Source organism: Pleurodeles waltl, chromosome 12, assembly GCF_031143425.1.
Source record: "Pleurodeles waltl isolate 20211129_DDA chromosome 12, aPleWal1.hap1.20221129, whole genome shotgun sequence".
Taxonomy (NCBI): Eukaryota; Metazoa; Chordata; class Amphibia; order Caudata; family Salamandridae; genus Pleurodeles; species Pleurodeles waltl.
In genome coordinates, this window is record NC_090451.1 from 597,060,771 (window position 1) to 597,204,949 (window position 144,179).

At 44.3% G+C, this 144,179-nt stretch overlaps 1 protein-coding gene and 1 long non-coding RNA gene across 3 annotated transcripts; one reads left to right on the plus strand and one right to left on the minus strand.

Moving 5' to 3' along the window:
- Positions 1-922: 922 nt before the first annotated feature.
- Positions 923-78,262, minus strand: LOC138268290 (uncharacterized). The gene is made up of 3 exons (XR_011199971.1): positions 78,017-78,262; positions 30,209-30,278; positions 923-2,368 (listed from the first exon to the last, which is right to left on the minus strand). It is a non-coding gene; the product is annotated as an uncharacterized lncRNA (long non-coding RNA).
- Positions 29,691-120,234, plus strand: CFAP126 (cilia and flagella associated protein 126). 2 transcript variants are annotated; one of them, XM_069217798.1, is made up of 5 exons: positions 29,691-29,867; positions 41,859-41,921; positions 61,278-61,358; positions 103,936-104,112; positions 119,532-120,234. In XM_069217798.1, the coding sequence occupies exons 1-5, from the start codon at positions 29,745-29,747 to the stop codon at positions 120,033-120,035; spliced, it is 948 nt and encodes a 315-aa protein (XP_069073899.1). In that variant the 5' UTR covers positions 29,691-29,744; the 3' UTR covers positions 120,036-120,234. The 2 variants fall into 2 exon arrangements, with proteins under 2 accessions (XP_069073899.1, XP_069073900.1); XM_069217799.1 differs by lacking the exon at positions 29,691-29,867 and adding an exon at positions 36,134-36,314.
- The last annotated feature ends 23,945 nt before the right edge of the window (positions 120,235-144,179 follow it).

Here is a 144,179-nt window from a genome sequence, read left to right on the forward strand (position 1 = left end):
AGCATACCCAGGAGTATCCTCTGCAGATCAGTTGGGATAGACTAACCTCCATACCTTGGTATTATGGATCAGGAAGCCATTCTAAGTGTGCACGCTATCTTCATTTGCCAGATGAAGGTCCATGTCGGCAGGGCTGCATCTCAGTCACCGTTCACAGTCGTTTCATGATAATCCCAGCATGAAGTGCCCCTCTCGCCAAGCCTAGCATGAATACTGTTTATATAATGAAGCATTGTCCTTATCATATTGTGACAGAGAAACAGAACAGCTTCTTTGGTTTGTCTAGCACAAATGAGTTGTCTCCTGACAAGCACAGAAAATAAAACAGAAAATAAAACAAGGACATCACATTCTGATTTACGACCCTGGAACAAAATGTGCAGACAACAGGGCAACAATGCCTGACAAGAATAAATGCATTAGCAGCATATTCTTTTGTTAGTGGAAACTATGTAAAAGGTCATCATTAGAAATAGATGTCAAACTAAAATGAGGGCTCTAAAATGGATAACTTAGCTCTGGCTGTACAACAAACTGATAAAGTTGGAATGTGCCCTGTGCTCTCCTTGATAAAAACTGTCTTGCTATCACATCAAGATCAATGAGCAAAAGCAACACTAAAGGAGAAGTAATCAAGTAAAAATAAAAAACATTACCAATGAAGGGAACTACCTTGTATGTGGTTGTGCTTCTTGTGAAAGGGCTAAATGCAGTCACTCAAGGTGACGGTAGCCAGTGGCTGAAGTAGGTTGACACTCTGCCCCATGCTGTATGCTTTGGTGGGTGGAAGACACAAGAATGGACCAATGGATAAAGAGAGGGAGCTGAAAACCCCATTTATGAAAGTATATTGACATATACATATCATTTTTGTAAAATCAAAAGGTCATGTCTAACACTAGACCTAAAATTAGTACACGCTAATCAGTTCGGAAAATGAGTTTAGAAAATTTGAAAATTTAGAACTACAGAACAGGAGATGATACGAACAAGAATATATTCTCCTGAGAATAATACTGGATCTTTGAATTTGGTAACCACAAACATGGATAGAATGAAAGCATTTGGGGGAAGTGTTATACATAGGAGATATGCTTTCTCATGTAATGAGGTCTTCTATTACACTATTCACTTATTTGGACTAAGAACTCTGGCTAAAGTATAAGTTTATGGATTGTAAAGAGCAATCATTTGTATAAGTGGCTTATCTGTTTCCTTCTCCATACACACAATATTTTTACTCGTTTAGATTTACATATGATTAGGTTGCTATGGGTTGTTCCCGCTTGTAGAAGTGGAAATCAAACGATAAATTGATTCTACCAGATGGAAAGTTCAGAAGATAATGCATTACTACTTCTTATACTTTATAATTTGCTAAAGAGCATCCCCAAGATGGCAGACCTATGTTTTTGATGCTGGTAGGCTTGTAGGTAAACTTCTGTTGTAATATACACAAATGCCTTGCAACAGTTGCTTTTAAAAAAGGCCAGTTTACCTTAAATCATATTTCGATACTCAAGAGAGCGCAGACTCCTGGAAGTACACACAAGCTGTCACAATCTAAGAGAAAAATACTCACAGAGGCGTACTGAATGAAACTTCAGTTACTGGAACCTTTTTTTCAAAATATGTAGTGCCCATGTAAATAAGTTTTTATTTTAGAAGTACATTACTTCTTTATCATTGTCAGAGTAAGATTAGTATTATGTTTGCTCTCATATAAAAATATAATCAAGCATTATATTTTTTTATCTCCATTAAAATGTGTTTTAGAGTTTTAGATGTGTTTTAGAGTATGCAGGTGATGCTGAACATGTGAATAATATTGCTTTATACACATTCCAACCCCCCAAGGAATAATTTATGTTCAAAATGCCAAAGCAACATTAATAGTAGGCCAGTGCAAAATTACTTGAGCAAGTTTGAAATATCAAATTACTCAAATTCTAGTTCCCATTGACTTATCTCTAGCCATTGAGCAGTTGCCTTTGTCAGAACAAATAGCAGAATACTTTCAAAGAACAACTGTGCATCATTAAACAACTGGTACTCTTGGGGAATATCATTCCAGGTGGTAGTGCCATAATACTCTGCAGTTGTTCTCCTTCTGTGATGATGTAACAAAGTCCTTGGACAGCTCATGAGGTGTTCATGAAGCGTTAATTAATTGACCCCTGGAATTACCAAGATAGGGGCATGCAAGATGACTATGTTATTTAAGCCATTCCAGTTCGGTGGTAGCTGAGCGTACAGTAGTTCTCCACACTGTCAGTAATAGGTGGCTGTTGGTGCTCCCATGCATGTCGCCGTTACCTATTGTAGCACTGCAGTTGATATTCCTTCTTACATTATGGTGCTGTTTCCTCTGAAACAAATAAATATGTGTTAATCACATGACTGTCTGAGGACTTAGTGAACTATTTATTCAAGTGTAATGTGCAACATTGTAGTCCCAAAAACTCGCACACTTTCTTACTGCATCCTGTCTAATGTCAGTTCCGTTCCATAAAACATGACCCACCAGGAAACTTCAATATCAGGATACCATTGATCAGGGGCATAAATTGATCCAGTCCATCTGGGGATAAAGGATTGACTAAAGAACTACTACACTCAGTTGGTTGGTGTGGTACTCCTCAAAATCTTAAACCTAAGACATTTGTATCGTTTCTGCAGTGTTAGTACGACTGGTTTCTTCATTTGTGCTATTTCATCCTTACTGTCCTGTCTGTCTGTATGTATAAAACTTCTGCTGAAGAGTCATGTTTCGTGGCACCAACTAGAATCCATACTACTTAAATGGGTTGGCTGCATTCAGGCCTTAATCCTGCACAGGTAGAGATGTAACAGACATAGGCCCTCATTATGACATTGGTGGTAAATCCCACTTACCACCGCGGTGATGGCCACCAACATACCGCAGCAGTGGCGAATATGACACATACACACCAATCCGACAGAATACAGCCACATACTGTCAACACCAGGGCAGTGCGAGCTCTATTGGCGACTAGAATGCAAAAACCCAGCACTCTCAAAACAACTTAATTTATGCATTGTGCTGATATGTTGTTGTTTAACCTTTTGCATTGCAGAGTTCAATCCTGAAGACTTATTTTTAATGTGCTTACAAATGCTGTTCATTTGCATTGTATTGCTGCAGGCTTTCAGAGTGTGTTAGGGTGTGGTCCCTTTCCAGGGCTTTCTAGAGACTTTCCCTGCAACATGCCTGGGTGTGGTTGTGGGCTGGGCCAAGACTCTATAAAAAGGAGCCAGCCCAGCTCCAAGTGCTCACTATTTAGAGGTCCCGGTGCAGAGGATCAGCTACTTCCTGAGCTCCTGTCCCAGTGGCCTATTTGATCTTCCAGACATCTGACTTTCATTCTTCATTTGGAGATCCTTGTTCTGGGCGGTAAGACGGTGGTTGGGCTGGCCTCCCGACACCGTTATCGAGAACTCTCATGTTCTTGGGCCTAATTCTTTTATGATTTGACAGAGTACTTTGTGCGTGTGAAATATGCGCTTGAGTGTTTGTGACAGTTGCATGGTGGCTTAAGAATCGGCAAGACGCGGGATTCGTTTTATGGTGTTTTAACTTTGTTGTTCATTGCGCGCTACCATTTCTTGACATTTACATGGTGGCTTAAGAATCGGCAAAAGACGCGCGATTCGTTTCATTGTACTTTGATCTTGTTATTCATTGTGAGCTGTTATTTCTTGGCATTTACATCGTGGTTTACGAATCGGCAAGACACGCGATTCGCTTAATGATGATTTGACTTTGATATTCATTGCGTACTACCATTTCTTGGCTTTTTACATGGTGACACTCGAATCGGCAAGACGCACGATTCTCTCCTCGAGGTTAATTCATGTTGTTTATTGTATGCCACTATTATAAGATATTTATCTTGTAATATTCGAGTTCACAAGTTATGTGATTTGTTTTTCCTGAATCCATATTGTGTTATTCATGGTGCACAATCCTTTTGTGGTGTTTACTATATATATATATATATATATATATATATATATATATATATATATATATATATATATATAAATCTACAATATGCGCAATTTGTGTTGAAACATTTTAAGAGTACACAGAAGATCAGAGTGTCTAGATGCAATATTGTATGGTCCTCGTATGCATTCTCAAAAAAGGATTTATATGACTGGTTTAAAATTTTGTCAGAATGTTTTTCTGATTCTCATGGTAAGGAAAGTACTTGAATAAGAAAGTTTTCATTTAATCCATCTTGATTGCCTTACAGGTATCCGGCCATCTTGAAACTTAGTCATTTTAAACTTAATTCTTAGATTGTTCATGTTTTCAGAATGACTATGCTTAGAGTCATAGTCTAGTATTGATTTCAGGAGATATCATTTTCATATTGTGTGTTCTAACCTTTTTCTTACTACAGGTCTCCTTCCCAGCTGTTTCCCTTCCTAATCCCCTCTTCCCCTCTTGAACTCTCTTAGCCTCTGTGATTTATCTATCAGAGTCTTGGAGCTGTTCAGTGGTGGACGTGTTGGGAACGTGCGCAGACCCAGAGGATCTGGTGACTCTGACAGAATAGTGAGCCCACGAATCATTATCCTCCTGGTTTGTGTATGTTCTCAGCATGGCCACGCTGGACGAGTTAGTCAAGGCTATCACCCAGCTCCAGGCAGAGGTGGTATCATCCAAAGAATTGACAACTAGCTTGGCTGAGAGAGTGAGTCAGTTGCAAGATAAGGTAGGGAAGAAGGAACAAAGTCCCAGAGGTGTGTCCTGGTCAGGTACTTCTTCTCAGGCTTCTGGAAGTAATCCGACAAACATTTCCCTAAATGTTCCTTCCGCAATTCCTTTAGCTCCCCCAGAAATGTTCTCAAGTGACCCTTTGAAAGCGCAATCTTTCCTGGTTCAAGTGGAACTACACTTCACCTGCAGACCACATACTTTCCCCGATGCCCAGTCCAAAGTAGCTTTCTTGTTATCATATTTGGCTGGGGATGCAGCTACTTGGGCAAATCCTCTTGTGTGTAAAAATAGTCCCTTGTTGTACAACTGGAGAAATTTTGTTTGTGAGTTTGAGAGAGTTTTTGATCGTAGAACTGTAACACAGTCAGCAGATCGTGAATTATTAGATTCATGCCAAGGGAATCAAGACCTAGTGTCGTATTTTGCCAACTTTAACTGGCTGGTTGCCGAGACATCCTGGCCTGAAGAAAAACAAGCGGTCTTGTTTTACAAGGGACTCAAAGAGGAACTGAAAGATATCTTAGCGCAAATCGACCCACAACCTACAGACTGTCAAGAATTAATAAACCTTGTCTTGAGGCTTGATCATCGTTTAGCAGAACGTAAAGGAACGCGCAACAAGATTGAAAAATATTCATGGCGTGTTCATGATAACAGACAATCAAGAACTTCGAAAGAGAGAACACCGTAACCAATGGAAATTGGAACCATCAGAAGACATTTGACCAAAGATGAAAAGGACCTACGCAGAAAAAATGCACAATGTCTTTATTGTGGGCGGAAGGGTCATTTTGCCAAAGATTGTCCAATCAAACCAAAGAACAAGCAAGGTCCAGTTCAGAAAGTAGCAGCCAATGCACCAGTCAAGTTGGAAAACTAAAACGCCCAAGATGCAGAGAAGGGTTGCTCTTGGGTGTTACCGTAGACCCTTCACAATCTAGACATCTTAAACTGGAAATAAGAGTTCAGGTCAAGAAAAAGATCTATTTAAAAAAAGCTATAGTCGATTCTGGGGCTCCTGGGAACTTTGTTGATGTCCAATTGGTTCGTGCATGGGGGATCCCATGTATTGAAAAGAAGACCCCAGAAATCATCCAGGCAGTCGATGGAAAACTCTTGACTGGAGGTCCAGTAACTCTTCAGACTATCCCCTTGTCGATGATTTGTGAAGATAAGAATCAAAGAAAGAAACATAAAGAAAAAATAATTCTTGACGTGATCCATGCTCCCAATATGGGATTATCCTCTGCTTGCCATGGTTAACTCATTACAATCCAGAGATCAATTGGGCAGAACGAAAAATCGTGTTCTCATCTGCGCTATGTAACGAACAATGTCTCCAAAAGATTCAAGTACCAAAAGTTTGTAACTCTTACATAGCTACTGCAGCGGAGAAGGAAATTCAGCTGCCCAAACAGGATTCATCTTACAAAGATGTATTTGTTGAGAAAGGAGCAGAGACTCTACCTCCTCATAGATCTTATGACTGTCAAATTGATCTAGTCCCAGGTGCGATACTTCCCAACTGTCGTGTACATGCCCTGTCAGAACATGAAAATCAACATTTATGAAAATACCTAGATCAATTTTTGGAGAATGGCTTCATTCGCCCCTGTAAGTCTCCTGCAGCTTCGCCTTTGTTTTTTGTTTCAAAGCTAATGGAGAACTTCGAACTTGCATTGACTATAGGGGTTTGAACAAAGTCACCATCAAGAATAAATATCTTTTACCTCTAATTCCGGTATTATTGGAACAAGGAAAGAGAGCAAAAATCTACATGAAGCTTGACCTTCGAGGTGCTTATCATTTGGTCAGAATGAGAGAGGGTGACGAATGGAAAAAAGCGTTCAAGACAAGATATGGCCTTTTTGAATACACCGTCATGCCTTTTGGTCTGTGTAATGCTCCAGCAGCATTTCAATTTTTCTTGAATGACGTTCTTAGAGAGTACCTCAACATATTTGCCATTGTCTACATCGATGACATTTTGATCTACTCTGACAATGAAAACGAACATGTCCAACATGTCAAGAAAATTCTTGCAGCCCTTCGAAAACACCATTTATATTGCAAACTAACCAAGTGTGAGTTTCATGTTACCACAGTTGAGTTTTTAGGGGTTATTCTCACCCCTCAAGGTATGGTGATGGCAGAAAAGAAAGTAAAAGCTGTATCTGATTGGACCACCCCAAAGACTGTTTGTGATGTACGTTTCCTGGGGTTTGCAAATTTTTACAGGAGATTCATGAATCATTTTTCCCAGACAGTGGCTCCAATCAATAAGCTACTAAGGAAGAAATAAAAGTTTGTATGGTCCCCAGAAGCTGATCAAGCCTTCTCGACTTTGGAGAAAGCTTTCTCCACTGCCCCAGTCTTGGCTCATCCTGATGCGAATCGACCTTTCATAGTGGAAGCTGATGCTTCAGATGTAGCAAAAGGAGCTGTCTTATCACAACGAAATAAAGACACTGGTCTACTTCATCCTGTAGTTTATATGTCTCGGAAGTTGAACGAAGCCGAACAGAACTATGTCATTGGTGAAAAAGAGCTTCTGGCGATTCGTGATGCCTTTAAAGAATGGAGACATCATTTGTTGGGTGCCAAATACACTGTCACAGTAAATACTGATCATCGTAATCTTCAATTCATGAGTTCCGCCAGACTTTTGACCCCTCGGCAATTACGCTGGATGCTGTTTTTTGCCGAATTTGATTTTGTAGTAACCTTCCGGCCTGGTAAAGATAATCGCAAAGCTGACGCCTTGTCTCGTCAATAGTCTACCACGTTGCCTGCATTTCAAGCCTCCAGAGCTATCATTGCTCCTGACAAGGTTCTATGTATCATAAAAACTGAAGATTTCTTTGAAGAAATTTGCAACTCTTTCACTGTTGAAAAATGGCAAACATGGGCCCAAGCAAATCCCAAAAGGTCAATCAAGCAAGGACTACCCTTTCATGACGCTTGTTTGTTCGTACCTACTACCAAACTTCGCAAGATGGTATAACATGCAACCAATGAAACACTAACGGCAGGACACCCAGGTATTCCTAAAACTCTTGAACTGATCCAACACTATTTTTAGTGGCCTACCCTAACAAAAGATGTAAAAGCAATTGTAAACAACTGCGAAGTTTGTGCTTGCATTAAAACAAGTCATTCAAAACCAAAAGGGTTTGTTACATCCACTTCCAACCCCAAGTCGTCCATGGGAGCACATTTCTTTAGACTTTATTACCGGTCTGCCAGTGGTTCAACAGCATTCAGTAATTCTGGTGGTAGTAGATAGTCTCACGAAATATGGACATTTCATTGCCTGTAAAAAATTGCCCACTTCTAGTGAACTGGCAACTATTTTACTGAACAGAGTGGTTCATTATCATGGACTGCCAAAAGTTATCCTCTCCGATCGGGGGTCGCAATTTGCCTCCAATTTCTGGAAGACATGGTGTAAAACACTCCAGGTGACATCTACGCTATCTACTAGTCACCATCCTCAAACAGATGGTCAAACGGAGAGACTAAATCAGACTTTGACATAATACCTACATGCCTACGCTGAAAAGGCACTTCATTCTTGGACATCTATGCTCCGGTTAGCTGAGTTGGCTTACAATAACTCATTCCACACTTCTATTGGCGTTACACCCTTTTTTGGTTTATTTGGCTATCATCCTGACACCCTGCCCATCACAATTCCTCAAGAAAGTTCTCTTACTCCAGCTGTGTCAGAAACCATTCAGCATTTGCATCAAACCCAGAAACAGATTCAACCACATTTAGAAAAAGCCAAACAAAAATACAAAAGGCATTATGACAAGAAACATTGTGAGGGACCTCAATATCAACCAGGTGACAAAGTGTGGCTTTCCACAAACCATATAGACTTTAAGAAGAAGCACATGTTTAATCTCAAATTTATAGGTCCTTACACAGTCCTTCAGCAAATCAATCCGGTAACCTATAAACTACAATTGCCCAGATCCTTACGGATTCATCCAGTGTTCCACACTTCCCTATTGAAAAGGGCAGTCCAAAAGGTCCACCCTCATCCAGCTCCTGTTCTAGTACAGGAAGAAGAAGAATATGAAGTTAAGAAAGTGTTGGATTCTAAACTATGAAGGCGTAATCTATGGTACTTAATCTCATGGAAAGGTTATGGTCCTGAAAGTAACTCATGGGTTTCCGCATCTGATGTTCATGCTCCAGTACTTGTGAGACGCTTTCATCGTCTTGATCCAGGCAAACCAGGCCCTAGAGCGCGTCTGGGAGAGGGGAGTACTGTCAACACCAGGGCAGTGCGCGCTCTAGTGGCGACTCGAATGCAAAAACCCAGCACTCTCAAAACAATGTAATTTATGCATTGTGCTGATATGTTGTTGTTTAACCTTTTGCATTGCAGAGTTCAATCCTGAAGACTTATTTAATGTGCTTACAAATGCTGTTCATTTGCAATGTATTGCTGCAGGCTTTCAGAGTGTGTTAGGGTGGGGTCCCTTTCCAGGGTTTTCTAGAGACTTTCCCTGCAACATGCCTGGGTGTGGTTGTGGGCTGGGCCAAGACTCTATTAAAAGGAGCCAGCCCAGCTCCAAGTGCTCACTATTCAGAGGTCCCGGTGCAGAGCAGCAGCTACTTCCTGAGCTCCTGTCCCGGTGGCCTATTTGATCTTCCAGACATCTGACTTTCATTCTTCATTTGGAGACCCTTGTTCTGGGCGGTAAGACGGTGGTTGGGCTGGCCTCCTGACGCCATTATCGAGAACTCTCATGTTCTTGGGCCTAATTCTTTTATGATTTGACAGAGTACTTTGCGCATGTGAAATATGCACTTGAGTGTTTGTGACAGTTGCATGGTGGCTTAAGAATTGGCAAGACGCGTGATTCGTTTTATGGTGTTTTAACTTTGTTGTTCATTGCGCGCTACTATTTCTTGACATTTACATGGTGGCTTAAGAATCGGCAAAAGACGCATGATTCGTTTGATTGTACTTTGATCTTGTTATTCATTGTGAGCTGTTATTTCTAGGCATTTACATCGTGGTTTACGAATCGGCAAGACGCGCGATTTGCTTAATGATGATTTGACTTTGATATTCATTGCGTACTACCATTTCTTGGCTTTTTAGATGGTGACACTCGAATCGGCAAAACGCACGATTCTCTCCTCAAGGTTAATTCATGTTGTTTATTGTATGCCATTATTCTAAGATATTTATCTTGTAATATTCGAGTTGACAAGTTATGTGATTTGTTTTTCCTGAATCCATATTGTTTTATTCATGGTGCACAATCCTTTTATGGTGTTTACTATATATATATATATATATATATATAAATCTACAATATGCGCAATTTGTGTTGAAACATTTTAAGAGTACACAGAAGATCAGAGTGTCTAGATGCAATATTGTATGGTCCTAGTATGCATTCTCAAAAAAGGATTTATATGACTGGTTTAAAATTTAGTCAGAATGTTTTTCTGATTCTCATGTAAAGGAAAGTACTTGAATAAGAAAGTTTTCATTTAATCCATCTTGATTCCCTTACAGGTATCCGGCCATCTTGAAACTTAGTCATTTTAAACTTAATTCTTAGTTTGTCCATGTTTTCAGAATGACTATGCTTAGAGTCATTGGGCCTGATTCTGACTTTGGTGGGCGGCGGAGGCCGCCCGCCAAAGTCCCGCCGACAAATGACCGCACTGCGGTCAAAAGACCGCGGCGGCCATTCTTACATTTCCGCTGGGCCGGCGGGCGCTCTCCAAAAGAGCGCCCGCCGGCCCAGCGGAAATGCCCCTGCAACGAGGATGCCGGCTCCGAATGGAGCCGGCGGAGTTGCAGGGGTGCGACGGGTGCAGTTGCACCCGTCACGTATTTCAGTGTCTGCTTTGCAGACACTGAAATACTTTGTGGGGCCCTCTTACGGGGGCCCCTGCAGTGCCCATGCCATTGGCATGGGCACTGCAGGGGCCCCCAGGGGCCCCGCGGCACCCCCTACCGCCAACCTGTTCCTGGCGGGAGACCCGCCAGGAACAGGATGGCGGTAGGGGGTGTCAGAATCCCCATGGCGGCGGAGCGCGCTCCGCCGCCATGGAGGATTCTCCCGAGCAGCGGAAAGTCGGCGGGAGACCGCCGACTTTCCGTTTCTGACCGCGGCTGAACCGCCGCGGTCAGAATGCTCAACGGAGCACCGCCAGCCTGTTGGCGGTGCTCCCGTGGTCGGTGACCCTGGCGGTCACCGACCGCCAGGGTCAGAATGCCCCCCATAGTCTAGTATTGATTTCAGGAGATATCATTTTCATATTGTGTGTTCTAACCTTTTTCTTACTACAGGTCTCCTTCCCATCTGTTTCCCTTCCTAATCCCCTCTTCTCCCCTTGAACTCTCTTAGCCTCTGTGATCTATCAGAGTCTTGGAGCTGTTCAGTGGACGACGTGGGGAGAACTTGCGCAGAACCCGAGGATCTGGTGACTATGACACATACAGAAATCCGCCAGCCCCAAGGTCAGTGATAAAGTGGCGGTCCCAACACCCATACCGTTATGCCAACAAAACAACGCCCATCACATTATGACTCACGAATCACCACGGTGGACATTCAACGGCGGTAAACCATTGGTGGTACATACCGCCGCGCTCAGAAGGGACACCCACATACAAAACAACACTACATTGGCCAATACTAAAAACACACACCTGACATTCATACACACACCACACCCACAGCACTATAAAACACACACCCTCATTACCCACAACCCTTTGCAAATACAAATTATTGCCACCAGACTGATGCCAAGACCACTGCGACAACTATACACACACACACCACTTACATGCATACATCACTCACGCACCCCACAACATAAACCTCACCAGATTACTCAACACAGTCTCACCAGAACACACCACCTGTGTCCCCACAAAGGCACCCCTGTTTCACTGATGAGGAGTTAAGGGTCATGGTGGAGCTAATAGTCAGGGTAGAGCTACAGCTGTTTGGAGCACAGATACAGCAAATGGGAGGAGCAAGTCTTGGCAATACTGCATCCTGAGGGACTCACTGGAGTAGCCGGAGGACTGGACACTGGTGAGTAAAGATTTACTACTTATCACCCCTTTACCTGCATGCCATCTCACCCTCTCACCCTCAATCCCATGACTCCACTACATCCCACATACTGCACCTACACATATGACTAACCCCAATGCCAAATTCTGTATGCTATACCAATGCATGGACAGCCCTCTCAGCCCGGCATGGACACCCATCACCAAAGCATGTACAGCATAGGGAAACTAACAATCACACAATACATCACAATACACAAGTAAAAGGTGGCAGGGCAACACCAACAATAGAGGGGAAGCCAGGGATGTACAATATGTCACAGACATGAAGCATAATACACCACTTACATCCTCACAGGTGCTCCAGCAATGTCAGCGGAGAGGAGGTGCCATGACTATCCAGTCCCCCAACAGAAGATGCCCCCAGTGATGACAGTAACTCTAGACTTCAGGATCTGGACCAACAACATGGCCCATCAGGGACCACTGGACAGCCGGTCACCCCAGCCCACTCACAGTCCACCACAGAGACTACCTCATCAGGATCCAACACCACAACACCCGCCCAGCATACCCACACCTCTGTCCCCAGGAATCAGCAGTGTGCCCACCTGTAGAGGGACCCCAGTCCACACCTAATACCCAAGACAATCAGGGACCTGGAGTCAGTGGCTGCGATCACACTGTTCAGGGGATGGAGGCACAGGCCATAAGTGTCAACACCAGGACAGTGCGCGCTCTACGGGCAACATAATGCAAAGTGACAAATCTTATGCAATGTAATAATTCATACATTATGTGTTGATATTGCATATTAACTTTTTGCATTGCAGGTATTTATCTTGAAATGTCATTAATGCTGTTTGTATCTGAGCATCTGATTTAGGGGAGTGACAAAATATTGGGGGTTATGCTGTCTGGCATATTTTTGCCACACGCGCAAACATTTCCGCATGTAGGTATAATCCCAGTCTGGAATTTCCTTATCATAAAGAATACACTCCTCAGCATTTGCCATGTCACATGGATCAAAAGACCCTTTTCATGGCCATGGACTCATCTGTAGGGCTAAACCTTCAGTCCATCCTGCTAAATTACCCACATGAGGTATAACACTGTACCAAGTATTTTCTCCCGCAGCAACAATCTCATTCAGGTGAGGTCAGTGCTGCATAAAACTGATTGAACACTCATCTGCTTCATTGGTTTATCATGTAGTGTCAATTCTCCTGTAGCTTCACAAGATCTCATCCTGCGGTTTGGGTGGCCATGCATTCTCTGAAACCACTGAAACATGTCTTGCTCTCTCTCTCTCTCTCTAGTGTCAATGCGATTAGACAATCCCATCGCTCCCTTTGTATGGTCAAGATCAATAAGGGGCTTTTTTTGAGTACGGATATCATAAGTAGAGTGCCTAGCTTTAGAAAAAAAAAAAAAAAAAGCTTTAGTCTCCCTCCGTCCTTGTCATCCTCTTCCTCTTTCTGGTTGCTCACAGATTCCCAGCCAATCACGGCGCTGCTGTCACCAACATGACGGCAGTGTAGTGATTGGTATGAGTGGCTGGCTTTGCCGCTCAGACTGGAAGTGGGAGCCTGGGCATGTTCTCCACTTGGCTAAGCAATACAGCTGGGTAGAGAACATACAAAGTGCGCATGTCTGTTTGGCCGGCCCAACACGGAGGCCACCTCCCTCCATCTAAATGCAGTGTAAACTGTGCTTCTAAATGTCCTGAAAACTGACAGTCACCCACTCCTACTTGTTGTCTGGGAGTACTTGTGTATCTTGGCTTTGACATCTGTAGGGCAACATTACAGGATCTCCTTGAGGATTATGAAGGGGTCTCAACTTCAGGATTCTCAAATCCCAATGCGGCTTCCTGTAGCTTTGTCAGTGAATAAATACCAGGTACTTTAGGGGAAGTACTCATTGAGTCATAGGTACGTGGAGGAGCGGACAGTGTACTAGTGCTGTCAACATTTGAGGAGTTCTCAGACTTCTCGCATAAAAATCACCATAAGGCTAAGATGGCTTCTCACTTTTGCAATTTAGCTCCTACATATTTACTCTTAAGGTGTTTAACAATGTGCTTTAATATTTTGTCATTAACTGTCCCTTCCTTTGGCAAGGGATATTTATGCTTCTGAGTTGCCTTAAACCACTTCTATCAATATTCCTGTAATTTTATCTGATCACGTGGAAAGGTCTTTTGCATGTGCTTTAAAGGAGTCCCCTTAATCCACCCATATTTCTAACAATTTTTGAAATTTAAAGTTTATCTGTCTACCCAATATTTCTCCTTTTAAAATCTTTGCACTAGTCCTTACAAACACCAAATACATCAATTTATCTTCTCAGTCATATGTTGAACATTATACATCATAATAACACAATGTAATATTAAACAATGTCACTCTGTGGCCACATTTCTATTTACAGGCATAAATACATACATCATCAACATTTAAAAAATATGAACAATTCAACTACTTCGAAATGTTAATCAATTGTTTTGACTCTAAACAGTGAATACTGTTGGAAGCAACTGGCCACTTCCCTCCACGCTCAAGAGAGCATAACCCTCAAACCATAAATCTCATAGACCATGAAATGACTTCCGGACATTAGTTCCAGGATGGTAATTTGAGTGTTCAGATTGGATTTGGAGGAAAATGTTAACAACATGGGCTTTTCAGGTGTCCCCTTGTGTCAAAATATTAGAACACATACTAGAAACCCAACTTCGAATCACAGATATTAACCACTTACAATTTTTGTATTGGGAAAAACACTCTACTGACTATGCAGCGCCTTAACTTAATATTGTGCAACACATGTATGCAATCATGCATGTGATAACCTTATATCCTTATATTTACATTACATCTCTGTTTACAATTGCCAGAGAGACAAGTCATACAATATACATAAAACATGGAACAATGTCCACATTGGCCTCACCTTAAAAGACAGCAATTACCAAGGCCTACCCATCCGTGAATAGGCAGAACTTCCGAGAACACGGTGTCTGCTTACCTCATAAAAGATGTGCGAAGATCTATGCAGTGGGGGTAGGCCATATTCCAGTGGCAGCACTCAGTTGAGGGCAAAAAGAGTCTCCTATGTTGGCTCGCCAAATGCTACGGGGAAACTTAAGATAAAGAAAAGGACAAGACTCCTCTCAATCTAAACCTAAAATGGCAAAGGTCTTTATGGACTATTTAAGATTACGGGAGCTATGCGATCCCTGGATGTTCAATACACCAAATAAAAGAGACTACACAAGTCTCTTCAACCGATTTAAAAGCGCGGCCCGTATTGATTTTTTCCTGATAACTAAAACTTTGTATTTTAAGATACTGCGCATACTGCGCTCAATCCTCTCAGATCATGCTATTCTTATTCTGGATGTACTGCTAGAGCCAAATCGAAATAGGCAGCAGCCCAAAAGGTGGATATTTAACCAGCAGCACCTGCAGGAGGAAGGATGGGTTCAAATCTGTAAAGATGAAGTTAGGGATTTTTTAAATAGGAATTGGGATTCTGTCGCTCCGAGTACAATCTGGGACGCATTAAAAGCTTATATAAGAAGCATTGTGATTGCAAATGAGGCAGCAAATAGGAGCCGTGATAAACAACAGAGTCGGGTATTAGAATAAGAAGTGTAGGGGAAGTATGATAAATATCTTAGGTTCCCCACGGAAAGCAATAAAAAAATAAAAAATTACTCGATCAGGCCAAGCAGGCACTTTCTGCCCAGTATCCCGGCAGGGCTAAAAGAGTGTACCAGGCCCACAAGTAGAAAGTGTATGAGGAGAGTAATTTCACGGGTAGATTCTTAGCCTGGCAAGCACGGGACCACGTGGCTAGCAATACGATTCATGCTTTAAGATGCCTGTGGCCGTGGGTTTAGCGATAGGGAGTAAGACAATACTCGATTGGTGGATGTATATAGGTGCTTTTATTGTGAGATAATTATAGTTTATCATAAACAATATCTAAAGTCTTTCGGGCTGTTGATCTCCTCTGTGTTCTTCTCCTCAGGGTCCCTGGTGACTGACGATGGTTTCTTGGCGATGGTGTTGGCAGGAAGACCGAAAAAGAAAGAGGAACCAAAAGACAGGTAAGTAGTGGCTTTTTGTTGCAATTGGTATTCTTTAGTGTGTGGGAAGGGTGGAGAGAGAGAGAGAGAGAGAGAGAGAGAGAGAGAGAGAGAGAGAGAGAGAGAGAGAGAGAGCTCGGGTGAATGGGGATATGCATGCTTTCCCAAGAGAAGGAAATAAAGAAAGTAGAGATGAAGGTACAGGGTCACGAGAATCCTGTGTTTACACCTCTGTGTGTTTAATCTACTTTAAGGGCCATGTCATGTGCTCTGTGGAGTTCACTGTCAAAACTCCCAGCCTTCCCCTCCTCCTCCCCTCTCCCCCTATCCCTCTCCTCCACCCTCCTCCCTTCCCACCATATAACGTAATTTTCCCCTTAGGCAGGACCGTACTTGCTGTAGGCACGTCCCTCCAGGGACGTGGCGGAGATCGGGTTTAGTGGGACTGTCCAGTCCCCTTGTGGTGTCTCCCCGACTGTCAAACGGCCACCTCTCCCCAAGGTCTGGGTTGTCTTCCTCCTCGTTTCCTCCGTTGTCTACACGCTCTGCCTTCTCTGCGTCTCGCTCCTCGGCGTCCTCCTCTCCTTCCTTGTCCCACACACGTAGTCCTTCTTTTCTTTTGAACCTTTCGGGAACCTGGATATCCGGGTTCCCGGCGCCGGCAGTGTTTTTCTCTTCTGGTTTCTCCACTCGCCCTTTAGCAGGTATTTTCACGGGAATCCGGACGTCCGGATTCCCGGTGTCAACAGACGCGTTCTCGCCAAGAGCATCGGAGCACGGTTCTGCTCCGGTCTTGGCTTGTAATATAGTCGGGGAGTTATTCATCCGGCTACACGTCCCTTCCCAAGGAAGGGACTGATACAGTACCGTAGGACTAGGCTCAGGAAAACGGGACAAATAATCAGCAGCACACTGAAGATCACCTGGACTGTGACGAACCTGGAAAGAAAAGGGTTGTAGTTCCATAAACCATCGGAGTATGCATGCGTTGGTGTTCTTGTTGGAGGCCAACCAAGTGAGAGGTGCATTATCTGTATACAGAATAAAGGGATGTCCTAATAGGTAGTATTGTAAGTTCTCAATGGCCCATTTGATGGCGAGACACTCCCTCTCGATTATTGGATAATGTTGTTCGCAAGGTAAAAATGTTCTACTAATAAAGACAATGGGATGGTTATGACCGTCCTCGTCCGTTTGAGACAGTACTGCACCTAGTCCAACGTCTGAGGCATCTGTTTGAAGGTAAAAGGTTTTAGTAAAATTGGGACACTTTAAGACTGGTTCAGTCATGAGGCAGTGCTTAAGTCGTTGAAAGCTAGACAGTTGCTCTGTGGTCAAGGTTGATAGTTTGGATGGCTGGTGTTTTTGTAAGAGGTCTGTAAGGGGTGCCGCTAATGTAGAATATTCGGGTATGAATCGTCGATAATAGCCTATTAACCCCAAAAAGGAACAAAGCTCTTTCTTTGTTGTTGGAATGGGTACCTGTTGGAAAGCTTCTACCTTATTTGTTTGAGGTCGTAGCTGTCCCTTCCCTATAAAATATCAGAGGTATTCTATGTGATCTTGGGCCAGATGACATTTTTTGGGATTCGTGGTAAGACCTGCTGAGTGTAGAACATAGAAAACGCAGTTTAGATGTTTAAGATGGTCTTCCCACGTTTTGCTAAAGATCACTATATCATCGAGATAGGCGGCTGCGCAGTCATGGAGCGGTCTTAGGAGGTGATCCATTAACCTTTGAAAGGTAGCCGGAGCACCATGCAGACCAAACGGAAGAACCGTGAATTGGTAAAGCCCTGAGGGCGTTGAGAAAGCAGTCTTTTCCCGATCTGCTGGAGCTAGAGGTATCTGCCATCACCCCTTGGGTAGATCAAGAGTTGATATACATCGGGCCTTGCCTAGCTTTTCGAGCAAATCGTCAACTCGGGGAATGGGGTATGTATCGAAAAGTGATATGGCATTCAATCAGCGAAAGTCAATACAGAAACGGACAGAACCATCCGGTTTCGGTACTAAGACTACGGGCGAACACCAAGGCTGACAGATGGTTCTATCACTTTCATTTGTAACATGGTCTTTACTTCTTGTTCAATTAGATGTCGGCGGGCCTCTGTGATACGGTAGGGTCGTAGTCGTACTATTTTACGCTACAGGGTTCTAATATGATGCTGGATTAAGTTGGTTTTACCGGGATTTCCTGAAAAGAAGCTATTATTTTGAGCTAAAAGGTAATCTATCTGTCTTTGTTGGTGTTCTGTGATATTGGGACTAATTTGGGGCCGTTCTAAGGATGTCTCCGAGTTTGTGAGGTATAATTCAATATCTAAGGATTTCTCGGGCCTGTAGCTGTAGGGGTTACTGACATAGTGGGTTCCTCCCTCTTCTTTAGCAGGTTGATGTGATAGATTTGTACTCGTTTTGGATTCTTTGATAATTCTATGAGGTATGTAACAGGAGAGACTGGTTTCAATATTGTATAGGGACCCTGCCATTTAGCTAATAATTTATTGTCGGAACTGGGACATAATATGAGAACTTTATCGTTGGGTTGTAGGCTCCTTGTTTTCGTACCCTGATCGCAATACTTTTTTTGTTTGCTTTGGGCTTTCTCCACATGACTGCGTACATCGTCCCATACTGTTTGTAATTGGGACTTAAGTTTGTGTACATATTCTAATAGGGTTTTTTCGCTTTCTTCTTCTTCTTCCCATATCTCAGCCGCCATATCTAACAAACTGCGGGGCTGACGCCCAAAGACGACTTTGAAAGGACTATCAGGGTCATTCTGACCCTGGCGGCCAGTGGCCGCCAGGGCCACCGACCACGGGAGCACCGCCAACAGGCTGGCGGTGCTCCAACGAGCATTCTGACCGCAGCGGTTCAGCCGCGGTCAGAAGCAGAAAGTCAGCGGCCTCCCGCCGACTTTCCGCTGCTCGTGTGAATCCTCCATGGCTGCGGAGCGCGCTCCGCAGCCATGAGGATTCCGACCCCCCCTACCGCCATCCTGTTCATGGCGGGAAAGCCGCCATGAACAGGATGGCGGTAGGGGGGGGGTCGCGGGGCCCCTGGGGGCCCCTGCCGTGCCCATGCCAATGGCATGGGCACGGCAGGGGCCCCCGTAAGAGGGCCCCGCAAAGTATTTCAGTGTCTGCCTTGCAGACACTGAAATACGCGACGGGTGCCACTGCACCCGTCGCACCTTCCCACTCCGCCGGCTCGATTACGAGCCGGCATCCTCGTGGGAAGGTCGTTTTCCCCTGGGCTGGCGGGCGGTTTTTCAGCAACCGCCCGCCAGCCCAGGGGAAAACTTGTAATACCCGCCGCGGTCTTTTGACCGCGGCGCGGTATTTCGGAGGGGGGAATTCTGGCGGGCGGCCTCCGCCGCCCGCCAACATTGGAATGACCCCCTATGTCCTGTAGAGGCTTGTTCATAGGACCTGATGGCGTAGAGAACCAGTGGGAGTTTTCGGTCCCAGTCTCGTCCTGATTCTGATACGTTTTTCTTTAATAATGATTTTATTGCATGATTATATCTTTCAACTAGACCATCAGTTTGGGGATGATATACCGAGGTCTTGAGTTGTTTGACTCCTAAAGCCTTACAGATGTATGTGTGCCATCAAGGACGACATGAACGGTGTACCTTGATCCGTTAAGATTTCATTGGGAAATCCAACCCTGGCAAAGAGGCAAATCATGGCTTGGGCTACATTTCTAGTTGTCATACTAGAGAGAGGTATGGCTTCTGGATATCTGGTAGCGTAGTCAACTAGAACTAAAATGTATGTGTGTCCTTTTGTGGAGGGGAGGAGAGGGCCTACCAAGTCCATTCCAACTCTAGAAAAGGGGATGTCTATTATTAGTAAGGGTTGTAATGGTGCTTTTCTCTGGGGTCCTAGGTCTACTAGTTGACATTTGGGACATTGGGTACAGTACCGTTGGATATGTGCATGTACTCCCGGCCAATAAAATCAGCGTAATAAGTATTCTTCCGTTTTTTCTCTCCCATAGTGTTCCCCTCCCGGTTGATTGTGAGCAAGGTATAGCACCTTTGTACGGTAGGGTTCAGGTACCACTAGTTGTCTTTTCTCACTATTATCATGTCTGATGACTCGGTATAGAAGGTTTTTGTAAATAAGAAAATAGGGACCCACCTCGCCTGTACTTTCTGTCTTAGCTGCTTTCCATGCATTTTGGAGAGAAGGATCCTCCCGTTGACTGCTCCGGAAAGAGGGTAATGGGGTTGGGATAGTACCCAAGACCTTCTCTGGATTCTCTTTCTTCTCTTGTGTCCAATAGAGCTGTTTCCCACGCCTCTTCTCCCGTTTAGTAGGTCTATAACAGATAGGTGCTCTTTCTATTGGGCTCTCGTAAAGGGGAGCCTCAGCCCACTAAGAGTCTGGTTGGATTCTGGCCTTTACACTGCATAACACTTCAGGGAAGGGTATATAGTCGGTGTCACGACTCACGTGCTGCTTGCGCCTAGAATCTGCAGATCTCGTGGCGTGGGTCTTGAGTGTTCGGCTTTGGCCCAAAAAGGGGCGACTCTTTCTGGTAGCCACAGTGCTGTAGGCAACGGAAGCGCCAAGAACAGACCGTGACCTTCAGAAAATAGCGCCAGAGGGAAAAAAAACCCTTACAAAAAAGGGGAAAAAACCTCCAAACAGAATGATTCCTGAAAACAAGAACAAAAGAACAGGAATCAAATAGAACTGAATTCAAATAACACAGAATTGGCGAATTCCAGAACCAAAAGGCAAGGAAATCAGGAGAGAAGACACCATCTGAACAGAAAGTGTTGCAGCGCAAAGAAAAGAAGAAAACACATCCCTTAAATACCAAAAAACAGGAAGTGACCCACAGGAAGAAAAAGGACACCATCTTAGATAGGGAAAAGTACATAGAACAGAATAAAGTAGAAACCATAGAGAATAGGGAATGAGGAATGCTGGGAAGAAAAAGGTAACCTGGGAAGGGGGAAAAGACATAAAGGAAGGTGCAACAAAAAGACCCAAGAAAGAAGAAAGAAGAAAAAGAAGGAGCAAGGACAGGTAAGAGGGGTCAGGAGACCCCAAAAATGCGGAGGGAGAAAGCAGAGCGAGGCCCCATGCAAATTCTGGGGCCCCGTAAAGTGCAGGAAAGGCTAGGGGCGCGCTGCGTTTTTAAAATGCGATGCGCGGCCCGAGCCGAACGCCCGGCTTGTGCCGAACACTCGGCTCGCGCCGCGTGGTGCGGCGCGACAGTAGGTTCCCCTCCCGAAGGCCCAGGTTTGAGAGGAAATAAACGGTGAAAGCGCTTAATCAGAAGAGGTGCGTGAACAGAAGATGCATCTTCCCAAGAACATTCACTGAGAGGATAACCCTTCCAATGAATCGGATACTGAAGACGTTTGTGAGAAAGACGAGAGTCACAAATTTCCTGAACCTCATATTCAGGAACATCATCCACTAATACAGGAGGAGGACAAGGAAACTGACGAGAGTAAGGGTCAGGCACATAAGGTTTGAGCTGGGAAACATGAAAGACTGGATGAATCTTCCATGTATGAGGGAAGTGACGGCGGACAGTGACAGGATTAATCAACTGAAGAATACAGAAAGGCCCGTAGTAGCGAGGTGTGAACTTGTTCTGAGAAAGACGTGAGGGTAAGAATTTGGAAGAAAGCCAGACTTTATCTTGCAGATGGTAGTCTGGAGTGGTCCTAAGTTTCTTGTCTGCTACGTTCTTCATATATCTCTTGGTGTGTAATAGATTGGATCGAATTAGTCTATGGATTTGTAAAAGTCGTTTGGAGAAATAAGTGATAGCGGGCAGAGGAGAGGTAGACCGAGGAGAAGTAGGGAAAGAGGTAGGATGAAAGCCATAAGAACAGAAAAAAGGAGTGACCTTGGAGGCACTATGGACAGTATTATTGTAGGAAAATTCAGCAATAGGGAGATAAGTGTTCCAGTTGCTTTGGGTAGAATTGCAAAAACAGCGAAGGTATTGCTATAATCCTTGGTTCAGACGCTCGGTCTGTCCATTGGTTTGAGGATGGAAGCCCGATGACAGGGCTCTATTGATATTAAGTGTTTTACAAAAAAATCTCCAAAACCGGGAAATGTACTGAGGTCCTCTATCAGATACAATGGTATGTGGAAGTCCATGGAGACGGAAGATATGATCGATAAATATCTGGCTTAGTTCTTGGGATGTAGGTAGCTTTTTCAGGGCAGTGAAGTGAGCCATTTTAGTAAAGGAATCCACAGTGACCATGATAACCCGGTTTCCTGCTGAAGGTGGAAGCGAACACATGAAATCAGTAGAGATGGTGTGCCATGGAGCTGGCGGAACAGGCAAAGGCTGGAGCAATCCTGCAGGTCTGGTACGGGGAATCTTGACTTGAGCACATGTGGGACAAGCCTGAACGTATCTTTCAATATCCAGTTTCCAGGTAGGCCACCAGAAAAATTGCGAAAGAAGTTCTTGTGTGGCCTTGATGCCTCTATGACCAGCAACCGGTGAATCATGGCACATTTGTAATGCTTTTTCTCTAACTCTGTTAGTAGGGAGGAATAACAGGTCTTGATAATAATAATATCCTTGTCTCTTACGTAATAAAGGTCTTAGTTTCTCTACTTCGTGATCAGATAGGCTGGAGTATTCCAGTTGTACCTCCTCCAGAAAAGACTGAGCTACTCCAATGATCTTACTAGGTTCCAGTAGATGCTGCGATGGGGAAGGAGTACAATCTGGATAACGGCGAGACAGAGCATCAGCCAGAATGTTTTGGGATCAAGGAATATAAGTAATGTAAAAATCATACTGACTGAAGAAAAAGGCCCAACGAGCTTGGCGACTATTCTGGCATACGAAATTTCGTAAACATTGTAAATTACGGTGGTCTGTTCTCACCTCAAAAGGCTCCTTGGAACCCATCAGAAACTGTTTCCATTCTAGGCAGGCTGTTTTCAGAGCCAATAATTCCCTTTCCAGTACTGAGTAATGTTGTTCTGCTGTAGAGAGTATATGAGACAAATAGAAAACAGGATGTCCTAGACCATCATCCTCTTGTTGTTGAAGTAAGACAGCTCCAATGGCTCTTTCGGAAGCATCGGTAACTACAATAAATTGTTTGTTGGCATCTGGATGTCTTAAGATGGGAGCTTGAGTGAACGCCTTCTTTAAATCTTGAAAGGCTGTTTCAGCCGCCTTAGTCCAGACAAACCCTTTTGTTAAATTTTCCTTCTTTAAAGTGTGAGTTATGTGGCTAGTCTGTTTCGCAAAGTCTAAGATGAATTGCCGATAAAAGTTTGCTAATCCTAGAAAACATTGTGTTTCTTTAATAGAAGATGGAGAAGGCCAATCTAGAATAGCTTGTACTTTTTCTTGATCCATAGCTATGCCGGTGGGACTTAAATGATAACCCAGATATTTGACTTCCGTTTTATCGAACTCACACTTTTCTGGTTTGCAAAATAGTTGATGTGCCCGGAGTCTTTGAAGGACTTGTTTCACATGGGAAGAATGGAGTTTGGGATTTCTAGAATAAATAAGAATATCATCTAAGTAAATTACAACTGTCTGGTTCAGAAGGTCAGAAAACACTGAGTCCATAAATCTCTGGAAGATTGCGGGGGCATTTGTGAGACCAAAAGGCATTACTTTTTATTCAAAGTGACCAAAGGGGGTCCTAAAAGCTGTTTTCCACTCGTCTCCTTCTTTAATGCGTAAAAGGTGGTAGGCTCCCCGTAGATCTAGTTTGGTAAACCGTTGAGCCCCTCTGACTGCTTCTAGAATATCCCTGATGAGAGGCAAAGGATAACAATCTTTAATAGTTATCTTATTCAGGCCTCGAAAATCCAGGCAAGGACGAAGATCCTTTGTCTTCTTGGGTACAAAAAAGAGAGGAGCCCCGGCCGGAGAAGACGATGGAACAATAAGACCACTCTGTACATTTTCTTCCAGATATTCTTTTAGAACTTCCTTTTCAGGTTCCGTGAGGGAATACATCCTCCCAAAAGGAACGATAGTGCCAGGTTCCAAGGGAATAGCACAATCGTAGTCTCGATGTGGAGGTAACACAGGTCTGAATGGTTTTTGGAACACATCTTGAAACTCCAAATAGTGTTCAGGGACTCCTTGGACTGTATTAATGGAATAACCGGTAGTACCTTCAGTAATTATTGATCTTTTAGGTGACCAATACTTGTCGGAAGCGAAACAGTGCTCATGACAAAACTGTGAAGACAAGGAAACCGTCCGGGTTGCCCAATTCACATACGGATTATGTCTGATGAACCACGGAATTCCAAGAATGATGGTATGGTTGGGGGATGTTATGAGATCAAAGGAGATGTGTTCTTGATGGTTACCGATCTGTAAACTCAACATCAGGGTAGTTGTATCAACTGGACCAGGGATATCAAGGATCCGTCCACTGTGTGCACTTGTTCGGGAATTTCTTTGGGTTGTGTAGGAACTTATTGAGTAGTGGCCCACGTCTTATCCATGTAAATACCACTAGCTCCACAATCTAGTAATGCCATAGTCTTTTCTTGACGGCCGTCAGGAAATTGTAACATGACTGGTAATATGAACAAGGATGTTGTATTGTCATTAAAAGAACTGATGGAAGGTATAGCCGATGATCCCGTCCCCTCCCTTCTTACAGAGGACGGGAAGTGGCGTTTCCCGATGGCCTTGACGGACGTACAGTACAGGTACGAAGCATGTGACCAGCAGAACCACAGTACAGGCACAACCCTTTCTTTCGCCTGTCTTCCCGCTCGCTAGCGGAGAGCGGGCCTCGAGTAGTATCCACCTGCATGGGTTTTCCTTCGATGTCTCTAGCAGGAGGGCGAGGTTCCTCAGAACGATGCGGATAAACTCGTGAAGTGCTTGGCTGGAAAGACCGTCTACTCCTTCTCTTCTCCGATCTCCGTTCCTGAAGACGGTACTCGATGGAAAGTGCTTGATCCATCAGGCCACAAAGATCTTCCACTCTGGTGGAATGTACTAATTCATCCTTTATTTCTTCTTTGAGTCCTCTACGAAACAAAGTCACCAGAGTACGTTCCACCCAGGTGGTCTCTGCCGCTAGCTGATGAAAATGTGTTATATATTGAAGGACATCTTGTGAGCTTTGTTGGATGTCGCATAAGGCTTCTTCCGCAGAGGCCTCCAATCCTGGACGACTAAACATTTGTTTGAAGCGATTCACGAAGGCGGAATAGTCCGACAATACCGGATCGTTGGATGATACCATCGGGGTTGCCCAGGCCAAGACAGGACCGGATAAGGCACTGATAAGATAACCCACCTTTGTTCTGTCATGGGAGAATTGGGTGGGTCGGAAGGCGAAGTACACGCAGTTTGGTTGGTTCACCGGAGAAACGATGGGTAGAAGCGGAAATAGTCGGAACATCACCACTGCGGAAAGCCAAAGCCTGTCGTAACGCAGCATTCTCATTGCGTAGTTGTTGTAATTCTTGAGCTTGTTGCTGAATCGTTGTCAGGAGAGATTGATCCGGATCTGCAGCAGCCACCACTGTGCCATCCATGGTGTTTGAAGACGTCGGGATGTTTTGGCGCTGCAATCTGTCACGACTCACGTGCTGCTTGCGCCTGAAATCTGCAGATCTCGTGGCGTGGGTCTTGAGTGTTCGGCTTTGGCCCAAAAAGGGGCGACTCTTTCTGGTAGCCACGGTGCTGTAGGCAACGGAAGCGCCAAGAACAGACCGTGACCTTCAGAAAATAGCGCCAGAGGGAAAAAACCTCTTACAAAAAAGGGGAAAAATCCTCCAAACAGAATGATTCCTGAAAACAAGAACAAAAGAACAGGAATCAAAAAGAACTGAATTCAAATAACACAGAATTGGCGAATTCCAGAACCAAAAGGCAAGGAAATCAGGATCGAAGACACCATCTGAACAGAAAATGTTGCAGCGCAAAGAAAAGAAGAAAACACATCCCTTAAATACCAAAAAACAGGAAGTGACCCACAGGAAGAAAAAGGACACCCTCTTAGATAGGGAAAAGTACATAGAACAGAATAGAGTAGAAACCATAGAGAATAGGGAATGAGGAATGCTGGGAAGAAAAAGGTAACCTGGGAAGGGGGAAAAGACATAAAGGAAGGTGCAACAAAAAGACCCAAGAAAGAAGAAAGAAGAAAAAGAAGGAGCAAGGACAGGTAAGAGGGGTCAGGAGACCCCAAAAATGCGGAGGGAGAAAGCAGAGCGAGGCCCCATGCAAATTCTGGGGCCCCGTAAAGTGCAGGAAAGGCTAGGGGCGCGCCGCGTTTTTAAAACGCCATGCGCGGCCCGAGCCGAACGCCCGGCTTGTGCCGAACACTCGGCTCGCGCCGAACACTCGTCTCGCACCGCGTGGTGCGGCGCGACAGTCGGTCCCTAAGATACATTCTTCGACCAGGCGGTCCATTACTCCCATTGGTACCACATCCTGTCTCCTGTCCCACACTACATGAACGGAGGCCAGGGGATATTCTCTTTTGTCCCCATGGATACAGCATATGGAAATCCGTTGTGATGACTGGTTTCCCGGAATGTCTATCACATCAGTTCTGAGAACGGACTGACTACAGCCTGAATCTATCAGGGCATTAATGTATTTTCCATTGACTCTTATCTCCTGCATATATCTGGGGCTCCCTCTCCCTGTACATAGGACTCTTCACCTAGTAATCCCTATTTCCATAGTTTCGGTTTTATCCTCTTTATGAGGGCATAGCCACGCTCTATGTCCCCATTCACCACAACTGTAGCATTGAGGTTGCTGCATAGGAGGTTTTTCATTCGCTCTGGGTAAAGTAATGTCCTCCCCAGTTTTCCGGGGAACGGACCTAGCAGGTACCGACTGAGGTTGGGTTAAAGGACTTGACAATTTAGAGGTTCCACTTATAAACTCAGTCGATCTGTGATAGGCACAGGCAAGATCCACAGCCATAGTCGTATCGACATTAGGGTGCTGCCGGATCCAACTACGGGTGAGCGGAGGAAGAGATTCCAAGTACTGTTCCAGGATTACCGCTTTTATCACATCTTCCCTTTCTGTTCCTATGGGGCCTAACCATTTGAGTCCCAGGTCTTTTACTTTATAGTATAATGTCGATGGGTCTTCGGTAGGGCCCCATTTTATTTTCCGAAATCGTAGGCGGTAATACTCCGCGTCGTGTCCTACCCTCTCCAGGATACTCTTTTTGATGTCTTTATATTGAGTTGTCCCGTCCGAATTGGCTGCCTGATAGGCCGTTTGTAGGATACCTGTAAGTAAGGGGGCCACATATTGACCCCATCGTTCTTCAGGCCATTGGGCGGAGGAAGCCACTCTTTCAAAGTTTGTAAAGAATGCATCGGGGTCCTCCCCCTTTTGATACTTTTGGAGGATCGAGCTAGGTACGTTAGGGTGAACCTTACTAGCCACAATGGTGTCTGTCAGCTTTTGAAGGGCCGTTTTGCGTACCAACTGATTGTTCGCCAGGATGGTGGCTTGGCTTTTTAATGCGTTCAGGAGGGCCTCTCTATCTTCCTTGGCTTCTCTTTGTTGGGTCTCCCACACCATTTGAAGGTGGCGTTGGCCTTCGGCCAATTGCTGTATCATGTCTTCTAACATGGGTTTTACTTCCATTTTCCCTCCGTGATCTGTCCTCTATCGCTATTTCAAATTATCCCACTTCTGACACCACTGTGGCCGTGGGTATAGCGATAGGGAGTAATACAATACTCGATTGGTGGATGTATATAGGTGCGTTTATTGTGAGATAATTATAGTTTATCATAAACAATATCTAAAGTCTTTCGGGCTGTTGATCTCCTCTGTGTTCTTCTTCCTCAGGGTCCCTGGTGACTGACAACGGTTTCTCGGCGATGGTGTTGGCAGGAAGACCGAAAAAGAAAGAGGAACCAAAAGACCGGTAAGTAGTGGCTTTGTGTTGCAATTGGTATTCTTTAGTGTGTGGGAAGGGTGGAGAGAGAAAGAGAGAGAGAGAGCGAGAGAGAGAGCTCAGGTTGAATGGGGATATGCGAGCTTTCCCAAGAGAAGGAAATAAAGAAAGTAGATCTGAAGGTACAGGGTCACGAGAATCCCTTGTTTACACCTCTGTGTGTTTAATCTACTTTAAGGGCCAAAAACTACCCTGTCATGTGCTCTGTGGAGTTCATTGTCAAAACTCCCAGCCTTCCCCTCCTCCTCCCCTCTCCCCCTATCCCTCTCCTCCACAATCTTCCCTTCCCACCATATAACGTAATTTTCCCCTTAGGCAGGACCGTACCTGCTGTAGCCACGTCCCTCCAGGGACGTGGCGGAGATCAGGTTTAGTGGGACTGTCCAGTCCCCTTGTGGTGTCTCCCCGACTGTCAAACGGCCGCCTCTCCCCAAGGTCTGGGTCGTCTTCCTCCTTGTTTCCTCCATTGTCTACATGCTCTGCCTTCTCTGCGTCTCGCTCCTCAGCGTCCTCCTCTCCTTCCTTGTCCCGCACGCGTAGTCCTTCTTTTCTTTTGAACCTTTCGGGAACCCGGATATCCGGGTTCCTGTCGCCGGCAGTGTTTTTCTCTTCTGGTTTCTCCGCCCGTCCTTCAGCAGGTATTTTCACGGGAAGCCGGACGTCTGGATTCCTGGTGTCAACAGACGCGTTCTCGCCAAGAGCATCGGAGCGCGGTTCTGCACCGGTCTTGGCTTGTAATGTAGTCGGGGAGTTATTCACCCGGCTACAATGCCCAATTACGGGGAAGAGATATACTGATTTTAGCACAGTGGGAGAAGTGATGCTAGAACACTATAGATTAATTTATAGCCAAAATCAATGTATTGACTCAGAGGCCATTAGTGACCTTTTAGGGTAATTAGAAGTTCCCGCCTTGTCAAGTGAAGATGGAGTTGCCCTTTCCTGACAATTTACCAAGCTGGAACTTCTGGAGGTGGTCAAAAACTTCTCGAAAGGGAGGGCCTGCGGCCCTGATGCCCTCCCAGCAGAATTTAAAAAAAACTGTAATGATGTGCTGGCAGACGATTTTTTTGCTTTCAATCAATAATATGTTAAAGAGTTAAAGATAAAAAAGATCCAAACTCATATCGCCCAATCATAACTCAACCGCCCAATCACACTATTAAATACCTTTTACAAAATTATTATGAAGCTTCTAGCTAATCGTCTTAACACGGTTGTCACCACTTTGGTTCATCAAGACCAAAATGGGTTTATTGCTGGATGGCAACTTTCAACCAACACATATTTTTTGGCTGAGGCACTAGACTACTTTGCTATAAATAAAGTCCCTGCCGTTATTCTCTTACTGGATGCAGAAAAAGCTTTTGATTTAGTGGTATAGGATTCACTGTTTGAGATATTATCTAGATTTGGGGTTTCGCCCCAGATCTCAGTGCCGGTACAAAGGATGTATCAAAACACCGAAGCTAACATTATAATTAACTCTGCAAATGTAGGTAACCTACAAGTTCAGCGGGGCACCGGCTAGGGATGCCCCCTCTCACCCATCCTGTTTGCTTTATTTATCGAACCTTTAGCCATCGCAAATAGACAAAACGATCTGATCCATTCTTCACCCAAGCAGATGGGGAAGATTAAATTGTATGCAGATGATATTATTTTGTTTTTTAATGATAACCAAAGCTCCAAGGAGAAGGTTTTTGAAGTATTTGCTCGATTTGAACAAATAGGTAGTTGTAACAGGTTCGGCGCTACCCTGATTTGCTACGACACCCCTGGGACACGTAGAACGGTGCATCCGGGTTAAAAGACCTGAACGTGAGGAAGATGGCCCGTTCCAGGAAGTGGAGGAAAAGAAAGCTGACGACGAGAAAGAGAATGAATGCCGGACAGGAACAGAATAGAGACATCGCTGTCTACGGCGATACCTCGGGAAGCACCACCGCAGAGGGACCGGACGAACACCAGAGCCAGCCACGTCCCTGGAGGGATGTGGCTTACGCAGGTACGTGCTTGCTTTACAAATCCCTTGGGATATTGTTGGTAGAGGGGTTGTTTAGAGGAAACAATCTCCAGAAGGGGTAGAAGGTTTGTTTTTTTCTTTGCAGACACTGGGGCTCCACAAAAGACAGTCCAACGTTCTGGTGAATACAAATCAACTGTGTAGACCAAATCTATTTACTAGTGTCTCGATCTAACTTTGCACCAGAACGTTCAATTATTTTTAAATGCCACTTGCATTTTTATTAGTTTTTGCACCGGGCTCTGTTTTCACTCGCTTGGTGATTTATCCCTGCACTCCCTACCCCTTTAAGACACATAGAGAGAAAAGGAAAGTCCACTTACCGTTCTTTTCGGATTCTCCTGTTTTTCCCTTCGGTCCCATAACATCGAGGTTCTTCATCGACAGACAACCCTAAAAAAAGAAATAAAGTGAAAACAAGAAGAACATTATTCGACCATCAGAAAGAGGAAAACCAGAAGAAAAGACACAAAAGGGAAGAAACGAGAAAAACACACATAAACCGAGCACATTTGACTGTCCTGACAATTTATAAAGAATAAATCTGTCATATAGTCCATCGAGTGTAGTCGTCTTCCATTACCAGGGAGAAGGAACCCCTACAAGGGTATAAGGTGAATGGGGGAAAACTGAAATTATACTCTATGGCTGTACTTCCAATAGAGTACTTCCTGAATTGGTGCCCTGCATGAATTTGTGGCCGAAGAGATATTTGGGGATTAGATTTTCACCTAAAATACATGTAGAAGATCTTTACGATCTTAACTTCGACCCCTGCTCCTTAAAACTCAGACGTTGCTAGCTCAGTGGGGGTCACTTCCTCTAACTATCGAAGGGAGAGTCCCGCTGATTAAAATGGCAATTCTGCCACAGGCCGTCCTGTGTTTCTATCTGTGGAGCTGTCTTTTGGGGGGTTGGTAATAAAGCTAACTTTCATTTGGAACTTATTTATTGAAGTGTCGTCACTGCAGTCCTGTATTGAATAAATAACTGTTTTTTTCTTTATCAAAGTTTACGTGTCATATGCTGTGTCATTTAAATGACAAATCTTTTGATGACTGAGCTGGCTCGTGGACCTCTGGCTCAGCTCTCCCTTCTATTTTCCAGTCTTGTCCACCTCTGCCGGAGAAGACGTCAGTAGTCATTCAGGATATGTATCTAAAAAGAGCATGAGCTAGGTCAGGAGTGCAAGGCTGAGAAACCTTCTGGGGTTGGGATTTAGGCTCTGTGAAGTTGCTCGGGAAGGGTGCGAGTGGTCAGAGAGGCAACAGAGGTAGCAGTGTAAATTGTTTCCCCTGCCTCAAAAGGTCATTCTAGCTATGCCTTTTTCACTTGTTTTTTAACATTGGGAAGCTCTGTGCATCACAAATCCCGAGAGATTTAAAAAAAACATTTTTTTTCTGACAACTTTGTACCTTAACGCACACCCTAGAAATCAGACAGACGCTTGAATTAATGAATAGGAAAATTGTACATCATTTCTGCAGGTATGCAAGTATGGTTGTAAGTCATGACTGATCTTTCAAAACAATAATTTACTCTGCACAGGTTTGATTGCATTAGATGTGCACTCAACTGTCCCCTACAGTTCATCAGTTTTTGTTGTGCTGTAACGTACTTGCCAACCCTACCGATACAGTTGGTAGGCTATGCTTTCTTTACAGCACTACCACCTGCAGATTAATTACATTCTTTTAAAAAGCCTGAGTGCTGACAGGGAAGCTGAATTGCTTTTGTATAGTTTGAAATGAAAAGGCTTGTCTGTCTGGCCTCAGACAGCTGAGACTGATAGACCACTGTGTGCCTGATCTGATGGTTGCTACCAGGTGTTGCTCAGGACATGAACTAGGGCCTGAGTGGGCGAATAGGCCTCCATTGCTATAACCCATGCAGATAAGCCTCTTTGGTCATGAACCACCTCCTTTCACGACAGCAAAGACATTGCTGAACAGTTTGTGGAGTAAATTGGCCTCAGGTTTATTGATACTAATATAATCACAAATTAGAATAGTTCCCTTTGCCTAGCCTGGGAAGCAAGTGCTGAGTCTGTCCTAGGAGGCAGCTCCAGTTTCCTTTGCAGGTGGCCCATTCATCTGGCAGCCCAAAGCATGCTTAGTCCAAAGCAGACCTAATCAGGCCATTATTTTTGACAGGATGGCTCTAATTTCGTAGTATGAGATTATTGTTTCTGTCTCTGTGTTCCACCTCCCCCCTCCTCTAGGCATAGGTGTTGGATGTATGGTTGCCAGGTGTGCTGCACCACCCCCAAAATCAAAATAACCATCTTGGAGTTCAGAAGGTGAATGAGCAATAAATTTGCTTTTATAATTTATTTTAATCTTGCTACATTTGCTGTGTGTTCAAAGGCAGAGGTCAAATATCATTCTATGTCTTCTGATACATTTCTACTGATTTCTTTAGTATAGAAATTGGTGTGTTATTTTCTTTCTCTGACTGTAACCTGAGAGGATTTTGTTAAGTGAACTATCTGACAATCGTTCTGAGGTACAAAGTGTAGAAGGTAAGGATGTAGGATATCAGGGTTTTCTAAAACACAACCTTTAAATACCTATAAAATAGGTGTACACATATTTTAAAATATATCAGCAGTTCCAAAAGCACAACTGAAGCAGGTTTTTTTCAATTCTGAAGTGTGATGGACACAAAGATTTTAATGAAATCAAGACAAATCAAGAGACTTTACTTAGTGATTAGCAAATGGTGAAGATTGGCTGAAAGACGATTTCTAGACATTATCATTTGAGCGTTATGTATTTTTATCAGCAAAATTGTACGTCATTGCACATTTTGTGGCCATTTCAAAGTAAAATATGCTCACTGTAAATTGCAGTGCACTACCATATCATGCTTTAGTAATATATTTGCAACAGTGCCCACCCAAATTCACTTCCGGCTACATACCATTCATTTACGACGCTCCTGCTGAATGGGCGTGCCTCATTTGCTATATTTGTTCTGTGACTCTTGGATTGTTCACAATCACTATGACTTCAGTGACGTAATATTGAGGTCAGCACCCCACTCTGAAAATTGTTTCAGCACCACTCCTTCCCAGAGCCTTTTTTAATGTCCTCAGCCTTCTCCCAGGTTATGGGCCTGCCTCCCTCTTACCCACCTCACCTGTTGAGTCTCCACATAAATGTGTGCTCCAAACCTTGATCCCTGTGCTGCAGAAATCAATATTCTTTGCCCGGAAATGTATTTGAACTGAATCTCAAAAGCAAAAATGCTGCCCTTCTGTTTCACCATACTGCTTTTAGGGGATAGCCACACACCACGGGTTAACATGGGCTTCAGCACTACCTAGGGCAATGGATTAGTTTGTTCATAGCTGCCAAGTTTCCCACGTTCATGGGTTATGTGTAAGGCTCCCAGATTTCTATGAACATGTATTTTTGCATATAAATACAGAAACAAAAAATGCTTTCCTTTGTCTGCATTTATAAATAGAAACTAAAAAACGGCAGTAAATATGTTTAAACAGAGAGATGTTTTCTAGCTACAAGAACGTCACTTTTAAGTTATGCACCATGTACTTTGCTATTGCCTGTGATGAAGCACTGACCCCCCTCAAATGAAATAAATTGTGCGGCATTGACCTCACTCCGCAGGGTTTTTACTTAGACAAGCCTCTCCGGTGCAGGCAGGGAGGGAGCTTATCGGATTTCAACTGGGCCCATAACAAAAACCGATGTTAAGGGGCCATCAGGATTCCTTTTGATGGAGTATCCTGACTGGGGATTTAGGGGGGCTTTGGGGGGAGACGCACACCTAAAGTGAAGGGAAAACGAATGCACACAGATTTTCACTTTGCAGGTGCTTAAGGGAGGCATGCTTTTGACTTTATTCAGTCCCTGGATCCAAGAGATATGCATGCTCTGTAGGAATGTTAGATAGGTTGGTCTGTCCCAGTATTTACACCAAAAAACTATTTAAATACCACTATTTTGTTGTATTTCTTTTATACCGCCATAGCGCTACTCATCCCAATGCAGGGTGTCAGAGCGCTTCACATCACACATACACATTATACATTGACAATAAATTGTATGTGTGTAAGTCAATGTGTAGAATGTGTTACATAAGACAGTGAGGGTTACAAGGTGTAGGAGCCACATGTCATTCATAGCTCACTGCGCTAAATCACAAGGATTCCAATTTATGAAGGGCAAGTACCAAAAGGTCTCTTTGTTAAAAGCAGTAACCCATTTACCCATCTACGTAATTCTATCTAAACTGATAACAACCATGTGCACATTGTCTATTTAAATAAATGTGAAAAAACACTAACTGCAGCGTCTTTTTTTTGCTTGTGACAAAATAAAATGTGGATAAATACAGATAAAATTACCAAAAAATAAACATAGATAAATACAGACGGAAATCTTAAAAAATAAATAACATAAAACCAGGAGTTCTAGCTATATGTTGCTCCAGTCCAGAGTTTTTCATTTGAATTCTGGGGCGCGCAGTTTTCTTGCTTTTCTAATAGATTACATATGACTACAAGTCCCAGAATTCAAAGAAAAACCCTGTCTGGAGCTGCAAATCACGCACGGACCTGGGAAACTTGGCAGGGCTGTTTGTTAGGTGTTTGTTTCTATGCGGAAGCGCAAACTATGCCTCCTGTTGCTGGCCCATTTTTCATCAAGCTCGGATCATATGAAAACACAGAAGTGACTGGGGAAGGTGAGAGGAGAGGGCATGCTGGGAGGCAGTTGTGAATTTTCAGGTTGGGGTGTGAGAAGCAATTTTACTAATTCTGTGTAAGATTAATGTTCAATTAAATGCTTTGTTTCTCCTCAAAGCACAAAGTCCCAGGGCGTGGAAATTATTAGGATTCCAAGCTTGTAAAGTACAATTATTCGGTGTTCTAGGGTTGTAGCATATTTTAAAGGGAGACTTTCAAATTATGGCCGTGTATAACATGTTTTAGTTTGCCTTAGTATTTTAGCGAGTCCCAGCAGGCAGGTGGTGATTTCGCAAAAATACAAAACCCTTATTGCTCCCCTATAACAAGCTCCATTCCTAACTGCTTCCAAATGCATAAATCTCGTGTGACACATTTAGCCAGACTTGTCTTTTTATCAAACAGGACAGTGCGTCCTGGGACTTACAGTTCTGATTTCAATACAGTCCTAAAAATGCCAGTATGGAAAGCACTGTTGGCTAAAAGTTGCCATGCACTTTCAGGTATGGATCAAGAGTTGTGTTAATATTTCTGTAACGGTCTACATTGGAGCTAGCTGGGAATATTCACAACAAGTAGGTGGGGCGCATTATATGTTTGTTAACTGTGCACACCCTAAAGCCTGACCAGATGAGAGTGGCTTCGGACAAAAGGGAAAGGTCCTCCGTCATTCACAACACAAGTGCAGCTTACGGCCAGCCTGTGAATCTCGATTCCTGACACTAGACAGCTGCTACCGGGGTAGACAAATATGCTTGTCGAAAGAGTGAATTTCGGGGCCCTGCTGAACAGTCAAAACAGGCGCAGTGAACCACTCGTGGAACGAACACCTAGTGGAAGCAGGGACGGTCAGATAAATAAGGTGAAAGGCCTGTTTCGATGGGTGTAAGCAGTGCCCACTGCATGGTAAAGTCAGATCTGTGCCAGCTAATTGGATTGGCAGATATAGACTTTATTTATTTTATTTTTTACCTCTGAGCTTTTGGCTAAAATTGACATGGATGAATTATTCACTATGGATTTTAATAGGTACATATTATTCAATATAGCTTTCTTGACGTGATCATGCATCATTGCCTATGGCTTTGTGGCTTCTGGTATGTTATGTTTACAAAGGTTTTGCTCGCTGGGGATCTTTTTGTAACCCCAGTGGCGCTATCGCTTTAGAAAGAGGTTAGAGGCCTGCTTCTGTAATTTGCCAAAATATCACCAGGGTCACGGTCGGTGACCACACATCAATGAACTTTTATGTGGGTAACATGTCAAGTGATGCAATTCTTATGGTATCATCATCGGTTCAATGACCATGTGATGTCACTGTTATGAACATATCTGAAATCTAAAAAGTCCTACCTCCTTTTGGTCATAGAATGTTAGTTAGCAAGTAGATGTAATGGTGTAATCTTAGGCTGTATTACTTCATAAAGACACTGGATGGCGCAAGTGTTCCACTGAAAAGTGAAGCTCGTATGTAAACAGAACAGCAATAAAAGAAAGACCAACCACGTGCTTCAAGCAGGTTGCTAAGAGACGGGTAAGTAACAAAGTAAAGGTCTGGGGCCTGCAGTGGAAGAGGGAGGTAGCAGCATTCACAAAGCGCAGCATTCTTTTAACGGGGAGGTGTTATCATTCCTGTCCCAAGGATAGAGGCAGCCAGGACATACCTGTACCTACCTCATCACATCCCGAAGATGGCTTTAAACTTCAGCGCTAACCAGGTGAGGAAACTCTGCTTCTTGCCTTTTTCAGTGTTTTAATGTCCATGTTCGGCGACCCCAGCCATACCTCCACTGGATTCCCTGGTTTAAGTATATCGCGATTTAAGACAATAATCTCAAAGCATATTCCTGTCGTTATTATGCAGCTGTGCAGTGGCAGCTGGTGATCTTCGAAAGTGGTGGGGTCCAATACGAACAGGATTCACCCCATTTTTTAAAGTAAATAATTGTTTTAAGAGTCCTGCCTATGTTAAGAACTACCTTAATTGTGCTGATTCCAACCTTTTGTAGTAGGTACCCCAGCAATCCTGACACTGCTCCCAGGCTAAACCTAGCATGAGAGCAGCCTCAGGATTGGTATGAGCAGCTTGGTCTGCTGCTCAGACAGTGCACTGGGGTTTGTGCAGTTTCTAGCCGGGTTGGAAAAACCTAAGTGTGCATGCCTAAGACGGCCGGCCAAACTGACATGCACACTTAGGGCCTGATTCTAACTTTGGAGGACGGTGTTAAACCGTCCCAAAAGTGGCGGATATACCACCTACCGTATTACGAGTCCATTATATCCTATGGAACTCGTAATACGGTAGGTGGTATATCCGCCACTTTTGGGACGGTTTAACACCGTCCTCCAAAGTTAGAATCAGGCCCTTAGTGTACTGACTCCACTCCCACCTCACCTCTCCCCTTCCCATGGACCAGCCCTGCCCCTCCCTGCACCTGCTGGCTGAGCCAGCAACTGAAAAATAAAACAAGATTAAACTATTGTTTTATTTTTCAGCTGCTGGCTCTTAGCCAGGGGGGCAACGCTCCTTCGCCATTTCAAAGGAGCCGCCCCTGGGGTACCCTTTCAAGACAAGAATTAAATAAAATATTCTTGTGCCAGAATTTTGCCATTGATCCTGTCCATATACCATGGGTGGCCTGTAAATTAAAAACTACCTCCACTGTTTCAGAGCTAGCATTTTATCATGGTTTGCTTAACCCAACCTGCTCCATCTGCCCTAAAGTGCCATGGCTGCCTTCTGCACCAGAATTTTGTCATAGGTGTCCACTTATGTCAGGTATATCTTCCAGTATTTTCCCTTGGGTGCCTCCATTATGCCAAGAATTACCTGCAATGTCTCAGCAAAACCATTTTGCCACTGGTGCCTCCATGCCAAGAATTTCCTCCAGTATGTAAGTGCCAGCATTTTACTCCTTCTAACACACTTGCTTCACTTATTTATTCACAATGTCAAACTTAGATTTAAACACACACTCCCACTCAATCAATCTCATCCACGCTGAATCACTCACAACACGCACTCATAAGCACATACATGCATGCACAGAGAAACAACATTTTTCTTTTACTTACCTGTTTCCTTTGCTGGCAACCCGGAAGCTCCATGGCAGCAGTAGAACAGGAATCTGGTGCTTGGCATTAGAACCAGCAACTCATAATTCCCCAAAAAGGAGCCAGACCTTGTTGAGATCCAGAAACAGATCAATAGCTAGAATCAAAAATATTCTATGTCCAAAATTAAATAGCATTCTAACATTAAGAAAGGTCTGGCGCACAACAAAGAATACCTACTTTTTATAGGTTTTCAGTTAAAGGCATGCTCATAATATGGTTTGTAATCAATATTGACAACAACCAATAGATTTTCACCACACATAATGCATCAACTCCAAAACTGTGAGAAATGCCTTTTGAATGCACGATTATGGCTAACCCTTTTTTTTGCTCCAAAAGTGCAATGCAAAAAGAGAACATTTCTCCAGACAAATTACAATAGTCCAGTTGGTTGACCAGTGTACAGGAACATAAATACGAGGGCAACCACGTTCTTATCGAAAAACATTGAGATACTGAGATCTTTGGACACATATCCTACAATAATTATTGCTAACCTTTAACTTAAAAACAAGAAAATGACACTACAGCTTTGCACATACTCGGAAGCCCTTGATTTGTTGCAAGAGTGCGTACTGCTCGAATTCAGCTTCCTTTGAAGCTATGAAAGAAATCACATTTTGTTTCAGCACCGCACCACAAAAATAGCACCAGCGAGCTTTTCAAATGTGAAGAATAAAACAGAATGTCAAAACAGGCAGACTGTTATGTCAAATTGAGCCCTGATTATTCTAACTTAAACACACACAAATTAACTTTATTTTTAATTAGTAAATCTTCTCTAACTGTCTCATCTCATAATGTTCTGCTTTATTTTCCCCTTTTGAAGGTGATTTTAACCTGTTCCAGTGCCCCCTTATTAACCTCTGAGGTTTTGGTACTCTTTATCATTCCAATGCCAGCAACTAGTGCATCATTTAACCCAGTGGTTGAAGATGGGGCCAACCAGCATTCAGTTTTGGGGACTGGCACTTATTTTTCATTATCAGTTGAAGATGAAGAGAGTGAAAACTCACACTGGGGAAAGGAGGAGAAAGATGGAAAAACAGGACAAAGATAGAAAGCAGAAACGTGCAAGAGTGAGATAAAGGAGCAGGGAATGTCTAGTGGTAATTTTACAAATTAAGCACTGCCAACCACACACAGATATATCTGGCATTGGCCTGGCAGTGTTGAGACTTACCGTGTGATACAGTTGGCTCTGGCTAATGGTTGCTAGAACAGGGGACAGTTTTCAGGGCAGATTCAGAGTGAATATCATTTGTCTGGGGTAGCTGTGATCGGGTATTTTGTTAAAAAGATTTCTACTGGTCTTCTTCAAGTGCAGCTAATAAAACTGCTTTTGGCATAAAAACTGCATAGTCAGGCCAGCCACTGAGTTTAGGAATTGAAACGTTTCCAGTGCATTAAAAGCCATTAAATTGATTAATGATAAATGGGAAATGTCTCTTGACATTTAAATGTTATCATTAGATCACTCTACGTAATGATTTGCAATTGTGTGCAAAGTTATCCCAACTTATGGGTGATTAAATGGCTATTTCACCCTTTAAGTTGATGCCCAAGGGGCAAGCCATTTCCTGTCCGGACACCACTGAAGTGGAATTAGCTGCCAATTTCATTTTAAGGAAAGGTAGACTCTACACTACTTCTCCAATCAGCTAGGGTCAATTTGTTTCTGTGATTATGGTAGTTTTTAGTAAGTTTGACGGTTTTAATGTTAAGTTGAAATTTTTGAGGTAATATTGTTGTATTTTTCATTTATTACTTATGACAATTACAAAAATGACGATTTTTAAATGCCGTTTTGAGGTCGCTTACTGAGCTCTTGTTTATAGTTTGTGGAGTTAGACTCCGCCCATAGGCTTTTCATTTGCAGTCTCCATTGTCGCTCACCTTTTCCTTCTCGCTATTTGTTCATGGCATGCCTTTGTCATGCCTCTTCCTGTCCAAGTACTAGGTAAACCCACTACTCACCATTTTAAATCTGTTTTACAGACTACTTTTTTTTTGTTTGGAAAGTGATTCACAGGATCAGATCAGTCCTGTTTTCACTCCCTTCCCAACAGAGTGTTTTCTTTTTTGGTTTGGAAAGCGATTCGCAGGATTGTATCTGTCCTGTTTTCACTCCCTCCCTAACAGTGTTTTTTAAAAAAAATTCGAGTTCGAGTTAGTGTTTTTCAGACGTGTATTTTTGGCTTTATGTTGGTGTCTACCTTGGTACACTAACATCTCAGACAATAACCCTCAAAGACATGTACACATTGTTTACTTACTTTTGATACTCTAGTTTATCCTCCAGTCTCCAAGAAGGGGATCTCCTCCGCTTGGTGATGTGTGCATGATGGCGGGCGGAGCTCGTTTTCCATCCTGCACAGGTAGCAGTGCGGCATCCACACTGAGTGTACAGCAGTAGATAGTTGTGGGGCCACAGCGGCAGGAAGTGGAGGCAGCTCTTATGGCCCACTCTATGCACACACTCCCTCAGGCGGTGGCTGCTTCCTGGTGCTGCGTGGCCGCTGCTTCAAAGACCGGAATAGGTGGCAGCAGGGAGCAGCGATGCCCGGCATGTTGGGTTGGATGATCCCTGGCCCAATTGGATGTCTATTCCAACCGTGGCGAGGTGGGTGCTTGGATTCAGTGGTACATGGTGCTGCGGGGCACTGTTTGGAAGTCACAAGCACACGATCATCCCCCTGTAGTTTTCTGGCATACCGGCGGGGTTGCCGTCCATCCACTGCAACATTGGTGTCCATTTAAGGGCTGTGAATAAAGCTATACTACTGCTACACTTTTTGGGTGGTAAATGTGAATGTGTGATCTCACAGTGCTGATCATCATGTGATGAGGTGCATGCAGGTGGGACCTGCTGCAGTGTGAGTGGGCAGTGGATGATAACGAGGCAGCAATCCTGTGTTACATGGGGAGGAGGGAGCGAGCATACAGCAGCCCTGATGTCCACATGTGAGAGAGGGTGCGTGCCTGTGAGATGATGAATGAACACCCTTTGTAAGTGTGAGATAGGACAGGAGGAATAGACTAATGTACTGGTACTTGTCTCACTTGACTGTTTTCAAGTTCTGACCTGGAAGTAACAACACACTTATTTCTTTTGACTGAAAAACTAGGACTGCCTCAAGCTCATCATTTTGACGAGTGACCACTTGACATCTGTGCATTCATTACACATCAAACATTAGCTGACTTTCCAAAACCTTTTCAAGTGGTTGTGAGAGCCCGGATCTGTGTATGATCAGTGTTTCTCTTCTCCTCCACCTGCCCCCTCATCCCTGTTTTTCTCCACCCTCACTCTTTCTGTCCCTGTTTCTCCCCCTCCTCTCTGTTTCTCCCTCCCTTTCCTCGTTCATCACTTCTACCCAATCGCCAACCCCAAAAGCTCGCCCATCAGTGAGACCTATTGGCTTTGCCAATGCTTGCTATTACCTGCATTCCTTAATTTATCTAATTGTATCCTAAGAAAACCATTCCTAAACCCTTAAAATCCTGAATCATCCCTTGATGTTACCTTCCTCTAGACCCCAAAAAGTCCTTGCGATCCTTTAACACTACCAATCACTGAGTCCAAAAGCTACCAATCCTTGAACTGTATCGGCCCCTTACTACCACAAAAATCTATCTTTCCTTGAATCCTAACTTTTACTGCAAACCAAGCTTGTGTATGTTTGGGGTTGACATCATTGCCTTGTTCATCCCCGTAGTACGCTGTGCAATTGTACGTATTCATTCAGACCATACATTTTAGAGGTGCTGCTAAGACCAATGACCCTTTCCAAATCTCATAATCGGGGCTTTTTAGGTGTCATCGCAGTATTGGGACATGTTTTTTCGTGGAGCTGGATATCAATTTTTCTATAATAATTTAATTTACCTCTTTAAGGTTGTGATTCTACTTTTACAACTCACCACCAAGTTCTTTCAGATTTTTAGTCGCATGCATTATATATTTTTTAAGTCAGGTAGGATTACCTATCAGATTTCATATTTAATAACATATGTAGCACGTGGTACAAGAAATCATGACAGCCATCACCAATATGTGGTAAAAGGTATTGTGAACGAGTTGCCTGTAGAAGATCTTGTTTCACACTGCAAGTACCTTATAAATGTTTGTGTTTGCTTCGCAGTATGAGGGGGGCTTCAAGTCAAACAAACTGCAAAATTGGACTCTTCCTAAACGGCATAAAGAGGTAAGTGCGAGCAGTTATATCTCTTTGTCAAGATTGATAATATCGATCTACAGTAATATTGTGTCCTCTACATTATTTCCTACCACCTCCACTAGGTAAGTATACTTACCTATAGCAGTTCTTATGTCCCATAATAAGTATAAGTCGGTTTAAGAATAGTAACTGCATACTAGCCTTGCGTTGTAGTGGTTAAGTCAATGTAGTTATTGTGATATTAGCATAATGTTATATAACACGTGTTCTGAAACGGGGGACAGTAGAATAAAAAAATTTAATTGTATACTGCCATTGCAATGTAGTGATTAGGTCAATGCAGTGCATGTGATATTCTTGTAGTGGATCACGTGCAGTACAGCAGGGTATACCATGCATATGTGGACATTTGACTAACAGATTATGGAAACCTAAGAAAACATAGTTACATACTGATAATCGGCAGTATTGAAGTGCTAACCTTCACCACCATAGCCATAATTGGGTGTCTGCCCATAGTAGCTTGCCATCTTCCAAATGCAAATAACTATTTAAAGGACTTACTTAACTACAGGTATCAGCAGGGGTGGCTCCTCCATTAGGGTGGAGGAGCATTCCCCTCCCGCCAGCAGCGGCAGCTGCAAAACCTTTAAAAGAAAACAATAATGAACTTTGTTTATCGTAAAGGGGCGGAGCCATGGGGTGACAGCCGTCTCGGCCGGCCAAACACACATGTGCAGTAGGCTCTCTCCAGCCCGGCAACACAGTTGCTGGTCTAGAAAGAGCCTGCACAGTCTCCCAGTCTGCCTGGAAGCGCAATGGCTGAGTGCCCCCTGCCAATCCTGATGCTGCTCTTAGCAGCGTTAGGATTGGCTGCAGGGCAGGCTGGGAGCCTGTGCCTGCAGAGACGTAGACGGAGGAGCGGAGTGGCACGAAGGGTTAAGGTTAGTGATTAAAAAATATATATATATATATTTTAAATCCCCCCTGACACCTCCCCGCATGCCTCCCCATCCCTTCTGCTTGCCGCAAGCCGCTCCTGGGTATCAATCATTTCTATCCCCTCACGCTTTCAATTGTAGGAGAGCCCAAACAGGTCCTGGACCAGCATACCAAATGAGTAAGAATGGAAAATGGACTAATGATAAGTAATCTCTAGCCTGATGTTCTTGTCACTTCATCCACTGTGACGATTTGCCTGCATTCCATGACCAAACTAATGCCACAGAATGGAAAGGGCGATGTTGCACTTGTGTTTATGGTAAAACTAAAAGGCATAATGTTAACATGGCCCCAATAAGGGTTCTTTTAAACAATCAATTAAATGATGATGCATTCGAAGCAGACCCACCTTAGCTGCTGAATTAATTTTTAAATACTTCACAAGAGTAAAGAGTGAAATTGTACTAGGCACAACTTTACAAAGTGATGAGAATGAACGTCACAATCCACAAAGTTTCTGTCAGACTTCCCTGGTTCATTCCATTTATATGTTCTTGAATAAAGAGGAAGGTGATTTTCCTAAATGAAAGTAAGTAACATTGCATTGCTAAATTGACCATTTATCCCATAGAACCACTTGATCAGATAGGGATTTCAAAGGTGTTTTGTTACAAAGCTGGAGGATGTGATGACAGCTAGAATAAAACATTTACTGAAAAAATCTGAAGATACACAAAGTGCCAGTGGTAAACTCTTCAATATAAATATAGTGGAGCATTTTTCTGGGACGTACTTTAGAATGCATGTAGCATATTATAAATAAATTGATATACATCGATGTATGAACTGCTTCAGAAAATGCGTTCACCACTAATTTATGTTATAACATAAAATAGTAAAATTCCAGGCGTAGGTGTGTGGGAACTGTACATAAAATAATGGCGTCAAGTTACTTTCGTGTGCTGGAAATATCTATCACAGAAGAAACCGGCGCCTCAGATGTAGGGATGACATATGTGGGTTTGCTTGACATTTGTGCTACAAAGAGAGCTTTCTTCTGAGTAAGTTGATCTCGCTATTTTACACTGGAGGCAAAGTTTTTGCTGCCAGACGGGAAAATACATTTCTCCATAATGGAATCAGTGGTGATGGAGATTCGGTGACAGTGCCCCCCATATTATATGTGCAAGCTGTTTTCTGTGTGAATCTGATATGTCCCTAGCTGAATGATTTGCTTAGTGAAAGAGCTTGAAGTCTGACTGTGAAGTTTTTCCTTTTTAAAAGATAAATGAATATCTGTCCTGTTGAAAATGGGGTTTCTGGTTGGCTAGTGTATGCACCTCAGCCAGGCAGAACCCACCACTTTAATCAGGGCAAGCAACTTAGACACTAAAGATAACCTATGCTCAGCCTCGGTAGCTTGGCACAGAGCAGTCAGACTTATACCTAGAGGCAATGTGAAAAGCGTTTGCACAACACACACTCCAGTGACACAATGAATACACCACAAAAGAGACTCCACACCAACGTGTATGAAAATATATATGTATATTGCATATGTATATCTCAAGATCAAAAGGGTCATAGAACAAAAGCACTCGGTATATGGGGCAAATGACTGGTAGGGCAACCGTAGCCCTAAAATGACACACATCGCAACATCAGAGTAAGTAGAGTGCATATGCATAATCCTAGGGTACCACCCATGGGTTACAAGAAGTCACCATAAACATACTAAAATGACATACATCACTGTACCAGACCATGTAGTAGAGTACTTATGCATCATCTTAGGGTACAGCTCATAGTTTCCTAGATACCATCATAAAATACATGAATCAGAAATTATTCCACTAGTGCATATGTCCCAGCGCCCTTGCGCTCATCTTAGGGACTATAATGTATGCAGGGTTTCCAAAGTAGGACGACTTTGCTCCTTCCGAGAGTAATCTATTATATTTACCGCTGTTATAGCGCACCTGCGCTCGTAGTGTCAGCAATGTGGAAATGTTGCGTGAAATTCCTCAAATGCGCTAGAGCGGGGGCCTCCTGCGAGGTTGCACCCAACAAGACAATGTCACAGACACCCTGTGGTAGGACTCCCAGGGAGAGGGGAGAAAAAAGGTACTAGCATACGGGAAAGAGTAGCAGGGAGATCTCCTAGAACTCCTGAATCCATGCTAGCAGGGGTTGGAGCCGCTGCTGCGTCCCTCCTAAAGCAGTGGGGCTGCTAGACTGTACCCTTCCAGTGTCGCCGCAGCCCCACGAAGGAGGTGGCCAGTGGTGGTGGGCCTTTAGATGTGATGCTGGGGCTGCAACACTGACTCCACCAGAACTACTGTGCGCTTGGATTAGGGCCACGCTGGGGGGGTCCTGACAGTGCAGCGGTCACTTTTACCTCAGGCGGCAAGCTGATCTAGCGGGCAGGGTACCTCAGCCCTGCTCTGGTTCCTTGGCGAAATGCCCATCAGAGTTCCCTCATTGGGGGGTGGGGGGGGCACACAGACAATAGCACCTGAAGGCTGTTGCTCCTAGAGGGTGCTATGTGCAAGCTGATATAAGCACTCTCTAGCGCTATGCTGCAAAATCCAGCGAGCAGCCCCCTACGCCTGCAGGACAACACCCTCCGGCAGTCTGGGAGGCGTCAAGAGCACTTGCCCTCACACTGAAGACCTTGCAGCGGGTGAACACATGCTGGTTAATACAGTGGGGGAAGAAGTAATAAAAAGGAAGCACTCATTAGGTGCTGTCTAGGCGCACACCCCACACTTTAATGAAATAATGAAAGAGTATGGCTCTTGTTCGGCCAGACGCAGAATCCAACTGCCTTTTCTGGGTAGTTCAGTCCCAGGAAAACACCAAGGGGCAGATAGGCCACCACAATGCAGCAGGTGAGCTATATGGCTGTTCCTCCTGGCAGCCCAATAGTTTTGAGTAAACCCCAAGTGAGGGTGCAGCTGGCATCAGGGCAACATGCAAAAAAGCAATCCAGATGAGTCCTTTGTGCCACCCTGCAGACACCAGGCAGCAGGGCAGCAAACAGAAGAGAAGTCCAGGTGAGTCCTTTTTTCAGCTCAGCAGTCCTTCTGGCAAAGGGTTCAGTTCTAGTCCTCAAAGTCCTGGGAAATCATGGGGCAAGAGTCCCTCTACTTCTACTCGAGATGCCCAGCTTCTAGAAGGTGGAAGAAGGTTCCAACCAGATCTGATTAGTTCCAAGAATTTTCTTTCTACCCTACTCTGGCTCCAGACATCAGTAGGGGGTATATGATCCCTTTCTGTGAGGGCAGGAGACAGCCTATTCAAGTGTAAAATGTGAATGACACTCCCTTTCTCTGAGCCCAGGTAGACCATTAGTATGTAGATGAATGCAGACGTAACCCTGTCACACCTTACTCTCTCTGATGGCTGGCTGTCTGGAGAGTATCCCCAATTAGAGCTGTCACCCTGCCCCAGACGTGGATTGGAGTCACACTGCAAAGCACCAGAGTTACGAAAAGTCAGATTTCTAAAAGTGGCTTTTCTAAAATAGTAATGTAAAATCCACCTACATGAGTAAGCAGGATTTCTCACTACCATTCGAAACATACAAAACATGCCCACGCTACTCCTCACAGATCAGAAATTACCACTTAGACATATGTAAGGGAATTCCTAATGGAAGCCTGTGTGAGGAGCAGCACTCGCAGTAGTGAAAAACGAAATAGGCTGTTTATCACTACTAGGTCATGTAACACATAAGAATATATGTCCTACCTTTTACATGCACAGCACCCTGCCCTTAGGGCTATCTAGGGCCTACCTTAGGGGTGATTACCACTGTGGGAATTTGCAAACCAACCTATGTACTAATAGGTTGGTTCGCAAATTACAGATGTGTAGTGGTTTGTAATTTTACCTACTTTGTGAATATTTATGAGTTAGGTTGCAAATTTCAACCTTTTTAGTTGCTGCAATCACAGGGATGGTGACCTGCTTGGGTCAGTAGACCATCATGCCTGTGTCTGCTTTTTAAAAAGGCAATATTTTTTTTAATGCAGTCCTTTTCCCTTAAAGGAAATGGACTGAGTTTAAAAAGAAAACTTTCTTTGTTTTTTCTGTTTGTTTGAAAAAATACAGTAGTCCTGTGGACCACTGCCTCCTCTTAAACATTTTCTTCCATTCACACAAGGGAAAGGGTCCGAAGGTGACTTTTTCCCATTTGCAAATGGGTTACCACTGCATGTTTGTAGTCTGTAAAGTATTAACGTTTGCAGCCAGAATTCATTTGCAAAACATTAATACAACCCATTAATACATGCCATTCCAGTTCTGTATTTGAAAAGGACACCCTAAACACACCATGCCCAAATACCGAATTGGGTTGTTATTTAGCCGCACACCCAAATTGTGATTTGGTAAAGTGTTACCAAATTGCAGTTTGAGTTTCATACATACCAAAATGCTTTTTTTGCAGTCGCAAATGGGCCGATTTGCAGCAAATGTGTTGCTCTGGTCTTGGCATTAACCCCTTGCTGATAGAGTTTTACAAGCCAGCACTTGCCCTAACCAGGAGAAAATAATCAAGCCAAAGACTTGCAGGGAATCAAAACCTGTTAACTACCAGCATCTGTTTAGCCAACAGAAAGTCATATTTCCCCTAATTGAAGAAACAAAAGTTGATAAAGATTGATCACCTCCTATCAATGGCATGAAAAGTGCCACTTACAATAGCATCATAAACCAATCAGTAATCACCTGGGAGATGCATTTTAATTGTCTGGTATTTGAAAAGTCTTAAGTTGTGGTGGAAAGGGTTGTACATCAAACTGTTGAGGACAGAAATATGAACCTACACATATATTGACTCCAAAATATTGACTTTCACTATTTCATCAGAGCAAGCAAACACATGGAAGTATAGATTTTCTTATACAACTCCACATATACTTGACTGTTGGGCTTGGTCTTTTCTGCAGTCATCCACAAACTTTTTGCCTTCATCCTCCTGTTTTCTGAACCTCTTTTTGTTGGCTATTCAGACTCTGAGGTCTTTACCACTGCTAACCAGGACTAGAGTGTTTGTGCTCTCTCACTAAAACATATTTCAATGTGTCATCAGTGACAGGATGGGAAGTAAGGGTGGGCAGAACTCACAGAGTTTAATTCTGCAGATTTCTGCAGAGTTACATACAAAGTCTGTGAGATTCCATGGAGTTCTGCCGACCCTTCGGCCTGCAGCTGCAACATGCGTGAGATGAACATAGGTGTCAGATCAGCAAACCAGCACGGCGCGAGCACAGTAGTTTAGAATCATGTTGTAGAAATGAATAATTGGGGCTGCCCACCATGCCTATGTAGAGTTGTGTGTTTTCATCTTACATATGACAGTGATTTTTTTTTTTACTGATGTAGTAGCTGAGACAGTCGCATGTAGCAATTGAATGCATACACCAAAGTCGGACTTGGCCACTGATGCGAACAGTGATTATCGTGCATGCCAAGTGAACCTTCTACCTCCATGTGCACCAGTCGCTATCGGTTGTGAGTCTACCCGTTAGCTGGTCGGTCCAGAATGTTCACCACACTTATTACCTGTGCATGTCAGCCTGTTATAAGCCAACAAAGGAGAACTCCAGAGCAGAGGTTTAGAGGTAGATGTGCAGGCGGCAGAACCATAATGAGAACAGGATTCTGGTGTTGGCTACTTTATAGAATAAATAAACCAATGGTCCTGGGCACAACATTAGATCTCCCTGAGCTTCACTTACATCATTCTGCCAAACTTATTAGTGATTCAAAAGAATTTAAGGGCTGCTCTATACTCCAACCGCACAACTGAGAGTACGTACCTCAGACATTGCAGCAAGCTCCACACAGAGGAGGCCGTGCACTTTCTTCAGCTTCACCCCGGCTGGCGAACCCTGCATAACACCAACCTTGCCAGCCACCTCTCTGTGTACATATGTCATTATCCTGGGAGGAGATGTGGACCCAGGATTCTGGTGACTTCACCCATCATATCATTAGGGGCCGGTGAACCTTGCATATTACCAGGCATGGACAACAGCCACTCTGTGTACATGTCATTTGCCAGTGAGCCCTGCACAACACCAGGCACCGACAGCTGCTTCACTGAATTTTTTAAGTGCCCTGGAAGAAGATGTGGACAGGTCTCTGTCGGGTCCTTATGAGTAACGCCTCATTCTACTTGAAGCAGAGATTCCAGGAGCAACAGCCTGCCAGCACCGCATGCAAGAACAGAAATGCAGTGTGGACTTGGAATGTCTTACTCTGTACACCAATGTCACTATATAATGAGAGGCACATGGCTATAGTGCTTGAAATAGAAGTCATCGTGGTGACAGCAGTTTGTTGCAGGATGGGCCATAGTACTGCTCCACGCACCTCACCTGTGTCTTTCTTGTGCACAATGCTATGGGAGAGGATGTAGTGCAGTGATCAGAGCGACCGCCTCAGGCGCTGGAGATCTGGGCTCGAGCCTTGGCATTGGTGCAACGTCCTGAGACAGCACCTTGAGACCCTCAAGGGTGATAAGCTCTGCAACATAAATCTACATTTCATATCATTTCAATTATAAAATGAGCTAAAATCCCTTGAAAACACAACCAAAAATAATATGATCCCTGGAACAAAGGGAAACCTTTAGAACCTACTCTCACTTCAGTAGGAGGCCCAGGTCTGAACAGTGAACGCCAGACACCAACTCTTCAGTATACTTCTGTACCTGTGGATATTCTTCCAGGAAGAAGGACTGCTGTGCTGCTTAAAGGACTGCCACTCTGCTGGACTGCTGTTCTGAAGGACTGCTGCCCTGCTGTGCTTACCTGCTTCCTGCTGCCTCTTTGCCTGGGGGAGAAGGACTGGGTCTGCAACTCTGAACACAGGACCCCAGAGTGACCCCATGTGCTAGTTTGCTTGCCTACTCATCAGAAGCCTCAGGGACACTACAGGCTTCCAACAACCTTTAACCCAGTACCTGGGCTATGCCATCTGTGGGTCCTGCCCTCCCAAGTGGTGCCACTCCAGCCCTGAAGCCTTGGTAGTGGGCCTGAAGGTGCTCTGCCAAGACCGCTGTGGTCTTCATTGGAACCAACACAAAGGATGCAAAGCCCAGCAAAGTCGTGCTGCACAGCTGCCAGCCTTGCCAGTATCAACACCGAGCGACCCAAAGCCTCACCGTACAGCTGCCTGTTCATCAGAACTGACACAGAGCAATGCAGAGCCCCACCAAACTACACCGCGCAGCTCCCCGGAACCTACACAGTGCCTCGCTGCACAGCTTCATCAATATCGGTGCCGGATGACGGAGTCTTGAAAAGCAACGCTGTGACGACTTCACCACAGGATTTAAGGTACAGTGTTCAGCAGACCTAATTGGACCTCTGTAGACAGCCTTCGCTATATCATGGTCAGTCTGAACTTGGGACTTTTATCCCGGTCCGGCACAACTAGATATCTACAGTTGGAGCTTTGTGCTCTCTGGAGCTATTTTCACTAAAATCTTTAAAATTGCATATCTCTGGTCCTACTAATTTAATTTTTGTCATTTTGTTCCTGATTTATTTATATTTTTCTAAATTGGTGTGGGATTTTTCTGTGTTGTTTTTCACATTATTACTGTTTGAAGTGCTGCACTAATAGTTTACACAGTGCTTCTAAGTTAAACCTGACTGCTCTATTACAAGCTACCAGAGGGTTGAGCACGGGCTAATTTGCGGTTTGCTTGTGCCTCACCCTGCCAAGGATTGTGATTACTGCTTGAGTAGGGTTTTACTGCCCTCAACCAATAACTCCATTTCTTACATTGACGCTATAGCAAAAGCTGAGATTGTGGATCTGAATTTTGTACAGATCGATATTTTATAATCAATATTTTTTTGGTGCCACAGCAGTGGAATGATCACATTGGAGTACTGAAACAGAGCAACCTGTCCTCCATATCACAAGCTAAATTTCTTCTTAATGGTCCTTTTGAACCAAAGTAGTGAGTTAGAAAACTTTCATTTTTCTTCTATGCCCTGAAATGTAGATGGACTGTGAGGTTCATATCACCCAGGGCTCTCTTTGGAATTCATTGGTAAATTACTGGTTCACTGACATCCTAAGCAACTTCCAGTGCCTCTGTAGTTTTTTACAAGACCAGGAAGCTTAGATTCTCAAGTTCTTCTGTGGAATAAGGTAAAACTAAACCTGCCCGGCACCCATTGGATAGTAAAAAAAAAAAAAGAGAGCTTATATTTAATGAACATTGTCTGTAGAAGAATCTGTTGCAGTCTTAAATTTAGTGTTAAACTTTTAATGGATTATTTACAGTTTGGTGGCTGTGGACTATTCACCAAAAGTGTTTGATCTTCTAATCATTCTAGTTTACACTGCAAATAAGGTGGACGAGGCATCTTCCAATGTTTGGCAGATGTCCTGCTTCTGCAGAACTGTAAATGACACCCATAATCCATGAAATATCAGTGGTAGACTTCATGAGACTCCAGTCTTTCAGAGACAACTAACACCATTTCTGGTGGACATACATGATGCGTTCCTCTGCAGAGAAATTGTCTCTGGATACCCGTGGCCTGCCTATGACCATTAATGTTTAGTGTGCTGATCGAAGTTGCTGTTCTCATGTTCTGCTATTTAGTAAATACCCAGCAGTTGAAAATGAGAGGTCCCAACACGTACTATGGACTTGTATTGAGATATCTTAAAAGCTCTGCTGTACCTCAGAGTCAGACTCCAAGTTCTTCTTTCCTTCATCTACTCCAGATCTTTGAAGAGACACCTCTAGGTTTGTGTTACATCTACATGAGGTAATGCCCTTGATACAGAAAATGGTGATATAATAAAAACAACTGTGTGTTGAATTAATACGCCATGGATATCTTGTACTTTGGTCTTAATTTTCAGGTATATCAGTCAATTTGTTATGTGCAGAGGATTTTGGATACACTACATAGATTTAGCTTGGCTGCAAGGATATGCCTACCAGTCATATGGAGCAATGAAAATAGATAGGTGACCTCTCCCTCACATGACAGGTGGGAAAGTCAGTTCTGTGAAAGACTCAGAAGGTGGTTGCCATTTGTTCTGTCATAGAGACAGTCACATAGCAGGGATGTGGGGATCTGAGCAAACTTTGGTCCAGTCTGACCACAGAGATGAGGTGTTGGGCTCCACATTACTGAGTCACCAACCAGGTGATCTACAAATTGTACCTTTAGCCACTGGTTGTAACTCTATGTCTATCTTTTAGCTGCCTCTTTCAAACTTTATTCACAGCAGAAAGGGATAGAGGATCCTGATGAATGTCCATAACCTCACTTGAGAGTGCCTGTTGGGCAGAAACGTGTCGACCTCTCTGCATGGGTTGATTTAATCCCTGCTTCTTTATCATCTACCTTTAGGGATACGCTAAAGTTTCTGCTTTCCACCAAAAGGTAGTTTTAATCCATACCTCTTCCCTTCTGCAGTGCGACCCCCTCATATAACACTCACCGGTGTTACTTAGACATCACCCAACCTGCTTTTAAAAAGACCTGATGAGCTCCACTGTCTAGGGGTAGTAGCTCACACCAGGATCCCCATACTGGTTCCATGAGGGACCCAGTGATTAAGCATGACATCCAAGGTTGGGTAAGGGCTTTTCATCCTGCAACAGCATGGCGGTCACTCGATCTTGACTAGCTACCTAGTGTTTCTGTTGATTAATGAGCTGTGAGCAAGGAGTATCTGGTGTGGGTTTCTAATAGTGGAAAATATATGTCCTTGTGCATCTACCGCCTCTGTCCCACTATAGGGATGTGATGAAATGGAGAACTACAACAGAGCAGGGGATTTGATCTTTAGTAACAGAGGCAGTGTCTGATAAATTATTTGAGGCCTTATGCTGATAGACCTCAATGTGTGCAAGTGCCAATGGTGAGAATGTAGCATTTCTGCGCAATTGCTGAAAATCCCTGAAACCCCTTGCCAGTGCAATATCTTTTTTTCACCTATTTGGAGGTTCTACAAAAGGAATGTACGTTTCTGGCTGCTGTACAGAAGCTTACTGTCGTAACAGCCCTGATGATATATAATTCAGACTATAGGTGTATTCTGTACTTTGACATGTGGCTTCTGTAAATCTAGCAGCACCAGGGCTGCCTAAGACCATGTCATGCCCGCTGCCAGTAGCAGAGAGCAGGAATCCGATACCCCCTTTATTGAAACCATTTAACCTCCTGATTATAGTTTGTCTTATCCTGTTCATAGCCCTTCGTGTTAATCTTAAGGCGGGCAGCTCTATTACCCAAATTTCCTCTCTGCCAAATTACACCTATCTTCTTTGCTTTTTAAGTTCTTCTAAAAGCAGTTGCTTCACTGTGTCTCAGTTCAGTACAACCAAAATTGGAGGAAAGGCTTTCTGCTTTCTGGTGCCAAAGATGTGGAATTCTAAAGGCCTGATTACGAGCAGTTACTATTCTTAGAAATAATAAACCTTACGTTCCTTTAAATACAAGGGGGGTCATTCTGACCCTGGCGGTAATTACCGCCATGGCGGAGGTCGGCGGTAGCACCGCCAACAGGCTGGCGGTGCACCGCTGGGCATTCTGACCGCGGCGGTTCAGCCGCGGCCAGAAACAGAAAGTCGGTGGTGTACCGCCAACTTCCCGCTGCCCTTGAGAATCCTCCATGGCGGCGGAGCGCGCTCCGCCGCCATGGGGATTCTGACACCCCCTACCGCCATCCTGTTCCTGGCGGGTCTCCCTCCAGGAACAGGATGGCGGTAGGGGGTGCCGCGGGGCCCCTGGGGGCCCCTGCAGTGCCCATGCCAAAGGCATGGGCACTGCAGGGGCCCCCATAAGAGGGCCCCACGAAGAATTTCAGTGTCTGCTTTGCAGACACTGAAATTCGCGACGGGTGCAACTGCACCCATCGCACCTTCCCACTCCGCCGGCTCCATTCTGAGCCGGCGTCCTCGTGGGAAGGGTGTTTCCCGCTGGGCTGGCGGGCGGACTTTCGGCGGTTGCCCGCCAGCCCAGTGCGAAACCCAGAATGACCGCCGCGGTCTTTTGACCGCGGTACGGTCTTCTGGCGGTTCCCGCTTGGCGGGCGGCTACCGCCGCCCGCCAAGCTTAGAATCACCCCCAAGGTCTGTTCCCCTCATTCAGCCTTGACAAGTGTCAAGCATCTCGTGTTAGACTACACATTATAGTACCTGATCGTGCAATGCTGATTCCAGCGCCAACAGGAGCCAGATCATTGCCTGAGTTTTATTATGATCAGCCAGGCATTGGTGAGGAATGGGAGGTCTCTCAGGACCCTCTTGAGAATGAGTTGGAGCAAATGTACTGGTATGAGGAGTTAGGAGAAGCCAGTGGACTAGACACCTCTCCAGATACTGGCATGCTCTCATCTCCTACTGTGGCTATTGAGGAGAAAGCATCATATGCTATGGTGGTGCGTAGGGCAGCTGAGGTCTTGGACCTAGATATCTACTGTGTCAGTTAGGACTAATCTGCCTACTGAGGTGCTTTAGCCAGGGGTTTCCACATTGGAACTGATGTTTCCCTTTAATGAATCCCTCGCCGATGTCCTCCTGGGGACGTGGTCCAAACCCAGCACAGGGGCTCCTGTAAATAGGACAATTGGCTGCCGCCATCCCCCGGCTCCAAGTGATCCTGGCTTCCTCACACAACACCCCTTCCCGGAGAGCTTGGTGGTCCAAGCCTTCACTTCCCATGGCGACTTCCCTTCCACTCTCCCAGAGAGGGAATCCATGAGGCTGGACCAACTTGGGAAGAAAATGTTTTTTTCCTCCAGCCTGGCATTGAGGTCAGTAAACACCTCATGCCTTTTGGGCCATTTCTCTCATACTTGAAGGGATATGGTGGCACAGGTGCTGCCTCAGGTCCCGGAGGTCGTGCGGAACACTCTCTCACAAGTTCTAATAGGCACAGCATCAGGGGAATCTCACCGGCACGGTTCAGATCTCTTAGGGAACTGCAAAAGATCTGAGATGGTGGTTAGTGAAGTGCGACTGGGTGAGAGGCAGACTCCTCTCTCTTCCCCAACCAGATCTCACAGTAGTGACAGATGCGTCACTTCTGGGATGGGAAGGCCATCTGGGAGAGGTGGAGATCAGAGGCCTCTGGTCTTTGGCGGAATCTGGGCTCCATATCAACTTAATGGAGCTCCGGGCAATCAGACTGGCATTGAAAGCATTTCTTCCTGTTGTTAAAGGGAAGATGTTGCAGGTGTTCATGGACAACACTACCGCAATGTGGTACTGCAACAAGCAAGGCGGTGTGGGGACATGTACCCTTTGTCAAGAGGTCCTCCATCTCTGGCCATGGCTGGAACAGCAGGGCATAACCCTGCTGGTTCAACATCTGGCAGGTTAACTGAACTCCAGGGCAGACAGATTTAGCCATTGATGCCTAGCGGATCACTAGTTGTGTCTCCATCTGGAGGTGGCACAAGGGCTCCTTCAGCAGTGGGGAGATCCTTGGTTAGATCTGTTTGCCTCCGCAGAGAATGCGCAATGTCAGTAGTATTGCACGTTGGAGTTTCCAATGTGGCACTCGCTCGGCACCGGTTTTCATCGCAAGTGGAGTTCAGGTCTCCTGTACACATTTCTGCCTATACTATTTCTTCCCAGAGTTCTCAAGAGACCAAGAACAACTGGGCCCAAGTAATCCTGGTGGCCCCAGGCTGGGCACGGAGAGTCTGGTATCCTGAGCTCCTGAAAATAAGCATCGATCCTCAGATCAGCCTGCCCCTTCGGGAAGAACTTCTGTTGCAGCAGCAGGGAAAGGTTCTCCACTGAACCTGTCAACTCTGCGCCTTTCCGTGTGGAGACTGAGCGGCGACAGTTGACAGCTTTCAACCTTCCTCCCGTCTGTCTGTAAAGTTATTCTGGCAGTCAGGCGTCCCTCCACTAAGACGGTATACGCCTGTTGTTGGAAATGCTTTGTATATTATTGTACAGAACGATCTATTGATCCTCTTTCTCCTTCTTTCTCTGACAACCTTGCCCTGCAGGGTTCTGCTTTGGGCACGCTCAAAGGCCATCTTTCCGCCCTATTGGCGTTCCTACAGCTGCCTGATCAGCCTTCATTATTCAAGTCTCCTATTATACAAAGATTTCTCACAGGGCTTGTTCATATGTTTCCCCCTACACCCTTTGTTATGCCTCAGTGGGACTTAAATCTAGTTCTCATGTTTCTCGTGTGCTCCCTTTGAGCCATTACATAACTGTCCCCTCCAGCTGCTTACCATCAAGACAACCTTTTTTGTGGCAATAACATCTGCCAGGAGGCTGAGTGAGATGCAGGCTCTCTCATCCAGGCCGCCTTACTTCACCATGTTCCCAGACAAGGTGGTACTCGGAACTCGTGCCTCTTTCCTCCGCAAGATGGTGACCCCAATTCACCTGGGTCAAAACATCACCCTGCCCACCTTTCTTGCTCCACCGCATCCTCAAAGGAAGAGGAGGGACTCCATCGACTGGACCCAAAAAGAGCATTGTCGTTCTACCTTGACCGCACAAAAGAGTTCCAGGTGGATGACCAACTCTTTGTGGGGTATGTGGGAGTGCAGAAATGAACCATTTTGTAGCAGGTCATTCTCTGCATTAAGATCTGCTATGCCCTGGCCGAGAGGTAGCCTCCTGAAGGCTTGAGGGCTCATTCCACCAGGGGAAGGCTGATACCACTGCGCTAGCACAAGGTGTTCCAGTTGTGGATATCTGTCAGGCAGCAACGTGGACACCATTGCACACGTTTGCAAGACATTGCTGCCTGGACAATCAGGTCCGTAGAGATAAACACTTTGCCTGTTCAGTCCTGCAGGACTTTTTAGTGTGAAAAAGATCTGTCTGCGGCCCACCGCCAGGAGTTTATGGATTGGGTATCTATTCTAAGGTAAGGAATCTGCAGCTAGAAGTCTCTATCAGATGAACAAGTTACTTACCCCATATAACGCTTCATCTGGTAGAGGCTTTATCTACCTGCAGATTCCTTACACCCACTCATGCCTCCCCCCTCTGTGGACACATCAAATAGGGTCATGGATTGTCCCTTTCAGGGCCCTAGTTTTTGCACAGACAAACTGTTGGTTCTTTCTATGGCTCTGCGCTGCTGGGAGCAAGATAAGAACCACATCCTTATGGAAGCTTGCTTATAATTACTGGAACACTTTTGGAATGTTTTGGCTATTGCAATCTGCCCTAATCACTCGCTAGCAGCAGATCCTTTGATAGGGCCCCTCCCCCCATCCTCATATCACATGCCACAGAAGATCTCCTCGAATAAAGACATGTTATCTGCCGCAAAAACACCTAAGGGTGGTGGTTCCTTGGAAACCACAGATGAGGCACCGCTCGAGGGTGGCCGATCCCATCTTGAGTTATATTTACCTGCGACAAATGGGGACATCCAATACCTCCTTCAGGAAATGAAGAAAGGCATTTTGGCCACAAATGCAAGCTTTACTAAAGCGCTAACAGAGCTCAAACAATCAGTGAGGGGACTTAACTCCTGCACAGATCTGGTGGAGGGTACAGTGGCACAATAGGACCTGGTTGAGAGGGTGTCAGCGCTAGAAGCCCCACAACGACTCATGGGTGATGCTCTGGAATACTATGAGAACCACTCCTGCCGCAATAATATAAAAATCAGAGGCGTGAGTGCTACCATTTCCAATGCCAATCTGGAAAACTACATTCAGCCATTGCTCTGTCACATCCTCTAGGACTCTGATGGTAAGGATCTCACCTTCAACTGCATCCATCTCATCTTCCCCTATCACTGACGGAACCATCTTGCACCTGGCGTACACACCAGAGTCCACTTCCACCAGATCAAGCAAAACATCCTGAGAGCAGCTCAGAAATTGGACTACATCATCTCCAGAGGCGACACCCTCACACCCTTATAAGATGTATAGTTCAAGACCTTGGCCATACGTGGCAACTTCAGGGAGGTGATGTCCCATCTACGTGAAAAGAAAATCCTGTACCTTTAGGGTCTGTCATCTCTAGGAACCAATAAAAATCAGCTTAACAAGTTTTCCCTGTTGAAAGAAGAAGTGATCAAACTAATAGGAATCACTAAGTCGGGAGCCAAGCCCCCCAAAAACTCTCCATGAAATAGCATATACTGTATCAGGTCCTCTTACTAACCTTCTGAACAGTATTTGTCTCAAGAGTCAATTTCACAAGGTCTTGAAAAATACATCAATCCATCCATTATTAAAGAAACCTTCTTTTGACCCTCATGAGACTAAAATTACCACCCTTTCTCATGCCTACCCATGCGTGCTAATATACTTATATGACACTTTAATTCTGATCTGCCCAGCTTCCTAGACAGTGCACTTCTAGACGCGGCACAGTTTATGCTTAGAAAAAAATCACAGCATGAAGTCTGCCCTAATAGCTGCCACCGAAGAAATTAGATCAATAGTTGACAGTGGAAGAAGGGCTGTGGTTATCCTGTTTGAGTTATCTGCAGCCTTTGGCACTGTAAGTCATGTAGTGCTAATTGAATGCCTAGCTACCATTGGCATGTGTGGACCAGCGCTTAAACTGTTTTTTGGCCTTTCTTTTTGGCAGAGAACAGTCCGTATCCATGGTAGAGTTTATATTTCACATCCCTTCTCTCTACCCTGTGGCGTCCTGCAGGGGTCATCTTTGAGACCCACTCTTTTTAATGTTTATGCGGCTCCCTGGCCAGACTGATTCGCTCTTTTGGATTCCCTATGATTGCTTATGTGATTGATATGCAAATAGTTGTGTCAGTCTCTACAGATATTGCCACCACCGCCAAACGCTTCAACAACTGCACGATTGAGGTTGCTAGTTGTATGAGTAAAATTGTCTTAAAATCTATTCTGAAAAAAGTCGAGGTCCTTTTGTTTGGAAGAAAGACAGACTAGGGTAGGGGTTTTTCGCTACCAGGACATGTAAAACTGAAAAGTACATGTCCAACCTTTTATTACACAGCACTCTGCCATATGGGCATTACAGGGCCTGCCTTAGGGTTAACATTTATGTAGTAAAAGGGGAGTTTAAGGCTTGACAAGGAGCGTTTAAGGCTAAGTTGACATGGCAATTTAAAACTGCATTCAGGCTGCAGTGGCAAGCCTTGGACATGTTTTAAAGTGCTTAAGTGGGTGGCACAATAAATGCTGCAGCTCCACCGGTAGCTTTTAATTGACAGGCCTTGAGTATACAATATTGCATTCTATAAGGGATGTATAAGTAAATTAAATATGCCAATTGGGTCTATGCCAATGAAACCATGTTTAGAGGAGCGAGCACAAGAACTTTAGCACCAGCTAAAGTCCTAAGGCCAACAAAAACACATTTAGCAGAAAATGTGGGGGGTAAAGGCAAAAAGTGTGGGGGTAACCACGCAGAGGGGGCCAGGTCCTGCAGAAATACTATAAGAAGGGGGCCAAGGCCGACAGACTGCTGGTGTACAAATTGAAACAGAAACAAGAAAACATAGATCTACCAACAGGGACAATGCGGGGCAACCCACCCAGACCAACATCCTGAACCTTTTCAAGACCTATTATGTATCACTATACCAGATGATTTTATGTTTTTCTTTGTTGGCCTTTTCCTTTATCTTGTTTTGCAACCACCCGGAGGAAACACCCGCCCCTTTTTCCTCTTTGTAAAATCCAATGAATAAATGTTTAAATGTTATCCGCAGGCGTTCAGATGTAGGATTAGTGATACTAAGGGGGTTATTACAACTTTGGAGGAGGTGTTAATCCGTCCCAAAAGTGACGGTAAAGTGACGGATATACCACCAGCTGTATTACGAGTCCATTATATCCTATGGAACTCGTAATACGGCTGGTGGTATATCCGTCACTTTACCGTCACTTTTGGGACAGATTAACACTTCCTCCAAAGATGTAATAACCCCCTTACAGTCAAATTTGCTTTGTCAGCCAACATCATTTGTATGCTGTGAGTAAGAAGCCCATGCTTTTCAAGAGAAAAACAAAACCACAAGTCTCGGAATGCCGAAAGCTGTTGTTAAAAAGTCAGGACATTCTGGTGTCACATATATTATGGGATCATTAATAAACTGGCTTTACTACTGTCCCAAAAAATAAATTGACTTTGCACTACATTTCATACAAATCAAAATGTGTTGCTAGCTTAATGGGGAACAGGATCATTAAGTGACTCGTAGAACAAATCCATCCCTCTATGCATTAATTTTCCTCTGTCCGGGAGTCTATTTCAGAGAGATTTCCTGTAATTCCTATTTCTTCACTGAGATCTGGTGTGACGGCATTCTGTTTGAGTTGTAATATTGTTTTATGTTGTTGTACCTACTTATGGTAGGGTAGTTTAGGTATTTTGAACCCATGGTGGCTAGAGCAGTCTTTCATGAGAAGGTCGCACGTTAAAATATTGGCAGGGCATGATCAGACCGTCGTGCTAAAGGTTAACAGTTTCCAAACGGTACCACTGTAAAATGCATGGCCCGGCCTGGAGCTCTAATTGAAGGCCATAATACAGCTTGAGAATTATAGTTTTAGTTCGTTTAATTTATGCTAATATTGTTCTTCATTAAAATGGTCTTAACCATAATAAAATTATGTTTACAATCCCTACACGTTAAAAGAATAAAACTGAACAAAACAATTAGCCGTAGTTGAAGCTCTGTGTGTGTCAGTGCGTGTAGGTGTGTAGCAGTGTGGGTGTGCATGTGTGGTGGTTGTTGATGAAGTGACAAGCCCATGACTTAGCAAGCAAGCTGGAGTATTTCATGGGCCTCTGTCTTAAGGCGCCTTCTAAGGCACTGTGCTGAACAAAGTGGGTAGTCTCTGATGGTTATTTTATTTCATGGGTGTTAAACGCTTTATTCTAGTATATTCAGGTATAAAGTGTGACTCAAGTGTCACACATACATTAAAATGTCACATATGTGCGCACTGAAAACAGGAACGTGACACACATAGGCAAACTGAAGACGTGTCCGCTTTGCTTGTTAATCTGCTGACATTTAATGAAGGGCACGATGTACATTTCACCTGACAATTACCGGGTGTAATAAACAACGGACAACGTTTAATTGCGATCCCTGCAATCCTAAGGGTGGATCACTGGAAATCAGGCCCTTAGCCTTCTTTTCTCCTAACATAAGAACGCAATATTTCTCGCAGCATTCAGAGCAGTGTATTGCTACATTTTCGCATAATGTGCTCAAACAGCCTACTTCGGTAGTAAATAAAGACCAAATGGAGGCCCGCAAGCTTGAATGGCTCCCCTAATCGACATCTGTCCAATGATCAGAATAGCCAGTGGAGCAAAGTGATATGGAGTTTTAGCTTTTCTTGCATACTATACCTGATAACATGTATAAATGATCATGATTTAGCTACACAACGTTCGCCTTTGCATAATTATAATGGCAACTCTGTCTCCTCTTCCAGCGACCCTCGGCACATGACGGGTACACTCTTTTTATCGCTAATGACAGAGGCCATTTAGTGTGTGAATCAGTGAAGTCGAAGGTAAGTTCTATCCCAGTTTCGTCTAGAGAGTATATTTTTATAATTGCAAAAGCTTGTCATTTACGGGCTGTGACAAAATTCTGAACTCTACAGAACATTTGACAATCTTCCTACTATTGAATGTTATTACCTATGCTGGCACCCAAGTCACAGAAAGGCGTATAGCGGCCGGCCTACCATCAAACATCGTTCGCTTAACTAGTTGCCTTCTCAAAACACAAAATAAGCGAAACTCCACGCACTCACAAATGTCCTGCTCAAATCTATTTTATGTATTTATTTGCGTTTTAATAAGATGTCACCTATTACTAGACCATCGAAGCTCTACAACACATTCATGGGTTTTTGGTGAAGGGACTAGATCAAGGAGTCTTCCTATTGATTTGTGGTCTACACATATTGGCATTCATTACAACCTGAGCATTAAGGGCCATATGTACGAACATATTTTCCCATAGACACAGAATGGGAAAAACTGCTTGCTACATCTGGCCCTAAATTATTAAATTGGAAACTACACATGGTAAACAGGGTGAAGCCCTAATGTGTTTTTACTCCTCTCTATGCCTTCCCTTCTTCCTAATACCAGGGGTAGCAAGGGCAGTTCCAGGAGTAACAAACAAGTATAATGGAGTGGCAGTGGCTACCTCTAATTGGCTCCATCGTGTTGTCTAGGTTGTCCAAATTACATGTTTAAGTTTGCCTGTTCTACTCGCCCATTTCACCTGGAGTTTTGTAATTTGGTCTCAACCAAATCTTGAACATATAGCACTGTTTTAAGTGCAGCATCTCACATTTGAGATATTGGGTTGTAATAAAAGGTATTTGTGAAGGTGCTCCATCATAACCAAGATGAATATTTTTTTTAAAGCCTAAAGTTCTGGTTGAACTGTTCCCATTGGAATAGGGTCAAGGCTGATTTGCATGTGGCTGGGTCTAAACAGAGGTGGCCTAGTGTGCAAAGAAACAATGGATTGAGATGCGGCCAGTGGCTGAGATTAATTCAAGCATTCTGACCATCAATTGTTTTGTATACTTCAGTGTGTCGCCCAAAGTGGGGCAGGTATGGGCAGATGTGGGTCTTGTGCACACTGTGCCAATGAAACAAAGCTATACCTGGCAGATGAGCCCCAATTAGTGTGAAATTGGTCCTGGGATGCTTGTGTTCCAGTTCAGTGAGGACTGGTTTGCATATGGCTGAGTCCAAACTAAGGTGGCATGGTGTGTAAAGTAACAGTGGGATGCGGCCCAGACTAATTAACAGTGGCCAAGATTAATTCAAGCATTCCTTCAATCATTTTATTTGTATACTTAAGTATGTCCTAAGTGGGATGGGTATGCCCAGATATGGGTCCTGTGCACACTGTACCACTGGAACCAAACTATACCTGCCTGATGAGCCCTAATAAGGGCAAAACCGGTCCATGGTTGCTTCTGTACCACCTCAGGAAGGGCCAGGCCTGGCAGTTCGGGTTGGGGTGTTCTCATTGGAGCAGGATCAAGACTAATTTTCATATGGCTGGGTCCAAACTGAGGTGGCATGGTGTGCAAAGGAACAATGGGTTAGGATGTGGCCTGAATATTTACCTGTCACTGAGATTAATTCAGCCTTTCCATCCATCACTTTTTGTATACATCAGTGTGTCACCCTAAGTGGGACAGGTATGCCCAGATGTGAGCCCTGTGCTACTGGAACCAAGCCTGTCTGATGAGACCCAATCAAGGAGATACCATTTCTGAGTTGCTTGTGTTCCGTTTCAGGGAGCACCTGCTCTGGCAGTATGAGCTAGACTGTTCCCAGTGGAGCAGGATCAAGACTGATTTCCTTATGTCTGGGTCCAAAATGAGGTGGCATGATGTGTAAAGGAATGATGGATTGGGATGCAGCCCCAAGCAGTTACCAGCGCATGAAAATAATTCAAGCATTCCATCCAACACTTTGTTGTTTATTTCAGTGTGTGCCCTAATTGGAATGGATATGTCCACATGTGGATCTAGTGAACACTGTGCCAAAGGAGTCGAGCTGTACCTGACAGATGAGCTCTAATCAGGGCCAAACCAACCCTGGGTTGTTTGTGTTGTGTTTCAGTGAAAACCTGACCTGGCAGTTCAGCCTTCACTGTTCCTGTTGGAGGAGGGACAATACTGATTTGCAAATGTCTAGGTCCAAACCGAGGTGGCATTGTATGCAAAGGAATGATGTATTGGGATGCAGCCTGAGTAATTACCAGTAGCTGAAAATAATTCACACATTCCAACCATCACTTCTTTTGTTTACTTCAGTGTGTTTCCCTAAATGGGATGGACGTGCCCAGATCTGAGCCCCATGCATACTGTGCCACTGGAATAAGCTATACCTGGCTGATGAGCCCTAATCAGGGTGAAACCTATCCTGAGTTGTTTGTGTTCGTTTCAGGGAGAACCTGGCCTGACAGTTCGGGCATGAAAGCTCCCATTAGAATAGGATCAAGTTTGATTTGCAGATGGCTGGGTCTAAATTGAGGTGGCATGGAGTTCAAAGGAACAAAGGATTGGGATGCGCCCAAGCAATTGGAAGTGGCTGAGATTAATTCAAGCATTCTATCCATCACTTTTTTGTATAGTTCAGTAATATTGCCACAGTCACTTTTCTCTGATTCAATAAACCTCATGTAATAGCCTAAGGTACTGCAGCCTGCTACTGCAAGGACTTGTGTCTGGATCGATCGACTTTTTGCAACAACTTAAGTTAAGTAACTGCTGTCGACATTAGTAAAGTGCTGAAAGCAGTATTCCAAGGACATACGTGTGTTCTAGAAAAAAAGTGACACCTATTGCCTTTGCCAGTGCTTGTTATGTGATGTGCAGTCAACAAGATCATATCCCAGGTAATTTGTGTTCCATTATATATAAATCACAGGAAGGAGCTTGAGGGTTGAATGACCAGTAGTGAGATTTACACCAGAGTCACTAAAGACCTAAATGGATCAAAAAAGATATATGAGAGAGAAATGGTGCCCGAGTAGGAGCATTTTCCAAGAGCCCCGCTGCAAGCATCTAAACTTAGAGTGGATCAGGCCATCCCAGTGACATTATCGGGTCAGATTGATCAGCGTACCCTCCTTGGCATGCAGTCCGGAGTCTGAGGTGTCCCCTAACCAGACAATGGCAACAATGCAGTGGCTGGAGTGGGGCCTATCGGGGGGCTGAACGAAGGTCTGAAAAGCCTTGAAAGGGAACCACCATTCATCACGCCTTGCTGGGAGAGAAGGAAGTGCAGCGACTGGCTATCTGGAGGCGACTCTGGGGAGCTGTGCAAGCCTTGGGGAACCTGACTAGCATTTGTTAAGGCAAGTGTTGTGCATGTCTGCTGCTGGAGAGTGTGCATAGGGACTCCGTAACTGCTGTGAGAACCAAAGGTGGTGTCCCGCCCCCGAGTTGTTAAGAGTTATATGTGGGTGGCCTGTCTGTTCTGGACTGGGCCCCTCCTCGACGACGGGAGTCTGTTTCGTGGAACCTGTAGCTGGATGCCGCCTTGCACACAGATTGTACATTCAGACTCTCCAGCCTTTGCCACTTGCTGCTATCAAGGCCCTTCCCCCAGTGGGGGATTTGGATTTGTTCGGGAAGGCCCTTTGTGCACAGTGCCATGTGAATGACTTCTGTGGGCTGCAAGGCCGGGTGCTCCTTGACTTCGGATCACCGGAGAGGGGTCTGTTGGATGGCAGTGAGGGTCCTGCATCTAGCTGGGCTGCTTGCCTCGGTAATGGTAGAAGTGCTAATACATCCCCAGCGCTTCGGACTGTACTCCCCTTGGCAACACAAAGGTCTACCCCACTCGGCAATGACCTCCCAGAGCAACGCTAAAAAAGAGGGCACCCTTAAGGAACTGTTCTCCAAGACGCCGGTGAAAAAGATAGACCCGCCCAAAGACAAATCCGTTGTCCTGGGTACCACTGAGGAAGCAGAGGAGCTGATAGGAGTTGCCGATCCGATAGCACAGTTCTTTCTGGAGCAACTTTTTGGTGTCCTCAGGGAGGATTTTGCAACCCTTAAGCAAGAAATAGTCTTGAAGTAAAAGAACTCAAAAGGGACATTGGTGACTTATGCCAACGAGTAGCTTCACTTGAACAAACTCACAGCCTTGTGAAGAGGAACTGGATAATCACCGTCGCAAACTACTTGCTTTACAGGATGAGAATTTGGAATTGCATTATCACCTGGAAGATTTGAAAAAACGGTCTTGACACTCCAACATCCATATTAAGAGAGTCCCTCTGCAGGTGATACTGAGGAGTTTGGAAGAATTTGCTGTCCTTCTTTTCTGCCATGTGGCCCCAGGACTTAAGCACCAAGACATTGTCCTCGATCGATCGAATTCACAGAGCTGGCCATCCCGCCTGCTCCCCTGGCCAGGTGCAGGACATTCTTACATGTCTGCATCATTATAGACAAAAAGAGGCCACTCTGTCTGCAGGTTGTATCAGGGCCTCTCATCTGTGACATTGCAGTGCCACTGGGCTCTCTGGCCTCTGGCAGACTTCCTCCGCGAGAAGGGGATCTGATAAAGATGGGTACACCCTTTTCACCTCCAATTTGCATGGAATAACAAGATGCAGAGCATTCGCACGTTGGAGGAGACCAGATCGCTGACAGATATGCTGTCCTTCTCAGAGGACTCCAAGTCTCAGCTGTCAACAAGGGATATGGCTCTGCCTGCAGCAGAACTGCGCTGCCCAGCTCACCCAAGGAAAGGGAAACTTTGCAAGTCCTCGGAGACTCAGAGTTGCAAGGAGAGAGCTGCCTTGATCCGCTGCTTGCAGCGCCACAACAGTATATCGGAGGCAGATGATGATCACTGAAGTACTAGGTTTTTACAGTTATATTAGACAGTTCACATGCAACATGAGCACTTCATTGTACAGACGTTTCACCCTCCCTTATGGATGGCCCTGGAGGGTGGATTTCCCACTGTAAATGACAATCTGAACAGCGGAGCTCTTCTCTCTTATCTCAGTCCAACTACCTAAACCTCTCAAGTTTGAATGTATGCGTTCACAGGTGGGAAACCACATTGTTTTTCTGTTTCTCGTTTACCCCCTCTTCTCTCCCTATGATGACTTTTCTATGTTTATACTCTTCATAGACATCATCTGTTGGCTACTTAATCAAGGCCCGTTGTCTCTGCACAGGCTTAGATGGCTTGTATTAGTTACTCCCTAACACCAAGATACTGGTCAACATAATTAATCTTAATGTTAGAGGCCTTAATGCCCCTGTGAAATAGTTGGCCCTCCTCTCCCTTCTTAGAGAGGCCAAATGTGACATTTGCCTCATACAAGAAACTCAATTGCTCAGGGCTGACTGGAAATGGCTGAAATCACAATGGCTTGACCGCCAGTATCTCTCATCAAGGTCTAGGAAGTGGGCTTGGGTGGCAATATTAGTGGCAACACACTTTCCAGGGAGGGTGACACAAACACACTCTGACATACGTGGGAGACTCCTCTCGTGATCTGACATGCAGGGACAAAGACTTACATTAGATAATCTTTATAGCCCTAATGACCACCAAAAAAACGTTCTCCGACATGCACTAGGATGAGTTTTTACTACACCAGATATGGATATTATTATAGGGGGTGACTTTAACATAGTCCTTGACTCACAGGTAGATAGATCCATTCAGAGACCTGGGCAAACAGGCACACTGTCCTCGGGCTTTCAGAGTTGGTTGACAGATATGCGGTCGATGGATGTCTGGTGACATGCACATCCAACTGCAAGAGATTACACCCTTTTCTCTGCAGCACACCAAACGAAAACCCGCATAGATTGTTTTCCCACCTCACCATATATCACTAGTAAGACATCTGCTGTAGAAATTGGGGTGGCTGCCCTCTCATACCACACACCTGTTACCCTACGATTCACACAGCTTAGTTCCCCATTGTCTCCATGATCTTGGCATCTCAACACTAAGCTATGACAATATACTTATAGAAATTAAAACTGCGATAGAGACCTACCTGGCCATGAATTATAAACCGACTACAACCACCACATTCCTGTGGGACACCTAAAGGCAGTTGTAAGGGGTCAGTTTATTGCCATTGCAGCGCACCTAAAGGCAGAGAGACACAATAAACGTGAGTAGCTGGAGAACACAATCAGGGAGCTTGAAGCTCTACACAGATGCGCAGGTTCACTAGCCATCCAGCGACAACTTAACACGGCCCAAAAGCACCTGAGGGCAATAGATAATGGATAGAGCAGAGTATGCCCTGTTACAAGTAAAGCAAAAATACTATGCAGGAGGGAACAAAGCATTTTGGCTCACCACCTTTTGTGTTTTGACAAGCTGTACAACAAAAGGTGGAAGAGCTGAGGATAGCCAATAGTGCCCTGCCTCGCTAAGAGAAACTGATTGTTAAAGAGTTTGAAACATTTTATGCTAATTTAAATCCATGGATCAACTCAATGGTAGCGGAATTGAGGCATTTTTGGACTCTGTCCCCATGCCTCGTGTGGTGGTGGCAGGTGTCGCCTGTTTAAATAAGGATAAAACCCTCAGTGAGGTCCTTAATGCAATAAAAGCATTTCCAACCTGGTAAAGCACCTGGCCATGACGGATATAGTGTGGAGTTTTAGAACGCATTTCGGTCTCTCCCAGCTCGCATATTGACAAGGTTGTATAATAATTTTAGCACAACAGGCTCCCTTACTCCAATGACGTAACTGGCATTGATCACAGTTATTCCCAAACCAAGGAATGACCCTAAGTGTTGATCCTCATACCGCCCCATCTCACTGTTAAATGTGGTATCTTAACCAATAGGCTAGCTTCTGACATGAAGGGGTTAGTTGATCCAGACCAGACTGGGTTTATCCCTGAAAGGAGTTGTAGTGACAACACCAAGCGCATCTGTCACCTTCTGGACAAGACACAACGTTCCTACTTGCCTGTTCTTCTCCTGTCTATGGATGTGGAGAAGATATTTGATCAGGTACGCTGGCCAGGCCTTTGTGCAGTACTGGCTCATTATGGTTTGGGTTCGCGACTTTGCAATTGGATTCAGTGCAGGTATGCATCACCCAAAGCTATGGGGCGAGTTAACGGTATCCTGTCCCAGCACTTTTCTATTGCTAGAGACACACGAAAGGGCTGCCCCCTATCACCATTGTTATTTGCCCTGTACATGGAGCTGTTTGCTGAGTGGATATGTAGTCATCCACATATTTCAAGCATTACCATGGGGAGCAGGTCACATAAACTAGCGCACTATGCGCAAGATATCCTGCTTCTTTTAACGGTACTGCAGGTTTCTCTGCCAGCGATCATGAATGAATTGGTGACCTTTGGGGAAGTCTCAGGATTTAAACTAATCTTCAAAAATCATCCATCTTGAACCTCACCATAGTTGAAGCAGACAGAGCCTCACTGAAGGCTGCTTTCATATTCACCTGGGCCACACAGGTGGTTAGATACTTGGTACTGCAGATATACCTCACCCCTGCATCTACGGCAGAACACAACTATGTCCCACTCATTTTGGCTGCACGCTCAGCTCTCTCTAAATGGAAGTGTTATGGCCTCTCTTGGCTGCCTAGCGGCAATCAAGGTGATACTTTTACAAAAAGTATTACATGTTATGCAGACATTGTTACACCAGCCTCCCCCACAGACATTAGATAAGTTGCAGAGTCTTATATAAGAGTTCCTTGAGGATGACAAGAAAGCGAGGACGGCGAAGGCACAGGCTTACTTGCCTCAGGAAGAGTGAGTGTTGGGGGTTCCCATCTCATGAGCTACTAATCTGCCACACAACTGCGTTACATGGTAGAATGGTCCCACCCAAGCACTGAAAAACTTTGGTGATCTATTGAGCAAGGGGTGGCAGTCTTGCACATTTGGAAAGCGATGTTGTTACCAGAAGCACTCCATCTGGCAGGAGTATACATTTCCCATGTACTGCGAACCACAGTGGGGGTATCGGACACGGTCCAAACGCAGAAAAGTCTGTCCACACCTATCTATCCCCAGACACAAATAATAGGGAACCCAGCCTTTTTACCCACACTGACTGACCCCTCTTATAATACGTGGCAAGAGGCTAACTGTAAAAGAATAGGTGACCTCTTTGACATTGATGGCCTTATTGATTTCTCTCAACTTCAGTCAGACTATGGTCTACCACCAACAGCCCACTGGCAATACATAGCCATGTGACACTGGGTATCCCGGCTCTCGATCAGTCCCCATGCTAGTAGACCTCTTACTCAATTTGAGAAGTGATTCTCACTCAAACCTCTGATACACATTTCCTCTCTGACATGTATGCCTTCCTGGTCACACTATCAAAGCTGGCCCAAACACCTGCACAATATAGGTGGGAGACTAAATGTGAATGCAGTTTTACAGACCGAGAGTGCCGCGACATACTCCATTGCGCCCGCACCTCAGCACATAGTACATTGCGTAAGGAAATGTTCCATAAGATAGCCCACACTACACCCCGGCAAGTATTGCATGCTGGAAACTGGGTAGGTACAGCCAAAGTGGGTCCTCTTACCTAAATCCTGTGGCAGTGTCCTTAAATAAGTTCTTTTTGGCAGGACGTCCTAGCCATGATAGACAAGATCTATGACACAGACATTCCCCGATTTCCCCCGTTATGTCTTACTTAGACTCCTGAACCCAAAAACATATCCTCTAAAGTCCACTAAAGGCTGTGCCATTATGCTGGAGCTGGGGGCTGCTAAACAGCTCTTGCTCTCTCAATAGTGTTCGGATTTGATCCCAACCTTCAAAGATTGGTTCCATAAACTGTGGGATTACTGGGGTTGGAGAAGCTGACAGCGATTCTGACACACTGGCTGCCACTATTTGACAAGAAATTAGGTCCTTGTATTCGTTATCTCTTGGATGAATTCCCGGAATTGTCATGCCCATTATACTTACGCACCCTTTGCCTGACACACAATGACAGGGACCAGGCATAATCGGATGGGAGTCAATTGAATGAGACCTGCTTCCTGTCCCCACTGCCAATCATCTCCCCTCCCTCTTAGATTATTTTGATGTCTTAATTACTTCTATAGTCTGCATTAAGTATTATACCCTGCCCTACTCCATCCCTTGTTCTTTCAATACCTCTCCTTTCCCTTCCTTGTTGAACCTGGTTTGACATTTCCCCACCGGCCACCGGATACAGGTGGGAGGATTGTTGTATGTGTTGAATACATCTAAAAATGAATAAAAGATATCTTAAACCATAAAAATTATATATGAGAGGTCACCTCACCCACAACTTGTTGTGGCATACTTCATTCTCTGTGAACCCCACCCACACCAGAGTAGGGCAATACCACTCTGGTGGACTCATATTTAAAGGGAGTTCTTGGCTACTTTTTCTCAGGTCAATAGCAGGGATCCATATGTATTTAATGAAAAATACCCAAGGGTTTACCCCAAATTTCACAGGTACCATTGATATGCAAGTCTGCATGGTTCAGTGGTGAGGCATGATGATTAACCTCTCCACATATGACTGCCAACATGTTTCAACTGATTATTATGCCTGTATAGGTCTGCAATCTTCTTCAGGGCTTGGGAACTCCTTGCCTAAATAATGCACACAATCCAATCAACAATTGGAGGCATACAGCTCTCACACCTGTCTTCTGCGATTTGGGTGAATTATATGATATGGCGGTGGGGTCTTATTGTGGAATATACTTTCAGAAACTGTTTTGGGTCCAGTCAGCCTTGTTTGTATCGCCTTTAGCTCAACCCTGGGAAGCTGTGTCTTCAAGCAGCAAGGCTTAAAAACAAACTTAGTGTAAATCATTTAGCAGTACCTAACAAGGAAATAAGAAAGTTACACAACATGAAAGAACCATGATACTAATTTATAATGATAGAGTATATTTTTATGAATTTTCAGAGACCGTGTTCAACAAAATCTACTGGACAGTTCTGAAGATACAGATTTTAGAAGATATTAATACTTTTAAATGCAACCACAAACAAGCCTGGTCAACATAAAATGTTTCTAAACTCTTGAGAAGTTTGAAAGAGTTAGTTTGGCTACTCTGGCCTGGCTTGGGTGACCAAATCTGACAGGATGGAGGTCTAGGGGGGCAGAAAGGATACTTTTGACATTTACCTCACCACCACATCATTTTGAAGTCAAGTTCCAAACCTTACAGGACGAAGGCCAATAAATTTCAATGCTGTGGCCCTGATGCCAAGGATACAGGTGAAACGATGCTCAAGGTAGATCCAGTTGAGGTTCAGTTGCTGAGGGTGCCTTTGTGGCTGTTCTTTGTCCACAGGTGATGTTGGGCAACTTTGGCCACAGAGGTCGGGTGCCTTGAAGTCCTTTACATTGCAGTAGCTGGCCAGCCGATGCTTAGCAACTGGTCTCCTTGCACATCAGTTGGGGCAAAATACTTAGGTGGGGGCGGATGTCCCTCGTGGGTACTGAATCTGGACTTAGATAGCACTCCCGGGTCCAGCAGACTCATGTGCAACTTGTGGCTATCTCGGATTTGTCTCTTGGTGCACCCAGAGACTGGTAGCGGCAAAACTTCTGCAGTGGCTACCAACTTGTCGGTTTGAGCTTCTTCAGCTCTTTAGTCTCTGGAAGTGGTTCCAGGGGATCAACTAACTGATCCTTGGAGTCACTGCTTTGATCTGAAGCCAGGAATCACCTTTTCCCCAAGCCAGGAGCCACAGACACAGTCCAAGCTTCACTATCTCAAAGTGCAGCAGGTGTAACCCTTCCGAGAGTGCGCGCTCTGTTTGTGCAGGTTCAAGGGCAGCTTGACAGTCCTTCGGTCATTTCTCCACATCCAACATGATCTAAGAGTTATCGTGCCAGGTCTGCCATATTTATTACAGGAAAGAGCCCTGAAGAAACTACCCAGTCACTAGCCAATGTGCTACTAGATCCCCTCCTTTCAGTTGACATTCTTGCAATGTGTGGCATCTTGCTATCCCAGAGTGCTCTATTCTAGCGACTCTCAAGATGTCAGGACCTCTCTTCGGTCGTCAGGTGCTTGGTAGCCTACCTAAAGGTGGAGCTACCTAAGGGATACACACCTACAGTAAAGCCAGTTTGGCCCTGGGTTTCCCTCTCTGTCCCTATCTCCAACTTGTCTACATGAACAAAAGGCTGCATGTCAGGAGTGGTATAACCATTTGCCCAAAAAAGGTGGTTTTCCCTTCAAAGCTCTTTATTTGGGCTAACACCACGAGTGGGCATCCTGGGAGAAGACACACCTCACTCTGTGGCAATTGCCTTTGTTCTTAAGCATGGGGTTGTTCATACGTCTCCCCAGGCAGGCAGAAACCTGTCTGTGTGCCAGTGCCCATGTGAGGCTACTGGACCAGCTGGAACACAGAGAGGCAACTTTCTAAATGTTGCAGAACTTTAATTGCAACACTAAATTCGACCTGGGCATAAGATCAGCCTTAATGTCAAGATTAATTTGATACCTTACAGTATCCAGTTAGGTACTCTCATAAAGGAGTTATCCAGCCTGTTGTGCCAGCTGGTAACCCTGTGTAACCAAAGGGGTACTAATTGTTTTCCAGCAAAACAACCACTTAGAAGTGATGCTGGTAAGACATGAAAAATATATGCCTTACTTAACAATATGTAGCTTCCTGCCATAGCGCTCCATAGGATCTCCTTATGGAAAACTTACATATAAGGTTAAGGAAAGTGGTAGCTTTGCCATTGGTTTTACTGGCAAAGTCAAATTAATTCCAGTCTGCAGTGGCAGGCTAGGAGCCATTTTGTTCATTTTGTTCATTCAAGGTGGCACAAACAGCACTGCAGCCTTGAGTGGACATTCTGTCTTACATGCACTGGTTAGCATAAACAGCACTTTTCAATTGTGTGTAGCTAATTAGACATATATTTTGTAAGGGATTAGGACACTGATACTGAGGTTTGGTTAGCAGGCCTCAGTGCATTCTCGGAGTCGGGAAACCAGCAACATCACTCCTAAAATGTGGGGTTAACATACACAAAGAGGCATTTCCTTACACATATTAAGTCTTTATGTTAGGTATATGTTTCACAAGTAAATTTTATTCCTTTCATTTCTAACCTGTTTCCTAATAAATAAATATCACAGCATACTCACCCCACTTGAGCAGGCCTCTAAAAACAGGTGTGTGTTTCTTGTGTGATAAATCAAACTGTAAGATGAAAAACAGTGTCTTTACATGCAGGTGCTATAACTCCAATCATAGATTCAGAATTCACGACTCATCCTTTTCTGGGATACCTGTGAGCATCATGGTCATGAGTGGGGTCTACCTCCTATGTAGTCACACACTAGTGGTATGTTAAATGGTCATATAACCAGATACAGTTAAGCATTCAAATAACACTTAAATTGTATCTTAAACTCATCGTGGCTGAAATGTGTTCAGTTTGTAAAAGATAAAAAGCCACTTGTATACAAAGTGCCTAACTCCTCAAGTGCCTGAGAATGTAATGGATGTGTTCTGGACTCCACAAAGGGTATAAGAGTCTATATAGCAAGAGTGTCAATAACTGTGAGTAAAGTGTATAACACAACACTATAAAGTATCACATGCCGCATAGCTCAAACGCATTAATAAACATTCTGTGTACTATGAGGCAGAATGGTGGTGGACAATGTTTGACAGACTCCATCTATCCTTTGGTGAAGTAAGTAGCATGTCCATTTTCCAAAAACACAATCTCCAACAGTAACTATTACGAAGAGGCTTTTTTTTATAAATGACAAGCCACACTTCCATATATTCACACCACGCTAAGCATATGTATGTATCTTAGGGTATGGAAAACAAAAGAGAAGAATATATGTTGTCTTTCTCCATTTGCATGATTTTTATGGGGCCATTTGCACAACTGACAAGCCGCATTACGATACATTCCAAGTGGCTTTTTTATCCTTTGCAAATTGAACATTATCAGCCATGAGTTGAAGTGATAATTTCAGTGTTATTAAATTTCTTTACAGTATCTGGTTATATGATTTTTTTTCCTATACCTAGTGTGTGACTACAGGAGGAGTTCCCTCCACTCTTGACCATGATCCTCAGAGGTATCTCAGAATGGCATGATTGGAGTTCTAAATATGTGTATGATTGGAGTTTTAGCACCTGCATGTAAAGACACTGTTTTTATTTTAAGGATGAGTCTTCACTCAAGAAACACACACTTTTTTTTTTTGAGACCTGTAGTGCCAATGGGCGGAATGACTATGCTGTGATATGTATGTGTTGGAAAGCACATTACTAGTGAAATAAATAGTATTTACAAGTGAAACATATACTTAGCCTAAAGTGTGTGCATTCTTCTGCATCTAATTCTCATCTACAGGAATCATTGCTGAATTGCAATAGACAGGTATGAGAGCGGTAAGATTTATATTTTTCCATGGATTGTATGCATTATTTGGGCAGGTAGTTCCCAAGCCCTGAAGAAGACTATAGACCTGACCGGTTTAATAATCATTTGAAGCATGATGGCAGTCATGTGTGGATAGATGAATCATCATTCCTCACCACTGAACCACACAGATTTGGTTTTGAGCTCTACCAAGAGTATCTGTGAATAAAAATAAATCTTTTGTGTGTACCCTTAGGTATTTTTAAGTATTACAGCTGGACCCCTGTGAATGTCCTGAAAAATAATATTTAAGAACTCTCTTTAAGGTTGAGCCCACCAGATTGGTGTTATCTGGGTGTGGGGGGGTCACCAAGGAAGAAGCAGGCAATGATAAGTTGTGGGTGGGGCAACCTCTCAAATATCTTGTTTGATCCCTCTAGTTGAGGTCTTTAGTGACTCACGTGTAAATCTCACTATTGGTCATTGAACACTCAAACTCTTTCCTGTGATTTATTTGTTTAACTAGGAGGACGTGCTTAGGTCTTCATCCCCTATCTCTCTGTGTTCTTGCACATTTGTGTTCCATTGTCTGCCAGTTTCCACTTCACCTGGCGTGCAAATAAAGTTTCGACAGCTGTTAAGCAATCTGAGAAAGCACCAGGACTATTAGCAAAACAAGAGCAGAGTTTTACAAATGACGCCATGATTGATGTCTATGATAAAGGACAGTGATGTAGATTTAAAAATAGTATTATGTTTAAAAAACCTGAGATGCATTCTTATATTTTGAATTTGTCAGCTCACTATGTTGCTTGCTAGTTGTGTATGTCTCTATTTGTAAAGCTTGCTACTACACATATTTCAGTTTCATGGCATAGTAAAAACCTCATACAATAATACAATTGTACCATTATTTCAATGTTCGGTTTCTAGTAAACAACTCAGTAATATTCTTTCTCTTGACCTTGAAATCTCACTCGACCATTAGGGATTCACACCTATGACCAGGGGTGGCTGGTGACATTTGAAAGCAGTGGGGCATAAAAGTGTAGGATGAGTGCCCTGTGGCGAGCGAGCACGGTGAGCGAGCCCGATCGTCATGAGGTGGTTCATGGGAGTTCTCCCCCCAGGGAAAATTTTGAAAAAAGAATGGACACGGTGCATTTTCAAGCAAATTTGAGAAACCAAGAAGATTACTAAAGCAATTGTAAAAGTGTAGTTATGACATCAATAAAGCGATTTTATATGATAAGACCTAATTATATAATTTCTGGAAGAAAGGAGGCGGAGCTTGGGTCACAATGAATTAAGGTAAGTAATTCAGGCTTTACAAGAGTTTTGAAAACTGTTCCTAGCTCTTCATGGGGCAATGTAAAGAGAGGCCTGATGAGAGCAAAGTCAAGGCTGGGGCCAGGTGGCAGAGACAAGTTCATGAAAAGGAAAAATGTGTCTAGAGACTGCTCCTTTATGGTCATAGCATCAGATGATTTGTAGGCAGTGTTACACGTTTTTGTTAAATTAAGCACACAACCAAGTCATCAGGTAACCTTTGCTGCGTATAATCTCCAAAAAACGAATTATGGATAAGACTGACTACCAAATACCAACAGAAAAACCTGAACTAAATGTAGCGTTACTGCGTGCACAAATAATATCACTGCAGGTGCATGCAGAGGACATCCTGTAGCATGTGCGTGGTGTACAGATTCATCATACATAGACAATGAATTAGGGCTCTTTAGAGGTTGGCTGGCAACTAACAGAAGCAAATAAGACTAGCCTGGCAACTGAACTTGCTGCTGTTTACTATTTATAGTGTTGCCATGTGACTCCATTTCACCAGGGACATTATATTTCCTGTCAGGGATTTCCTTTCACAAACCCCTATAATCTAGTATTTCTGTCATGTTGTTCTGAACCTACACTACAGCTCCCGGAATGCATCATTTAATATTATTAAGGTCATGGGCTAAAAACACTGAATCATGGATTACCTGAACTCCTATTGCAATCCTATGGAATATGTGAAGCTTCGAAAAGGGAAGCACTCAGTTAATCTTAGAGAATGACTTCTGCTTAATTGTTTACTGGCTCCAAAGGGAGTTTGGGGAAGACTGCCAGCCGGCGACTTCTAAATGACGTCCATGCCGTCCTGGCGCACGCTGCAGCTTGTTGGCGCACAATTAACTAGTTCTGAGCGCATGAACAACCCGAGCCTCACATACTTCATCATTAGATCTGATATACCTGTCAGAAAGAAGGAAACCTGGAGCCAATGCTCCTAATCAGTACCAAGTGGACCCACCAAAACGATGGTGGAAGTATGTTTCTTTAGCAAAGAAAAGTGCCAGAAAAAAGTGTAAACTTAAGCATTTACAGACAAGTGTCCTTCATAGAATGCCACGCGGGCAGTGCTTAATTTATGGTTGCTGTTTCCGGTGCTGAGCCCCGGCTCTTATTTTTGAGGGCCGGGGCTCATTCTTCTGCCTCAGGAATTTGCTGCGAGCAAAAGACACATAGGGGAAGACGGAGGAAGGGAAAAATGAAAAAGCCTCACAAAGGGAATAAGCAAAAAGCTGCAGGAGTGAGCTGAAGGGGCAGGGAGGGGCTTTATATGGATTGAAGAGGCCCGAGATGGCTTCAGGATTATGCCGCCTCAGTATTCCATGTCTGCACATTTACTTGCAGCAGCCGCATGTTTAAGAGGAGGGCCTTGGGCACCGGCACCTTTTTATTTACAAATTAAGCACTGCACGTTGGCCAGGAAATGACATACCTTACAGGCAAACATGGCACACCTTACAAAACTCTTTCTACTACTGTTCCTAAACAGAGGGTGGGAAGGGGGGTGCCAGATTACACTGCCAGCTTGACAACACGTTTATACATCACGAACAATTACGAAAAATATATTTCCTTAAAGCACTTTGGAGTTTCTGGTGTTTAAAAACAGCTAAGTTTCACATCGGAAACAGTCCATGTGATCTGCTGCCTCCTCTCTGCTTGCTTACCTATTGTGAAACCAAAAGGGCCTTCGATTGTCTCCAGGCAGGGGAGAGGCCGAGGCAAGGGGACTGCACACAGAATGATACTAATATGACTCAAGAGTGCCTGGGCTCAGAAGGGATAGACATTTTGTACTGAAACCCCAAGTTAAAAGGTCAAACCACCACCCGTTTAAATGAATCGAAACCCCCTTTTACAATGCAAGCAAGTGGCTCAGAAAGCGAGGAATAGAGGGGTGCTCAGCAGCAGGTGTGGTTAAGAAACCAGGCTGACCTTGTTTCGTTGAGGTTTTCTCCAGTGTATTTTCATGCTGGAAACAAACTAGGCCAGAGGCGCCACGAAAACAGTTATTTTCAGTTGTAGGCGTGTCTTTCTCTGTGTGCGTGGGATACGTCGTAAAAAACAGGCAAATTAGACGCACTACGTACTTCTTTACAACGCATACCAGAAGACTATGAAGGTGACGCAAGGAATGTAAATAACTTTTTGTCTCCTTGTCTAGCCCGGGCTTGGGATTTTCATATACCTCCACATTCAGTGATCAAACGTTCGATGCACTGTTTTTCTCCTGAAAAATTGATGCGATGCGAGCCTTCCCGCCTGCCATACCCTTTCCCAGCTCGTCATGGGGTGAGAGGTCCCACCACGCCCTCTGCCTCTGGCAAGTTGGGAAAGGGTGGGGTGACAATGCTCTCCACTCCCTGATTGACGTGGAGGCTAAGGGCTTCAGGGTCTGAATAAAAACGCCCTGGGCTAACTTGGCCTCTGCATCATCAGGGGGTGGAGACTAGGCCTTGATGCTGGGTCTTTGCTGAGCTGATGACCCCACAGGCCTCAGGGCTGTGAGATTATCAGCCCGGCAAATACACCTACTTTGTGCCTGCCTACAAGGGAGCAGTTGAAGTGAGCATGTGACTTCAGTCATGTCACGTCACTTCACTTGTCGAGCAACAATAGTGCTGGTGTTGGTGAGTGGGGGAGATAGTGCCCCCTGTTTTATAAAGTTTTATAAAGGTATTATTTTTTAATTTAAAAAAAAATGATTGCTTTGTTTTTAAAGGGGGCAGGGCCCCGACGCCCATGTACAGAAACTGCCTATGACCAGTAAGTTGTAGGCCGATCTCCAAAGTGAGTGATTAGCTTTCTGAACCCACACGCAATTCTTAGCAAACATTGGCAAAGTCAACAAATCTGAATCGGTCTTTTCCAGTGCTTGTTTTCTTTCATTGTTTTTTGTTAAAGAAAAACAAAACCATTGCGACATGGCTGCCCATTCATGCGCAGTCATGCATGGGGTGCCATCTTTGAATATTTTAACATCTTTTAGATATCGTGTGCGTGCTCATGCGTGCGCTCAGGCGGCCAGTTTTGAATGGTTTCGAAGCCCTGTCAAACATGAATGCAACCTGCTGTGTCGACGCCAGATGCTCCACTGATAGGGACTGCTATCTAAGCAGAGGTACATTCTGAGCACAGGAAAAATAGCGTCACTCACACCGAGGGGAGCCAGTAACTTAACTGGACAGACTCAATTGCCCCATGCTGTATGCAGTGTACTGTGCTGGGCAAAAGCACAGAGACCATCACTACTAAAGACCAATTGATAAAGAGGACTGACTGAAAAACACGTATGTATGTATAAACATGTATTTATATATTTTTTAAATATTGAAAATCGAAAGGTCTTGGCTAGCGCCAGCAGTAGAAATGTGGCAGAGTATACTAGGAAACACAACTTCAGTAAATGGCGAAGGACGTTCTGAACACAAGTTAGTAAGTATATATCCATATGAATAAGAACACTATCAAGCCTTAAAAAGTGCCTCGAAAGATTAGTAAAAAACAACATATTATTCCAATAATGATTATTAAGAAAACTGTCAACTAGCATTGTTCTGTAACAGCAGAGTTTGGTAACGTTGACATTTTTAAAAAACAAATGGTTCGAGGCCTTGACTCCAAATTCTATAGAAGCAATTATGCACCCAGTGGTTCGTGAAATATATACCCTTGAAAGCAATTACAGACCTGGAATAAAACAAAAGCATCCATGGAATGCAGTTTGTGTAGGATGAGAAGTGAACATTTGAGTTATGTAATTTACATCGGCTAGGCATTGAGATGCCTGCGTAAGAATTATTCAAGGAGATAGTTTAATCTGGATGGGTTTAGGACAGTTAAAAGGGCTACGGTATTTAGCTTGGGTATGAAATACGTCGTAGCACAAACAATTATTAGATACCTAATTTTAGCATAGTCAATAAAAATAAGTACAAATATTTTGCATTTTGAAACGTTAACTTAAATTGTGTAGAAATGTGTTGTTTTAGCGTTAGTTGTGAATGAGATGTAACATGCAGTATTTTGATGATTTTGAGTTGGTTAACATTCTTTTTAGATGATGTACTAGGATAAGGCCCGCTTTTCACATTTTAAGGTTTTATTGCGTTTTTGTTTTTACTAATTCAATAAACGAAACCTGCACTTTCATTGTTAGTTAATTCCAAATTGCTTCCTTCTATATGCTATATTCATGTGATTAATGGGATGTACTTTCCATCCAAGTCCACTTTTCTACAAAATGGTGTCCATGTGTGTACTCATTCTATGGAAATGCCTGAAATAATAAGTTTATGTTCTTTTGTACATTCCTCTTTCATTAGGGACGTTAACATGTGTTCATATTCAGTGAGGTGCTACTAAGTCCTTGCGATGTCTCCAAATAAAACATATTTAAAAAAAACAAAATAATCAGTGTGTGGTCTGTTTAACCTGGTTGCCGAAGTTGGTGAAATGGACAAGCTTTTGCTTTCTATGTCGACAGGCGGGGGAAAGACGGGGATTGACCATAGTGATTAGTAGGTAAATGTAATAGAGTGACAGTCCACGAATGATGTGGTGTTCTGTAAACATGGACAGTGGTGAACACAGCAAAACATAAAGACCAAGACCATTGACAGAAAAACTGTCATCAAATGTTAACAGATTGGAAAAACGGAAGACATAGAATTTGCATAAAGCGAGAGAAACTCCTAAAAGGATAAAAACCTTAGTTTGACACATACAGAGAGATAAATCAAGAAAATGGGTTCGAGCAATAAGGGAGTGTTCTCAGTATTTTGTGCAATCAGTTACGTGAAAGAAAGAATACAATGGTGGAAAAAAGTCCATAACTGGAGTATGTGTGCAGTGTACCTGTCACTAAAGCCCACAAGGTTTTGATCCGGGCGTACCAAACTAGAAGCCCTCCTGTTATCTCACTTAAGTATAGGCACACAGGTACCAGCCCGATTGAGCATTGGTGGTGATAGCCACATCTGTGTGGAGAGGGGCCCCATCGTGGATAGTGTGCTGAAGTCAGGAAGGGTATCAAAACAGATTTGAAGGATAGATAGTGGAACGTGGGAGATGAGGTACAGGACAAGAAACACGAAATACACAGGGACATGGCTTCTTAACTCTCAGACCTCATGAGGAGAGTGGATGGTAAGGCGGAATGTTGTGAAACTGGATAGCGGTCTAATCTGGAGCTACGATTTAATTGACTCCTGGAATCACAGCACGGCGGGACTTTTCTTCACCTTCTAAACCGTCAATCCAAGGTCTTCACATAGGTTAATATCATTAAGGAAATCCTGTGTTGGCACAATGACTTTGTAAAATTCTCCTCTGTAAAACCCATTTAATTTGTTTCTTCATGTATTCCTGTATTTCCCATCCATTTTAGGAGGAAATGTTTAACAGGGTGCTTGTCTGTGCGTACCCGTTGTTGCCATCACTCATGTTTGTATTTTTGGACATAAGTACTTGCACTTTCTGAGATGCACTCTAAACAATATATGAATTTTATATTTTTGCATCAAATAAGAGACTATTTATTCTTTTCTTTCGCCTGGGAACAAGAAACGGAAAGCAATACGTTGGAAATTATCCAAATAAGTCCTAGCTTACTTGAATCTGCTGCCACCAGCCTGTTGAAATCATCACACTTCAGATCCCTCACTGATCATGTCCAAAATGGAAGAAACATGCCAGCTTCTATTGTTCCGATGTAGAGAGGACTCAGTCTAGCAGCTTGGGCTAGGTTGCTCATTTTGGGTACATCCTGAGCCATACTGAATCGCACATGGTTTGTCCACCTTCTCTACTGGCTAAATAATGATAGCTTGTTGTTACAAGAAGGTAAAATGAATGGTCAACATAGTCAAGAATGGCTAAAGCATGTGTTTTGCTTCACTACGGACCGGGATAAAACACACACACTGAAAGGAATTTGTGGTATGCAGCTCTTAGTCTAAGAAATGCATCACCATGGGGCACAGTTGAATTTGCTTCATCTCTTCTGGCAGCAACAGGTCGTCAAACCCCAGGTCGACACTGAAGAGAGACCTACCCTCAAGGGAAAGGTGACAGGCATCAGCGTCCTGATCCTGTCAGAGTACTGATCCACTCCATGGTCAATCCGGTTTTGGTCTCTTATATACCCTAAACAAGCCAGCTAGGAGAATCCTAGAAAACCTCTCCCGCTCTGTAAGTTGTTGTTCAAACATTTTGGCTACTTCAGGTCAGTTTTGAAAGGAACACGTTGGAACTGGCCAAGATCCCATGGTGCTTCTTCCAAAACCAAACCATTGCATTCCTTACCATAAACATCATCCTAGTACATCCTTATCTCTCTGACTCACCCATGTTATGTTCTAGCCCTTGATGAGAAAGAACATGCAGACACGTAGAGTGAAAACATGAGCGGAAAACACATTGCATAACGCGGGCACGGAAAAATAGTTGCAGCTTCTGGGCTTCTAACATCTGCACCTTTAACATGGTTGTGGCTAACGCTAAATTGAGCATAAAATGAAGTCAATAATCCAAAGGATACTGGTGGTCACCAATGTGACGGTGTGCTGCTAGGCTAAGTGCAACATGGAGTCAGTGGACAAAACACAAATATCATTGCAGCATGTTGATGTAATGTTAGTGACATACAATTCCTGGCCCAGAAACTATTTCAGAAGTGAAAAAGGACACATTAGGATACAACCAGGGATGTCAAAGAAGGGTCTTGTGAACATGTAGATATGATCTTTGAGGAAAACTAGCATTGTCACCAAAGAACTATATACGTGTTGAGGCATGAAAAGTGATGTGACATTGGTGGATTGCTCTAGCCTGGACCTAGAATTTTAAATCCTGTAACTGAATGCTGACAACTCATACAAAATTGGGGTTGAGAGCAATAGTGTGCTGGACCGCCCCATAAATATTCTTCACAAAACACTATCCTAGAATAATGTAACGGTATACTCATATCTGAGAGGTAGGAGGGGAAGGTTCAGTTCTCAGATTGGACAGCAAGGGAGGGTAATGTGGAAGTTTCCCTTGGAGAGGAAGACTTGTATCTGTTTTTCCTTTGAAATGGCAGCTGGCTGAGTTTCATACTCCTAAAGGGCAATGTTCACCCTAAAACGGTACCTTGGCATTGAACACAAACCCCAAGAGCTCCTAACCTACAACTATGAACCAGACTGGGAAATGAGAATTAAAGTGATAAAAGGAAAAGCAAAGTCTTCAACACCCTTCTAAAATCACTGAGATTTGACTCCTGTGGAAGATGAAGGAGCAGAATTCAATTTACTCACTTCAGCCACAGAAAAGGAAGTACCATTTAAAGTTTTCTGATGAAATCTCGTAACCTCAGGAAGAAATTTGCCTTTAGATCTCAAAAGATAGTCTGGATTATACCACTTGAAACACTGTTGCAGCAGAGAAAGACTGCATTATAAATTAAGCGGATAGATGTTGCCACACCAAAATCCAAATAAGGAGCTACGGGCAGAAAAGGTGCACATTACATTTTTACAATATGGATTACAGTTTTCTGAAAGTTATCCAACTGGTGTGTGGGAAATCACCATGCTCATGGGGGAGTGCAGTTATCCTAATTTTTTTAAAGAATGGACCAGTGGAAAATCACGTGTTGAAACAGTCAGAATCATTTCTTGTAGATAATCTGTTTAGTGCAGGTAATACACACACTATTACAGGGAGGATCTACACTAGAGCCTGTTTGTGTATGGCCTAACAAGAGTTTTCTTCTTTCAGTAAAATATGGCACATCCAAAAAGAAGTAGGAGACCATGCTTCTAACTACAGGGATGAGGGCTGTCTCTGATCTTATTGAATACCAATTACTCTAGAGCTCATTAGAGGAACAGAAGATGGAGAGTTCCTTAAGAGATGTTGATAATTTGTTTTCTGGGCGTAGTATACGCATTTGCTTTATGAAGGCAGATAGTAGATGACACATTCACAGTATTTGAGGGTTACTCATAGGTCTGTGCTGGCCCAAATAGTGTTTATCCTCTATAAAGGGCCTACACACCAAAGTGAAGGTGCCACAGGAGACATCTCGTGAATCAATAGCATTGGGTTGCTGATTCGCTTTTTGCAGATGACTCTATTAATGGCTGTTTCATAACTCGTGCTATTTTACTGTACTAGTGATCTTTGAGCAGTTTTGTAACAAGAAGTTTGGCATTTATTCTGCCTATTCCAAGGTGATAGCAATGGATTAAGACAGAGAAATATACTTATCGCTGTGGCATGTGAGTAGCGCAAATTGAACTGTATTATAATCTAGGCATGAAGTGTGCTGCACAATGTCTTGAGCGGAATAGATAGAGGTAAATATTATGAGCGTCGTCAACATGTATCGTGACGTGTTAGAAATGAAAGGAAATGTGGTACCCAAACAGTGAAGTCCACCTTTAGGGTTTTACAAGTAAAGTTACTGGCGGCCCCACTGAAAGGAGCTGAGGGGTGGGGTCAGGAGAACCCTTGAAAATTAATTCTAGCTGAACATAAAGTTCCTAACTTCTTTTGGGGCATTAAATGGACCTCGATCATTGTCATAGAGGCCGAAACGGGAATTATTCCGGTAGGCTGCCAGGTGCCATACAATCTGCTGGTCTTTGAGTGTAGATCTGGTGTGATTCCCACTCAGCTTTGTAGTAATAAGAATTACACAACGCTCAAAGCATGAGATGTATTGCGTCATTCAATTGATATCCCTGTATGATATTGTTTGGAATGCTTTCCTGTTACCTGCTTCATCAGCGTAGGCAGCGAAGATAAAAAGAGGGGAAGTGAATTTTCCTAAGGACACACTCATGGAACACCGCTGGCAGCAGATGCTCACTTTAGCAGCCTCAAGTACCGTTATGTTCTCTACAAGCCGCTGGTTGGCTTGAAGTCCTACTTGGAGCTGCGAGGCTCCGAACAGAGTTACCCTGCATTTCTATCCTAAGTTCAGATTTTTATTGAACTTTGGCTTCAAATGTGCTAATTTGGGGGGCAGCCCCAAAAATGGTAGGGCATATGTTGATCATCTGACCCCTGGACAGAGCTGCACTGGACATTTTGCCACTCTGCCATTTCTCAAGTAGACTGACGGTTAGGGGGCTGCTTTCAGAGCTGAATGGGCTGCCATGATCCAACAATGCCCCAAGGTTTTGTTCTAGTTGTAGTCTGCTTCAGTGCAGAGCTTGCTTGAACATTTTTGCCAGAGCTAAATTTGGTTTCGCCTCAAGCCCTCAACCTTTATGGGAGACTGAGAAGAGCATTGGTGGGAGCATTGCTGAACATTTTGAAGTAAGTACAATTCTAGAATCAGGGGCAATGCTATCACAAAGAACACAAAGCTGAGTGGTGTTAGCAATGGCAATAATGTGATTTGTGAGATTTCGGCCTATGTAACCCCATTGCATTTAATTAATTCTTGTATTTGAGTGCACTTTTTACATTTATAAATGCTTGCTGCATTTAGTTAAGTGCACATGTCCAACACATAACATTTGCTTTATTGTAGTTTGATAGCACAATCACATTATTCGTTTGTGTTTTAATGTAATTTGTGATATGTGATTTAATTTTAGTGAAGGTGCAAAATAATTGTATGCTAATTTTGGGATTATTCATCATGGAGTTCTGCCTTTTCAAAATAATCACAGAAGTGAATTCATGCCTGGAAAGACAAGTATCAGGCAGAGAACTGATGGAACTTAATTGACTTCAACTTCCTGGCCCGCAGAATCTTGAAAATCAGGTGCATCATTTACAAACTCACCATGACAAGCACCCATGCTTACCTTGCAACAAGTTCACCAACTCTGATGGTTCTCGGCCCACCAGCAGCCAAGACACCATCAAACTGCAGACTAAGAAGTGTAATGGAAAAAACATTGCAAGAGGCCTTTTCAGTCTGTGCACCTGGATCTGGAACATCATTCCGGTATCCATCAGGACTGCCACAAAACTGTTCCAATGTTGGAAAGAAAGGAAAAATCATCTCTTTAAAGAACACTACAAGACAATGCATTAACCATCCATAACCCTGTAACTTCACCTGTCACCTGTGGACGGTATGCTTGTCTTTGACCCTGAACAGCACTCTGTAGGTGTGAAGTATAGAAATATCATATACAAGCACACATGCATTGAGAGGAATCTTCAGCTTTCTTCTTGGAAGACTAATTTGTGCGAGCAGAGCTACAAACATCTAGCAAAGGCCAACAGCGCCTTAGGGCCAATAGGGTAGTATCATCTTGGAAGTGCCATAATTAGGACAGAGGCTGACCTTCTTGAGGTGCAGAACAACAGACCTGTTGTTCGGCTAAGGCATGTGGGCTAGTTGCCACCTAACAAAACGCAGAAACTTTAATGCAAGGTTAGCTAATGCAATTCGTTTTAATGTTGTGTTTATTAGTTGCTTTCATTGCCAGTATTGTGTGTTGCCTCTACAGTTACATCTATACAAACTATCTGCGCTAGATTAGGACAGTCATTTTTATCCAGTCTTTAAAATATAGAGAGTGAATTTTTGTTTGTGTCTATGCATGCTGAAAAGAGTTTCAGAACTCACTAATACAACACATAATCCTGTCGTCTCACCAAACTGATCATTGCACCATCCTTATGTAATGCATTGGTGGGTCATGGGTAACAGCCCACTAGATTCTCTGTCTCAGGTTAGTAAATTGGCTTTAAGCCTGTGCTGTGGCCAGAGAGTTTTGGATTTCTAAAAACTGAGCCGTTTATTAAATGCAATAATTTGCCATGAATGGCACACTCTACATTAGCAGAAGCCTAAACGGTGATGGGATCATTTGAAATTCGCCCGTGAAAACATACTATGCATAATACAATCTGATAATCTTTTGCATGTTTAATGTGACCTGTTTATGCAGACATTTTTATTAAGCTGAACAGAGAAGGCATGGCATTCACCCATTTCACTCCAATGAAGAAGACATTGATGAACGTTGGTTGTTTATATGGGTGTTTTGTGCTTGTGGTAACTCTAGGCTCCTCATTAGAAACTGTGTTGAGTTTTTCTTAAAAACATAAAAGTGGAAAATCTATAATATAGTTTTATTTACCAATAGTATTATTAAAAAAACAATAAACCACTGAGTCAATAACCCGACATCATACTAGGAGGTAACAATATCATACGTAGGCAAAGTCTTAATATAAACACAGTAAAATAAACACATCTTCAAGAATTTATCACCATTCCCCCATAATCTTCCTTAAATGTAAAACCTGAAGAACGGATATGGCAACAGTGTGTAGTTGGTGCAGGAATAATAAAGCACGCTACATTGACTAAATGTAAACTTCCGAATTAATTGCAAAATAAACTTTGATCTGGGCTTATCGTAATATTTACAAAAGAATATGAATTGCAAAGTGCTTTGCTCCGACAGGTCATCAATGGAACTTTTAGCAAGTTACCTCGACTAGTCTTTTCTCACTGGTAAAGTGATCAGGCGAAACACAGAATTACAACTAAATCTTGTAAGAATGAACCTGTGATGGATGTTAGTATCGTACTCTAAGTAAGTTTGTAAATTATATTCAATCAGCAACAAAGTATGTGCACTAATACTGGACTTCTTGCATTCTTTATTCTATCCTTCGTCTCACAAGATGTTCAATAAAGTGTTTAGTTCCTTTTTACTAATTTGCAATAATGACTTTGGTGCATTAAAAACGTCGGGTCTGCCCAGCGTGTCGAATTGGTACCTAGTATAATTTAACCAGGCAATGTTTAAAGCAAAGCTTAGTTTTAAAGAGTCTTAGCTGCATATCTGAACAGTCCTTTGCCAGATTTGTGAAACTGAGGCTTTCTAGGAGAAAGTATTTATTTGTAAATGGGCATCCATAAACTTAAATGAGACAAACTTACTTGTGTTATACCTACATATCATTACATATCATTATAAAAGTTTTCCCTAAATTTACTTTAAGCTCAAAATTGGCTATAAAATCTGTGAACGTGTTCAGGAAAGCCTGTAGCCAATCCATTTGGGTTACAGGATATTAGCACAACATCGACGGTATACAGGAGGGCCAGCACAAGATGACCAATCTGGGGCATTTCCCTGCACCACTCAACTAAAACCCCTTCCAGATTGTGAATGTAGAGGGTAAAATGGAATGATGTAAGCATAAAGTCCTGCCACACCCCCTTGAATATTTGAAACGGATGGGTGGGAACATTCCCCAGTAATTCTATATCTGACTTTAGCTGTTGTTCCCTTATAGATTTCCCTAAGATGAACAACAATAGATTTTATACACACTTCTCTAACATCAAGTGCCAGAGGTTACTGTGATTGACTAAGTCGAATGCACTCGAGAAGTCCATAAAGGCCAGATACGGAGGCCCCATCTTAGCCACAATATATTTCCCTATGAGCAGGCCAAGGTTGAGACACTGCTCAAGGGTCCCATTACCCTTTCGAAAACCATAGTGGATGTGTAAACATGCACTCTGTTCCTCTGTCCACTGTTCTAAACCCACTTCAACAAGTGCATCCTATAGTGAAGTGGGGGATAACACTCTGGGTCTATGTGACAACCCTTCCTAAAAATAGGGATGGTAAGAGATTTAGAGAAAGGGCCATATTTATAACTACAGTTGCAATGCACTTGCACCATGGAACGTGGTGCATGTGCGACACAACTCAAAAATGAGATTTATGAAGCCACACAAGGCCACCTTGCATGGCCCTGAGTAGGTTCACAAATCTTGAGTAAAGCAATGCAGAGCAAATCACTGAGTTGCCTTACACTGCACCAGGGAGGCTTTCTATGGTGGTTGCATGGGTGTTCCTATGCAACATCAATGGACTTTCACACATTCTCAGATTTACCAGAATCGGTAGACATGGGAATGCACCAAAAACCTACGCCTCCCCTGGTGAGGCGTAACAAGGTGAAATATTTGTATTTCTCCTTCTTTGTTCCTCTTTCTTGGATTGTTTTTGTGCTGGAGGTGCTCTTCCTGAACAAAAACAATCCTACATGCAATGGAGGTAACCTTGTACCATGGTGCAAGAGTGCCTGCATTGGCGATAGGCAGGCCATTGTGCGCCAGGGCTGGGGGAAAGGACAGGAATGCACCGTATTGAAATAAATAAAGTGCATTCCTGCCCTTTCCCTGTGACACAGCACAGCAAGATGACTTGCTGCACTGCACCACTTCACCATAGATATGACCTCAAGTTTCCAGTTTACCTCTTCTACAGATAGATCTTAACACTAAGGCTAACCAAGGGCCCCAATGATTGATGTTATATTTAAAAAGAATCATGGGAATCTCATTGGGATACTGGCCTTTCATGAACAACTACCCATTAGTGCTGCTGTGACTATGCATAGTGTGAATACGAGGGCGTTAGTTCATTAGGTTCAACAGATGCCTAAGCGAATCCTCTGCATCCTCATCACCGTGATTGATGACATCACTGTTAGAATATTCACTTCCAAAATTGGCCACCCACTCTTCTGAAGATATTGCAATCTCACTTGAAATTGCTACAGATTCTTTAAAAATTGAGTTGTTGGTTGACTGGGGTGTAAGCCCTGGTCAAGCAGCAACTACAATCCTACTTAGAGGAAGGGACAAGCAAACCCTTAATTAACCTGTGCTCACCCTCTGGTAGCTTGGCACAGAGCAGGCAGGTTAAATTGGAGGCAATGTGTAAAGTATTTGTGCAACACTTCACACAGTAAAACAGTCAAAACAGCACACAGAAAGATTCCACGCCAGGTTAGAACTATAGACTTGAATTTAATCAATAAAACCAGACCAAAACGACAAAAATTCAATAAATAGAACTGGAAATATTGAATTTCAAAGTTTTTAATAAAAATAGTGCGAAGAAGCAAAAGGTTATTGGGGATATCTGGTTGCACCATTCCAGGACAAGGGTAAAACTTCAGGCTGACCGCAATGGAGCGCGGACTTGCTACAGGGACCCAGTAAGGCCCACTGCACCAAAGTACCTTGAATCCCAGTTGCAGAGTTCTGCTTGGATCTGTGTTGAAGAAGCGTTGCACAGCCAAGGCAATGCGTGGGTTCTGAGATGGTGCGGTGCAAGAGCCTGTTGCGTCAACATTGAGGATCCTGTCAATTGGGTTTGCGATGCGAAGACCGGTGTTGAGGATGCATTATGCAGTCAAGGCGATTTGTTGGTTGTGATGAGCAGTGAAACTGCAATGCAGATCATTGGAGTCGCTGGCAAGGCTGCCGTCAGTGGGAGATGAATGGAGCTTGTGCCAGGAAAGTGTTGCACAGTGGCGGTGGTGGTTCTGAGGGCAATGCTTCAAACCCAGATGTGAGTTTTTGCAGCGATGTGAGTCTGATGCTAAGGTCCAATCCACACAATAGCGGTGATGTGTCGGTTCTGCTCGAAGATGCATTGCTCAGCCAAGGAGATGCATCGGTTCTGCTCAAAGATGCATCACACAACGGAGGATGCATTGGTTCTGCTCAAAGATGCATCACTCAGCAGAAGATGCATCGGTTCCACTGAGAAAGCACCTTAGGTGACGGGCAGCAGGCATCAACTGGCTAAAGTAAGAAGATGGCAACTTTTTAAAAGTGGCCTTTTCAGGATTGCAGTTTAAAATCCGATTTCACCATAAGTTGCTATTTTAAATTGTTGAGACACCAAGCTCGGAAAGTTTATCTCTTCCAGATTGTGAATTACATGTATAAAATGTAATCCGGTAATCCCAATGTTGTCCTATGGGAGAAACAGGCTTTCCAGTAGTGAAGAACGGCTTTGGGAGTGTTTCAGTACCAGGACAAGTAAACCTTAAAAGTACATGTCATGCCTTTTAAATACATTGCACCCTGCCCTCTGGGCTGTCTAGGGTGTACATTACGGGTGATGTATGTATACAAAAGGGAAGGTTTGGCACTGAAAAAAAGGTTATTTTGCCAGGTCAACTCGGCAGTGTAAAACTGCACATACTAGCTCTGTAGTGGCAGGCCTGTGACATGGTTAAAGGGCTGCTTAAGTGAGTGGCACAATCAGTGCTACAGGCCCACTTATAACATTTTATTTACAGGCCCTGGATATATGTTTTGGGGAAAGAGAACAAGCACTTTAGCACTACACTAGTTAGCAGTGGTAAAGTACACATGGTCCTAATACCCTCAAAAACAAGGTCAGAAAAGTGGAGGAGGTAGGCAGGATGCTTGGGGTGAAGAACCCCTAAGGCTATGAGGCCTAATAAAGGGTTTATTATTGATGTGGCAGAAAACTACTTTATCCTTGCGGTTACTTGTTACAAGAGCTTACCATCTTTTATTGCACTTCTCCTTGCCTACAGCACCCCCCTTATAATTCTGTAGACATGCTCTAACTCGGGGGTCTCCAACCTTTTGTGTAATAAGAGCTTTTTGTGTTCTGTGAAGATCATTGTGAACTACTTATATTGGTCTTGTAATATTCACCACATCAGACGAGATTACATTAGTAGCTACCATATCTAAAATTACTAGCATTGATTACCTCAGTGCATCAGACATGATTGCTTGCAGTAATGTAAAAAAAAAGGCTTTATCAATTTAGAAGGCCTCTGCATGAATAATTCAAAGCAGCCACAGCTGCAACACCACTGGCACTGTTGTAATGATAATAGTTATGCCTTCCTAAATGATTTATCACTCAAAAATCAGCTTTAAATATATTTTGTTGATAAGCCATTTTTCTCCACACATCATCTAATGAATTCTGAAAATACACACTTCTGTCTGGAATACACAATTTTGGCATATATACATTAATTCAAACAAGAAAAAGGTTCCTATTTAGTAGGCTGGGTTGCCCACAGGAGAGCTACTTGCAAGCAGCTAGAGAGCTCCCAGTAGTTCACATGCTGCCTGTCAGAGAAGCCTGCTCTAACTTCTTCAGAAATCCTTAGAACCCTATTGAGAGCCTTCTTTAGATCCTTTAGGGTGTTAATACAGTTATTGTCAAAGTAAGCGCATGAGTGCTGGCTTTTGCCACTCATTTGAGCAGTGAGTGCTACATTTATACCATGGGAAATTTTTAGAAAGACACTCTTAATCTCATTGTTGCTGGCGTTGTCATCTAGACAGATCTTAAACTTTATAGAATTGTCCCTCAACGTTTTAGGTAACAGGTCCTTTGGAATAATACTCTCCCATCTTCAACTTTGACCGTCAGGTTTGGCTAGTTCAACATTGGTCACCAGAAGTAGGGGTTCCAATATCTACACTAAGAAGGCAGTGATCACCAAAACAATTCAAATGAATTTTGAAATTAGAGAGAAGAGGACGCATGTATTCAGTAATTTAAATTAAATCTAACATGCTCTCAAAGCCTCTGCCTATAAAGTGTCACTAAAGGGCACTAGACGAACAAGAAATGTAATTTCAAAAAAAATAAATTGTTCTTATACATTAAATTATGAATTGCCTCTCCGTAACCATCATGAGCAATGGGTGGCTGACCTTCTTCGTCTAAATCCAGAAAACCAGATACTTCCTTTGCAGGTGTGCATTGAAGTAAATCCGCCCCCTCCCCTATACACAAATAACAAAGGTTTCATTACATGAGCCCGGTCCATACGGTAATGTACGTAGTAATTTAAAACGGAGATTGAAACTGGTCGCTTCCGGGCCCTGAATGTGTGTCTTTTAGTGCAAAGCATACATCGAATTCTTAAAAATGCGCGTAAAATACTTCATGGGAATCCGTGTCGTTCCTGTTTGTTTCACTTGCTTTACTTAATCTTGTATTCCTTATGGGTGTTTGCTTTCTCCAGGATGTTGTTTCGCTTTTTTTCCAGGTCGCGTATTACTCTGGTCTAGGTCCATAATTTGAGATCGCATCCAATGTGTTTGCAACGAGGCACAATTGAAGTGTGGCTGAAGGCAGGGCAGTTTCTTTCATACCTGTCAGGGGCGGTAAAAGGTGTTCCGAATATGAGATCATGCAATCCTTGGCCTCTGTGTAGAGCGCACAGAGCAATGAACAAGTATGCTAGTTGCAGTTTTGTACCGTTTCAAACGTGTGGGTATGGTGGCACTCTGCAGATTTTAGTATTTGTTTAAGCCATGCCCTTAATTCTATAGGCCCTGCCCTTTCAGCGATCCCCACTTTCTTCATCCCTCTTAAAGCCCTGCGTTAAAATCTGAGTAGGTAAGCCTCCTTTGTTAACTCCTTCTGAGCAGTTGGGTGCAATCGATTCCACAACATTAAGGGGGTTATTCTAACTTTGGAGGAGGTGTTAATCCGTCCCAAAAGTGACGGAAAAGTGACGGATTTACCACCAGCCGTATTACGAGTCCATTATATCCTATGGAACTCGTAATACGGCTGGTGGTATATCCGTCACTTTACCGTCACTTTTGGGACGGATTAACACTCCTCCAAAGTTAGAATAACCCCCAAAGTCTCCTTAGCACAGACCCAACCGTGTCTCTGACCAGAGATGCCAGATCCCTAATAATGGAGTTAACATATGCTTTCATACCCTTTTCAAAATTGAGCAAATCCTCATTATTGATTGAACCATCTTTGTACCTTCTACGACCAGTCACTGAATTCTGTGCAGGAGTCTTGGCACACAGGTGAGAAAGTGCAGGTTTTCTTTCTTTTTAGACATTGAAGGTGTGATGTGTGGGTGAAAACCAGAGAAATAATTATCGGGTCCCTAGGTACACAAGGCTCAAGACACACAGACTGCTTCTCCTGCTGATTCCACATAATGTTATGGTTCAGGTCTCTTTATTGGCATTTTGATACAAGAAAATTATGAAGCGATAGAGCGGACCAACAATGCCACCTGCAGTGTCTCTTGAAAATAAACAAGAAACTCCAAACAAACCCTCACCCCACCCTCCATACGGTCACGCAGAGTCCAAATTGTAGATTTGTCATGGCTCGACTTGAATTAACCATCCTCTGGCTTGGGGGACTCTGTGGAGCAAGTGTCAGCAGTAAGATCTGTGAGTTTTAGTAAACAGAGGTAGTTAGAGCAAGTGAGTTCCAAGAACCCAGCAGAGTAGCATGATGTAGGTGCGCCATAATTCACTACACGAGTCTCCCTCTGTGGTGATAGATAGGGTAAATTTCCCCATTCCCCAGATGTGCCATAAGCGGTGGAGCCATCTCAGGTGTGTAGGGACCCACCCATGCCCCATTTTGCTAGAATGTTCTGCAAGACTGCACCAAGAGCCAACCCTGTGTTTCAGCCTCTACGTGACTTAAGGGGAAAAGTAAGCACGTTGGGTAGCCCCAAGAGAGTGTAAGCCTGGAAGTGGGGTAGCTGGGTATGTATGTATGTATCAATGCCACCTAAAATCTTAGTACAGTAAGTAGTTTTTGAGCAGTGCCAAAGCAAGTGTAAGAGGGTCCCGGGGGAGCCATAGCCGTGTCAATAGTCAGCGCTGCATGTGTGGTTACGCATGTGGAGACGTACCAGTGTGAGGTTCCAATAGGTAGCTATTTTAGTGACGGTTTTGACACTAGCTGTGTTATGGGCCGTATGTCTCACCCGGTAGTATATGTCGTCCCACCCTCATTACATCACCTGTTGTCCAAGTTCCAGTTTCCAATACCTCTGCCCTGCTGATTTAAGCTGCAGAGAAGGCTGTCGTAGGAGGTCATACAGTTCAGTAATCTGGCGCTTGTCCAACGTTTTTTGTCACAAACCATTTTTCAAATGGAGTGAGGGAACGTTGCGCTCCCAGACGGACCGTCGACTGGGTCACCCAGTGTCTAATTTGAAATTATCTCAGCCTTTCCATTTCAAGAAGCTGTTAGCTCGAAGTTGAGCAAACATCATGGAACCTTTCTTGTCAAACATATGACCAATGGACCGACACCCACTCTGCCAATGTTGAAATGCTGCATGGTCAAGACCAGGGGTGAAGTCTGCGTTGCTGATAATCAGCGCTAGAGGAGAGGGAAACAAGGTCAAATCTCTCTGCTCACTCACCCGTCCCAGACCTACAGAACTGATCTAGTGACAGGAGATAGGTAGAGACTCTGTGGTCCAGCTGTCCTATTTAAAAAGGGGATCTTCCATTCCTGCAACTGCCTGGTCCATGAAAAGCCAGTGATTATCAGACTCCCCTCTGGACCACCCAACCAGGAAATAGAGTTGTGTTGCCTGTAGGAATGTAGAAGTAATGTAGAAGGTTTGGTTTGCTGAGGCCTTCTTTTCTCGGGGATTTCTATGTCAGGTCCCTGAACATCCAGGGCTGAGTCCCGGTTCAAGCAAAGCGGTTAATATCCCGCTGAGGGGTGTGAATGGAGCCTGGAGTGGAAGGGGGGGCTCTACTGGAAGGGCTTTGAATAGAAATAACATTTTTGGCAGTACTGACATCTCCCAGGCAATGTGGGCACCAATGGTGCAGGTCAGATTGAATTTGTCTTTGCAGAGATTTGTAGTTTAGGAGTGCAGTCTCCTTAACTGTGGTGGCCAGTTCGATTCCTAAATAGGGGAGAGAAGGACTCACCCATTGGATCGGGTGATGTTGAGCAATTGCTACCTTCGTGGTTGGAGACAATGATAGATTGAGTGCCTGGTACTTGTGAACGTTAACGCAGAACACTGCTGCGAGTCCAAAGGCCTCCAGGTCAGGCAGAAAGTCTGTGAGGGGCGTAGTTGGCTTGTCTAAGGCCACTATTATGTTATCTGCATAGAGGCTAATAGTGTGGTCCTCGTCGCCAAAATGCCCCCCTTTAGTGGCAGGGTTATAACAAGTACATTGTGCCATGGGTTTCACATAGAGGGCGAAAAGCAGGGGTGAAAATGGAAACCCCTGCCTTGTGCCTGTGCGGTTGGAGAATGGATTGGAAGACCGACCATTTACTCGAACGGACATGAACGGGTGGCCATAGTTGCTAAAAACCCATGAGTGGAATCTCTCAAAGAAGCCACATTGATGATGCGTGGCTTCCAAATAGGGCCAGTGGATGCAATCAAATGCCTTTTCAGCATCCACAGCCAGGAGTGTTCGCTCCCGGTTAGAATGCTGGGACTTATCAGTCAGATGGAGAAGGTGTTTCGTATTGTCACTGCTCTGTCGGTTTGGCACGAATCCTGCCTGATCTGAGGCAACCAGTCCCAGCATAAGGGTTCGAGTCAGGCAGCCAAAATGCTGGTAAATAGTTTAATATCCACATTCAAGAGAGATATGGGGCGATATGAAGCACACTGTCTTTCCCGGGTTTTGGAATGACCACTATAGCTGCCTCCAGCACGGAGGGCGGTATGGTATCCAGCCTCTGGATAGAACTGAAGAGTCGGGTCAATATGGGAGCTAACTGTGTAGAGAAAGTTTTATAGAAGAGGGTAGGAAAACCATCCGGCCCGACATTTAAGGAGCTTTTCCTGGGTGATTGCAGAAATAACTTCCTCTATCCGCTCGCTTAATTCTTGGGATATGGGTCTCCCGGAGATACAGGTCCGGTCCATCTAGGGCGTGGGTACTCCCAAACATTTTCCCATGGGCCAAAAAGTTTGGTCTGTGATGTACCTGGGGGCCGCACTGATGCCAGTGCAATGGGAACCAGAAAACCTTGGATTAATCCCAGCCTCCCCACTTTTACAAATTGTGTGATTCTAGGCAATTGTTTAACTTCACTTTCCCTCCTTTTCCTGCATTATCGCATATAAGACCTCGAAATATATGATTTCATGGTGTGTGCTGCACAAAATCTGCGTCTATGTTTGATTTAATAAACTATAATGTTGTTCATGTATGATAGGAACCCAGGCCACCCATAAAGTGCACATAACAAGTGACATCCCTCTTTAAATTTGCTATTGGTGGTATTCTCAGGGTAAGGGGAAGAATTAATGTTTGAAAACTATCACTTTTATATGAATACATCTCAATGTACTGATATAACAAATTGTACTAGGGTGAAAAGGTTCTGTATGTTAACTAAATACACTTTTTTAATTTTGAAGTGACTGACATAGTTTTACACTTATGCTGCAAGATGTCTTTAAAAATGAAGGCGTTTCTAAAGTTAAGTGCAGAAGTCCCCAGTCACTTCCTTTCTTTAACACCAATTAAGTTTAAATAAATGAGTGTGTGTGTCTATTTAATATTTTTATTGTAAGTGCTGAGTCGAACAAACAGCTGTCCAGTGCTCCTCTTGCCCAGGGGGCCGCATGTTAAGGTCAGAGGGGCCGCATGAGGCCCGCGGGCCGTACTTTGAGTATCCATGATCTAGGGGAAGATCTGTGCTGTGTATAGCTCCTGATAAAAATCTTGATAGGCAGAAACAGTGGAACTGTCGTCCCTGAGACTGGAGCCGTCATCCGTCTTTAGAGATTGCACCTACTTTGCCTGCTGTTATGCCCTCAGTTGGTTTGTCAGAAAGCACCCACATTATCACCTCTGAAGTAGGAGGAGTGGCGAAGTCTGAGGGTGGCATATTCTGCTCTATCTAGGTCGAGGCCCACCAGTTGCTTGCGCACTGCTTCCAACTGGTGCCAGATTCCCGTGCACCCACACGATAGTGCATATTTTCAAGTTCTCGGTCTCTCTGGCCCAAGTGCTCCTGTTTTTCATGGTGGAATTTATTACCAGACTCTGAGATCGCAATCAGCTCTCCTATGGTGACGCCTTTAGGGTGTTCCAGAGAGTGGAGATAGAGACATCTGGTGTGTCATTAAGCTCCAGGAAGTTCATCAGTGCCCTGGCAATCTGAGTGACCACCTCAGGCTGTTGCAAGAGGGTTTTGCACAACCACCATTGCCCGGAAGGGTGGCGTGCAAGAGGGAAGGTCAGTGGGAAAGAGACAGCTGTGTGGTCCGACAAGGAGTAGGGTTCTATTTCAGCATTCAAATCCAGGGATTAGAGGTCTCCGGTACCTAAGAAGTAATCTATATGGAAATACCATTTTTGTGCGTGTGGGGGGAAAATGTGTAATCCCTAGTTTGTGGGTAAAGGTCATGCCAAAGGTCCTCAGCCACAAGTCCTGTAATCCAAGTGTGCCCTCTTGAGAAAGTGCCCCCATCTGTCCATATTGCTGCGTGGATCTTTCCAGGCTACTGTCAAGACTAAGTTAAGGTCTCCCCCACAATCGTTAAGCGGTCCCAGGTAGCCATGACCTCAGCCATTGCATGGCGTATGAATCGTTCCTGGCCGTTGTTAGGGGTGTAAATGGCGTTAACTGAAGGTGCAGTTGCGGTTCCCTACAGTCAATGAATGGGCTAGCAGCCGGCCCTTGATTTTGGCCAATTTGGGGCCAACCTGGCCACGAAAAGAGCGGGACACTAGCATGGCCACCCCTGTAGTTGCAGATGGAGTAGAGGAAAAGTATAGGTGCGGGGAGGAGTGGGAGCACAGTCTATGCCAATCTCTGGGAACTAAGTGAGTTTCCTGAAAGAGGCATAGGTCGGCTTTAGACTGTTCTAAGTAGGGTAGAACAGCCTTGCATTTAGTGGGATGATTCAGTCTCTTTACATTCAGGGTGATGATCCTTACTGTGTCATACATGCCAGAGGTAATCAGGATGTGCCATGGAGTTCCTACAGATGGAAGTCCTAGTCCCCAGTCTAGATAGTCGAGACATGTAGTGGTCAAGTCGGCATAAGAGCATGTGACATCCTTCTGACAAGGCTACAATCTGTGGGTTACCCTACAAACAATCAAAGAATACAAAACTAAACAGTAAGAACAACATAGTCTGTTTTTGGGTGCCTAGAAGAGTCCGAAGGGCCCATGGAATTTGGATGATTGGGTGTATGTGGTGCCACAAGCAAACTGCTCCGTACCTACAGTGTAAAAGTCAACTGAGGAGGTTCAATATTATTCATGTGCCATCAGCGCCTCCGGTATCACCAGAGAGAGCCTCCAGCACAGCTTGTCGCGCTAACGCCATGGTCTCTGGGTCTGGCCGATCAGGGAAGTCCTGTTTCCCTGTTGTTGCGGTTGTCTGTGAGTCTTCCAGTTGTGATGAACAGACTGTGACTCCATGGCAGAGGATGCTTTCATGTTGAGCAATTGCCAAGCTTCTTAAAGGGAGCGGAGTTGATGGAGTCTGCCATTGAGGCGGAAGACTACCCGGAAGGGTTGTCCCCAATAGTACGATATACCTTTGCTCTGGAGGAAGCCATGGCTGGGCAGAATTCTTGGTGTTTCTCGAATGTGGAGGCTGCAAGGTCCTTGTACAGCATCGGCTTGTGGCCCTGAAAGTATACTGGGTGGCTGTCTCTGGCTGCCCAGAGGATGCACTCCTTGAGCTGGAAATCATGGACACACACCAAGATATCTGCTAGGGTGCAGAGTCCAGCCTCGGTAGCCCCACTCTGTGTGCTCTGTCTAGCTGAATGTCCATTTCGGGTGGGAAGTCCAAGATTGCTCTGAACAAGTTCCTGGCGTATGCCCCCAAATCTTTGCCCTCCAGCCCAGTTGGGACTCCTTTGATACAAATGTTATTACACCTGGAGCGATTTTCCAAATCCTCTGCGTGTGCTTGTAGGTCTATCTGTTGGTGTCAGATTCTGATGGTTTCTTGTTGAACTTGTTTGATCTCCTTGTCCCTGCTGGTATCATCCTCTTCCATAGAGGAGACTCTTTCCCCTATTGCATCCATGTTGGGGCAGACCTCCCAGAGTTGGTTGGCCAGTTCCTTCTTGACAGATTGGAGGTCCTCTCACAGGGAAGTGAACAGAGCCTCCAGGAAGGAGTGAGTCACCGGGCCCCCTGTCTCCCCACTATCAGGCGTGGGGCTGGAGGCCGATGCCGTTGGGCAGTCTCATGGTGGGGCCCACGCCATCTTAATCAGCATGCCCTTCAATCTATGATCTTTCTTCACTCAGGCTGCGGCCATGGTTCTCAGTAGTACCTGGGATTTGAGCGATTGTGCAGTCACCCTCTTCTGCTGCAAATAGGTCCAAAATGGCCAGGGTTTCTCCTCTACTAATTAGGCATCTCAGCATGAAGGGTGGGACAATCTCCTTGGGGAACTCCACTTCCTCCACTGTGTACGCTGCAAGGCGAGTAGTAACTTTGCACTGGAATGTTGATTTTATGGGGCATATACAATCAGTGACCTGCCTGAAAGGACCTCAAGGGAAGAGCGGCCAGTGGCAGGGTCCCGGTCCTGGGCCCATCCTGGGGCACCCAGGCCAAGAGTCTCAGTGTTCACCGTTTTAAGGAAGCGTTGCTGGGCCTGCCAACTCCAGCGCAGTCTTGGAGGTTAAGGGTAGGTGCCCACCTTAGTGCCATCTGTGCGCAGGCTGCTGTCCAGAGGTGATACTCGGGCCCCCGGCTGGCCCGCCTCAAAGCCTGACTCAATGTGGACCCAGCTGGCAAAGCTTTCTAATGTGAGGGGAAGGAGGTGGTGCTGCTGCTGCTGTGCTGCTGATTGTATAGATTAGCAGCTTGGCCCTCCGTCCACGAGGGGAGGGCAGTGTGGGGGTGCACAACGTGCGGGTACCTGTAATCCGTCAGTTCATGCCCCAAGGCGATTGGAGCTCCCAAACAGTCCCCAGTAGCCGTGTGCCTTGGTGGCCCCCTGTGGCGGGCCGCTAGAACTCACCACTCTGAGGTCTTCTCTGCCGCTGGGGAGGCTGTGCCTCACAGGCTAACACAGAAACAAATCTTCTGGCCCGAAGATCACTGCCAGGCACTCCGCGCTGCAGACATTTTCAGGACGGGGGGCCGGGCCAAGCTTCCATCGTTGGCAGGATTTCAGGTACGACGATTGGCTCCTAGGGGTTGCATCTGGCTACAGGTGCTGCGCAGCCAATCCCCACGCATGGGCAACCCCACTAGCCCGCAGTCAACTCACAGCCATGTGCTCAGGTGGCACGCCACATGTAAATTGTCGGAGCAGCCGCTCCTTATAGGACTGTCTTGCTGACTCCTATTGACGCTGCTCAAACCCCACAGCAGGGAGCACCCCTGGCGGGAGGCAGTAGAGCTGGTTAGGGCTGGTGGTAGGAGTGGAGTGGCAGCAAAACACAGGCTAACCACTCACCATCTTGGGCACACCCCTTTGCATATTGTTATCAGCATGAGCATGTAAGTTATTCACAGATCCATGTGTCAGCCAATCTTTCTCCGCAATGGTAAATTCTTTATCTATACAGGTTTTAATGGCCGACAGTAGATGCGCAGGTGAAGAATTGGGAGGAGGAATGTGATATTTGTCAGAATTGTGAAAACAATTGAAAGTTGGCTTGGGTGAGGTGGGTGTTGAGCAAAATGTGTGTGAAGCCAAAATGTGTGGTTTGGGCAAAAGTATGTATGGACTTTAGCAGCCCGTTTGCCTGAACAGGAAATGTATGTGGCGGTTATGGTGGATGCGATAGATGGATTGAGGTGGTGTTTATGAGGAATGGTACGATCAGGTGCACTATTGTGGTGTTGTGAAAAGTTGTCCGGAGAGAAGGTATTCTGGCTCTGTTGGTGACTGATAATAGGATTTAACTAACAACAGTAGAAATTAAGGCGTTTCTGGATAGTGTTGGTGTGAAACGTGTGTACCTTTCTATATAACCCTCAAGGAAATGGTCAGTGGGAGAGAGTTAATCGATTGGTAAAAGGAACTATGGAAATGGCTTGTAATGCTGGTTTGGTTGTTCAGGATGATGTTAAGACTGTAGTGTGGGCTCACCAGACTACTGTTAATGCCAATATGGAATGGTCACATTTTGAGATGGTGCGAGGGAGACAACCAGATACTAAATTAGTGCCTTGGAGGTTGTGAGATTTGAAGGTGGATGTGAGGATTGAGGAGACCACACAGGTTTCAGTGAAAAGATTCTTTGATGTAGGCAATTGGGAGAGGTGAAACTGGATAGTGTTAGACATGGTTTATCCAGGTTTAGAGGGTTGTATAAGGTGGTAAAAGTTGGGTAAAGCTGGAAAATGGTGAAACGCGGAATATGAGGAAAGTGGCATTGTTTCAGAGGAATGGTAAGTGTTCATGAGCCCTATTTGGACATTTTAAAAAACAAACGATCGGATATCTTTTTTTCCACATGGAACATATTCCACATTGCAATCATACTCCTGAATCTTCACTGCCAACCTTGCCAGGTGTCCAGAACAATTTTTCATACCTGAAGGCCCAAGGATCGTAAGTAGTGGTTTGTGATCAGTTCGCCAAAAATCACCTAGGGTCAATAAATTTCTGTGCAAAAATAGTTTGTAGTCTGGCCAGCTGAAAAACAAGTTCCTTTTGCTACCATCAATGACCGAGAAGCAAATGCAACTGGTTCTTCAGAACCACAACGTAGCTGAGACATTACTGCTTCTATCTCAACAGCACTGGCAGCCACTGTCACAAAAATTCTAAGACCAACCTGAAAATGGACTAGCACTCCTGCTTTAGCAATGTCATCCTTTAACTCCTGAAAACTGTTTGTTGAGCCTTGTTCTCAAAGAAAATTATTCCCTCTCCTCAACAATATTCTCAAAGGTTCGGATTTATGAGCAGAATCCAGCACAAATTCTGAATAACACTCAATCAAACCCATGAATGAACGTAACTTATCTCTATTATCCAGCACTTCAGCATTCACAATAGCACTCACCAAATTCAATTTGGGCTTTACTCCTTTTCTCTGAGAAGTGATATCCCAAATACTCAACTTCTTGTACCAAATATATATGTTTCTCTTTGCACAAAGTCACACCCAAATTGGCAACTCGTAGCAAGACCTAATGCACAGATTTGGTATGGGAAGAATTGAGCCACCAAAGATTAATACATCATCCTGGAAAACCACCACATTTTTCTCACCAGCTATCACATTTGACATCAATCTTCTGGAGACATGTGCCACAGATGACAATCCAAATGGCAATCTGTTGAATTGAAACACACCCTCATCTGTTATAAAAGCTGTCAGATGTCTTTAATCTGGATGGAGCATGTTTTGAGGAGTACCTTTCACTAGACAACAATATTAGCTCATTAATGTTTGGAAGCGGAAAGCAGCCAGTGATAATGTTCTCATTGAGAATATGCAAGTCCACACAAAACCTAATTGAGCCATCAGCCTTATTACCACCAGGGAAATCCACTCAGCAGCTTCCACTGTTTCTATAATTTTGTCATCTAAAATCCCCAATTTGTCAATAAATTAAATCGAGTTTGGAGGATCAGCTGGCTTGTTACCAGAAGCAGATTTACTTCACCTTAGGAAATATTATGGCACCCAATCAACAGTGCCTTTAACCAGGGGCTAGGAGATTGGGCCAAGCCAGCCTCCTCTGGGCTCTGATGGGCAAAGACAGGCCCGCTCTTGGCCTGGTCTTTGCCAGGGCAGAGACAGGTCCTGGCCCATGCATGTTGTGTGCTGAGGATAATGCATTATAAAGCACTTGGCTGCTGTGCTCTGCCTCCTCCTGATGACAGTGTGTTGTGGGTGATGCAGCCTACAGTTGCTGATCCTCAGTAGCAGAGTCCCGCATTGCGGGAGAATGAAGCACACTAATAAGCACTTGACTGCTGTGCCCTGCCTCCTCCAGATGGTGGTTTGTTGTAGCTAATGCCATCCACAGGTGCCCAGAGTCAGTAGCAGAGTCCAGTAACCCTGCCTTTGCAAACAAAGTAAACATCATTGCATCCTCAGAACCTACAGGGCAGGCTGCTTCTTCAAGCAACACTTATTTCTGAGAATTGGTTGTAGGTCAAATGATTCTTTAATGGTTTTTAAGTACCGCATTAAATAAACAACAGTAGTTTTTCCATATCGAGTGTGCATCCACTGATTCTTTGCATTCCATTTATGCACCATCAACCAATAATTACCATGTCTTCTGCCTCCGGAAAATTTGGAAGCAATGGACCTGTTGTGATTTCACTCTGTCTTCATTTTAGATTAGCCCTTGGGGAACATACATGGGAACCTGGGACATGCCGCAGAAGATTCCTCCGTGCAAGGTGAGCTCTGCATCTCGTTCTGCTCATGGAGCCAACCGGTTGAAGGAGTGGATCTACAATTCTACTGACCTGACCAGTGCTTGCAATGGACTTCGTCCAGAGATTGATGGAGTGGTAAGATTTCAATGCCTTAACACAATTTTTTTATTTGCATTTGGCGCCTGAAAAATATGAAACCATCACCACAAGCGACAAATAACTTCTTAGTGGTTTCCATTTCTAAATGTTATTGTTTCAATAATAGGGTGAGTGCCCTCTTCATTTTTTTTATTAACTCCATCCTAAGGACTGTTATATTATTTTATGTCCGTATGACTTTTCAAAACGTATTAAAACCATGAATATACTTGTTACTCATCTAATAAGGGTTTCAAGATTTAAAAAAAAAAGAAATAGCCTATGTTCTGCAGCTGCACGTCTGGTAGTATGAATAATTAAATAGGACCCAGCCCAAACACTTCAACAAAAAATGTAAGAGAAATAAAAAATATAATCATGATGTCGGGTATTGCCACATACAGATAGATTTTGGTAAGCAATTATGAATTGCTTGAGGATTCCCAAGCAGTACCAGGCTGCTAACTATAATGTTTCCTTCTATAACCATAGTCACAGATATGCATTGTTACTCCTAATGCTTTTCGGAAATAGTTATGCAGGTCGAAGGTTTAAAAGAAAGTGTGACGACTCAAAAATGTGTGTTTATGGAATGTTCTTGTAGTGTTTAAACAGCTGGAGGTGATCTGTGATCATTTCATAATTCCCGTTTAGACTTGTGGCCCGATGAAGGCCTTTGCTAAACATCACACTATTGTTCCTGTCTTAAACCCAATTCATAAATAATGAGTGGGTAGATTATATATGTTTATTAATGTAGCACAAACCTAGCTGGGAAGCAGAAGAGTACTGTAAATTAATAAGGGGTACTAGGAGGCAATACAATGTAATGTTCCTCAAGTGGACAATTTGCACATTAACAACGGCATTCCATGTCATATATGTTTAAAATTTTAATAAAGTTGCCAAGAATTACACAGTTACAGTCAAGTGTCGAACTTGGGGTTAGAAGCCAGTTCCCCAGTTTCCGAAGTTGGCAGCTCAGCTACTGTAGCACATCTCCTTTCATAGATTACATTTATAATCCCTCTGGGCTCAAGTCGTTTAGGTGTGCAGAGGAGCATCCATATTAATGAACTCCATGCATATCCAGAGTTTAAAATGCCAGGAAGCCAAAGTGGTGGATGTATAAGAGGAAGTTAATGAAGGGGATCAACAGGTTACTGTCATGCCAAAACAGTGACATCAAGACTATGGACAACAGCAGGAACTCAAGCAGGACGTGGCCTCTGCTCCTCTCCAATGTTTTCCGCATTGTGTATAAGGCTTTTATAAGCAGCATGTAACGCAGCAGGACTGTAAACACGCTTTAATTCAGTCTCTCTCCTTAATTTTATCTTCTTTACCATTTTTGTTGCGGTAGCTGTTTTAAAGGCTAAAAAACACAATCATGTAAATATAGCCAAAAATATATATTTCTTTCTACTTCGACAAATCTTCCACCCACATCAGAGCAAATCTAAGCGGAGCACCAGTCCATTCTGTTGCAAACGGCACAAGTTTTACTTTCCAAAGGAACTACTGAGAGACGTCTGGATGGGGAAATAGGATATGGTTGCTACTCTCGTATGTCCTTGTGTCGAAGGAGGATTAGGGCCTTTAACCTCTGAATACCTTCCTGCGGAGGAACAAAGTCACAATGTGGTGCTGGCCCAGATGTTTTCTGTGCTTGACCAGAGTGAATGGATGGTGTCTTTAGACCTGTAGGATGCTTATTTATGTATACGGTCTTGCAGTTTCACAGAAGCTACTTTTTAGTTCAAGGAAGCCAAGTAGCATTTTCAGTTTGCCGTGCCCACCTTCAGCATAACCAGTACCCTGGGGGTTTTCACAAAAGAGGCAGCAGTGGACACTTTCCATCTTTAGAGGTCGTGGATATTTGCTCTCCATTACCTCAACGATTGGCTGTTGAAGGCAGGCTCCCCAAAGTCAGTTGTAGACCACATCAAGATGAAGCAGAATCTCCTAGCATTGTTGGGGGTCCCAATCAAGCCGAACCCACACTTTACTCCTTCACAGAGGCTTCCCGTCATGACGATAGCACAATTCAGGTCCTTCCCTCCACCAAAATGTGTTTAGGACATTTGTGCTGTGATCATGATATTTCATCCTTGTCCCTGGATTTCGGGAGAACATCTCTGAGGCTTCTTGGCCTTTCAGCCTCTTGCATCCTACTTATCAGATAAGCCAGGTGGCACATGCAGGCTCTGCAACAGAATCTGAGATTCCAGTGAGCCCAGCACCAAGGAAACATATTGGATACTATTCAAATTTTGCCAAGAAGCTCTGTACCTCTAGAGTTGGATGGAGTGTCAGGGCAGCTTACCGATCATGAACTGTCTGGCAGGGTCCTTTAATGCCAAAGCATATGCGCTCAGCAGGCGGCATTTGGAGGACCATGAAAGGCGACTACATCCCAAGTTGGCACAAGGCATCTTCTGGCAGTAGGGAAAACTTTGGCTAGATCTTTCAACACAGTCAAGGATTCACATTGTCAAAAGTTTTGTGCATTGGAGTTTCTGCTAGAACATTCCTTAGAAACACGCTCCTGCTGGAATGGGACTTGAGACTTCTGTAGGCCTTCCCTTTTCTGCCTTTCCTCTTCTCAGTTCTGAAAATGATCAGGAGCCACCGGGCCCCAGTCATTCTTTTGGTTCTGTTTTGGGCCAAGAGACTGTGGTGTCTAGAGCTTCTGGGCATGAACACTGGTCCTATGATCAGGCTGTCACTCCAAAAAGACCTCTGTCTCAGCAAAAGAGCGAGTCCTCTGCCCAAATCTAAACATTGTACACCTTACAAGCTAGGAGCATGAATGGCAGCAGTTGACAGCATTTGATCTGCCTCTGGAAGTGTTGGATATCAATCTTGCAGCCAGAATCCTTCCATGAAGTCCATTTAGGCCACTTGATGAAAAATGTATGTGCCTTGATGTGAAAACTGCAAAATTGACCTGTTACAATCCAAGCTGTTGGGGTTTCATTTTTTGTTTTGTCCTTAGATCACTAAGGCCTTGCAGTAGGCACTATTAAAGGTTGTCAGTCAATTTGGCCTTTTTCCATTCACCAGACCACCTGTCCTTATTTAGATCACCTGATCAGGTTAATATATGTCCTCCTTTGTGATGCCACAGTGGGTTCTTAATTTGGTCTTAACGTTTTTCATGTGCACACATAGCTGCTCCCTGCATCTCTTGACTTTGAATTCTATGGGCCCCAATATGAGTTTGGTGGATGGAAAACTTGCAGCACTGCCCTGGAGGATTAGGATAGCCATCATCCTCCAGACCGCTGGGATCCAAGATCCTGGCAGATCAGGTATTCTGACCTCCAGGGTTGTAATGTGACGGTTGGACCACCACCGTAAGTGTGGTAGTCCGTAGACCGCCACACTCATAATAAGGCATATCTTTCTCATTGTGATTAAATCAGTTCTTCACATGAGTGTGCTTCAGACGCTGTCCATGCATCAACACTACATACACCCTTTTTTTCCAGATGAACTGGTGTTGAGATCTCAGGCAGCCTTCTTACCTAAAGTTATGATTCCTTTCCACATTGGGCAATCTATAACTCGGTCTATGTTCTTTACCCCTCCTAGAAAGAGGAGGTGAGGCTTCATCGTCTATATCTCAGAAGAAGGGTTGTGAGAAAAATTGCACAATATTACCTGTAGTCATGCAAAATGTGAATTCATCATTTTGTACTATATTTTAGCTCGACATGCACCCTCATATCAAATTTTGGCTCAAGGACGAACTTCTGTTGTTCCCATGCATTTGCAATACATTTTTACTGGCAATTGCACCATTCATAGTGTTTACCACAAAAGGCGCATAATATAGATAAGTGCTGAAATGGCATAATGGTTGGAATTTCACATATCAAACACAATTCCAGAGTCGTGAAATTATGTGAATTACGCTGGTGTAATTTAAATTTCACCCAGGCCCACCCAGAAGGGCTTTATGCTTTTATACAAAGGTACACCACATGAATGATCAACTTTTGTGGTGCTATCCATTCTGAAGAATGGGAAGGCTGTGCAGAAGAGGACCCGGTAAAGGTGGATAGCCCGCCACATCAAAAGTTGCTGTGCAGTGACCAAGAAGCAGCCACCAAAAATTCTGAGAGCCCACTCCACCAGGGATGAGGCTGCAAGAAAGGTGATGGCATGCAAAGTGCCTGTCCTTGACATCACCTAGGTTGCAACACAGGTGTCAGTGAGTATATTCATGAAGCACTACTGGCTTGACAGCCAGGTCTAGCGGGACGGATATTTTGGCCCTTCGGTCTTGCAAGACGGGATGGATATTTTGGCCGTTCAGACTTGCAAGACTTTTTAGTCTGAGTCCACTCCAAGGACCAACTATCGGGATTGATCCTGCTATGTTGTCTATTCTAAGGTGAGGAATCTGCAGTTAAAGCTCTGTGCGGTGGATACTCTGACCACAGTTTTTTCACTGCCCTCCCACTTCTTCATCCTGTGGATTGTCCACTTTTTAACATCTAAAAGATCCTAACTTAGGAATCTGCACACTGGTACTATGAAGTGTTCATGCTCTGCATCTGAGACAAGCAAGAAATTGCTTCAATGCGCAGGTGTGGCACTGATATACAGGTCTACTCCATCACTATGGATCTGCATGGTGCATTGCTACATAAAATAATTCTGGATCCGGTCAGGCACCTAGGGAGTATTCTAAGGTGAGGAATCTGCAGTCAGATAGAATACCGATTAAAAAGAGGATTATAGAAAGTCAGTAACTTGTTTTTCTATGAAGTGTTAAAAAATGGCAGGGGCACTGCTTAACCTAAATGGCATTAAATGATACTGACTGGGGAGAATAAAAACATTTTTTATTCACTGCCCCCATTTATACGTAAAAGGTGGTAAGCACCTCATGATTTGAGTTTGGTGAATAATTGTGTTCCTCGGACAGATTATAGAATGTGTTTGACAAGAGACAAAGGATACCAATCCTTTATTGTGATCCAATTTAAGTCTCTATAGTCTGAGATTTCAATGTCTCTTGGTAACAAAACAATAGAGGTGCCATAGCTAGAGATGAAAAACGTATAAATAACCCATTCTGTAAGTTACCATGTAATTAGGACTTTAATATTTCTTTTTCAGATAAAGAATAGTTTGACCCAAATGGTATGATCGCATCTGGTTCAACTGATATGGCACAATCCTACTTCCAAAAAAAGGGAAGCAAGGAGACCTGGGATTTAGCAAACACTATAGTATATTCACGATATTTCCTGTTTAGTCATAAATAACCTTATTACGTTTTATATTACAAAAGAGCATGGAAAAAGACAAGAGTGTCTAATAAGCCCCATACTTATATCTATATTAAATCTATATTGAACCTACAGCAAAGTCATTGGTAAAACTTCAGTAATAGACCTACGGAACACCAGGGGCCTTCATCTCCTGCATTGTAAGTAGACAATATATTTAAATACTCTTCAGACCTTGGCACTATAGCTGTAGTGGTTTGTCATTTGAGTAAAAAACGTTTGGCTTGTTTTCGGAAATGTGATTATGTGGAATAGCACAGAGATCACATCTATTAATTGTCTCCCTTGACGAGTGTTCATTCAACTAAAGGCAAGGATCGCTTATACCTTCTTTGGTCTAAATACATATTAGATGCATTCAACCTGAGCCGAAGATATTGAACCTCCTCTTCAAATTCACATTTCTCTGGTTTGAAAGTCAATTGAGATTGCTGGAGCTATGGCAACTATAAAAGTCATATGTGCTTGATGTTCAGTATGAGTTTTCGGGGGAAAAAAGAAAATATTGTCCAAGTACATGAGTACAGAATGATTCAAGACTTGAGAAAAAAAACAGAATCTTTGAATTGTTTAAAAATGACAGGGACATTGAACTACCGAAATGGCACTGCATGATACTCCGAAAGTCCAAACCGGGACACAGAAAGCCGTTTTCCACCCATTACCCCCATTTAAATGTGGATTGTGGTAAGCACCTCATAATTTGAGTTTGGTGAAGAATTATACTCCTTGTACAGATTTTAGAAGATGTTTCATAAGAGGCAAAGGATACTAACCCTTTACAGTTGTATAGAGTTAGATCTTTGTTTCCTCAGAATAAAAACTAGGGGTACCACATTTAGAGGTAAAAAAAAAATGTCTAATTGATCCATTCTGTACGTTTTCTTGGAAATAGGTCTTCAATATCGCTTCCTCTTTATTAGACAAAGAGGAGCTGCACCAAAGTGATATGACTGCATCTGGTTCAGTCATATTCTTGAAAAGGGGGACATGAGCAGACCTTTGTATAGCAAAAAACATGACATATGCATGATACTGAGGTGGCACAGAAGAAATACTAGCCACAATTAGGTTTGTAGACATTGGGGAATAATTCCATGACGCATAGCAATGATCATGACAAAACTGATAATAATGATAATGTTGTAGCAACCCTTTTGGTGTTCACACTAGGCTTCCTTCGCCAAGGACCTCCAAAAATAAGTGTATTTGGGCAAGGCTATTTGATCAAACAAAAGCACTCTTGAATTATTTCCTTAAGTGACCTGTAATGGCAATGAAGCCTTCCTAACTAGCACAAAGCCAAAGGTGCACCATTAAATATTTGGAATATTTCAGTCATCTTATTAGTGTTTACAGGGATATTGTTTTTAAAGACCCAGTTGTGATCAGTAGATGATAGTTGCAGAATATTAGTAGTCCTTCCTTCTTCAGTTCTCAGAATGATTTGCAAGAGGAACTATTAATTGATTCAGTCACGGATGATTTAGTTTAGGGATGTCATCCCACATCCATTCTTTTCTCTTTCTCAGAGATTGCGTGTTTACTCGAACCCTGCCATATTGGGCAGGCACAGAACATATGTACACAATCACCACAATAAAGGCATAATTCTGCCTTTACCTTCATTCATTTTAATCCTCTTGTCAAAGGACTCCTCACTGTCCCCCAATTTGCATATCTTCGACTTGGGGTGAAGAACACCTGTTATTTTCTGGTCGGCAAGGGAGGGGGATGTATTCTCGGAGAATCGGCAAGCTGCATTTGACTCTTCTTTCTTCCTTTTCATCTCTCCTGTGGTCCATATTCAATTAATAGGGCAATGTCTGTAAGTTCAGAAAGGACGATGAGTACGTACTAAGTCCTCCTTGGTCAATTCCTTCAATTCACAACAAAATAATTCAATTTGGGCCCTCTCAGCCCAAGTAATATCTGCTGTCAGTTAGCAAAAATAAGTCACATGGTCTATACATTCATTCTACCTTCATAGATATCACAAAGAGCTTTCGGGCAAGGTGCTCAAGATCACGATGTTAAATCTTCTGAAACAAGAAGGAAAGTTGCAGTACTAACCAAGCAAGAATCCGAGGTGGAAACTAAAGTGTTGGCCCAAGATAAAGCAGCCCCGGTGATACAGCTGATTAAATATCCCACATGAGCGTGGTGTACTGAAAACTCTGTTAGCTGAAAAGCAAAATGCACCACTAGGGAGAACAAAAATTACCTCAGTTTTGCCAGGTCCCTTAAAAAATGTGGGTCAACAGAAGTGGCTCAAGGACTGGACTCTAATGGTTTCTCTTGTTTCCTTGATTGCCAAAGTAAAGTGTGAGTCCTGCCAGTAGCCAAGGGGATACCCTGCTCTCAGTATGCACATGCAAGTGATGTATCTCATTAAGAAGGTCCAAATTAAGAGGACATACATCCATAAAGGGCAGGAAACCCTACTTGGCAATATTGACAGTTCTTGATTGAAGATGAAGAATGATACAAGTGTAGAAGAGGAAGACACAGAAATCCAGAGAAGGAATCGATAATAGCCCACCATAAAGTCTTCCAAGAGACATCCTTCAAGGAATGGTGCTGTGGAAAAGGGAAGCAAAAATTATCAACAAAAACAGTATATATGTGGACTACGAACGTGACTAAAAATAGGAATACAAGAGCAATCTGTTGCAACCTTCTCTGATGCAAGCCTCTAAGCAGGACATGGCATCACAGTAAAGACAGTTACCTCCATCTTCGATGTGGAAACTCTGATAACAAACATGGGAATGCAGTCCTTTTGGATAGGAATAGATTTAAGGCTAATCCTCTCTTCTCCTTCGGAATAAGGGCACTTCTTTAGGGTGGCTGATGAGATGAAAAATCTTCTGCTTGCAGAGACCATTTCCAGCAGGGAACTTCACAGACTGTGGCAACTGCAGTGTTGCCAAAGACAATAAATCCTTACTGATTTAGTCCTCACTCAGTGTCAACCATGTAAACACAGCACAAAACATCAGCCCAAACAGAATTGCTTCTCCATCCTCTATCCAAGTGCAATACTTAATAAAGTACAATTATATATCAAATTAATATCCTAAAAGATATTTGAAAAAATAGAAATTTGGAAAACACCAATATCATAACACCTTATTAATTAGTGACAGAGTTAGAGTAAAAATATAGCGTTCATTATACAATTTCACATTAATAAAACAAGGTTGCAAGTAGTCCTGGGTAACGTAGTTACATAAAGGGCAATTAGGCTGTTCAGCAGCAATGCCTCTCTGAGTTTCTAAGGCTACTGCAATAGGCAATCTGTTAACACTTAATATAAATTAAGTTCTTCCGATAATATGTTTTATAGCTGTTAACAAGTAAGGTTGCAGCATACCCACAAATGTCTTATTGCAATAAAATTATAGCTTTTCATGAGGTACAGTTTGGAAGCTAATGAGTGGGATTAATATTTTTAAAGCAAGTCAAGGATATTTCCTTTCCAATGTAGTAAGTATTCAAAAGGAATTTCCAGACTGGAAGAGTGACAGATTCCACCTGGTAGACCAAGGACAAAGTCCTCAGAGGGAGTGTTCCAGCGGGGACTACATGTCCCAAGAATCTGCAGGGGCTACGGAGGCGGCTGTTCATAATACCGCACCTGCTGTCACTTGACTTTGCCACAAGTGCTATATAAAGCATTTTGAGGATATGCAGCGCTGGAGTGTCCCAGAGGGGACTACGTGTCCCAATAATCTGCAGAGGCTATGGAGGAGGCCTCTTCAGGTACTTCACCTGCTCTCACCTGACTTCGCCACGAGCACTATATAGCACATTTTAAGGATCCACAATGCGGGGTGGACCCAAGCACTGCCTGGGGAAGATGAGGCCAAGAGTGGGCCCGCCTGCGCCCGTCCATGGCTGAACATGGCTGGGCTGGGCCTAGTCTCTTGACTCCTCGTTATTTTGGGTATTCCATCAAGGATGTCCCATGGATGCTCTTTACCACCACCATGAAGGAAGTGGCTTTGCTTTCCCGTCTTGTCATTCCTCGCGTGGTTACTCCTGCCTGGGTTCAGCTGATTTGGGTGCCTTGACATTATTACTGACCTGTAGGGTGGGGGGGGGGGGGGGGGGGGGGGGGGGGGGGGGGGGGGGGGGGGGGTCCTGTGTAATCATGATGGGGAAGAAGAAGGTGGTAAACCCAAAACCTACGTCGAGCCCTATAGGCAGTGAGCTGTGGGTGTCATCTCAAAGTAAGTTGATCTGACAGAGCGTTGTTTGTCCGTGGATCATGCAGGAATTACAACTATGCCATCGCCCATTGTTGGTAGCACTGAGGCTTTGAGGGCTCATGCAGACTCTTTGGATGATGGGGAGGCCTCTGACACTATCCCTGCCATTGCTCCACTCCCGGAAGCAGTGGCCCAGCTGTCCCAGCGCAATCACACTCCTGCTGCTAAATGCGAGTGCAAGTCACAACACCCTACCCTCAGAATGAAGGCCACACATGGTGTCAGTTTGGGTAACCCGCTGCCTCTTAACAGGAAACTATCCGGATGTTAACGATGGCCTGGTTGCCCATAATGACTTAATATACTGATGTTATAAATGTCTGCCTGGCCCCAATTAAGGAGTCAACCACACCACCTCCTCGCTACTCGAGAACCTTGACACAATTGGTCTCAAGCAATTGGCCACCTCACCAGCGCACATTGCCAGACAGCCACTCAACCCCATCTTTTCTGCCAGCAGAAACGTCACCATCGATGACTCAACACAACTACACTGGACTGACCACCACTGCATCCATTTTCCATCACCACACCTACAGCTCACGTCAACACCACCCCCTCCCCCCACAGGAAATGGAACCAAACCACAGAGGAGCAACTTGTCAACACCCTCAGCAACTCGTAACCCCTGGCACAACAGATGCCAACACCTCAGCATGCAACCTCCGCTAATGGATCACCAATTGCATCAACCACTAAGCTCCAGTCCGAATGATCACAGCGAAACACACCACCAAGAAAGCCAGCTGGTTTACCTCTGCACTCCAGAAATTGAAGCGCACCTGCAGGAGACTGGAGAAAAAATGGAGGAACAGCAAATTCCTGGAGGACTTTGCAGGCTTCAAATCCGCCACAAGATCCCATCATGGCCTCATCAGAGCCACCAGAAAAAACACCCTGCAGGACCCTATCAATGCCACCACTCGCAACACAAAATAACTTTTCGCCATCCTCAAGGAATTTGCCAAACCACAAGCTGAGGCTACTAACATCCCTCCATCCCAGGACTTCTGCGACAGACTAGCTGCCTTCTTCCATCGGAAAATCAAGGATATCTACAACCGCTACGGACCCCAAGCCTCTCCACACTCACCAAGAATACCCCAACCCGGAACCACCGAACTCCCACAGCCCTGCACGCCTGACCCCCCCCCCCTTCACGATGGACGAGACTCGCTCCATCATGAGCATCATTCACTCCCCAAAGAAACCTGCCCCCATTACATCTTCAATAAAAGCCATGCTTCGATCACACCCGAGCTCTGCAAGACCATCAACTGCTCCCTAGAGTTGGTCACTTTCCCCCAGGACTAGAAGCAAGCTGAGATCCCCCCACTCTTGAAGAAACCCACAGCCGACCCCACGGATCTCAAGAATTACTGCCTCATCTTTCTGCTGCCTTTCCCACCTAAGGTCGCAGAAAAAGCAATCAACGCTCAGCTCTGCAAACACATTGAGGACAACAACATCCTGGACATCTCACAATCAGGATTCAGAACTAACCACAGCACCAAGACCACCCTGCTTGCTGCCAGAGATGACATCAGCTCTCTCCTTGACCGTGGCCAAACAGCAGCCCTCATCCTACTGGACCTATCGGCCACCTTCAACAGTGTCCCACCACACCCGACTCCATGCGGCAGGCATTTGCAGCAAGACCCTTTGGTGGATACACTCGAGTCAGACTCCTGCCAGAACCTACAGAGATCAGCTGTGAAGTACCCCAAGGATCCTCTTTGAGTCCCACACTGTTCAACATCTACATGGCTCCGCTCTCCCCAGTCGTCAGAAACTACAGATTGAACATTTTCTCCTACACAGATGACACCCAGCTGAGCATCTCCCTGACCGAAAACCCCACAAAGGCCAAGAAGAACTTTCAAGATGGGATAGAAGCAGTCGCCGCCTCGATGAAGGAGAGCTGCCTTAAGCTAAACTCCAACTAGACCTAGACCCTTATCCTGGCACCCTCCTCCTCAGCCAGGATGACTCCTGGTGGCCCTCCACACTGGGCTGCCCACCCATCCCTACAGACAATACATGCAACCTCGGTGTCCTCCTCGACTCAGCGCTCACCATGACAAGACAGGTCAACTGCGTCGCTTCCACCTTTTTCCACACCCTCTGACTCCGATGAAAGATTTTCAAATGGATCCCAAGCAACTGCCGCAAGACCATGACACATGTCCTGATCATAAGCAGACTTGACTACGGCAACACCCTCTATGCCCGAACCACCAAGAAGAACCTGAGCAAGCTACAACAAATCCAGAACGCCTCCACCAGACTCATCTTGAACATTCCCCACCGAGAACACATCACAGGACACCTGAGAGATCTCCACTGGCTCCCCATCGAGAAGAGGCTCAACTTCAATTTAATCATACACGCTTACAGGGCCCTCCACAACTTTGGACCCAGCTACTTCAACCACCACATCACCTTTTACTCCCCTGCCAGGCCTCTCCGCTTCTCCCAGCAGTCGCTCCCTACTATACCCCGCAATAGGAAGTCCTTGGCTGAAGGGAGATCTTTCACCTACCTTGTGGCAAAATGTTGGTACATCTTGCCTCTCAACCTCAGGCAGTCACTATCACTACCTTAATTCAGGAAGGACCTTAAGACCTGGCTCTTCAACTGAATCTTTAGACCTACCCTAAAGCGTGTTATGGGTGAGTAGCACGCTTTAAAAATGTTGGTTGATTGGTTGATTGACTTAATAAACTTGCTGAGGTGGTCTTCAAAATAACCAAGTTTCATCCCTATTACAAGCCTCCTTTTTTGATCTGGCCCAAATGCTACTACATGGTCAGGTCCTACAATCACTCCCGAAGCCCCTGCCCCCTCTCTTTCTAACAGTGAATTTGTCTGTACATTCTACTGTCTCTAGCTCCTCTCAGCGTGCCACTGGGGCCATGGTCATGAAGGGTGCTGACCGTCCCTGTGTTTCCCAGGGTAGTCCCACAACTATCAAGAATGATGTTGTTGTAAACTTGCCTCCAGCAGCTACACCTTACATTGTGGTGCTGGGCAATGTCCCCCCCCCCCCGTCACAGGGGGTGAGCGAATCTTTTGCCTAGTTGAAAAACAAACTGACTTACTTAATCAGCTTTCAGTCTAATTTTGGCCCCCACATTAAAGAACGCATTCACATGGTGAGAAGAGTCAGCTGGCTAGGGAAAGGTGCTAAAACCTATGAGGGGGATTCAGTTGTGATTCAGTTGTGGTTCACTTCAGTTGACCTCGGGATGCTGCACTAGGTTTCATGGCAAACAGCTCACTTAGATGCAGCATTACGTCTTCTATTCAAGCTCTTCCACTAGGCTTCTTCTATAGGCCAGAGGTTGTCTGTGTGGCCTCAAGGGTTCTAGTAAGGGATCAGGGCATTGGCCCACCTACAGATCTCTCTGTAATTTCTTCCCAGAAGACTGTGAACTGTTTTGCCCTTCTGAGCACCCTGGACTATTGCGTTTGACTAGCTCCTCAAGTTCACCTTGTAAATTCAGTCAGTCCCTCTGGTAGCTGCTTTCCTGTCCCTCCTGTGGCTGGTTTCATCGCGTGTCAACTTAATAATTTAAACTTACTCAGCTTGAATATTGCTGGACTTGCTTCAAAATTCAGTGACCCAAATTGGAATGTTTTTATTAGGAAATGTAATGTTATTTGCTTACAGGAAACCTTGTAGACTTCAAATCATTTGTTTCTTGAAGGGTTTAAAGTTTATTTTGTTACATCAATTGCCTCAGCATCCAGTAGGGCTAAAGAGGGGCTAGCCATGTACACTGAATTCACAGTTGAGACTCTCGTTAATGTCTTATCTTCCGGCCCCTCTGTACTTCAGGTACTCAGAATGTCAATTTTTGATTTTACCAAGTTTTATCTTTTGCACCTTTATCATGCTATTTCAGGCTCCCATAATTCACCCAATACTTCCCTTTTAAATACACTGGACCCTGCCTATGGAGCTGCTTTGGGCGTACCTTAGGGGTGCCGTACATGTAGTAAAAGGGAAGGTATGGGTCTGGTAAGTTAGTGCAATTTCCAGGTCGAATTGGTAGTACAAACTCCACACAGACACTGCAGTGGCAGGTAAGAGACAAGTTTACAGGGCTACTCATGCGGGTGGCACAATCCGTGCTGCACGCCCACTAGTAGCATTTGATATATAGGCCCTGGGCACACATAGTTTCAGTTAACTAGGTACTTACTAGTGCATCATATATGCCAATCATGGGTAAACTAATTACCAATACAATTTAGATAGAGAGCGCTTGCACTTTAGCACTGGTCAGCAGTGGTAAAGTGGCCAGAGTCTCACAGCCAGAAAAAAAAAATTCAGCACAGGATAAAAAACAGGAGGTCAGAAGCCAAAAAGAGAGGGGAAATCATGCAAAGAGCTGACAGGTCTAACACAGGGCAAAAATATCCCCTTTGTTTATAGGACCTGCAAACCACTAGAACTGTAGGAAAACTTGTGATTTCAAATTCACACCTGTGTAAATGAAGGGTGTCACCAGGCTCAATTGAATGAACTTAACTTAGAACTGTGCATGGACAAAGACTTGATTAACTTCTTCATGACACTACTGGATCCAATTAAAATGGGAGTTGAATGCAACAGGCAAATAATCTTAACCTAATAGCATCCAAAAACAATTGGAAAAGGTGAACCTGCTGTGCCGTATTAGAGTTCATAATACAGGAGGAGCACCTTTGTGACAAAACCCCACAGTATCAGTGGGGAAACAGTCTAGTTAAGGACTGGCAGTATAAAGTTAAAGGATATATTCAGAATGGTAGTATTTAAATCCTTGGAGGTCTTGAGAAAAACATTTTCTGTAGGAATATCGTATAAGACAAGAAATCGTTTGAAGACAACTTTTGGTAAACATTGTGGGGCTACAGTGTGAGTCTGTAGAATGATGGCAGGAGACAATAGAAGTAAGAGAAACTTGGTCATGACAGCTTTTGCCTAAAAGAATTGGTTGGGCGCTGGAGCAATATAGTATGATCACCAAATGGCCTTCGCTAGTTGCCGGAGGGAATGAGAGAAAATGGCTCCTATCTACATATGATACGGAGTTGCGAGGAAGTGAAACCCTAGTCAGATTAAGGCCAATATTTATACTTTTTAGCACCGCATTTGTGTTCTTTTTTTACGCAGCACAAACTTACAAAATATAATTGTAAAAAATGATGCAAATGTGACGCTAAAAAAGTATAAATATGGGCCTAAATGCTGCAGCTTTTAGTGGCTTGTTGAGTGAAAGTGAACAGCAGTTTTTTTCTTGGAATTTGCGATATGGTTGGTAGGGCTGAATACAACCCAGTGGAGAGCAGGAGTTTTTGCAAGAGTAGTGGCAATAACAATTAGTATGGGATGATTAAGTAGGAGACATGTGCAAGGAAATTCTAGAAATCCTCACACAAGTGGACATATTTGACAAAAAATAGCTGTAGAAATTGGGGTTTTACCAATTGAATTCATGGTCCCAGAGCATATTTGAAAAATGTCTTAACTCTTTCCCTGCATGTTTATGTTGTTGATATAATTGGCTTTCTTGCTTCTTTTGGATGTGTTGTGGTGTCAGTTTAAGATTGTGAAAAATTCCTCCTTCCACTGAAATAGGGGAAAACTCATTCAACATTTTAAATCTGAAGCCTGTTTGGACATTGGTTCCACCATACTATTATATGCATTACTTCTCGTTACTTTGTGTGCCTGTACCTGAATTCAGACCGCACATTGTACACACGTCATTGCAGATATTCTGTGAATTAATTCATACCAGAATTTATTTAAAAAAATAAAAATATATCCTTTTATTTTTCAAAGGAGATATGCCAAGAGAGATGCCCCAAAATTCCAACTGCCAAAGAGCCATTGAGAAGCCGTAGGTGTGCCAGCCTATCTCCTGAGAAGGGAAGATGTTATGCAGAACCGCAGCCTAGGAAGCAAAATGAAGTGGTCTGTAAGAAATCTATGGAAAGCCGCCGTGCTTCCAGGGCATTTAGCTCCATGGATAAGGGGACCAGTGAGATTCCAAAGAGACCATCCAAGATGACACCGGATCCCTGCAGGTCTGCACCTCCAAGGATGGAAGGTGAAATATGTAGAACTGAGAACCAAGCCCCAGTGGAAGGCCCTTCAAGGCCAATGAGCCCCAAGAAAAAGTGGGTTTTAGAGGCACAATTTGAGACAGCCAAGATGAATCCTGAAGCTTGCAAGACTCCAACTGCACAGATGGAACAGGTTGTTCAGGAGCCTGAGAGCCAAAGCCTGAAATCGTATAAAATTGATTCATGCAGGAAAGACAAGTCAAAAGAACTGTGCACATAAGCCCTATAGAAATGTGATTGAAGTGTCAACACTTAGTCATTTGGTTGTGCGCCCTGAATGATTTAAATCTTTGTAATCAACTTTAATACAAAGACTCTGTTTTCTTATGTTGTCCTGTTTGGTACCTTACATCTCTTCATTGAATTAACAATGGCTTCCACTTGTCCTTTAAAATAAAGTTCAATTTGCATCTCACAAACATGTATTCAATTTATTTTTCAATTTTAAAATGCTCTGCCACCTCCTCACTATGTTAAATGCTTGTGTCTATAGTGCATGCGTCTTAAATGAGGTTACACTGTTGAAATGTCCACGTATCTAGGCCCTTTAGAATACTGTTTGAAAAAATGTGTACCATCTTTGTAAACAAGTATACTTCCTGGGTTTGAAATCCTGTGATAAGAAGGGCCTAACATCAAAATCTATGAATGAGAGCCCCCCCCCCCCCACTTCCCCCCGGAAGGGGAAGGGATCCTTGTCTTGTAGTTTGAATTCATCATTTCCCTTGCACTGCAAGTTAAGGGCGAAGTCCTCTGGAGATTCCGTGAAGCAAGAAATGTTTCTGTAACGGCATGGGACTAGGCTTCCTGTTCAGAGCTCAGTCTTACTCCTCACATACCAGTGACCTTTTAAAGCCAGTATAGATTGTTTTTTTACCAGTTCTTTTGTAACACGGCTCAGTAGATCCTTCTGGGCCCTGGGGTTAGCACAGGTATGTACCACCTAAAGAGGTAGGAACAGACAGGCGGTGATCCATGCATTTCCCACAACATAACTAAAGCGGATACATATCTGGCAAACAATCAGATCCTGCCAAACAAAGGCTGTCAAGAATACGTTTATGTTTACCTGGCTACTGTCGCGCGTTCCCTCAAACGATGCGCGCGCGCATATGCACGCACGCACACACACACACTTATTTTTAAAGAGTTAATTAAAACACTAAAGTCTGTTTTGTGCAGAATATATGTTAGCTTTATTTGCAGATATAAACATTATGATTGTATATAATTGAGTAATAGGAAAAATGACTGCATACAATGTGGCAGTCTTGCATGGAAGCCCTTCGCCTCTAATCCCAGCTGAGGTCTACAGTACCACCAAAATCGTACTATAGAATAAGACTTGTCATACACTCATACCTGTGCATTGCTTGTATTTTTCGAGTCCGCTGCCTGCCACTGGGCAAGGGTGGATCTCGTCTCTGTTATGTCGCCCTCCCCAAAATAAGACTGGAAGCAAGAAATTGCAACGTGTTTGTTGTAGGTGCTCTCTTTGGAATCTTCAAAACGTCTCTCTCACACAAAGAGGTTTGTGAACTCTATTCCTATTGTATTGTTCAACCTCATTTTTGGAAAAAATAACCCCTAGAACTACACCATCAAAAGATAACACTTTTTTTTACTGCAAATGCATATAAGTGAAATAGCAGCTAGTGGTTATAATATATGTGAAGCCATATGCAACGATAAGCATAACAAGCTAATATTTGCTATAAGGAGTCTCATAGGAAGAAATAGGGAAAATATACAACAGTATGTCTTTGCCATGAAAATGTACATGTTGATTAAACCGGTTTATTTAACCACTTCGCTGCCAGGCCTTTTCCCCCTCAGGTGGCAGGCTTTTTTTTTGGCTATTTGGGGCAGTTCGCGCTTAGGCCCTCATAACTTTTTGTCCACATAAGCTACCCACGCCAAATTCGCATCTTTTGTTTTTTTCCAACATCCCGGGGATTCTACAGGTACCTAGAGTTTGTGGGTTTCCCTGGAGGAGACCAAGAAATTAGTCAAAATTCAGCTAAAATATTGTTTAAAAAATGGGAAAAAAGGGCTGCAGAAGAAAGTTTGTGTTTTTTCCCCCTGAACCAACAAAGGGCTTGCGGTGCTAAAATATCCAGCTTTCGGGAACAGGCAGGCTTGAATCAGAAAACCACATTTTTCAACACAATTTTGGCATTTTACTGGGACATACCCCATTTTTACTAGTTTTTGTGCTTTCAGCCTCCTTCACTTAGTGCCAGAAATGGGTGTAAAACCAATGTTGGATCCTAGACAGCAAAACATTTCTGAACAGTAGACAAAATTCTGGATTCAGCAATGGGTCATTTGTGTAGATCCTTCAAGGTTTTCCTACAGAAAGTAACAAATAAAATAAAAAAATATTTAAATTGAGGTGAAAAAAGCCCAATTTCTGACCACGTTTTCTTCTATAACTTTTTCTAGCTATGGCTGATTTTTTAAAGCAATATACGGTTACGTCTGCTGAACTCTTGTGGTTGCAGGGATATATAGGGCTTATAGGTTAATCAAGAACACTAGCTACCCAGAGCCACAAAAGGAGCTGCATATTGCAATGGGTTTACATTATATACCGGGTATACAGCAATTCATTTGGTAACATATAAAGAGTGAAAAATAGGTATCAAGGAAACCCTTGCATTTCCAAAATAGGCACAAGATAAGGTGTTGAGAAGCTGTGGTTATTTGCACATCTCTGAATTCCGGGTGACTTGTGGGGCTCTCACTATGTTCTATTTTCCAGAATCCTTTGCAAACCTCAAAATTTGGAAAACAAATACCTTTTCCTCACATTTCGGTGATAGAAAGTTCTGGAATCTGAGAGGAGCCACAAATTTCCTTACACCCAGCATTCTCCCACGTCTTCCGATACAAATGGCACGTCTTTTGTGTGGGTAGGGCTTGTGCCTGTGACAGGAAATGCCCCAAAACACAACATGGACACATCAAATTTTCCCAAAGAAAACTGACCTGTTTTTTGCAAAGTACCTAGCTGTGGATTTTGGCCTCTAGCTGATCCAGCACCTAGGAAAACCTAGCAAACCTGGACATTTCTAAAAACTAGACACCTAGGGGAACCCAGCATGGGGTAACTTGTGGCGCTCTCACTAGGTTCTGTTACCCAGAATTCTTAGCAAACCTCAAAATGTGATATCAAAAAAACACTTTTTACCTCATATTTCGGTGCTGCAAAGTTCTGGAATCTGAGGGTAGCCACAAACTTTCGTCCACCCAGCATTCCCCATGCCTCCAGATAAAAACTGTACCTCGCTTGTGTGGGTAGGCCTAGAGCCCAGGACAGGAAATGCCCCAAAACACTATCTGGACACATCAAAATTACCAAATACAAAACTACCTGTTTTTGCGGGGGGTCACCTGTTTTAGATCCTGGGCTCAGCAGCCATCTAGGGAAACCTACCAAACCCAGACATTTCTGAAAACTAGACACCCGAGGGAGTCCAGGGAGGTGTGACTTGCATGGATCCCCCAGTGTTTTCTTACCCAGAATCCTCAGTAAACCTCAAATTTAGCTAAAAAAAATAAATGTTCCCCACATGCCTGTGTGTGATCACTGCCCCAGCACAAAGTTCCTACCTCCCAACGTTCCCCTCAGTCTACCGATAAAAATAATACCTCACTTGTGTAGGTGGGCCAAGTGCCTGTGAACGGAAGAGCTAAAAACATGTCGAAATTGAGGGGGAACTAAAGCGGGTCCAAAAAGGCAGTTTGAAAAAAAACTTTTTTAGGCTGACACGTGGGGCAGAAATTTTATCGGTATAGATGCAACAGTGCTGGGTGGTAGGAATTTTGTGGATTCCTGCAGATTCCGGAAGGTTCCATCACAAAAATGTGGGAAAAATGTGTGATTTCAAGCCAAGTTGGAGGTAAGAAAATGGTGCGGGGTACATTGGACTCACCCAGATGTTTAGTTTTCAGATGTGTCTAGGTCTCATAGATTTTTCTTCACTGTCCCAAAGTCCAAAAAGTGCAGCTAGGATAAGATCGTTTAGTGTGCGGGGGAGAGCTAAAAGACTATTACCCCCTTCAGTTGGGGGGGGGGAATAACCATGCCCATGCTGTTTGGTAGCCACCACCCCACAATTCCTTTTTTAATTCCCTGTCATCTAGTAGGCTTTCTGCCCCCCACCCCCCACCCCCTCATAGGGAGTAGATCAGGGGTAACTGCCTCATCTGTCTACCAGTGGGGGAGAACAACTTTGTCCCCATTCATTAATTAATTCATTCTTTTTTTTTATTTAAGAATTGTTCCCAGGTGTCTAGTGGGCTTTCTGCCCCCCTTAGGGGTAGATGGCTCTTACAAAAATAGGGCAATCTGCCCCCAAGGGGAGCAGAAATGGCCAACAGTAATGTGCCCCTATGGGGAGCGACCCTTGTCCATGGGCTGCCTCCCCCAAACAAACACACACACCAATCCCTGGTGCCTAAGTGGTTTCAAGCCTCCCAGGGGCAGATTGGCCTAATAGAAATTTGCCCCCCAAGGGAGCGACCCTTGCCTAAGATGTCACTCCCCATCTGTAAAAACAAAACAAAAAAATCCCTGGTGCCTAGTGGTTTCTGCCCCCATTGGGGGCAGATCAGCTTAATTAAAATAGGCCAATCTGCCCCCAAGGTGGGCTGAAATGGCCTGAAATAAAATAGCCCCCTAGGGGAGCGACCCTTGCCTAGGGAGTCACTCCCCATCTGTAAAAACAAAAAAAATAAAAATACGGTGCCTAGTGGTTTCTGCCCCCCCCCCCCTTCCCTTGGGGGCAGATCGGCCTAAAAATCTGCCCCCAAGGGGGGAGGAAATGGCCTAAAATAAGTGTGCCTCCAGGGGAGCGACCCTTGCCTAAGGGGTCACTCCCCTTGCGTGAAATGGATGTGACAAAAAAAAAATCCCTGGTGTCTAGTGGTTTTTGCCCCCTTTGGGGGTAGATTGGCTTAATAATAATTGGCCTATCTGCCCTGGCCTAAAAACAATTTACTCCCCCAGGGGACGAACCCTTGCCTAAGAGGTCGCTCCCCACTTCTAAAAAATTAAAACAAAAAAGATCCATGGTGTCTAGTGGCTTCTGCCCCCTGGGGCAGATGGGACTAATTAAAAAATGCCCTCCCTTACGTAAACAGAAAAAAAAACTGGAATCTAGTGGGCATTTCGACAGCCCAATGCTCAAAAAGACATTAAAGGAAAGGAAAAGCCTTTCTCTTCCGATCACGCTGGAGATGGGGGCGGCCTTTGATGAGGTTAGCTCGCGATCGCGTAATGACATCATCAGACATCACAGGGGGGGGTGGGGGGAGCGATTCCCCTTCCATCCCTGCCCAAGGGAGGGGGGTGGGAGGCCCATGACCCTCTGTGGGCAGGGTGCAGGACGAGCTGGTTACGTCTTCGGCACACAAGCACTGTGGCCGAGGACATAACAAGCTCGTCCCTGGCACCCAAGGGGTTAAATCTTCAGAAACATAGAGACCAAGAGCAAGGGAACCCAATATTATCAGTGCCCTCTTCCTATGACAATGCTGCAACACGCCTCAAACACAATGTTGGAGAAGCAAAGAGACCTAGAACATTCAGCAGCCGTTTGTTCGGATGCCCAAGATTTAATGTTCCCCGGACACACTTCACACTTCCTTTATTTAAGTACCTTTAAACAAGGATCTGGAACCCCAATCCCACCTTCATCTGCCTTCCATTAATTCTCAAATAAATCAAGTATGCAAGGAAACAATGTTCCCTTCTAAGGCTAGAGGCTTCAACCCATGTTGGGACGGCAGAAAACAGATGTTGTTTACAGACCCGGGTAAGATGTGTTTTTGTGCTCGGGCCACAGCTCCTTCGTACAAGGAGTAAGCTCTCATGCACCAGAATGTGATCTGGGACCAGGAAGCTAAGCTGCACATTGTTGAATACAAGGAGATGTCAAGAGCCTTGTGTCAGTCCCACTTAAAGACTGCGAGTGGGCTTGGTCACTCCTGCGACTGTTCCCATAAGATGTCCCCTTTGCGGTCAAAGTCCACTGGTAAGCCTAAGTATAAACGAAAACATAATGAGTCAAGTAGGACTCTGCCCCATCTCACCCCACCCTGTCTAAAGAGAAGAGGAAAGAGCTTCACAGTCTCAAAGGGTCTCCCTTCTGATCACCTTTTGCAGAAACGATCCCACAGCAGATCCTGATGTGCCTCATTCCCTAGGCCAAAGGTTATGCCATAGGTGGTCAGCTGGAAAGCTGCACATCTTTTCACTCTTCCACCTCCCTCTAGCATTTCTTTGGGCCCCAAGGAACCCAGGGACCCTCAGTCACATTACCACCAGAGGATCCATCCTCAGCACCATCTGAACCCCTTGGGACCATCAAAGGCTCCACACCCACTCCAATGCAAACTTCCACACCGGCTCCACAACCTGCATCAGTCCTAAACTTACAGACTATGATGCTTACATCACCAGTGCCAGAAGAGAATCCAGTAACAGTTCTGATGTCTGACCCGGAACTAGTTTCAAACGTACCCTGACTGAGGTAACGCTCGTAATCCACTACAGTGCCCCCAACTACCATACAACCAGAGTCAATTCCAAGCTTCCACTACAGCAGAAGCATTCTCAGAGGCACAATATAATGGCAGTTTTTCAGTGGACCGACAGGGGGCCAGTGAGCTTCTTACTTCCACTGATACATGGTTAAATTAGCATTTTAGATAACCAGTGTAGGAGAGTTCTTCCTTCGCTGTGGTAATCTGACAGGCAGCGGGGCTTCTGGACCTACAAATGCCTTTCGCTAAAGTCAAGACAAATGTCTTTGCAGAAGTTGTGCCACCTTAGCAAGCCTAGTTCAAGCCCTTATTTCCATTCAATGAAGCCCTTACGGGCAATTGGCTCAAGCCCTGTTCTTACCTCCTGGTGAATAGGGAGGCAGCCAGATACCACAGACCAGCACCTGGCAAGCCTACGTTTCTTACATAAACCTTCTACTCCAGAGACTCTGGTTGTCCAGGCTACCAGCAAGGTGAGTCTTAATTCATTCCTTACAACACCCCCTAAAACACTCTGACAGAGAGTTGAAGAGGATTGACTTGAAAAGCTAATGTTCCCTTTGACTAGCCCAGCACTGAAGTCAATCAATACTGTGTTGCACTGAATTCTGCCCCAGCAGTACAACTGGATTTTTGCTTTATTTTTATCACCCTGTTTTTGGACTTTCTACAGTGGGTGAGCCTTACTATCAGTGTTTCACCTACAGTAATCACATGGTAGATGGACTGCGTATGTTTACCACCAGTGTCTGCCTTTTAAGATAAGGTTGCTGGGACGCAGCAAGAGTAAGAGGCACTTCGCTTTTTACACATGAACACATGCTGATAGGCATGTCGGGGACAGGGCCTGGTAGACTCCTGTGTGGTGCACTCTAAACTTGTGGACTGGAGGGGTGAGGGTGTGCAGGAGGTCCTGACAGAACAGGTCACAGTCTGATGCATTATTTGTGTGTCAGCCATGGGGGCCTTGGAAGTTCTGGTTCACCAGGCAAGTGCACAGTAGGAGGGGAACAGTCTTCTGCTGAGTGTGGTGAAAGGTGGCAGTGTGGGCCTCATGGTGACCTGTTGAACCTTTCAGGGGTGATCCTGCATGTTCCCCCATTGGTCTTCATTGTTGTGGCACGGAATCTGGAAAGTGGTGTCTTGCATTGCTTCTGGTGACCTGGTGGAGCTGGAGGGAGTCCATGGGTGACTGGTTCCTGTGGTGGGAACTGCCTGGGGAGACTTATCTAGGAGCACTCCGTGATTCGGCTGGAGTCCCGAAAGGGTGGTGGCAACATAGACCCTAGAGTAACTACTGAGGATGAGGGTCAGCAGCTTTTTCAAGGGGCTTGAGTGACTCAGTTTATTTAGGGGTACTGGGTTGTGTCGCCTTCAGAGGGGGGATACCCAGTGACCCAGGGAAAAGTTATAGACCTGTCATTTGTGTTGGTCTCAGCACAAAGGCACTGAACCCTTGCCAGAAATTGAGTGGTGGACGTAGCTATGTGTTACCCAGGGCAAGGGTGGGCCTAGACAGACTCAGTCCATATAGGTGGTTAGTGTCCTGGATGCATTTGATCTAGAATCAGAGGGGTTCTTAGTGCAATCTAAGTTCCCGGTAGGAAACTGCAGCCACCTGGTTGAGTTAGGTGGGTGGTCTTAGCAAAGGAGGAGCAGTGGGAAAGTCAGAGTGCTTTACTGTTTTAACTATAGTGACATTTCATTATACAAATAAGGAAGGAACTGCCTTGTACTGTAGTTTCCCTTCTCCCTGGCCTAAAGAGACTACTGACATCTTGACTCAGAGTGCAACCTGTGTGAGAAAACTGAATATGCAATTTCCAAAATGATATCTGCACATATTGTGGGTCATTTAGAGTTTTCATATTTTCCTGGCTCAGCTAAGGATCAGAGCCCAGGCCTGTTGTCAACCTGCTGTGTCCAGTAATTATTCTCTAGCCGTAGGAACAGAGTCCGCCCCACACAAAAGGAGCAATTAGCATTACTTCTCCTTCCTTCTGAGGAGGAAAGGGGGTGGGACAGAATGCTCTGTGTCAATCACCCAGATGTCACACTGCACCAAGGATGGGCCTGCCCAAGCCCATTAAAAAAAAAAAGAGTGCCCCGACAATTGGAGTCAAATCACCAGTGGACCATCTTTGAAATTCTAGTATGCAAGTCCCTGGCAGTGATGTCATCAAGGGGTGGAGTTGAGACCTGAGGAGCTGATGTGACCAGTGGCTCCTTGATACCATTTTGGATTGTCCCAACAAGCAGTGTAGGAGGGTGGGGACAGGGGTGGAGAGGTGTTGTGGCACCCAAGGACTGGTTAGGGTTGCCTTTCTTCTGGGTCCTTCCTCTCCCCCCTTTATAAACTCTTGCACCAGGGGAAGACGTCCCTCTTGCCTGCTGATTTTAAACCCACTGCACTGCAGGATCCTGGGACTGCCATGGAGACCTGGATGGAGTAATGCCCTGCCCCCTCCGCATCCCACCCCCCCACCCAGGATGCTGTCCAATTGACCTCAGGACTAGTGGGTCTCCCCAAGGGCCAGTGAGACTGCCCCCTTATTTTCCCAAAGGACCTGTTGGGGGAAGCCCTGGACTTTTCAGCACCCATCAACAAAGTCACAGAAGAGAACTGGCACAGGGACCCAGGAGAACCAGCCTATGGAGGAATGCACTATTCAGGGGGTGAGGAGAGTTGTTGCTACTGTACCTGGTGGAAAGAGCTTGCCACCAGGAGTAAAATGACCCCAGGATCGTCCAAATTGGCCCAACAGTGCCAGAGTTATGGTATTTAAAATGTTGACACGTAGGGCTCGGCCGCAGGTCCAGTAAACTCCCCCAGAGTGGGCCAGGGAAAGGGAGCTAAATCTATTTTGCTGGGGAAGAGGGAGTGCGTGGGTCCCCTCCCCGTGTTCCTAACTTGCCCTAAGACCCCATCCCCCAGGCAGATTCTCATGGCAGGGGCCGAGACCCCATCCTCGCCCCTCGTGTACATGTAATGGCAGGGGAAGTGCCTTCGCGCTTCCCTGGAAGGAGGGGCCCAGGACACCATCTCTGGGCCCCGGGAGACAGCCCCAACATCACCCGTCTGCCCAGTGGAACGGGCAGACACACAGGACTGTCGGCTGCCACTGCAACACATGGACAGCAACCCCCGGCTGCTCTTGCTGACTGCCTGCACTGGGCTCCCTGAGCTGCCTCCAACAGCGGCAATCTCTGGGATGCCCATGTGGGACCAGGCACCCCCGCTAAGAAAACATTTTTAAGATGGGACACAATGCTGCATTCTAAGTCAAAAAACAAAAAAACCTTGGCGTGCGGCTCTCCCTGGCAAAGAGGGGGAGCTGATACTATAAAATTCACTGCACTCTAGAAACGTGCCCATAATTCCTTGCTGGGCTTCTTGTGCCAAACACATTTTTGCTCGTATCTTCGCTTGTGGTGGTCCCAGGACAATGGGTCTTCCACCAAATTACTCAGCACGATGAGTTCTTTCCTTGCACCATCTTCAGGTTCCCCGTCCTAAGTTGGGGGGGCACGAAATCATCACCATTCCCACTTTTCAAAGTATTTCCAAGCTCTCTCATGGTTACAGCTTTTGCTTTATAACTGGGAGGAGTTTGTTCTTTTGGAGCTTTGTGTATGGAGACATTTTAGAAGGCTTGGAAGGCCTAACAAATGTGCAATGCACTGCACCTTCTAGGGGTTGACCGTATGGTTACAGTAAAATGCTTCTTAATGTGATTATACTTTAATGATATTTCATGTGGTTATGCCCACTAGGGGCTAAGTGTATGGTTACTATGCAGTTTTTTACTCAGCTGTTCTTACGTGGTTACACCCTCTAGGGGCTAATTATTCGGTCCAACTACAATGGTTTTTCAATATGCTACATCTATTGTGGTGCCCTCTAAGGGCTGTTCTGACCATTACAGTCTAATGCCAAACATTTGAAAGAATACGCAAAGTTAATTCCTGATAAATGCGTTATTGGGTTTTTCATGATGACTCCATATGCATTATTGGTACAGTATTATCACTCTTATGACTGATTAATTCCAAAGTAATATGTTCTGATTGCATGATGACTATTTTGGAACTCATGCAATATGTTTGGGTGACTTCCTTAGAGGGAGAGGGGGGGGGGAGGGGGGAGAGAAATTCACCAGTTATTAGATCGATGTTGTCTTGATATGTTCTATCCTCCAATGTATATTTGTAATTTACTGCATAGTACTTAGCAGAGTGTACTTAGTTCATGTACTTCTTTTTCTAAAGAAAAAGTACTGACAGTACAATCATTTATTAAGTGTTATTATTGTATGCCAGTGATTAGTGATTCCTAACCCACACCACCTCCCTTGAGTAGGCCTCTGACTGCTCCGCCGCACTACTCTGTGACAGTCAAGCACTACAATTGGGTGTTTGGTTCCCAGTGACGATAACGTAGGAATATTACTTGTGCAAGCCACACAACTAATAGCCCAATTTCCAACATACTGTTTATTTATTGGGCTGATATAAGGACAACCTTTGGAACACAGCAAGTAAAATCTTACTGGCGGTCCCAGAAGAACTTCTCAAACTATTCAAAACAGTCAGGATGTGGACAAATATGTGATTCATGCTGTCCTCGATACTACTGGTCGTCTGTGACTGGTGGTTGGTACCAGTATGGCACTCAATCGCCATGAATGGATGCAGTCCACAGTTTTTTCAGGAGACATACAGGCCTCTTTTATGAATATGATTTGAATGGTTCATGTCTATTTGGCAAGAAAACTGATTCTGCCTAGGAATATTCAAACAGAATAAAGCACAGCAAGGCCCCTGAGCCTTTCAGCCCCTGCCAGTCAGTTTCCTCACCAGTTTAGGAAGTTCCAGGGCTATGTCAGGAGGTTGGCGTATAGTCCATGCCAGTATCCCCTGCCTCTATTGTAGTCATCCCTGTCCTTTCAAGGACTGGTGCCATGAATCTGGCAGGCAATGCACAGGTCATCCCAGGTACCAGGCATTTCCAGCCACCCCCTCCCCTGAGGCACTCGCCTCTTAACTGCTTTAACCTGCCATTAGCACTGCACAACCACCCTGTGACAGGCAGACTCCAGTACCCTCTCCCAGGGTGGTGATACATCGCATGCGGACGGTTGGGTCCTCCAGATCATTCAGCGTGTTTATGCCCTGCCATTTCTTTCTGCCTCACAGCACCTCACTCCCACATCAGAACAACTCTCAGAGTAGCAACTGTCCATTCTAATGCAGGACATGCAAGTTATGCTCTCCAAAGGGGTAAGTGAGATGGTTGCAGAATCTGAAATAGGGAACAGTTGTAACTCTCTCTATTTCCTTGTGTCATAAGAAGAAAGGAGGGTCCTGGTCTACCCAAGCTCTTCACTCTTTGAATGCCTCACTAAAGAAGGATAGTTTCAATATGCTTATGCTGGCCCATGTTCTGCCTGCCCTGTATCAGAAACTGAATGGTGGCCTTGGACCTGCAATCCATGTATTTTTATATACCCATCCTGCAGGAGTTACATGCGGCTCAAGGTAGGCCAGAACATTTTCAGTGTGCAGTGCTCCCTTCAGTCTCACCAGTGCCCCTCGGGTATTCATAAAAATTAAGGAGTGGGGTACTGTCGAATTTCAAAGGTAAGGGTTATCAGTTTTCCCTGACCTCCATGATTGGCTGTTGAAGACAGGCTTGCTACAGTCAGCCTTAGGCCTTCTCTAGATGATGGTGATCCTCCTGGCATTGTCAGGGTCTCCTTCACAGAGGCTTTTATTTCTTTGGAGCTTTTCTGGATACAGTACAGTACAGGACTTTCCCTCTGTTGCAATGAGCCCAGGGCATTCGGGCTATGACCCAATATTCCAGCCTCAATCCTGGATAAGGAGGAGTGTAGCTCTGAGGCTTCTTGGCCTTTTAACCTCCTGCATCTTCCTTGTTGACTACACCAGGTGGGCGCCATACTGGAATCTCAAGTTCTAATGGCCCCAACACCAAGGGCATTTGTCAGATCACATCCAGATTTCTGAGAAGATTGCACATCATTTGCTGATCAACTGCATTTGGAATGGTGTCAGAACCTTCCCTGCCCAGAGCCGACTGTGGTGATGGAAGAGTCACTGCTGCATTGGAGTGCCCACCTAGGAAGGGCAGAGTTCTGAGGATTCTGGTCTCCAGTGGAAACCCAGCTCCATATTAATCCATTAGAGTTGCGGGCCATTCATTTGGCTATGTAGTCCATCATAGGGAGGCTAGTGAAGTTCTAACCGGAAACAAAACTGCCAAGTGGTACTGCAACAAGCAGTAGGGTCCTGGGGCAAGATGCCTGCACCTTTGATGCTGGCTAGAGTGTCAAGGAACTTAACTGGTTGGGAAGCATATGGCAGGCTCTTTGAATGCTAGGGCAGACACGTTCTTTGACTGTCGGATCCCAAATGCTGTTTGCAGTCCGTGGTGGAGCTGGGCATCTTCCAGCAGAGGGAAAAATTCTGACTAATCTTTTCGCCACCATTGAGAATGCTTATTATCAAAGGTTTTGAGTGCTTGGGTTTCAGCAAAGAGATTCACTGAGGCATTCCGTCAAGAATGGATCAAAGGAGTCGTGTATGCCCCCTCCATCCCTACCTCTACCGCCAAGAGTTCTGAAAAGGATCAGGAACAACCAGGTGCAAGTCATCCTAGAGGCTTTGGACTGGATGAGTGTGCCGCCCAGAGCATCTGGGAATGAGCATCTGCCCTCTGATGAGGCTACCACATCAGGAGGATTGTATGTTGAAGCAGCAATGCAGGCAGGGTCCTTCACCCAAACCTGCACAATCTACCCCTCCAATTCATGGACTCCATCAGCTGGAACCCACAAGAGTTTTTACCTTTTCATCAGGTGGATGATCATCTTTTTGTATTTCTGTGGCTAGGAAGGATAAGGTTATGCAGAGAAGGACTCGTAGAGGTGAATAGCCCTCTGCATTAAGATCTGCTTCACACAGGCCAGAGTCAACCTCCGGAAGGACTCAGCCTATTCTAGTAGGACTAAGGCTGCTGGCTAGTGAAGTGTTTGTCATCAGTAAAGCTCCAACATGAGCATCAGCATGTAGATTCACAAAGCACTACTGCCTTGACAGAAAGGTAAGATAGGAGGAATACCTTGCCAGTTCAGGCCTGCAAAAATGCCTGGTCTGAGTCCACTCAGACATTCCGCCTCTGGAAGACACTGCCTTGGTATCTATTCTAAAGATAAGGAATCTGTGGTTAGAAGTATCCACAGAAGAACAAGTCACTTTCCTTCTGTAACACTCCTTCAGGTGGATCCTCTAACCACAGGTTCCCCACTGCCATCCACCTCCTGCTCTATGAGGTGGTCTCTTTTTGTCATATTAAAAAAAAAAAAAAGATCCCAAGCTAGAGGTATACACACTGGTACTGACAAATGGTAATGCTCTGTGTCCGAGGACGTGGATGGAGCTATGCAAGAAACAGACATCAACATGCTGGCTTGAATGCAGGTTTTCTTCATTACTTCCACAGACCTGCAAGGTGGCACACAGGGGTATTGCTAAGAAAAAAATTGGGATTCTCTCTGGAGCCTGGGGAATATTCAAAAGGTGAGTAATATGTGGTTAAAGTATCCACATAAAAAACACATTACCAATCATAAGTACTTTGTTCATTTAACCAAATAGCATTCCAGCTACCTTAATAGAATGCCTCTCTCTTTATCGGTATTCTCTGTAGAATTGGGGGGGTGATAACTAAATATAAACAAGCATTTGCAATGCAATAGGTCTCGCATTTGCTCGAGTTAGAGCTATTAGCGTTGTTAACTCCTAATCAGACTTTTGTTGCTACATAAATTTAAAGCAAAACAATTAGCGCACTCGCGCTATGTAAAACCCAGTGATCGCGCTGAAATTGAAAAACAAAAAAAAACCAAGCACTGTAACAATTAAAAAAAAAAAAAAAGTTTCCCCAACAACAGATGAGAATTGGAAGCATTTTAAAGAAAAAAAATGAGCGCAATCGCGGTATATAAAACCGCGATTGCGCTGAAATTGAAAACCAAAAAAACAAGCGTTGTAACAATAAAAAAAAAAAAAGTCGCCCCTAACAACAGATGAGGTATGGAAGCGCAAGGAAAATGTAGTTGAGCGGTGCACTGCTGCTGCAAAAAAAAAAACGGAAATGATTTATCTCTGCCTGAACCACATAGGAGGCTGCACAGAAGAGGGACAGTGGACTAGATCAATGGTAAGCAGCAGGTGGGAGCAAAGTCCGCTATACAATACAACAGGTCCTCCAGACAGCACATGCACGCTGCCTAGGCTCGACCTAAAAAGGAATTATTAGCATCGATCACTGGGTAGTTTCAGTAGACCTACAATACCTCCCCCTCCCACCTATAACAAGGGAGAAAATAGATGAAAGGCAACTGGATCAAACAAATGATTATATTAAAAAAGTTTTTAAATGTCTTGTACATAATGCTGCTTAACAAATGCATATTTTCTGTGTAACACACATATTACACAGTTCGCTCTAAAATTCCACAGTAAATAAATTAGAATTCTCTTTCCAGAACTGCTGGAGAGTGACAACCAGAGGAAATCCTTGGCAGGAGGCAGAATAACCCTCATCGAATAGCGGTACGCGAAGAATACAGATTAGGATAGAAAGAGCTGTGCCCAAAACGACAGGAAACTTCTGAGTTTGGAAAGTGATGAGAGTAGTAAGCCATATGCTCTTATACTGTGTGTGTCAAGCAGGGTGCGCTGATTCTTCAGTCTCATGTTACTTTTGTTTTGTAGAGTTTCTAGGAATGCACAAAGGGAATTTTGGATGCGTGCAATGGCGCTTTCTTAATTATTTAAAATTAACACTCTATTCGGTGTTATCATAGTTTTACTAACACTGGAGGACAATCTGCTAAGATGTATGTATACACATTTTAGTCTAATTTGACCAGTTACCACATACTGTCTACTGGGAGTTTCCTTCGTAATGATCTTAATATTTGTGGCAATGGGTCTGTGTAGCTGTTGGAGCTAGAACTATGATAATTATCAGAGCTCTACCGGATGGACATCATTTACGTGAAGTTTGGTGACCGACTGAATTTTATGCCAAGACCAGAGGCTCCTAAAATGCGTATCTTTCCTTGTTTAATTCAATAGCAGTGGTCAAGACAGAAAAACTACAACTCCCAAAAGGCAAACGAACGTGGCCAATGGGAAGAAACATGTAGTCCATATGATCTGCACCAATCACAGGCCAGAATACCCCTAAATACTCATCTTGACTGTGAACAGAACTCTTTTCTTGACGCTCGCAGTCAAGATAAGTATATTTGAGGAATTTGTTTCATTATTGTTTCTATTTGCATATTTTAATGTGTATTTGTATGCGCGGTGCCTTCCTCGCGAATATTCTTATGTACTTGTTCCCAGAGTGGCTTGTAGCCGCACTCCTTATCGAGCTTCCTCTCCACAGAGAACCTTCGACGTTTCTCTCACCGCAGTTGCCATTTCCAGAAGACGGTTGGGAGGAACACCAAATTTCTTTGCCTGCTCCTTTGTGGTTTGTCATTCTGCTTCGTTTTATCAGCATTTTATTACCTGCACACACAAATCAACAGAAGGTTTCCTTTAGCTTGTTTGCCTTTTCTCTTGCTGGGCCCTCCCCTCTTCTCTGCCCACAGGTGGAGCTAGGCTAGTTTTTCCTCCAGCTGAGGAAAATTAACCCTTTCCCAGACAGATATTTTTGATTCTACAGTTTGCTTTCTGTTTTTTCATGGAAATGGATAGTTCTCCTATTTCTAGGGCCATAAATGAGGAGGATATGAAAGATCATTTAAGTGACTTTATTCAAAGTTCGGTGGAACAGGCTGTTTCTGCCTCAATAAATACAATTTCAAAAACAATTTGAAAATTCAGTTTTATTCTTGATTTCTAAAACGATTTTGACCCAGTCTGAGGGGGATAGCAGAAAATGCCCATTATCTAAAAACCTTCCCAAAGTGGCGTTATTGGTTGGTGAGGGTTCCTTACAAAAGATAGAGGACGTGGCTCCTAATAGGCCTCCCCTACAGGAGGGGTCCTTAAAAGACAACAAGTCTTCTCTCAAATGTACAAAGAAATCTAAGCACGTTTCTTCTCCTATTATATCCAATATTATGGATATGGATGATGGCATCCAAGATGCTGACTCAGATGCAGACAAATCTGATAACTATAAACAGTGACATTTGTCTTGCCCCTCCTCCTAAAAAAGTTACATTTCTGCACAAGAGGCATCAAAACCTTCAACAATTACTGACACAGAAGGTGTCCCTATGTTTGACCCAAATGATATACACCATCCACACTCTAAGGGATGGTTTCCCGCAGAACATGTTGGGGCTTATGTCACTGCACACTCCCCTGGATAAACAAACTAGGGTGAAACTACGCTCAGAGTGCCCTCGTACTTCCCTGCACTCAAAGATTACTACTACTCCCTCCATTGATCCTTCCTTTCTTACATTTTTTATCAAGTTTGGTAAGGATCCCCACAAGGGGTGTTGATAAGGCATAGTCCACATGCCAGGACAAACCTTTGGAATTTGTGGGTCAGTTGACTCGCATTTTTGATTTGGCAGAGGCAGCTCATTTGGAACATGCTTCCATTAACCCAGTGGATTTGTCTTTATGGTTCAACGTGCCATATGTCTTTTGGGGAATGCCAACACTGCAATCACTCACGAGCGCAGGAAAGGCCTTCTTCTCAAGCTTGACCCCAAACTTGTAAATCTGGCTGTTTCGGATCCTGGAATCAAGGCGGAAGGTCTTCTTTTTGGGGATTCTTTACAAAGGAACTCAGCAAATATGTAGCAACTTTCGCTTCATTGGACAAAGCCCACAATCCCTTAAAATGATGTTTGCCAGTTGTTTTTTTTTTTCAGGGCCGGCAGAGGCAGGAACCGCTTTGCTGGCCGTTCTTACAACAACTAGGGTTCCCGTGGTGCATACAACTCATCGTACCAAGAATACAGACCACAGTTCTACCCACAGAGAGGCTGTGGTTTCCGCAACAAGGGCAACAGAGGTTCCAGATACTCATCCTAACTCAGTAAGTCACCCTTCTGGTATTCCTTCTGTAGGAGGTTGTCTCTTATTATTTCTACCAAAATGGCAGTCGATCACGGCGGATCCATGGGTTCTTAACACGGTACAGGGTTATTCTATAGAACTTTACTCAAAGCCTGTTCAGTTGGTACTTCCTCACCCTCCCCAGTTCTCTGTGGATATGATAAACCTAATTTAGACAGAAATCCAGTCTCTTCTTCAAAAACAAGCAATTGTCCATTGTTGTCTCGACCCTTCGAGTTTCATCAGTTCGGTTCTTCTAGTTCAAAAGAAAAAAAAGAAGATGCACCCAGTCATCAACTTGAAATATTTTAATCATTTCGTTGTTTATTGCCATTTCAAAATGGCGACCATATTGCATCTACAGGATGCTCTCTTTCAGTGCGATTGGATGGTTCGTTTGGACCTTCAGGATGCATATCTTACCGTTCCCTTGCATCCAGACTCCAGGAAATACTTGCAATTCCAATGGCTAAACCAAACTTTTTGTTTCTCCTCTCTTCCTTTCAGGTCTTTCTTCCGCACCATGGAGTTTCACAAAGCTCATGAAGCCATTTGTGGCCTTTCTCAGAGCTCAAGGGGTCAGGTTAATAATTTACCTAGACAATATCCTCATCATGGGCCAGAATCTTTCTTCCATTCAAGCGCATGTCCAGCTAGCTTGTTTTCTCCTATCAGAACTCAGTTTTCTCATCAACTACGAAAAGTCTTCTCTAGCTCCAGTTCAACAAATAGAGTTTCTAGGTTTCCTCGTCGACTCTTGTCTCTGCTACTCTCCATCTTCGTTCAGCAAAAGAAAAAAACATAAAATCTGAGATTCTTCAAAGTTTGCGCAAATCGCTCATATCCATAAGAACCTTAGCAAGGATAGTAGGCCTCCTTCCTTCAATTCAGACAATTTTTTAAGGTCATCTTCATTACAGAGCCCTCCAAAGACTCAAAATACGTCATCTTCAAAAGGGCTTTGCTTATCAGACAACATTGCTCTAGATGAGGAATCTTGCACATAATTACAATGGTGGATAGGCCATTTAGACGCCTGGAACGGCAGGATTATCTTTGCATCAGCCTCAGATCTTGTGTTAGAATCAGATTCAAGCCGTTCAAACTGGGGAGCCCAGTGTTGTCCAATCTAGACTGGGGGTACATGGTCTCTAGAGGAGTCAAAGTTGCACATCAACTGTTTAGAGATGCTTGCCGGCCCCTTTGCGATAAGAAGCCTAGCAAAAGACAGAGCTTGTTGTACAGTTCTGCTCAGGATGGACAACATATCAGCAGTCCATTACATCAATCATTTGGGAGGCACAAAATCCAAACCTTTAGCGGAATTAGTGAAAGGGCAATCTAAATACAGTAGCAGATTGGCATTCTCGATAACTTCAAGATTCAAGTGATTGGAGACTTCATCCTAAGATTTTCAAGGCTATTTTTGGGAAAAGGGGTCCTTTCCAGAACAATCTATTTGCGTCTCGTCTCATCGCTGAACTGCCCCAATTCTTCAGTTGGCGTCCAGATCCCTTAGCGTTAGCCTTTGATGCCTTCTCTCAGGAGTGGTCAACCTCTCTCAACTACGCTTTCCTGCCATTTATCATGATAAGCAGACTTTTAGCTCAGGTAAGACGTCAACGGGCATTGGTGGTTCTCATAGCCCCATTTTGGCAATCTCAAGTGTCTTTCCCCTCCCTTTTGGAGTTGTCAATAGACTTCCCTTTTCTGCTTCCGTCCTTTCCAGACCTTCCCTCCAATCCCTTCGGCGTTCCTCACAATTTGATTCTAGAGAATCTTCTTACCCTCTCAGCGTGGAAAATATCAGGGATTCCCAACCAATCCCTTCTATTTCGGCAGAAGCTTCAAACTTCATTGAATACTCTTGGGCTCCAGGTACAAAGAAAGCGTACAGGGCAGCATGGTCCTTATGGTATAGCTGGTGCATGAGAAAACATATTGATTCTCTTTCAGCCGATATAACTTTTATTGTTAATTTCCCTGTGGCAGAAGCTAGCAAAGGTAAGACTTATCGTACTATCAATTTGTACAGGTCAGCCATTTCTTCTTCTCACCCTTACATCAATGGAAAACCGGTGGGCGAACATCCTCTGGTCTGTCTGCTAAAGGGAGTAAAAGTATCTAATCCTTCTCTACCAAAATACAGTTCTTTGTGGGATGTTAATGTTGTTTTTAATCTGTTTTTATGTTGGCCAGATGATAAAATGCTTACTTTAAAAAGATTATCTGCTAAGCTTGCTAAGTTACTTTGCCTTGTTTCTTTTAAACGTCTTTCAGATGTTAGAGCCCTTGATATTACTGCTCGCCATTTTACCCCATCAGGTGTTTTTTTTTTTATGTTCATAGACATACTAAGACTAATCTGTCATCAGTGTTTTATCCCTGTTTTCCTGACCATCCTAAACTTTGTGTAGGTCAATGTCTATAGACATACAAACAAAATACAGCCGATTTGAGATCTTCCTCAGCTTCCCAACTCCTTATTTCTTTTAAGAAACCATTTCAGCCGTTTCCTCCTCTACCCTTGCTCTTTGGGTTAAGTAGGGTATGTCGCTGGTGGGTGTCGACACCACCTCCTTTGGGGCTCATTCGTCCATGGGTGCTATGGCTTCCAAAGCCTTTTGGGCTGGTTCTGTCTCGAGGACATTTAAATCGGCTGACTGGTCTAATGATAACGTGTTCAAAGTGTTTTATTGTAAACCAGTACAACATGCTTCTTTAACTGTGATTACATCGCTTTAAACAAGCATAAAATGAGCCTTCGGTCTTGCCATAAAATGTAGATTTTCCTAGTAGGTTATAAAGGAAAGTCAATTTGATTAAAGACACGGAGGAGAGTATTATCCCGCCTCAACATTTATTGATCTTTTGTTTCCTTTCCCCGCCTAACAGCATCATCAACTTCTTCACAAGCTTCCTCATAAGCACCTCCTTCTGATTTGTCACCAATTCAGTTGTCTGGCAGCTCCAGCTCTTCAGTGCTACCATCTGCAGCCAATCGTCCTTGTTTTCTCCAAATCCAAGTCTCCATTTGTGAACTTTTTACAAGACCTGTTAGCTGTAGTTATGGCAATTTGCATTTTTTGTTCTATTTCACCTTTGTTTATAACTTTCTATTCCTCGCACAAGAAAACAGGGCTGTTCACAGTCACAATGAGTATTTAGGGGTATTCTGACCCATGATCTGGTGCAGATCATATGGGCATGTTTCTTCCCACTGACCACATTTGTTTGCCTTTTGGGAGTTGTAGTTTTTCTGTCTTGACTGCTGCTATTGAATTAAACAAGAAAAGATAAGCATAATACTTGCTTCAGTGTCTTTGATAAAATTAAGACTTCCCTTCATAACTGTAAGGAAATGCCTCCTTGGCATGGTTGCCCCCTGACTTTTTGCCTTTGCTGATGCTATGTTTACAATTGAAAGTGTGCTGAGGCCTGCTAACCAGGCCCCAGCACCAGTGTTCTTTCCCTAACCTGTACTTTTGTATCCACAATTGGCAGACCCTGGCATCCAGATAAGTCCCTTGTAACTGGTACTTCTAGTACCAAGGGCCCTGATGCCAAGGAAGGTCTCTAAGGGCTGCAGCATGTCTTATGCCACCCTGGAGACCTCTCACTCAGCACAGACACACTGCTTGCCAGCTTGTGTGTGCTAGTGAGGACAAAACGAGTAAGTCGACATGGCACTCCCCTCAGGGTGCCATGCCAGCCTCTCACTGCCTATGCAGTATAGGTAAGACACCCCTCTAGCAGGCCTTACAGCCCTAAGGCAGGGTGCACTATACCATAGGTGAGGGTACCAGTGCATGAGCATGGTGCCCCTACAGTGTCTAAACAAAACCTTAGACATTGTAAGTGCAGGGTAGCCATAAGAGTATATGGTCTGGGAATCTGTCAAACACGAACTCCACAGCACCATAATGGCTACACTGAAAACTGGGAAGTTTGGTATCAAACTTCTCAGCACAATAAATGCACACTGATGCCAGTGTACATTTTATTGCAAAATACACCCCAGAGGGCACCTTAGAGGTGCCCCCTGAAACTTAACCGACTGTCTGTGTAGGCTGACTAGTTCCAGCAGCCTGCCACACTAGAGACATGTTGCTGGCCCCATGGGGAGAGTGCCTTTGTCACTCTGAGGCCAGTAACAAAGCCTGCACTGGGTGGAGATGCTAACACCTCCCCCAGGCAGGAGCTGTGACACCTGGCGGTGAGCCTCAAAGGCTCACCCCTTTGTCACAGCCCAGCAGGGCACTCCAGCTTAGTGGAGTTGCCCGCCCCCTCCGGCCACGGCCCCCACTTTTGGCGGCAAGGCTGGAGGGAACAAAGAAAGCAACAAGGAGGAGTCACTGGCCAGTCAGGACAGCCCCTAAGGTGTCCTGAGCTGAGGTGACTCTAACTTTTAGAAATCCTCCATCTTGCAGATGGAGGATTCCCCCAATAGGGTTAGGATTGTGACCCCCTCCCCTTGGGAGGAGGCACAAAGAGGGTGTACCCACCCTCAGGGCTAGTAGCCATTGGCTACTAACCCCCCAGACCTAAACACGCCCTTAAATTTAGTATTTAAGGGCTACCCTGAACCCTAGAAAATTAGATTCCTGCAAACTACAAGAAGAAGGACTGCCTAGCTGAAAACCCCTGCAGAGGAAGACCAGAAGACGACAACTGCCTTGGCTCCAGAAACTCACCGGCCTGTCTCCTGCCTTCCAAAGAACTCTGCTCCAGCGACGCCTTCCAAGGGACCAGCGACCTCTGAATCCTCTGAGGACTGCCCTGCTCCGAAAAAGACAAGAAACTCCCGAGGACAGCGGACCTGCTCCATAAAGACTGCAACTTTGTTTCAAGGAGCAGCTTTAAAGACCCTGCAATCTCCCCGCAAGAAGCGTGAGACTTGCAACACTGCACCCGGCGACCCCGACTCGGCTGGTGGAGAACCAACACCTCAGGGAGGACCCCCGGACTACTCTACGACTGTGAGTACCAAAACCTGTCCCCCCTGAGCCCCCACAGCGCCGCCTGCAGAGGGAATCCCGAGGCTTCCCCTGACCGCGACTCTCTGAAACCTAAGTCCCGACGCCTGGAAAAGACCCTGCACCCGCAGCCCCCAGGACCTGAAGGACCGGACTTTCACTGGAGAAGTGACCCCCAGGAGTCCCTCTCCCTTGCCCAAGTGGAGGTTTCCCCGAGGAAGCCCCCCCTTGCCTGCCTGCAGCGCTGAAGAGATCCCTTGATCTCTCATAGACTAACATTGCAAACCCGGCGCTTGTTTCTACACTGCACCCGGCCGCCCCCGCGCTGCTGAGGGTGAAATTTCTGTGTGGGCTTGTGTCCCCCCCGGTGCCCTACAAAACCCCCCTGGTCTGCCCTCCGAAGACGCGGGTACTTACCTGCAAGCAGACCGGAACCGGGGCACCCCCTTCTCTCCATTCTAGCCTATGCGTTTTGGGCACCACTTTGAACTCTGCACCTAACCGGCCCTGAGCTGCTGGTGTGGTGACTTTGGGGTTGCTCTGAACCCCCAACGGTGGGCTACCTTGGACCAAGAACTGAACCCTGTAAGTGTCTTACTTACCTGGTAAAACTAACAAAAACTTACCTCCCCCAGGAACTGTGAAAATTGCACTAAGTGTCCACTTTTGAAATAGCTATTTGTCAATAACTTGAAAAGTATACATGCAATTGAAATGATTCAAAGTTCCTAATGTACTTACCTGCAATACCTTTCAAACAAGATATTACATGTTAAATTTGAACCTGTGGTTCTTAAAATAAACTAAGAAAAGATATTTTTCTATAACAAAACCTATTGGCTGGATTTGTCTCTGAGTGTGTGTACCTCATTTATTGTCTATGTGTATGTACAACAAATGCTTAACACTACTCCTTGGATAAGCCTACTGCTCGACCACACTACCACAAAATAGAGCATTAGTATTATCTATTTTTACCACTATTTTACCTCTAAGGGGAACCCTTGGACTCTGTGCATGCTATTCCTTACTTTGAAATAGCACATACAGAGCCAACTTCCTACATTGGTGGATCAGCGGTGGGGTACAAGACTTTGCATTTGCTGGACTACTCAGCCAATACCTGATCACACGACAAATTCAAAAATTGTCATTAGAAATTGATTTTTGCAATTTGAAAAGTTTTCTAAATTCTTAAAAGACCTGCTAGGGCCTTGTGTTAGATCCTGTTTAGCATTTCTTTTAGAGTTTAAAAGTTGGTAAAAGTTTGAATTAGATTCTAGAACCAGTTGTAGATTCTTAAAAAGTATTCCAACTTTTAGAAGCAAAATGTCTAGCACAGATGTGACTGTGGTGGAACTCGACACCACACCTTACCTCCATCTTAAGATGAGGGAGCTAAGGTCACTCTGTAAAATAAAGAAAATAACAATGGGCCCCAAACCTACCAAAATACAGCTCCAGGAGCTTTTGGCAGAGTTTGAAAAGGCCAACCCCTCTGAGGGTGGCAACTCAGAGGAAGAGGATAGTGACTTGGAGGAAAATTCCCCCCTACCAGTCCTATCTAGGGAGAACAGGGTCTCTCAAACCCTGACTCCAAAAATAATAGTCAGAGATGCTGGTTCCCTCACAGGAGAGACCAACACCTCTGAAATCACTGAGGATAACTCCAGTGAAGAGGACATCCAGTTAGCCAGGATGGCCAAAAGATTGGCTTT

What these genes read in the sequence shown, in the direction of transcription:
- CFAP126 (XM_069217798.1), top strand. Translation starts at nt 29,745, where the DNA reads ATGCCGGACAGGAACAGAATAGAGACATCGCTGTCTACGGCGATACCT. An exon ending in TTCCTAAACGGCATAAAGAG is followed by an intron (nt 41,922 to 61,277) that starts GTAAGTGCGAGC and finishes CTCCTCTTCCAG; the next exon opens with CGACCCTCGGCACATGACGG. An exon ending in GTCCAGAGATTGATGGAGTG is followed by an intron (nt 104,113 to 119,531) that starts GTAAGATTTCAA and finishes TATTTTTCAAAG; the next exon opens with GAGATATGCCAAGAGAGATG.